General features: G+C 43.1%; 1 protein-coding gene across 1 annotated transcript; it reads left to right on the forward strand.

Moving 5' to 3' along the window:
- The first annotated feature begins 23,935 nt into the window (after positions 1-23,935).
- LOC121532348 (spondin-1) lies at positions 23,936-118,777 on the forward strand. Its single transcript, XM_041838282.2, has 16 exons — positions 23,936-24,575; positions 33,368-33,474; positions 38,896-39,029; positions 43,631-43,704; positions 43,883-44,005; positions 49,135-49,283; positions 76,544-76,608; positions 81,444-81,645; positions 84,947-85,087; positions 85,504-85,579; positions 86,237-86,419; positions 91,751-91,921; positions 92,251-92,418; positions 92,785-92,946; positions 112,784-113,053; positions 117,418-118,777. The coding sequence occupies exons 1-16, from the start codon at positions 24,347-24,349 to the stop codon at positions 117,585-117,587; spliced, it is 2,424 nt and encodes an 807-aa protein (XP_041694216.1). The 5' UTR covers positions 23,936-24,346; the 3' UTR covers positions 117,588-118,777.
- The last annotated feature ends 1,129 nt before the right edge of the window (positions 118,778-119,906 follow it).

Here is a 119,906-nt window from a genome sequence, read left to right on the forward strand (position 1 = left end):
AAAATCATTTTATGGTGTCGTGTCGCGTCGGCTACAGGTGCTCTTGCTGTAAAACAAAGGAGTCTGCCTATGCTGCCCTTTGATTAGAAAGTCTTTATTCATTATCACAAGCTTACAGCATAAGTTTACAGACACGCGTTGTCTGGAGAGCAGTGGCCTCGAATTATAATAACCGCTCTGGGGTTTATTGTCTAAAACCCTTCTTATATAGACACTGCCAAAATAAGGGTTACCCCCTCTTCTGGCCAATCACCAGTCTCCCCTCGAGCGTCACCCTCAAAAGCGGCACATTTCAAATAACATCATAAAACATCCCCCTCTGGCCTAAACAAACAACATTCCATTTCGTCATGAAAAACATTTAACACCGTCATAATCTCAATACACTACATATCCCCCTTCGAGACAAATTAAAAGTCTCGAGAAACAAACAGAATAGGATTATGACCAGTAACAATTTATCTTATGGAGTATCCTTAACCTTAAACCCAAAACATTCTCCTCTAGAATGTAAATACCTTTCTTATGAAATATGAATAACTGTTTATGGAGTGTGAATACATTACTATGAATTATGAATAAATCTTTATGAGTGTGAGAGCGAAAAACTGTCCGGCAACCTTCCATCCAATCAAGACAGTAAAATTCTCTCACGGTCCCTCTGCCCCAGGCAACCACCGCGGTACTCCAGATAAACTCATAAACCATGTAAATACATTTGAAACTATGATGCCATTAAATACACATGTAAGCCCCTGCAAACAAAATCCTATCCAGAAACATCCACTCTCAGGCTGGTCAACCCATAGGACCCAAAAGGGACTCTCTCCCTGCCTAAACGTCCTGTCCCTAAACATTCACGAAATAAACAAAAACATCTAAGATCCTCACATGTATTCAATAACCTCAAACATCATTCTACTAAAATCAATACCTAAGAATATGACACAATTATGTATTACACATCAAATATGTCTATATTTCATTGCAGACACTGGAATGTAGTCCACTACACTTCCTCTCCTCCGTAGTGTCGACCTCCGTAGTCTCGACTTCCACTGCATCGTTGATGATGGAATCGGAACCTTTCCACACCCTCTCCTTCAGTCATTCTCCTCCAGTCATTGTCGTTTCACATTGTCCCTTCCTATTGTCCTTGTTTGAATATTTCAATCTCCACATGTTCTTTCTCCCAAATGCTTCTGGAAGAAAAATAAAAGACCAAACAGTATCTTTTGCAAAACAACATTTTCAAATTAAACCTCAACATCAATTTAAGAATATAAAAATGACATATAAATGATGTATGAATCACATTAACCTATCCCCCCCTTGATTCATAAAATCATTCTAAAATCATACTAAAAAAAATGTTTTCCTTGAAACAATAAAAATAAAATGATCAAATAATCAAAAAGGATATTTATCCATTCAGTAGTCCATACTCGTCCGTCTTCGTCCAGATCCGGAACAGTCAACACGGCATCTGAGTGTTGTCTCCAGGCATCACTCTCCAACCTATCTCAATATCATAGCTTTCTCAAAGGTCAGTAACAAATTACAAACATCACACAGTGTTATCAAAGCTGAAACTAAAATGTGACCCATCACTGCCCCCTACTGGCCTAATTGATCTTGCAACCAAATCTCTGACAAAACATCCCTATATAATGCATCTATAACCCCAGTGATATTATCTGAACTATCTGAACTCAAAGTATAACTAATATTTATCAATATGATCTTCCCAAATGTTACACCATACCATGAATAAAGTCCCCCCTTCTCCCTTAGACTTATCCTTCAATGATAGGCTTAAAGCCTATGACATGTCGCTTTTCATCCTATTTTGAACTGTAGTTTCAAATTGATCTGTGTTCGGTGCTACCCCTCTTATAATGGTAGAAACCTCATATGGAAGCTTCAACGTTGACCTGTAACAACATCCTATCCCTCCATAGGGTAAGAATATACTTTATCATCACAAACCCACCAAATATCTCTAAAATTCCCAATAGTCACATTGTCAGTCAAAAGCTAATCTTTTAACCATCAAAGTCCTAAGTAACATATTATTTGTCATTACTACCCTTAAAGTCATACTTATCCTAAGTTATCCTATACTCATCACACTCTGATATTCCCATAAACATATCCTTTACCTCATATGTTTTATTAGAACAACAACAACTTTTATCTTCACTGGTTCACCTGAATACTTCAGGGTTCCGCTGTTACCTGACTTTACTTTCCATCTAACAATTCCCATAGGGTAAACCATTTACCCAAGAACACTTAAACCCTACTGTTCTGACAACGACATTATTTTATCTGTCAATGACTGTTGCCGATACCACAGTCATGACAAAGCATAAGACTGACCCATACCCGCCAGAGGCCGCGCGACCGTCTAACATGTCTGGTGCTGGCATCCCCAACAGACATCAACCCACAAGATTCCTCACTGATTCTTACAGAATGAGTTAATCTATCTCTAACTTCCACAACAGACGAACAAGCGGCACTGCAGATACCTCTTCCCGTCTGTCATCAAAATCAAAGACCTCATCCTGTAGCTCCATGACAAATCTATATTCTCCATTTCAGATTAATCTATATTGTTTCTATTAATATCTGCTCTCCTATTTTAATCCTATTCGTACTATTTGACAGCCCTCTCCATCCGTAACAGAAATTGAGTCATTAATTTCTTTCCAAAGTTACCATTAACGTCGTTGATTTAGTTGATGAATTAAACCCTTAATTCCTTCTAGTGGAAAAGCTACCAATATACTTTGTGTATTATTTACTGTTTCAGTGACTACTGTAATAAACTTATCCTTAACTCCCTCTGTGACTGTGGAAAGTTCTACAGACTTCAAATCTTCCATTATAAGCATCACTTTATGAATTACATAGCCCTTTAACCAATACTTCTTAACCGGAACAAATTTCTATGCTTTCACTAGATAAGTACCCATATTCTCCCTGATCTTTATCTGTAACCTTACGCAAAATAATACCTCGTTTGACTAGGTGCAACAGCTTCTACTTCTGGTCCTGATAACAATACTTATTCTCCCTAATTATCTCTCTCTCTCTGTGGGAGGAACGTCACCATCATAAATGGCATATTATTATTATTATTATCCTAACTCTAATAACAGTATTTTCCCCCTATAATTGATGCTGGACCCTTATAATCAAAGGCGATAGAGTTAAATTGCTTATCACTGTTCTTTTATTAAAAGCTTGTTTTCCTGTCCTTTTTATTTAAATTATCCTGTTTTTTCCCCTAGTTTTCCCAAAGCTCTGAACTCTTTACTTGTACTTCCATCCATCACCACTAGTGTCACTTTTTCCCCCTTTCAGTCCTACATCTAAAGTTTCAAACTTTAAACCTTTTGATTATAACAAAATACACCCACAATTACCTTGATCTTCCTACTGGAAACTGTAAATATAGATACTCAATCACCCTCAATCTTCTCTTATCATTCAGCAACGCATACTTTCTCAATGCATCTGCTCCTAACAGATCTAAGCTCCTACCATATCTTCCCACTAAACTCTAAAAATGTAATTTAACACTGTTCTCTCTCTCTGTCTTACTACTAACTTTGAAACTTAGCTTACTGTCTTAGAGTTCCTTCAACCCTAATTCTCCTAACTTATTTTAATCTAATCTTCTCTCCTAACCTTCTTAAAAAACCTTTTCCACTGATTTATTCACAAAATTCCTTCACCACCAATTTTTAGAATATGTGATTGGGAAGTTCCCCACCTGCTCCTGACTCCTTTACACACAGACTTGGCAAAACCGACTAAACACCTTTAGCCTAACCTCAAATCTCTTTGGGTAAGAATGTAACCCAGAATAATAGTCACCCCTTTTAACTTTATTTTTCCAGACAGATTGTCTAATAGACAGAACAATAGATTATCATCCTTCCTATGATATTATCTTTTAAGCAAATGATTCCCAAAAACCCTACTTCTTAAAATATTCTACCAGACAGTCAGTCGTCTAATGTGCCTCTGATTGAACACTTCAATTTACACCATGCATCTCTTCCCACAATGCCATTGGTATATTGTCCTAATATTAGTATGTCTATTTTAATTCCTATTTGACTTCTATAGCAGAGCTCAATTGATTCCCTAAGAGTAATTAAACTGTTTTACTACTTCCAATCCCTATCCTAACCTAATTAGTTTATTTTACAGAGTGATATGTTTAACCTCTTTAGGCTGAACACATAAATGTTCCCACTATTCACTATCACAGTCCTCTGTTTTTACTTTAATTGTTGGATATCTTTGTTCTTCTCTAATCGGTGCTATCAGCCAACACCCCCCTTCCGAATATTCTAGGCACTCTAGAATATTTAGGGTTCACCTGAAGAACAGGTGATCTTCACTTACTCCTTGATCTTCCTCTGTTTCTTCTTACTGTTGTTTCTTCCTCCTCCTTCTTCCAATTCTGTGTCTTTCCAGACATTGGCTGTGGATATGAAACACCTGGTACCCCCCTTGGCTGGTACCATTGTATTATCAATATTGTTCAGTTGAAGCTGTAACAGTGATTGTTGATTTGGTTCACTCTGATTCTTCATAACCAACACTTATTTTCTTCTTCTCCACCACCAGTTATAAGTTGTATTTGATTGAGTTTTCTTCGTCCTGTTCTTCTCGTCGTTGACATATCAGTATTCTTCAAAAGGTTCTCTTCTAAGTTCTGTCCTCGAAATATCATCTTCCATCATCTTCTTACTAGTGGGCTCTTCTTGACCTCAATGTGTTCTTCTCCTTCCATTCTTGAATTCTTCATCCAGTCGTGTTACTTCTTATTCGATTTATCCAGGCATGATAAGCAATCTGCCTATATCTCCATTTCTTCTTTGCTCTTGTACCCTTCTTTCTTCAACCTTCATCAGAGATCAAGTCTCCAGTATCCTTCTTTCCTCTCTTGCCACTTCCTTCTGATCACAGAGTCACCTCCACCCATGGCCTCTCATCAATCACTCTCATCTTCATCCTCCTCATCTCCTTCACGTTCCATCCTGCTTAGCCTCCCTCTTTTTCCAGACATTCTCCTATTGTTGGGATCCTTTTCTTCATCAGTTTTTCTTCTCTTCATCTTTATCTTCATCTTTCTGAACCTCATTCTTCTCTTCGTTTCCAGACATCTCGGTTTTTCTTACTTCTGGAGTTTTGGATTCATCTTCATCTCTGAGGCAATACTCACTCTCCTGGATGATGACTGGAACTGAGGATAAACATCCCTAAGCTCTATTTTTAGCCTATCCTATCGCTGGAATATTTTATCAATTTCTGTTTGAGAATGAAGGGCAACTTTTGTTTCACTTGCCGGATACCCTAGCAACACTTTAATTAAAGGATTACCACTATTTCAACCCGTGTAATGACTTTCATAGTCCTGATATCTTTTTCCCCATTGTAACAAGCCTTTCTATTCCTTTATTGTGAACTATCCTATTTTAGACTATATAACTTATATAGGCTTCCCCCCTGTAATTCTTAATATAACCTAAACAACTCAAAAAAAAAAAAAAAAAAAAGTTTTTTTTTTTTTTTAATAAATAAACGGACGAAAATATGACTATCAAAAATTCAATTCAATGTTTTATTCAAAACCCACTTCCAATAAAAATTAAAAATCAATTAAAAATCTAATTTAAAAAAATGAATAATTAAAATCAATTTTTATTTCCCTATCTTATCAATTTAGCTATTAATGGCTCTCTCACCATAACCCATCAAATGCAAGTATTAAACTTCAGACTATAATCCTAATACAAAGCCTGTACCCCTACAACACTACAATCCCCATAACCCCTTGTTTCTTCCTATGATATAATCCCCAAGTATCATTATTGCAAAATAATGTCAGTACCTGATTTCCAATCGAACTGTAATCCAGCCCAGTGATGCACATAGCCTCCAAAATGTAAATTTTATTCAAATAGTATTTTGCCAAGCCTATGCAAAATTGTCATTTTATCACATTTCTTTAAATTGGAAAATGTTGTAGCCTAGCCTGATATCTGATTCTCTGCCGCGTCATGTGACGTCACGTCATGTGACGTCACGCCATGCACCCGTCAGCCCCTCCTCTCTCTCTCGTCTCGCCTCACCTCGCTCCCTGTGTCTCTCATATTTCAAAAAAACATAGAAACACAGAATCACATTTTAGTAGTTAATGCAATTAACCAAGCTATCCACATTCAATATTCGTCCGTTCTACATTCGTTCTAAGACTTTAACTCAGGACTAATTATAGATCGCTCAAAAACATTTAGATTTTAATCCGTCATCTAATTATTTAATTCAATCTATTATAATCCGTTATCATATATTTAATTTATAAATTCAATAGGTCCCAAAACAAGTTTCATCTTAACCCACCGCCGTTTAAACTTATAAGATTCGTGTTAAAATCTCTTTATGCGTATTTGTTCCGTCGTCTGTGTTCCTCTGTCTCCCCCTGCAGTTTAACCAATGTGTTGTTTTGCAGAATCCACGCATGCGCAAATATCATTTTAACCTCATGCTTGAGTTTTAGCATCCCCTCGTGGTGTCGTTTAGTGCCATAAAACAAAACGTTCCCTAATCTCGTGCCATAAACTCCCCTTTCTGTAGTGTAGTGTCGCAAAATTAAACGCATGCGCACATTAACGCCATGCTTGACACACCATAGACCGATAGCATTACGCTACAGCTTCACTATTTATACCTTATACTCACACAATTACACATAACAGAGCTCACATTTGCGTAGAACTTAGACTTCCACACATACAGACATATTTTAAGAGACTGTAATCCATCGCAATGGAGTCTCTAAGGATACGTTAGCATGTAGCACACAACACAATTAGCCTTAGCATCAGCATTAGCCTTTAGCTAACTGCAGTCTACCCAGGCCTACGTAACCTGCACCGTTGCCAAATAAATAATCGTCCAATTCTCCCCGTCTAACTTTTTGTTGCCTTGAAAGATGAATCTCATATCAAGAGGTTATCCCCAACATATCTCCCGTCGGCTATAGAAGGAGCATAACATAAATACAACCATTCACTTCATAATTCCCGCTTAAGGAATCAACCTGACCCAGTCTAACTAAGCCCCGGATTTGTGGCCCACTCCTGCGAGTCGCCCCCGTTTTGAGGTCTTTACCAGATTAACGGTGCCCTAAAAATGCATACGTATCCCAACATTATTCTCCACCAATCCATTTGTACAATCCATTGTTGTAAACAGCGTTTACACATCAACCAAATTTAGAATATTTTCGTTCAGACTCCCAGTCAACAGCAATCACACCAACACCAGCCCAAAATCCCACTGTACATACTCTCATTTCCCCCAAGGAGCAATCGACACAATTAATGCTCAACTGATGATAAATTCTCACCTTAGCCGGCTTGAACAATAATCGCCTCGCCTCGCCTTTCAATAGGGAAAACGGAGAGAGATGCAATCAGTACCCGTACTGGCCACCATTTGTCGTGTCGCGTCGGCTACAGGTGCTCTTGCTGTAAAACAAAGGAGTCTGCCTATGCTGCCCTTTGATTAGAAAGTCTTTATTCATTATCACAAGCTTACAGCATAAGTTTACAGACACGCGTTGTCTGGAGAGCAGTGGCCTCGAATTATAATAACCGCTCTGGGGTTTATTGTCTAAAACCCTTCTTATATAGACAATACCAAAATAAGGGTTACCCCCTCTTCTGGCCAATCACCAGTCTCCCCTCGGGCGTCACCCTCCAAGCGGCACATTTCAAATAACATCATAAAACATCCCCCCTCTGGCCTGAACAACCAACATTCCATTTCGTCATGAAAAACATTTAGCACCATCATAATCTTAATACACTACAATGGCCAGATCTAAAGCTGTTCCCTCATGTTCTATACATCCCAGGGCTCAGAAAGGCTACCTGAAACAGATGACCACACTATCTGCACCACAGGTAGGCCAACGTGAAGCCAAACACACTGGGAATAGAGACAGAGCCAAGTGAAGGGAGAGTGCCCATTCAGCAGATGGTCAGCAAATTGAGAGGGAGCGAGCCTTTGCGATTGTGTAACACACATCCTAAGGCAGTTGTGAGATGTGTTCATTTAAAGAGATTGAACAGGATCTTAAGCACTTACAAATTTGTAACATATTGTACAAATCGGAATTCATAACATATACTAATAGCAGGAACATTTATTTGTTATTTTTTAGCAGTACGTAACATACAATACGAAATGGATAACATTGTGCACAATTTTCAGGGACCTGTTTTGGCTCGTGGGCTCTACTTTCAAAACGATTGGCTGCAATTATACAAAACCTTTAAAACACATCTTTCAGTCCTAACTGCAGCTTAGACTTAAAGTGCTTTTTAGGTACTGATGTGTTTGTATCTACTGTAGGCCTATACCAGGGCACTGTGTGTGAACTATTGGCATCCGGTTTTCAGTTGAAAGCCAGGACACAGAAATGCAAATCATGGGGTCCAAAATGTTACTGTACTGTCGTTTTGCTGTTGAGGTATAATCACATTTTGATGGACTTCAAGATTGTACCATTAACTTTTTTTCAGCGGTATCATGAACCTCCTAATACAGTGTTGCATGTGTGAACTCAGCAGTCCTCCAAGCTGTATGGACTGAAGGATAAATAGTTAGGAGTGAACTTTAGAAAAACTGTTCCACCTTGTGTACCTTCAAAAAAATGATACCTCCATTATTCTATGCTGTGTCTCTGCCAGGTCCAAGTTTTCACCACATTCAAAAGGAGACATGTTATTGTAGCCTACACATTCTTGATGCTTGTTCCCAGTCTCAGTCATGTTTAGCTAGAAGAGTGTATATCTGACAGAGGCAGATGGTCAGTGAGGAACAGGAGGCAGAGAAAAGTGTAGCTACAATACAGCAACATGTATTACACTAACACTAAAGGCATCTCTTCTAGTAAACTGTGCATTTGTTCTCTCATTCTCTCTCTCTCTCTCCATTCACAATGACTGACAGCTGAGTTGAGTTTAGGAATAGAATAAAAAAAACAGTAGGGGACAGTGTGGTAAGTTAAGCACATTTTTTACATTCAGCATCACTATGTCAAGGGAAATATTGTATTCTTTCTAACAAAGATATCTGTTGAGGGGAGGGCAGCTTATAATAATGGCTGGAACAGAGTAAATGGAATGGCATCAAACACGTATTTGATACCATTCCACCTATTCCGCTCCAGCCATTACCATGAGCCACCAACCTCTTGTGGTATCTACATATGTTTCAGGATGTTGTGTATCCCTGGAAATAATCAGAATTCATGTAAACAAAACAGTTTTGAAAACATTGCTTGTCCAACAAAAGTGGTCTCTTAGGACAACTTACCCCGGGTATGGGGTAAGCTGAGCATAGGGACAGGGTAAGTTGAGCCGCTTTGGGGTAAGTGAGTAATTGTGTCCTGTGACAGTGGGTGACACATCTCCTTCGCATAAAGTTGATCAGGCTGTTGATTGTGGCCTGTGTAATGTTGTCCCACTCCTCTTCAATGGCTGTGTGAAGTTGCTGGATATTGGCGGGAACTGGAACAAGCTGTCGTACACGTCAATCCAGAGCATCCCAAACATGCTCAATGGCTGACATGTCTGGTGAGTATGCAGGCCATGGAAGAACTGGGACATTTTCAACTTCCAGGAATTGTGTACAGATCCTTGCAACATGGGGCCATGCATTATCATGGTGAAATATGAGGTGATGGCGGCAGATGAATGGCACGACAATGGGCCTCAGGATCTCGTCACGGTATCTCTGTGCTTTCAAATTGCCATCGATAAAAGCAATTGTGTTCGTTATCCATAGCTTATACCTGCCCACACCATAACCCTACCACCCCCATGGGGCACTCTGGTCACAACGTTGACATCAGCAAACCGCTCGAACACATGACGCCATACACATGGTCTGCGGTTGTGATGCCGGTTGGTCGTACTGCCAAATTCTCTAAAACAATGTTGGTGGCAGCTTATGGTAGAGAAATTAGCTCTGGTGGACATTCTTGCAGTCAGCATGCCAAATGCACGCTCCCTCAAAACTTGATACATCTGTGGCATTGTATTGTGTGACAAAACTGCGCATTTTAAAGTGGCCTTTTATCTTCAGCACAAGGTACACCTGGGTAATGATCATGCTGTTTAATCAGCTTATTGATATGCCACACCTGTCAGGTGGATGGGTTATCTTGGCAAAGGAAAAATGCTCGCTAACAGGGATGTAAACAAATTTTTTCACAAAATTTGAGAGAAATTTGCTTTTTGTGCATATGGAACATTTCTGGGATCTTTTATTTCAGCTCATGACCAACACTTTATATGTTGCGTTTATATTTTTGTTCAGTGTATAAAACAATCTTAAAACAATCTACTTTAGATACAAACATCATGAAACCTCTAACACAATACATTAATTTGACTTGGTGTGTCACGACTTCCGCTGAGGCTGCCCCTCCTCCTGGTTCGGGCAGGCTTCGGCGTTCGTTGTCACCGGAGTACTAGCTACTGCTGATCCCATTCTCATCACTCCACTTGTCATGTCTTGTCAATCACACACACCTGGTGCTCATTCCCCTAATTAGTATGTGTATAAGTGTTCCCTCTGTTCCCCTTGTCTTTGTGAGTGATTGTTTGTTGTGAGAGCGTGTAGCTCGGTTGAGCTACTATTCACTGTGTTCATGCCAAGGTGGATGTTTTCCCTTGTATAGTTTCATTTGATGCTTTGGGCGTTTGATTTATGTAAACGGAATAAACTCTGGACTTCGGTATTTTACCTCCTGTGCCTGACTCCTTCATTCACACCTCGTCACAGAATCTCTCACCTGATCTGATATGGAGTCAGCAGGAGAAGACCGCATGCCTGGAGTTGTAGCAAGGGTCCAGGAGCTGTTGGCCAGCTTGGGGGAAGCGATAGATCGGGTTCTTCAGGTGGTACAACGCCTGGAGAGGAGAGGATCTGATCTATCGAGACCAGCTGGTCAACCGGATCAGCCACCTACACCCCAGCCCCTGGAGGGATCCAGATATCCCGGCCACCAGCGTTTGATGGGATGACAGCGCGATGTAAGGGATTCCTACTCCAACTGGAGTTGTATTTCTCCAGCATCAGGCCGGCACCCCGGGAGCGGGAGAAGGTATCTGTCCTCGTTTCCTGCCTTTGTGGGAGAGCCCTGGAGTGGGCCAACGCGGTGTGGAACGAGGTAGGTACCGCGTTGGAGGACTATGGGGAGTTTGCTTGCCTCTTTCGGGCCGTTTTTGATCACCCGCCTGAGGGTCGAGGGGCGGGCGAACGACTGGTTCATCTGAGGCAGGGGACGAGGACCGCTCAGGACTATGCGCTGGAGTTCCGGACGGTGGCAGCGGGGTCCGGGTGGAACGAGCGGGCCCTGATTGACCATTTCCGGTGCCACCTAAGGGAGGACGTCCGACGGGAGCTAGCCTGCCGGGATGCCATGCTATCGTTCTCCCAAATGGTGGACATTGCCATCTGGCGGGACAATCTGCTAGCAGCCAGAGGACGTCCTGGTAGGGGTCTGCCCGTTCCCACGCCGGACGACTCTGACCCCGAGCAGATGGAGCTGGGGGGAGCCGCCGGTCGAGAGAGCGCAGGAGGACAGCGACAGTGCCACTCTGGTGGCACGAAGAGACAATCCACCTCACGTCGCAGTCAACGTTCTTTTGGGTCTGGAGGCGGTAGGCAGGGTACTCAGGCATCACCCCGGGTAACGAACACCCAAACGTGTTCAGAGCCCTTTGCGGCACACTGTACTTTATCTATCTCCTTTCCCGATCACTTGGTAGGTTCCCAGTGTAAGGCGCTAGTCGATTCAGGCGCAGCTGAGAATTTTATGGACAGGGCATTTGCACGCCATCAAGGGATTTCATTGGTTCCCCTAACCATTCCACTCCCCATCAGAGCACTTGATAGTCGACCATTAGGGTCTGGGTTGGTTAAGGAAGTTACGGTACCAGTCACCATGATTACGCAGGAGACGCATGTTGAGCAGATCACCTTTATGATTATTGAGTCTCCTGCTTACCCTGTAGTCTTGGGTATCCCGTGGTTAGCCCTTCACAACCCCAATTTCTCATGGCCGCAGAGGGTTCTTACGGGGTGGTCACGTGAGTGTCTGGGTAGGTATCTAGGTGTTTCCGTTGGTGCGACCACGGTGGAAATTCCAGACGGTACCCCCACCGTGCGCATTCCCCCCGAATACCATGATCTGGCGCTCGCGTTTTCCAAGACGCAAGCGACTAAATTACCACCTCATCGGGAGAGGGATTGCGCAATAAACCTTCGGGTAAACGTTGTACCTCCCAGGAGTCATGTGTATCCCCTGTCGCAGGCTGAAATGGAGGCTATGGAAACATACGTCACCGAGTCCCTGCGCCAGGGGTATATACGTCCCTCCACTTCACCTGCCTCCTCGAGTTTCTTCTTTGTGAAGAAGAAAGATGGCGGTTTACTCCCGTGCATTGATTATCGACCACTGAATAATGTGACGGTACGATTTAGTTATCCTCTTCCCCTCATTCCTTCAGTGATTGAGTCAATGCATGGGGCCCGCTTTTTCACCAAATTAGACCTCAGGAGTGCCTACAACCTGGTGCGTATTCGGGAAGGGGATGAGTGGAAAACAGCATTCAGCACAACCTCTGGGCATTGTGAATAACTGGTGATGCCCTACGGTTTGATGAATGCTCCATTCGTTTTCCAGTCCTTTGTGAACAATGTGTTTCGGAACATGCTTGGTCGCGGTGTCATGGTCTACATCGATGACATCCTGGTGTATTCCGCTACGCACGCCGAGCATGTGTCCCTGGTTCGCAAGGTACTTGTCCAACTGCTGGAAAAGTATATTTATGCCAAGGCAGAGAAGTGTGAGTTTTTCCAGCAGTCAATCTTCTTCCTCGGATATCGCATTACCACCACAGGTGTGGAGATGGAGGGAGACTGCATTGCAGCCGTGCGTAATTGGCCGACTCCAACCATGGTAAAGGAGGTGCAGCGCTTCCTTGGCTTTGCCAACTACTATCGAAGGTTTATTCAGGGCTTTGGCAAGGTCGCAGCTCCCATTACCTCCTTGTTGAAGGGTGGGCCGTCCCGGCTCCGCTGGTCTGCTGAGGCTGATTTGGCCATCAGTAGATTGCGGGGTCTGTTCACCTCAACCCCGGTACTGGCTCACCCCGATCCATCACTACCGTTCGTAGTGGAGGTGGATGCGTCCGAGGTAGGGATAGGAGCTGTCTTATACCAATGCTCGGGCATGCCACCCAAGCTCCGCCCCTGTGCCTTCTTTTCTAAGAAGCTCAGCTCGGCGGAGCAGAACTACGGCATTGGTGATCAGAGCTACTGGCTGTTGTCCGAGCTTTGACGGTGTGGAGACATTGGCTCGAAGGGGCGAAACACCCTTTCCTTGTCTGGACAGACCACCGTAACCTGGAGTACATTCGGGCAGCGAGGAGGCTGAATCCTCGCCAGGCCTGGTGGGCCCTCTTCTTCATCCGGTTTGATTTCACACTCTCATACATTCCGGGTACGAAGAACGTGAAGGCAGACGCACTGTCTCGGCTGTATAACACAGAGGAGAGGCCCAGAGACAACACCCCCATACTCCCGGCCTCATGCATTGTGGCGCCGGTAGTAGGGCGATGGACGCAGATATAGCGCAGGCATTACGCACAAATCCATCTCCACCGCAGTGTCCAGCTGGGCTGCAGTACGTGCCTGCGCTTATCCGTGATCATCTGATCTACTGGGCACACACGTCACCCTCCTCTGGTCATCCAGGTATCGGTCGTACAATGCGCTGCCTGACCGAGAAGTACTGGTGGCCTACCTTGGCTAAGGACGTGAGGGTGTATGTTTCCTCATGCTCAGTGTGCGCCCAGAGTAAGGCACCTAGGCACCTCCCAGCGGGTAAGCTACAACCTTTACCAGTTCCACAACGACCATGGTCTCACCTGAGTATTGATTTTCTCACTGATCTTCCCCCCTCCCAAGATAACACCACTATCCTGGTCGTTGTGGACCGCTTTTCAAAGTCCTGCCGCCTCCTTCCTCTGCCTCCCCACGGCCCTACAAACTGAGGCTCTGTTTACTCACGTCTTCCGGCACTACGGGGTACCGGAGGATATAGTGTCCGACCGAGGTCCCCAGTTCACGTCTAGAGTCTGGAAGGCGATCATGGAATGTCTGGGGGTCTCGGTCAGCCTGACCTCTGGATTTCACCCCGAGAGTAATGGGCAGGTGGAAAGGGTGAATCAAGATGTGGGTAGGTTCCTGCGGACCTACTGTCAGGACCGGCTGGGGGAGTGGTCGGTGTTCCTGCCATGGGCAGAATATGCTCAGAACTCTCTCCGCCGGTTTGTGGGGCCGTTTAAAGTCCTGAGGAGAATAAACGAGGTGACATACAGGTTGTTACTCCCCTCTGATTACCGGTATTTACCCCTCGTTTCATGTGTCTCTCCTCAGGCCGGTGGTAGCTGGTCCGCTCCAGGAGTCTGAGGTGCGGGAGGTTCCTCCACCTCCTCTAGACATTGAGGGGCCCCCGGCATACTCGGTCCGTTCCATCCTGGATTTGAGGCGTCGGGTGGGGGGCATTCAGTATCTCGTGGAGTGGGAGGGGTACGGTCCGGAGGAACGGTGCTGGGTCCCAAGGCGGGACATCCTCGATCCCTCCCTGTTGAGGGATTTCCACCGTCGCCATCTGACTCGCCCTGCTCCGCGTCCTCCTGGCCGTCCCCGAGGCTGGGGTCGACGCACTGCTGGAGCCGCGCGTCGGGGGGTACTGTCACGACTTCCGCCGAGGCTGCCCCCCCTCCTGGTTCGGGCAGGCTTCGGCGTTCGTCGTCAACGGAGTACTAGCTACTGCCGATCCCATTCTCATCACTTGTCTTGTCAATCACACACACCTGGTGCTCATTCCCCTAATTAGTATGTGTATAAGTGTTCCCTCTGTTCCCCTTGTCTTTGTGAGTGATTGTTTGTTGTTAGAGCGTGTAGCTCGGTTGAGCTACTATTCACTGTGTTTATGCCAAGGTGGATGTTTTCCCTTGTATAGTTTCGTTTGACGCTTTGGGCGTTTGACTTATGTAAACGGAATAAACTCTGGACTTCGGTATTTTACCTCCTGCGCCTGACTCCTTCATTCACACCTCGTCACATGGTGAAAATTAGTTTTTTGGACCTAACTTGCTTACCACATTTTCCATGTGGTTTCTTCCTTCACAGACTCCATGAAATGATGACCTCTTCCTAAATATTTGGTCACATGATTAATTTTGTGTATTATTTTTTCTTTTGAAATGAGGGATGGCTCAACTAACCCTTTGACTCGATTTACCCCACTCACCCCTACTCCCCTACTTTACCTCTCACTCAAATCTTAGAGCCAGAATACCTACTATACAAGACAACCATTAGGAAGGATTTCAAGACATGGTCCAAATTTGAATACCTTCGTCACTGACATATAGTAACATTTTGGTGCACCCAAGTCCATCCATAAAGCTCTGACTATGATGCTTTGCTATAGAGCTTACTTTAGTGCCCGCGTGTCCTCACAATCAGGATAGAATTGTACCCACCACCCCCAACTCCACATTCACACACACGCACACACACGCACCTCCTCCCACCCTCTCACACCTAGGAGTGTGTCCTGATTATGTTTGATGTGAAGTGTTGATAGGCATCTGTCAGATGCCGCTCCCCTTATCTACTCCCTGATAAGATAACTTCTATTGGCTCCTGTGTATGACAATGATGTCCTCAGAATTGGTTGATTCATACATGGTTACAGGCTTTTAGAAATAAAAAATCAACACATTTCTCCTATCTTATTTACTGGAGCTATGAGTAGCTACAGTAATTTTTACCATTATCAATGACAGACTACACTACTGTATTAAAGCAGCTAAGCAGCACTGCGTCAACAGTGTGTATAATTGAAAGGTTATTTGGGGTATGATATCCTCTGTCAGCGAGAAATACCGCAACTACCTGGGGAAGGGCATTTAGATTCAGAGTTGTCTGCCTTGACTCGCTGTAAATGCATCTGATGGCCTCCAAACGTTCACGATATTTCAGCAGGGTGTTTAAATGGACTATCTGAACCGATTACCTCCAACTCCCATCAAGGTGCACAAAGTACAGTTTCAGAGAAGCAGCTCAGACTGACACAGCACATGCCTGCTGAGAGACATCAAACACTTTGTCTATTACATGTTATAAATAGATTTATATGATGACGATACAGAACATGGTATATGATATTATTCATATGTTTATCTTATACCCTTTTCACACTACTGCGCTGGCTCAGATATGTTTTCAAATTGTCCTTTTCAGCACGGTTCCAGCGACTATGGTGGATACGTATCCAGGCCAGCTCACTACAGCTTGGTTTAGCTTGGCTTGGCTAGGCTCAGTAGTGTGAACCACCATTTATTGTTGTTTATGTCAGGCACAACAGGTATGTTGGAAGGTTGAGACGTCCATGTAGATATCTGTGTGTTTATGCATGCTGTAAAATATGAATGTACCATTGGGCAACAGTATTGCAAGTAGTAAACAGCCACGCAGGCCTCTAGATGGGAAACAGCCACCCCTCATACAGGGAGGGAAAAAAGTATTTGATCCCCTGCTGATTTTGTACGTTTGCCCACTGACAAAGACATGATCAGTCTATCATTTTAATGGTAGGTTTATTTGAACAGTGAGAGACAGAATAACAACAACAAAATCCAGAAAAATGCATGTCAAAAATGTTATAAATTGATTTGCATTTTAATGAGGGAAATAAGTATTTGACCCCTCTGCAAAACATGACTTAGTACTTGGTGGCAAAACCCTTGTTGGCAATCACAGAGGTCAGACGTTTCTTGTAGTTGGCCACCAGGTTTGCACACATCTCAGGAGGGATTTTGTCCCACTCCTCTTTGCAGATCTTCTCCAAGTCATTAAGGTTTCGAGGCTGACGTTTGGCAACTCAAACCTTCAGCTCCCTCCACAGATTTTCTATGGGATTAAGGTCTGGAGACTGGCTAGGCCACTCCAGGACCTTAATGTGCTTCTTCTTGAGCCACTCCTTTGTTGCCTTGGCCGTGTGTTTTGGGTTATTGTCATGCTGGAATACCCATCCACGACCCATTTTCAATGCCTTGGCTGAGGGAAGGAGGTTCTCACCCAAGATTTGACGGTACATGGCCCCGCCCATCATCCCTTTGATGCGGTGAAGTTGTCCTGTCCCCTTAGCATAAAAACACCCCCAAAGCATAATGTTTCCACCTCCATGTTTGACGGTGGGGATGGTGTTCTTGGGGTCATAGGCAGCATTCCTCCTCCTCCAAACATGGCGAGTTGAGTTGATGCCAAAGAGCTCGATTTTGGTCTCATCTGACCACAACACTTTCACCCAGTTCTCGTCTGAATCATTCAGATGTTCATTGGCAAACTTCAGACGGGCATGTATATGTGCTTTCTTGAGCAGGGGGACCTTGCGGGCGCTGCAGGATTTCAGTCCTTCACGGCGTAGTGTGTTACCAATTGTTTTCTTGGTGACTATGGTCCCAGCTGCCTTGAGATCATTGACAAGATCCTCCCGTGTAGTTCTGGGCGGATTCCTCTCCGTTCTCATGATCATTGCAACTCCACGAGGTGAGATCTTGCATGGAGCCCCAGGCCGAGGGAGATTGACAGTTATTTTGTGTTTCTTTCATTTGCGAATAATCGCACCAACTGTTGTCACCTTCTCACCAAGCTGCTTGGCGATGGTCTTGTAGCCCATTCCAGCCTTGTGTAGGTCTACAATCTTGTTCCTGACATCCTTGGAGAGCTCTTTGGTCTTGGCCATGGTGGAGAGTTTTGAATCTGATTGATTGCTTCTGTGGACTGGTGTATTTTATACAGGTAACAAGCTGAGATTAGGAGCACTCCCTTTAAGAGTGTGCTCCTAATCTCAGCTCGTTACCTATATAAAAGACACCTGGGAGCCAGAAATCTTTCTGATTGAGAGGGGGTCAAATACTTATTTCCCTCATTAAAATGATAAAATCAATTTATAACAGTCTCCAGACCTTAATCCCATAGAAAATCTGTGGAGGGAGCTGAAGGTTTGAGTTGCCAAACGTCAGCCTCGAAACCTTAATGACTTGGAGAAGATCTGCAAAGAGGAGTGGGACAAAATCCCTCCTGAGATGTGTGCAAACCTGGTGGCCAACTACAAGAAACGTCTGACCTCTGTGATTGCCAACAAGGGTTTTGCCACCAAGTACTAAGTCATGTTTTGCAGAGGGGTCAAATACTTATTTCCCTCATTAAAATGCAAATCAATTTATAACATTTTTGACATGCATTTTTCTGGATTTTTTTGTTGTTATTCTGTCTCTCACTGTTCAAATAAACCTACCATTAAAATTATAGACTGATCATTTCTTTGTCAGTGGGCAAAAGTACAAAATCAGCAGGGGATCAAATACTTTTTTCCCTCACTGTATTCACCCCCTTTGCTATGAAGCCCCTAAATAAGATCTGGTGCAACCAATTACCTTCAGAAGTCACATAATTAGTTAAATAAAGTCCACCTGTGTGCAATCTAAGTGTCACATGACCTCAGTATATATACACCTGTTCTGAAAGGCCCCAGAGTCTGCAACACCACTAAGCAAGGAGCACCTCCAAGCAAGTGGCACCATGAAGACCAAGGAGCTCTCCAAACAGGTCAGGGACAAAGTTGTGGAGAAGTACAGATCAGGGTTGGGTTATAAAAAAATATCAGAAACAGCAGAGATTGGAGTATCTGTCCATAGGACCACTTTAAGCCATACACTCCACAGAGCTGGGCTTTACGGAAGAGTGGCCAGAAAAAGACATTGCTTAAAGAAAAAAATAAGCAAACACGTTTGGTATTTGCCAAAAGGCATGTTGGAGACTCCCCAAACATATGGAAGAAGGTACTCTGGTCAGATGAGACTAAAATGTAGCTTTTTGGCCATCAAGGAAAATGTCTGGCGCAAACCCAACTCCTCTCATAACCCCGAGAACACCATCCATGTTTTTCATCGGCAGGGACAGTGAAACTGGTCAGAATTGAAGGAATGCTGGATGGCGCTAAATACAGGGAAATTCTTGAGGGAAACCTGTTTCAGTCTTCCAGAGATTTGAGACTGGGACGGAGGTTCACCTTCCAGCAGGACAATGACCCTAAGCATACTGCTAAAGCAACACTTGAGTGGTTTAAGGGGAAACATTTAAATGTCTTGGAATATGTATGAAAAATGTATGCACTCACTAACTGTAAGTCGCTCTGGATAAGAGCATCTGCTAAATGACTAACATGTAAAATGTAAAATGTAAAAAATGAATAGCCTCGTCAAAGCCCAGACCTCAATCCAATTGAGAATCTGTGGTATGACTTAAAGATTGCTGTACACCAGCGGAACCCATCCAACTTGAAGGAGCTGGAGCAGTTTTGCCTTGAAGAATGGGCAAAAATCCCAGTGGCTAGATGTGCCAAGCTTATAGAGACATACCCCAAGAGACTTGCAGCTGTAATTGCTGCAAAAGGTGGCTCTACAAAGTATTGACTTTGGGGAGGGGTTAATAGTTATGCACGGTCAAGTTCTGTTTTTTTGTCTAATTTCTTGTTTGTTTCACAATAAAAAATATTTTGCATCTTCAAAGTGGTAGGCATGTTGTGTAAATCAAATGATACAACCCACCCCAAAAAAAATCAATTTTAATTCCAGGTTGTAAGGCAACAAAATAGGAAAAATGCCAAGGGGGGTGAATACTTTCGCAAGCCACTGTAGGTCCTGGACAGCAGGAAGCTTGGCCCCAGTGATGTATTGGGCTGTACGCACTACCCTCTTTAGCGCCTTATGGTCGGATGCCGAGCAGTTGCCATACCAGGCGGTAATGCAACCGGTCATGATGGTCTCGATGGTGCAGCTGTAGGACTTTTTGAGGATCTGGGGACCCATGCCAAATATTTTCAGTCTCCTGAGGGTGTTGTCGAGCCCTCTTCACGACTGTCTTGGTGTGTTTGGACCATGATAGTTTGTTGGTGATGTGGACACCAAGGAACTTGAAACTCTCGACACGCTCCACTACAGCCCCGTCGATTGGGGCCTGTTCGGCACCCTTTTTCAGTAGTCCACGATGATTGGTTTGCCTCAACAGAGGTTTTAGTGAATGGCAGCTCAGGAGCATTATGGCAGACATCCACACAGTGGTCTATGATAACTAAGGCTAAAGTGTGTGAGGAGAGCTAATACACTCCTATTTTCTTCAATACAGACCGGACCACTACTAACTCACATTGGCGGGCACAGTATCCATACAGTACAGAGGGCTTTGTGTAGATAGAAGACAGTGGATGGAGAGTGGTACTGTAGAGAGTTTCAATTTCTATCCTTTTGAGCGGCTCATAAAAAAAGCTGGAATAAGGGAGACACTTTTCAGATGATGAAAGGATATGTCAATTGGTCTCAGATATATTTATGCAAATACTTGAGTGACATTTACATAATACAAATTAAACTGTTATAAGATGCCCCAGTGAAACATCACAGTAGGCTATGTCTCAATCAAAAGTGAGGTTTCCTATAGTTTGTAATAATTTTATAATAATTTATTACACAATTTCATCAGTGTTTTAATGGATTGGATATGGACCTTATAGACTTTATATGCTACTGTATATCCATTAGTAAATATTTATTGATATGAAATGGAACAGTCTGCCTAAATGATTTATCACAGTCACCTCCATTGATTCACTTCCAGATAGCCTATCTCACATGTGCGTTTTATGCATGAGTTAAATGTAATTAGATTACAACCCAGTATGCAAAATAAATCCTCCCATTTGTTATTTTCCACTTTCCCTACACCCAAGGCTATACATTCCTACCACCAGCGGGCGAGTGGAGTTGCCGTTCAAGACATGATTTGCATCTCTGGCAGGTAGCCCCCACTCATAGGTACCTATAAGCCCTTGGCAGGCCGCTTTTGTATCTCTGGCATTTAGACCACTCAGAGGACAGCTATAAACCCTAGGCAAGCCATCTAGACATGAGTTAATTTGAAAGAAAATAGCAAGGAATTTCTCTAATCTCAAATTCGGCCTGCCATCTTCCAGCTAACCACAGCCAGCCAGAGGCTGCAAGCAGTTTTTGTTGTTACATTTGTTGTGATTTTAATTTTATTTGATTTACCAATGCAATAGTTATGTCACCTTACTCCACTACGAATGTATATGCTTTCATATAAAAAAAAAAAAAAAAACTTAAATATAATGATATGCTGCCACTGCACTGTACTTTATTACATTTACATTTACATTTACGTCATTTAGCAGATGCTCTTATCCAGAGCGACTTACAAATTGGTGCATTCACCTTATAGCCAGTAGTACAACCACTTTACAATGTGTGTTTTTTTTTTTTTTGGGGGAGGGGGGTGAGGGGGGGGTTGGGGTAGAAGGATTACTTTATCCTATCCCAGGTATTCCTTAAAGAGGTGGGGTTTCAAATGTCACTATGCACATGGGCAAACAAGGTCCATACTATATCCTAATAGGCTATGTTTTTAAATCTTATTTTCATTTATATCTTATTTTATTTTATCTGCATGCCTATTGTACTTGATTTAGTTTATTTACTATTTTTATTAGTATGTTATACTGTATATTTACAATGTAACTTATTTGATTGCTTTCCTATGTTACTTATTTGATTACTATGTCACTTTTTTCGCCGTTGCACTATATGAGAAGCCTGCAAGTACATGACAATACAATTTGACTGGATTTGGGTTTGATTTGTAGTCACCAGTGGATCCAGGTGACCAGGACCAGGACCATTTTTCAAACACCTGAAACAGCTTTTTCCTGCAATCTAGAGCCATAATCATTATGCTTAATTTACTTAATTGTCTGCATATCTAAGCTTACCTCTTGTATCTAGTTCTGTCCTTGAGCCGTTCTTGTCTATTAATGTTCTGTATTCTGTCATGTTTCATGTTTTGTGTGGACCCCAGGAAGAGTAGCTGCTGCTTTTGCAACAGCTAATGGTGATCCTAATAAAATACCTAAAATACCTCTTGAGCTGTCTGTATCCTACTGATTGGTGGTTCTTTTTTAAAATAAAATAAATATGTTTCTCTGCTAAAATCTGGGTAAAAGATTGAAAGGAATGTGAGTCTTATTCAGTACATTTAGTTATTGCTTGCTTTTCTAAAGTCTACCATGCCAGCTAAGATAGTTAGACAAGCTAGGTACTCTAACTTGATTGATAGTCTGAAATGGCTTCTTGGTAGCTCTTGAAAACTCTAGACATAATTCTGCCTTCTCCCTAAAGTTCTTAGCCATTAGCTTTGCCCATGACTGCCTCATGTCAACTACAATCCCAACGCTGTGTTTTAACGTTTAGAAACGTCAATAATCATCGATACAGCTTTTGAAACATATGTCCCTTATCTTTATCAGCGAGAAATAATCATAAAAAAAAAAAAGATACACTTACTGTAGTAGTTTTGCACAGATCCATACAGCTATGGGTGCCTCCATCCGACAAAACTACATTTCCACAACACTTCCCGAGTTACGTTTAGACACAGGTGTTCGGCGCATGCTAGATAGCTAATTAGCACAGGTGGTCGCCTCATCTTCTGTCTGTTTTCTGTAAAAAGCGCTGTAACATGGAGATATTGCTGTGTGGGAACACTAACCCTAAGAAGGTGTGTATCAATTTAACTTTTTGAAAATTATTTCTCATTGATATGAAAGATAAGGTCCTTAAGCTTCCAAAACAATACCACAAGCGATGCATGTTAATGTTCAGCTTGAGCATCGGGGACCTTAACAAAACTCCCCCCTACAATGATTTATGTGTAATGTAAATTAGCAAACCTAGCAATTTTATGAAGGTGGCTTTAGCCCAGATAGGTTCCCAATCTGCCAACCTCATAACTAGCTACCAAGAAGCTAGCCCTTGATCATGACTCTCAGTTCCATTACATGATCAAGGGCTAGCTTCTTGGTAGCTAGTTATGGGGTTGGGAGATTGGGAACCTATCTGGGCTAGCTAAAGCCACCTTCATAAAATTGCTAGATGGCTAGTAGTATTACAGAGAAACAACAACAACTACAAAAATTACTTTAAAAAAATAACATTTTTTTAACAGGACAAATCTAAGTGGACAAGTGCCCCTGTGCCCCCTATGGGCATGAAGCCTCTGACAGAACTGGCCCTCATGATCTTTTATTTATTTATTTTATTAATTTTTTTACAATACTTTTCCACAAACCTTTTTCAATGGCATCCAATGTATCTTAAATAATAAAAATCAATAAATATATACAAATAAGTGGCGACAGGGAGTAGGCATGCAGCTGGCTTGACGCTGAAAAAAACGTATTGTCTCCAACTGGCAGCTGTAGTGTCACAGGTCAGGAGAAGGACGGGTGGGCTGAGGAAAACGGCATGTGAGAAAGACAGGATATGTGAGATCGACAGGAGCACAGATTCCGCTTGACAAAGCAGCCCATCGCCGGCGCCCGGTGAATGCGGCCGATGGGCAAAAAAGCTATCGCACCGCACTCCACCACTCATTGCTAATCGGGAAGAAAACGTAATGCAAAGAATCCTGCACTTTTATATAAACAGTAAAATTGTATAATCGTCAAAAGTAAATAATTAAGCACACACCAAACATTTGCCTCCTCATTACCATTAATAAAAGAAAAGGCGCATTATTGTTATGAGCGCCCTGCTATAGGCTAATTGATTTATGAGATCCACGGCTGTGCAAACATTGGCCGACAGCTTTCCTGCGTCTCACCAAGAATGTCAAACGCTCCTCTCGGTCACAGGGACGATTAGGAATGTCTGGGTTTTGTTTAAACTCTGCTGCCTTCATCCCTACAATCTAGTTCTTCTCTCTGTGTCGGGGACAGCTGTGCTGCTGCGCTTCGCTATTTCCCGGACCCTGAGAATTACTCCGTTAGATCAACACTCAAGCCACCTATCACCGCTTTCCTCTCAGATCAGTGTAACTGTATGCTGAAGCAGTGCCATCGAACTTCGAAACCCGCTCGGTCTGGGATGGATTCACCGCGGTTTCTAACACCATTTATTACCAAGTGTCAGGGCTAAGTAGTTTGCAGGAATTCCGTAGTTGGGGACTGTGGGGAGATAATATATCCTCTATTTTGTTTCCTTTGTAGAGGTGGAATAAAGAACTTCCCACCACACCATCATCAATAATGGGAATATATCTGCATTTGCTGCTTTTGCAGTATTTTGTTTCCAATTGTGTGTGCAATGCTCTCACGTTCGTCGAGGAACCCACAGATAAGCAAGCGAAGTCGGATGGATATTGCGGCAGGATTTTACGGGCACAGACACAGGGTACACGGAGAGATGGCTACAATGAGTTTCGGCTAAGAGTCGAGGGGGACCCAGAAAATTACCAACCTGCAAGCACCTACCGAGGTATATAACTATAAGAGCACATTTTACGTATCGTTACTTGCTTGGCTTTTCTTATATTCACCAAATTGGAGTGGCTTTGAAAAGGACAACTCTCAGAAAGTGTAGCCTACTTCAGTAGCCTAACACTAAAGTCAAGTTTAGATTCCGTGCGCAAGTCACTTCCATTGCGTAATTGTGACAAATGTAGCTAACCAGAGCTACTAATCACACCTCAATATGACACCCGAAGACATGTGCAATACATGTATCAAAACAATTGGACCTGCATTGAACAAAAATATTAGTGAAAGGAACACATATGATGCGTTTGTTATTGCAGCTATGGCACTCTCAGAAAAAAGGTGCTATCTAGTCAGTTGGGTATGCCATAGTCTGGCGTTGCATACCTCCACAAATCACTTAGTTGTCCCAGCTCCCTTGGAGGTCTAGAGAATTTTGTATTGCAAAAACGGTTTGAATGGTGCGCGTCATTGTTTTCCGTCTGACTAGTTGTTGCCTATGCTACTTTTAAGTGCTAGTTTTCAAGTTATCAAGTGTGGCTGACAGTCTATGATTTATATTTATTGAAATTGAAAGTGTATTATGCTGGTAAAGTCAAAGGTCACAACACGTTCTAAACCGCTCTGGTGACAAACACACCTTTTTCCTTGTCTCCATTTGTCAACATTGAAGCTGGCTGCGAAAATATTGTGAAGATTGCCCATTTATTTTGTTTTTGTAAGGACGCAAAAAACTGAGGCAGTGGGAGAACCTATTCAAGTAAGTAAATACATGTTTAAAACAAATAAAAACACATGTATTATTAGCTAGCTAGGTGGCTACAGTGGGCCACTTTGTAGGTTAACTCAACTGAGCTGCTAGCTAGATGGCTAACATTACACACTGTTTAGCTAAGTGAATTAAATGTCATCAGCTAGCTAATTTCCTATTAGCTAGATATCTTGGTGTAATCATTCTAAATTAAAAACAGTCTCCAAATACATTTGTAGATAACAGCCATGGAAAAGGGTGAAATTGCAGCTCCAGCGGTCAGTAAAGGGAGATAGTAGGCTACAGGATAGGGCAGGTAATTTTGTGGGAGGACATTATGAAAATATTCTCCAGTTTCAGTCCATAGAGGGGAAAACCTTAAGGCCAGAGATAATAGCAACATAATATTCAGTGCTGTCTAATTTTAGTATAATGAAGCCTGTTTCTTTGTGATGTTTTCTGTCCTCAGATATTGAAAACTGTGAAAGCCTGTTCGCAGATTAAAAGAGGTCCCAATGAATGTCACAAGAGACTAAGTGTATATCCTATATGCCATGAGTTATATGTAGGCCTACTTATGTTACCAAATACATACAAAAATACAGTTAAACATCACACACAATGTATAAACCTATTACAATTTGAGCAGGCCAACCCTGCTGGAGGTCTGCAGGGTTCTGTTTCAGCCCAGCAATAACAAACCTGATTGAACTTATAAAATCTAAGAGTTCATAATCAAGTGTGCTATTGCTGGGCTGGAATAGAAGTCTGCTCACCCAGTAGATCAGGGATCAGTGGAGCAAGGTTGGCCACTGCTAGTATGGAGTTGTTTTTGTTCCCCTGAAATGATGCTTTAGTAATAATAACCTACAATGATCTATTGTTGTTTAGACTAATCTTTACATACAAGTAATCTTATTTGTACATTTTGAAGTGATGAAGTGTTGATTCTTTGAAGTGAAGTGTTTAAACTTGTTTTAATTGTTAAACTATTATTCAAAATGAACTAGTGTCAATGTTGATTAATCATATCACAATCCTGCAATAAAGAAGGGAAGGGGTTCTGTCTCTAATGTGTCTGTGTATCTGTGTGTATTCTCAAATGAGCATTACATTTTTGTCTAGTTGTAAGTTCTCCAATCTGTTTTATTTGATTGTCTCTCTCAGTATATCAACTATGTGAATCCATTTTGCAGCTTATCATATGGCATGCACTGCCAATGCAGCCATAGGCCTATAGTATGATGGCATTACTGGCCTTATGGGCATCTGTCATCTGAAGCTCAACTCACACATTGTTTACATGTTGAGCTATATGTTCTCAATTTTAAATGCTACCAGTAGACAATGTATATGAGGGTAACCATATACCAGATTTTGTAAATGCCTTTTAAGGGCTGACATAATTTTAAAAAATGCAAATCCACCCCTTGTAATTTAGGTACAGTATGAAAATAAGTAGATGACAATTAGGCTAAAGGAGATGAGCATTACAGGTAACAATTAGGCTACAGGAGTTGGTCATTACAGGTAACATTTTATGAGGTTCATTCGATTTTTTTCATTAATTCTAGCAACGTTGCTTGCAAAATGACTGCAGTTGTTCCCATAGATAGACAGTACATTGTTGGTCTATATATCACTGACCCTGTATAAGCTAGCAACTGGGCTAACACCTATTAGGTCAATAATATGCTGTTTTTATTAACATTTTATTGGCTTTATAATCATGAAAGAAATTTAACTAGCTAGTAGCTAGCTCGTTAGTTATACCTAGGTAGTTTACAAGGTTAGCTGACTTTTCTCAAAACTAACAATCGTGGCTAGCTACTTCTAGTCCCTCATGCTAGCCTTTACAGCCAAATATCACTTCAGGAACGTCAAAATAAGAAATATTGACATGGCCAGCATTGTAGACCATTTCCCCTCTTGCTGCAGCTTTAGCTCACCTCGAAATAACAGAGAAATGCTGTGGAAACCAGCATTTTAAGTGTTTCGTCACCAGTGCACGTTTTGCTGATATTTTTAGTCTCACGCACTGTTGCTACTATGGCATTAATCTGGTGAGCACCTTTGGAGCTCCGCCCAAGCAAGGATTTGATTGGTTTGACGTGTTGTGAGGCGTCACTGATTTACACCGGGTTCCGATTTCTGCCATGGACCTTTCCCAGGCTTCCCGTTTTAGGGAAGCCTGGTTCGTGACGAGGATAGGTATGCCATACCCTAGCTCAAGACCAAACATTTTAAGTAGTCAAAAACAGTGGTGGAAAAAGTACTCAAATGTCATACTTGAGTAAAAGTAAAGATACCTTAGAAAATGACTCAAGTAAAAGTGAAAGTCACCCAGTAAAATACTACTTGAGTGAAAGTCTGAAAGTATTTGGTTTTAAATATACTTAAGTATCAAAAGTAAATGGAATTGCAATTGTCAAATATATATATATATATATATATTTTTTTTTTAAAAACATTTATTGCCTTATTGTAATCTGATAGCCAGGGGTTAATTGAATTGGGAATTGGGAGGTGGGGGAGCCCTCCTTCTTGGTGACCATTCGAAACCAAAAGCTATTTTATTGCTATTAAAATATAGGTTGTGATAGCTGTATGCCTAATTGATGTTTTCATTCATTCGCCCAGTAGGCTAGTGCAATTTTCGTTTCATGCATTGGTATGAAAATTAACACAACTGAAGAACTTGCTATTTAGAGCAGTTCCCCAAAATACATGTCCTGTTTGTTTTGGCTTCAAAGACAAGAACAGTTGTAGGCTATAACAAATGTGCATTGTAATACAGTGACAGAATGATAGGCTTACTTGAGATAATGCAAATCATTAATGATTACTTAATTGTGGTAACTTTTTTAGGCATACTTCATCATTATCCCCTGCCTGCATCCCTAATCCCTACATGTAGCCTACCTGCCTATGGTATAATGTATGTTAACCTCTCAATCAGTCTTGATTGACCATCTTCCTCAATTAAAATGAGATATTCTTACAGATCAATCTGGCTGGCAAAACGTCATTAAATAGGCTATTGCTAAGTTATGTAGCTATAGTGTGGACGTAGGGCTGTTTGTTTTTATATATACAGTGGGGAGAACAAGTATTTGATACACTGCCGATTTTGCAGGTTTTCCTACTTACAAAGCATGTAGAGGTCTGTAATTTTTATCATAGGTACACTTCAACTGTGAGAGACGGAATCTAAAACAAAAATCCAGAAAATCACATTGTATGATTTTTAAGTAATTAATTTGCATTTTATTGCATGACATAAGTATTTGATACATCAGAAAAGCCTAACTTAATATTTGGTACAGAAACCTTTGTTTGCAATTACAGAGATCATACGTTTCCTGTAGGTCTTGACCAGGTTTGCACACACTGCAGCAGGGATTTTGGCCCACTCCTCCATACAGACCTTCTCCAGATCCTTCAGGTTTCGGGGCTGTCGCTGGGCAATACGGACTTTCAGCTCCCTCCAAAGATTTTCTATTGGGTTCAGGTCTGGAGACTGGCTAGGCCACTCCAGGACCTTGAGATGCTTCTTACGGAGCCACTCCTTAGTTGCCCTGGCTGTGTGTTTCGGGTCGTTGTCATGCTGGAAGACCCAGCCACGACCCATCTTCAATGCTCTTACTGAGGGAAGGAGGTTGTTGGCCAAGATCTCGCGATACATGGCCCCATCCATCCTCCCCTCAATACGGTGCAGTCGTCCTGTCCCCTTTGCAAAAAGCATCCCCAAAGAATGATGTTTCCACCTCCATTCTTCACGGTTGGGATGGTGTTCTTGGGGTTGTACTCATCCTTCTTCTTCCTCCAAACACGACGAGTAGAGTTTAGACCAAAAAGCTCTATTTTTGTCTCATCAGACCACATAACCTTCTCCCATTCCTCCTCTGGATCATCCAGATGGTCATTGGCAAACTTCAGACGGGCCTGGACATGCGCTGGCTTGAGCAGGGGGACCTTGCGTGCGCTGCAGGATTTTTATCCATGACGGCGTAATGTTTTACTAATGGTTTTCTTTGAGACTGTGGTCCCAGCTCTCTTCAGGTCATTGACCAGGTCCTGCCGTGTAGTTCTGGGCTGATCCCTCACCTTCCTCATGATCATTGATGCCCCACGAGGTGAGATCTTGCATGGAGCCCCAGACCGAGGGTGATTGACCGTCATCTTGAACTTCTTCCATTTTCTAATAATTGCGCCAACAGTTGTTGCCTTCTCACCAAGCTGCTTGCCTATTGTCCTGTAGCCCATCCCAGCCTTGTGCAGGTCTACAATTTTATCCCTGATGTCCTTACACAGCTCTCTGGTCTTGGCCATTGTGGAGAGGTTGGAGTCTGTTTGATTGAGTGTGTGGACAGGTGTCTTTTATACAGGTAACGAGTTCAAACTGGTGCAGTTAATACAGGTAATGAGTGGAGAACAGGAGGGCTTCTTAAAGAAAAAACTAACAGGTCTGTGAGAGCCGGAATTCTTACTGGTTGGTAGGTGATCAAATACTTATGTCATGCAATAAAATGCAAATTAATTACTTAAAAATCATACAATGTGATTTTCTGGATTTTTGTTTTAGATTCCGTCTCTCACAGTTGAAGTGTACCTATGATAAAAATTACAGACCTCTACATGCTTTGTAAGTAGGAAGACCTGCAAAATCGGCAGTGTATCAAATACTTGTTCTCCCCACTGTATATAGGCCTATTCAGTATATAATGAGCACCAAGATAGTGCAACTACTAATATCAGACAAAGACAAGCTGGACAGGGAAAAAAATGGTGCTGTATGTTACAATGAATATTCTCGGAGCCGCATTGTTGATACATAATGTTTCAATATTCTCAGAGCCGCCTCGTTTGTTGATACAATGTTTCAATGTTCTCAGAGCCACTTTGTTGATACAATGCTTCAGTATTCGCAGAATGTTTACCTTCCTTGGCGAGTAATGCAGGCAAATGCAAAAATTTGCGGGAAGCGCACGAGACAATGTTGGTGGGAAGCGCATGAGACAATGATACTGTCATAGTAAACTGTATGCACCGTTCCAGAAGGGTGGCTTCATACAGGCTATAGAAGGGGATCGGCAACCTTCACGTGGGGTGCCAATTTACAATTGATCCTACCATTTCTAAAGATCTGCATGCCAGTTATGATTTTCATATACGCATTGTAGGCTACCTAACTGTGCCCATAACATTTCTAACTGCCCACAAACAAAATAATGATATAGCTCGCTGCTAGACAGGTGCTGTTCATTCAGCACCACGCCATGGAGTTCCACTATGCCTACCTGTACCGAGAAGTTGTCCATTCAGCAGTGCTGAATCACGGGCGGGGCCTTAGCTCCATATATGTGTAGGTTTTCCTTGGACGTTTTTTTAGTCGTTCTTTGGTCGAGTTTGTTTGTCTTCATGCGTCCCTGTCGATTGTAGGCCTAAGTAAGTCCTTTGATGTATGCATTTATTTTAATGCATGTGTAGGATTTATCTGGCATAGTTTGCATTCGTAATCAGCTGTTTTATGCACTGGTTACTTTCACATTAATGTCAGCATTTGAAGTCGGCCTTGTTGTGACAAACATAATAGATTAATTAATATAAATACAAATCTGTTTTAACACCCATACCCTAGGTTTAGCTGAACTGACACCACTGGGGGGATACAAGGTAATAGCCTACAGGTGTTCTTTGGCCTGTGGTAAGTGGCTCATTATCACTATATAATTCACTGTTGTGTGATTGTGAGCAGCATTTTTTCCCTTGGACTAATAAACCAGGTGTGCTTTTGAATGAGCTGGGCTGGTCAGTAGTGTGCAATTAGTAAATACAATTATATTATTACATTCTTCATAACTCTATCATCATAGTTTCTGATACGTGTCTGAATATCATATAACTGCTCCCAGTGACCCTACGTTAATAATACAAATTATTTTCACTTAAAAACTCCTCTCAGCAGCTGAAATGGCCTCTTTCTCCCCCATTAGATAAAAAAAAAAAAGTAGTTTCCACTTTATAATTACATTATTTTCTAACGATCGTGTAAATACATCTACAATGTTTATATTTTATAATGTACCCAGTACAGCCCAAGGAGGATGCATTGTGTGTTGTCAGTTTGCAGAAAAACCATAAGCTAATATTGTTAGTAAAGCTGACTTTTCAAAGATGAATCTTTTACCACCGCAACACACGCTACATTTGACCCTGTTGAAATCACTGGCTGGGAAACAGCAGGCAACTAATGAGCTGCTAGCAGCGCATACCTTTAGCCCACATACTGTAGTAGGCTCCTCCAGCTGAGTTTGTTTCTCTCTCAACAGTGCCTGGGAGGGTCTGCTCTTTGGATGGGGCTACATTACATTATCTTTGATCTTTGATAGGATCTTAATTTGATCACTTCCCAGGGGGGGCCAGTATGAAAATGTATGCACTCACTAACTGTAAGTTGCTCTGGATAAGAGCGTCTGCTAAATGACAAAAATGTAAATGTAATCACTCATTTGTTGCTGAGAATTTTCCTGCACCGCAGGAAATGCAGATGAGCTTCACGATTTACATAAATTCACAGAAAACCTGCAATAACATACGGTTATATACACTACATGACCAGAAGTATGTGGACACCTGCTCGTCGAACATCTCATTCCAAAATCATGGGCATTAATATGGAGTTGGTCCCCCCTTTGCTGCTATAACAGCCTCCACTCTTATAATATAATAATAATATGCCATTTAGCAGACGCTTTTATCCAAAGCGACTTACAGTCATGTGCGCATACATTTTTACGTACTCTTCTGGGAAGGCTTTCCACTAGATGTTGGAACATTGCTGCGGGGACTTGCTTCCATTCAGCCACAAGAGCATTAGTGAGGTCGGCCACTGATGTTGGGCGATTAGGCCTGGCTCGCAGTCGGCGTTCCAATTCATCCCAAAGGTGTTCGATGGGGTTTAGGTCAGGGCTCTGTGCAGGCCAGTCAAGTTCTTCCACACTGATCTCAACAAACCATTTCTGTATGGACCTCGCTTTGTGCACAGGGGCAATGTCATGCTGAAACAGGAAAGGGCCTTCCCCAAACTGTTGCCACAAAGTTGGAAGCACAGAATCGTCTAGAATGTCATTGTATGCTGTAGCGTTAAGATTTAAGGGGCTAGCCTGAACCATGAAAAACATCCCCAGACCATTATTCCTCCTCCACCAAACTTTACAGTTGGCACTATGCATTGGGGTAGGTAGCGTTCTCCTGGCATCTGCCAAACCCAGAAACATGCGTCGGACTGCCAGATGGTAGAGCGTGATTCATGACTCCAGAGAATGCATTTCCACTGCTCCAGAGTCCAATGGCGGCGAGCTTTACACCACTCCAGCCTACGCTTGGCATTGCGCATGGTGATCTTAGGCTTGTGTGCAGCTGCTCGGCCATGGAAACCAATTTCATTAGCTCCCGACGAACAGTTATTGTGCTGATGTTGCTTCCAGAGGCAGTTTGGAACTTGGTAGTTAGTGTTGCAACCGAGGACAGACAATTTTTACGCGGTACGCGCTTCAGCGCTAGGCATTGCCGTTCTGTGAGCTTGTGTAGCCTACCACTTCGTGGCTGAGCCATTGTTGCTCCTAGACGTTTCCACTTCACAATAACAACACTTACAGTTGACCGGAACAGCTCTAGCAGGGCAGAAATTTGACGAACTGGCTTGTTAGAAAGGTGGCATCCTATGACGAAGCCACGTTGAAATTCCCTGAGCTCTTCAATAAATCCATTCTACTGCCAAAGTTTGTCTATGGAGATTGCATGGCTGTCAGCAACAGGTGTGGCTGAAATAGCCGAATCCACTAATTTGTATATATAGTGTATATTAACAGTATTACACTTTTCATGTAGCCTAATTTTGGCCAGGTAATAGCCTAACCACAGATCAAGCAACATTAACAAATCCTGTTGCTGCAAGATTATTTTGCAGAGACAATACTGGTCAAATTAAGATCTAACATCTGTATATTCCCTAAACTCCCCTCCTCTCCTGTTTCCAGTGACTCTGCACGCCTCCAGTCCTTCCTATTTCAGAGGCTTTACCCTTATCTCTCTAAAGGAGGGGAAGGAAGGAACCACAGATGACCACTATGCTGGCAAATTCCAGGTAATGTACTGTGCATGTACACTACAAGTCAAAGGTTTGGACACACCTACTCATTCAAGGGTTTTTCGTTATTTTTTTACTATTTTTTACATTGTAGAATAATATTGAAGACATCAAAACTATGAAATAACACATATGGAATCATGTAGTAACCACAAAAGTGTTAAACAATTCAAAATATATTTTATATTTGAGATTCTTCAAATAGCCACCCTTTGCCTTGATGACAGCTTTGCACACTCTTAAAGGAAAGTAAATAATTGTCTCCTTTGCTCAGCTCATGATGATAATAAACCACCTACTGAGTGAGAGTGCTCTCCAGCAGTGAGAACAAACTTCCTCAATTACCTGACCACATGAAAAGGAATAAACACTCCCACAACCTGCTCAGCCTCAGCCCACACTCCGCGCTCTGCATCCTTCAGCTCCCAGAGTGTGTAACCGTTTTCTAGTCTCAAGATTCGAATCCCATTTTCATTTGGCCTCTTCAAATTAACCTTATGTCACCCATAATAGATAATAAAATACATTCATTATGCATTATGGTTCTGTTGTTAAGAACATGGTTATATTACAATGTCATTACTACTGTATGGTTGTAGGTCTTTGTATTGTAAAGTGGGACTGATTGTCATCACTTAATTGGACAAATAATTGACAAATGATTCAATGAGATCAGCATGATACAGCTAAATTAATTTCCCATACTCAAGACCATCTGCTGGGAGGTATGACCAAACAATGGTCTGAATCGAAATGTTAATCAAACTGAAGTATGTGCAGATAAAGTTTGCATAATACTTTTCCAAATGATGTGAAGGGATGATGGACATTTGAAGAACATTTCTACTATAAAAATTAAGCATGATCAATGCACAATATCCTCCAACAAATAATCCTTGTTGTTGGCTACTCTCCTGGAATGTGCCTGGCGTCCATTTCTAAACATAAAAATGTACAACCTCCAAGAGTCATACTGCTTTTATGTTTAGAACAAATATTATTTTTCTTCACACGTTACGATGAGACCCCCACTTGTGCCTTAGGCCTCAGAGAAACCACCACAGTTTTTCTAACTCTCCTAACTCTTATTTATATAGGCCAGAGACATGCTCAGGGAAGAAAACTAAGTTTGTTTGGAGAGACAAGATGAGCCCAGATTAGATAGGATCTTGTGTTTACAGAGATTAAAAGCATCACTTTGTTTCTGGGTTGCCATGGATAGACAGAAAAGCTGACTCAGTTGGATATCTTCTCGTTAGGTCAATGGCTGCAAGTACATTAAACACAGCAAGGCAAATACAAATGACTGGTGGATGATCTACAGAGGCAGACACCTTAGAGAAGGGCTATTACACCACAGCAGGATATGACATGGTGAGGGGAGGTAGTCAACAGGTCAGGGGAAATATATTGACACTTTGACCAAGTTTCAGTAGCTCCCTGTGTCGCCATGACAGTGGCTTCAGCCTTAAGTCTGTTCTTGCTGTGTTGATTCTGATGTAGGGAAAGACAATTTGCACCACTCATTTTCTCACATTTAAGAAGCAGAACTCAACTTCACACCTTTTAAAAGGCAAAACATCTGGCCTGGTTTCTTTACAGCGTCATAATGTTAGTTCTTCACTCATTTTATGGCAGCCGCTCTTAAGAGCTTTCTATCCAAGTGATAGACATGATGTCTGCTGTGTAAAAGCTTTTCTCACTAACCCAGCCTGCGCAAAAAGCTTTAAGGGATTGGAACAGGAGGAGTGTTTTCCATGACTTCCTCTGGGATCTCAGCCACTTTACTGTATGTAAAGAGCACAGTTCATCATTGGCACTTTTATTTGGGCCAGAGATTGCCCGCGACAGTTATTTAGTAGCATCCTTGAGCTAGCTCTCCAGGCTGAAGCTCGCTGCAGCATTACAGACTAAAGGAAATGCCCAGGAAGCCTTGGACCCTTACTGTAAATACTGTCAAGCCAAGAATGACCCAGTGATGTATTACATTTACATTTTCGTCATTTAGCAGACGCTCTTATCCAGAGCGACTTACAAATTGGTGCATTCACCTTATAGCCAGTGGGATAACCACTTTACAATGTTGTTTTTTTTTTAATGTTTTTTTGGGGGGGTGGGGTGGGGTAAGGGGGGGGTTAGAAGGATTACTTTATCCTATCCCAGGTGTTCCTTAAAGAGGTGGGGTTTCAAATGTCTCCGGAAGGTGGTGAGTGACTCCGCTGTCCTGGCGTCGTGAGGGAGCTTGTTCCACCATTGGGATGCCAGAGCAGCGAACAGTTTTGACTGGGCTGAGCGGGAACTGTGCTTCAGCAGAGGTAGGGGAGCCAGCAGGCCAGAGGTGGATGAACGCAATGCCCTCGTTTGGGTGTAGGGACTGATCAGAGCCTGAAGGTACGGAGGTGCCGTTCCCCTCACAGCTCCGTAGGCAAGCACCATGGTCTTGTAGCAGATGTGAGCTTCAACTGGAAGCCAGTGTAGTGTGCGGAGGAGCTGGGTGACGTGAGAGAACTTGGGAAGGTTGAACACCAGACGGGCTGCGGCATTCTGGATGAGTTGTAGGGGTTTAATGGCACAGGCAGGGAGCCCAGCCAACAGCGAGTTGCAGTAATCCAGACGGGAGATGACAAGTGCCTGGATTAGGACCTGTGCCGCTTCCTGTGTAAGGCAGGGTCGTACTCTCCGAATGTTGTAGAGCATGAACCTACAGGATCGGGTCACCGCCTTGATGTTAGCGGAGAACGACAGGGTGTTGTCCAGGGTCACGCCAAGGCTCTTCGCACTCTGGGAGGAGGACACAACGGAGTTGTCAACCGTGATGGCGAGATCATGGAACGGGCAGTCCTTCCCCGGGAGGAAGAGCAGCTCCGTCTTGCCAAGGTTCAGCTTGAGGTGGTGATCCGTCATCCATACTGATATGTCTGCCAGACATGCAGAGATGCGATTCGCCACCTGGTTATCAGAATGAAGAAGAAACATGGCAAAGTGGCTGTTACAAATAGCTTGTTAAATAAGACTAATGAACTATAGAAATTATAGTTCATTCAATTTTTTTAATGTAAAGCCAATCTGTTAATGCAGTATATATTAATATAGACAGTATAAATCCATATATTGATACTCTGAGGAAGAATAGCACACTCTTAGAAAAAACAGATCCAAAAGGATTCTTCAGCTGTCCCCACAGGATAAGCTTTTTGGTTTCAGGGAGAACCCTTTTAGGTTCCACGTAGAACCCTTTTAGGTTGCACGTAGAACCCTTTTTGGGTTCCACGTAGAAACCTTTTGGGTTCCATGTAGAACCCTCTGTGGAAAGGGTCCTACATGGAACCCAAAAGGGTTCTTCCTGGAACCAAAAAGGGTTCTTCAAAGGGTTCTCCTATGGGGACAGCCAAAGAACAATTTTAGGTTCTAGACAGAAACAAAAGGTGCTAAGAATGCAGAGATGTTCACTGTTTGAGAAATATATCCCATAATAAGCTTTGATATCAGAGATTTATATGGGTTTCTGTAGTAATATAATTGTTTGATTGGTAGGAGGCTCAAGGCAAATGTTAGTGCTCTCGAGTCCGGAGATTTCCATCGAGATGGGAAGAAACCTGTTACTTTTAAATCATATGTTGATGTGACATTTGCATCGTGTCAGAACGTTACATCCGCCCCGAGTTTCTTGCCAAACTATCATCTATTCCATGTCTTGATTTTCCAAGGGGGCTGCAAAGCATCTGTGTTTGCTCTGTCACCAGGGAGAGAATGACTATGAAAACAGAAGTATTCAGCTGCTCCTCGAGACCCAGACCGTGCCTCCCCAGGCAGCCACAGAGGAGCTCTGAGGAGAGCTGGGCCACTCAGCCAAGCCAAGCCAGGAGCCACAATTAAAACAAACGCTCCACTTTCCCAGCTCCTCTCCTCCTGGCGGCTCTGTCTCTGCTGCTTGGCTGCAGTTCAACCCCGATATGACAGCCACTTAGATTCCGTTTTGGGAGGAAACTGCAGCGCTGGCCTCCCGGTGGGGGGGTAGTGGGTTTACAAGACAATGGACCCCCCTTCCCTCCCTCCCACAGGGTGATAAAATAGATATACGCTGGCTGTGCTGTAAGAAATGCAGTTTCTGAAATAACTCAACTCCAAGTTCAGCCTCCTCCTATCAATTGGTTGTTTTCCTGTGCACTGTCAGTTGTTTGCAGCTGCCTGTGACTGACAGGACATCAATGGTGAAGAGGCACAAAAATACATTTCAGTATGAGTATAAGGAGACCTACGAAATAGCATGGAGGAACCCTGGTTGAGCAGGGAGCTTATGAGTCAGAGAGAGCAAATATAGAGAGAGAAAAAAAGAGAAAGCCAGAGACGGAGAGCGAGGCTAGTTATAGTGAGGGAAGACAGGGCTCACCAGGGTGCCTTAGACACAACACTAATTGAAATAATCATCAGCGTCAATAAAGACTCTTTATTTTTCTAAAAGACCTCTGGAGAAAATTCTTCCTCTTACTTTCTGTCATGTGTGAAGCATCTGGCTGTTAGGTCAATGTTATGGTGGAGTCAGGGCAGCTGGAGAACATTCAAGGGGGCCAGAGGTCATCTCTGTGTGAGGCTGCTGCTCGTCACACCTGGTTTTTATTACTCTCTCACGGCCATGACATAGAGGGCTGGACACGCCATGGACTCACAACACTGTTATTACACTGTCTCATTGCCTAACTTGGAGTATTATTTTATTACTGTCCCACTTTATTGCACCAAGGATAGGTGAAGGACTGTTATGCACTGTACAGTCAACTTTCAGTCAACCAGTCACATTTGTAAAGAGATGAGGTGAAACAGAACTACAATGTCATATGTCATCTGTGAGTTTCTATCTGTTTTGAGAGGACAAGTTCACATAAACTAGAGAAAACGGTTTGTTACACTACATGTGTAATGTCAGTGTTGGCATCTGAAAAGGATTCCATTTGAAAACATTCAGCCACATGTGACTGTGAAATACACTATTGATCCTGTTATGGGGGAGTAGTAGTGGAGTGTGTCGCAGCAGCGAGGTGATTACAAAATACATATTACAGCCTGTCTCTGACACTAAACCATCGGTTTATTACAGGAGCCCTGAATTATAGCACCAATTAAATGCAACCAAACATGCATAGCAGAACATATTGATCAACAATGAAAATGAATCATAAGTCTCAGGCCAGAGTTGTGATAATTAAAAGTTTAAACTTTTTTTGGCAAGTACCACGGTTGAAAGTTAGTAATTTCTCAAAAGGATTCTTTAATTATAAAAATAACGAAAAGTTAATTGACTCAATTACTTTCTTGCAGCTATAACTTTTTTGTTTTGCAAAAAACTGAATAGCTTTTCCCAAAAAGTGAGGTGGTGAGAAATTGTGTAGTTGTGACTGACTGGTTTCCTGTGTTCCCTAGATTATAGATGAGGAAGATACCCAGTTCATGACCAACTGTCCCCCGGCTGTGACGGAGAGCACCCCCCGCAGGAGGACCAGGATACAAGTGTTCTGGACAGCACCCCCTTCTGGCAGTGGCTGTGTCATCCTCAAGTGGGTACCTTTAATATTGATACTACGCGACTACTACTACTACCACTACTATAGCCACAGGAAGATGTTTTGGGTTGGGGGGGTGCTGAGGAGTATTTTTGTCCACTCATACAGGAGTAATAAAGCCCTAGTTCATACATAAGTAATAAAGCCCTAGTTCACACTGGAGTAATATAATTTTGTGATTTGTATTATATATATATATATATATATTTTTTTTTTAATGTCTATTTATCAAAGAATGCTGCAGCACCCCTACTTCCTGCGGCTATGACCACTACCATAACCACTGTTACTGTAACTGTTAATGCTAAAAATGATTTGTTTCAGAATACCATTTCTAATTATTGATACAGATGCGGTTAAATATATTAGCACCCTTGCACTCTTCACTATTTCTTCTAAAATAATCTGAAATTGAAAAAACATTTGGTGTTTACATGTGTATTTGTTTGATTGAGATTTTTCACTTCAAAGTAAAACAAAATTTCTGGATTATTCAACATTCAAATCTATTTGGTTGTTAGGCAAGTTATCTTGGTTACTGTGTAATTTGTCTCACCTGTGGTAAGTTGCAGGTTCCTACTGGCTAAAAATAACCATTCAACCAGTTTTGAAAAGAGAAAACAGAACATTCTGCTCCATGGTAAAGTGCAAGGGTGCCAAAATATTTGACTGCATCTGTATGACCAGTTACTTGTCCAAGTAGAATAGAAGACTAACACATCTAGTTGTAGGCGTCCCTATGTGGCTGTTCTAGGCCCCATGTCTTTGCAGTTGACTTGGGTTGCCAGAGAACACGGTTATGCTGATTAGTGGTCTGAAGAAGCAGGTGTGACTACAGACCATGGCGTTATTATGTCCCAGATCAACGCCACTCCCTCCATGGTTATAGTACTGAATTTAGTCTTACGTAATAACATTGTTTCAGTAAGTAGATTGGGAGTAACATTTTCATGACGATAAGCTTGGTGTAAAAGTTTTGGATAATTTTTTACCTTTTATGTAAAGTGTTGAGACACATTTCATACTGTTTTCCCATGCAACACAAAAAAGTGGCGGGATTGTAAATAACATTGTGTTTCTTACTCCTGGCCAGAAGCACTGATAGTCACCGATCAAGTTGAGTAGTCTTGCTATGTTAGAGCGACGTGTGGGTTAAACTCATACCAAGGCAAATCCTATTTGAATTTGATTGCTGCCCAAAGAAGTGAGCCCTGATGTGCCTCTGTAATTCATTGGCAGTCATTGGCAGCCAGATTAATTCCAAAAGCTCCTCTTTGACAGGCATTGTAGCACTTCAGGCAGTGTTGGAATGAAACAAAATTGACAAACATTAACACACACAGGTAGACACAAACAATTGTTAGCCATTGTGACAAAATCCATGTACAATGTGTGGTCGACACACATAACATACTGTGCATACGTGCCGGTGCGCACACGTACAAAGTTGCATGATTAGCATAAAGGGAGAATAGGCAGTTTGGCCCTAATAATTCTCAAAAAGGGTTGAAATTGGGTGTTAAATAACTATTACCATGGCATATTGCTTGGTCACCTGAAAGCCCTTTCTTATGTTAAGAAATGTGAAATTGAGGTGAGATCGAATATTGAACAATTAAAGGTAGACTTTAATTGTTGCCACGAGCAGCACCGCAGATATTGAGATGAGCGAGATGCAGGACTTCGCTCTCACACAGTCACACCCAGTATCTACGCATGTGTACGGGTTCGCGTCACTCTGTTACAGCATGGTAGCAAGGGCACCAAAACAGCGGAGAAGTTGAGCCTTGCGCTTTAATGCTCTTAGTTGTTGCGGAAATTGACCCACTCTACTGCTTACTTTCTGCATCTACGTCATATCGCTGAGTCTTCCTTTAAGCTCTGCTATATAGATATTTAAGAGATCCTTTTCCCTAACACATCTTGCCCTGGATTTACACTGAAAATAGTGCTGCGCTTCACTGACTTAGTGCTGGATGTAACTCACTCCTACACTGAAAATGGTGCTGCACTTCACTGACTTAGTGCTGGATGTAACTCACTCCTACACTGAAAATGGTGCTGCACTTCACTGACTTAGTGCTGCATGTAACTCACTCCTACACTGAAAATGGTGCTGCACTTCACTGACTTAGTGCTGGATGTAACTCACTCCTCTTTGCCTAGCTCTTTGAAGAAATATCCACAATAGTTACTTTTAATATATCTTCCCGTCCCATTCGACAGATGGCTTATTGCGATCCTGGTATTATTCTAATAAATGTTGCGCTGAGAAACATCTGCAATGCAAATCCCACCGTATTGCTTTCACTTTGTCTTTGCCTGTCAAAGTTAAGGTACAGCTCTCTACCTCGTACCGGAGCATTGGGCTGCCTGCCAGACAAAGGCCAATAAACACGGCTGCCAACTCTGTCCCCCGAACATCAAATAAAACTCAAATTACTGCTGGGAGAGGTCCAATCATTCTCCCACTGAATCTCATAAAGGATATCACAGCAGAGATCCCAGAACGATGCTCCTCCTCCTGCACTACAGAGTCCTGTCATTAGTGATACTTTATCTTGTATACTGAAGTGTCAAAGGCTGTTATGTCACAGGACACTGCACATAGAGCTCTTGGAGGTTTCACCAGAATAGAAGAACTGGAGAGAGCATCTCAGAGTACACGAACAAGAAAGACACAGACTCTTTGAGGGTGAGATGAAGAAGAACGAGAGATGAAGAAGGTCTAAATGGAGCTCCTGTGCTCTATCGCCACCCTCTCCTACTCTCTATCGCCACCCTCTCCTGCTCTCTATCGCCACCCTCTCCTGCTCTCTATAGCCACCCTCTCCTGCTCTCTATCGCCACCCTCTCCTGCTCTCTATCGCCACCCTCTCCTGCTCTCTATAGCCACCCTCTCCTGCTCTCTATAGCCACCCTCTCCTGCTCTCTATAGCCACCCTCTCCTGCTCTCTATCGCCACCCTCTCCTGCTCTCTATAGCCACCCTCTCCTGCTCTCTATAGCCACCCTCTCCTGCTCTCTATCGCCACCCTCTCGTGCTCTCTATAGCCACCCTCTCCTGCTCTCTATCGCCACCCTCTCCTGCTCTCTATCGCCACCCTCTCCTGCTCTCTATAGCCACCCTCTCCTGCTCTCTATAGCCACCCTCTCCTGCTCTCTATCGCCACCCTCTCCTGCTCTCTATCGCCACCCTCTCCTGCTCTCTATCGCCACCCTCTCCTGCTCTCTATAACCACCCTCTCCTGCTCTCTATAACCACCCTCTCCTGCTCTCTATCGCCACCCTCTCCTGCTCTCTATAGCCACCCTCTCCTGCTCTCTATAACCACCCTCTCCTGCTCTCTATAACCACCCTCTCCTGCTCTCTATAACCACCCTCTCCTGCTCTCTATAGCCACCCTCTCCTGCTCTCTATAACCACCCTCTCCTGCTCTCTATAACCACCCTCTCCTGCTCTCTATAGCCACCCTCTCCTGCTCTCTATAGTCACCCTCTCTCCCCAGCGACACAGAGATTGCAGGTGGGCAGCAGCACTGAAGACTGAGCCAGGGCTCATGGGCTTGTGTGTGGGACCACAACTAAAGGATCCTAAACACTCCCACTGGAACTAATGGTCTGGACAGAAGCCCGGCCCAAACCATTGGCGTGAAGAACACAACCATGGAGAGAAAGCCATGGAAGTCATGGGTTAGTCAGGGATATATTACCCAACAATTACCCACGATTACCCAACTGAAACTGTATCCCACTGCTGCCACCAAATGTTAAGATATTGACATTGGGTTAAAGTGATATTTTTACAGAATTTGTCCTCATCTGAACCTTGATAACTTGATACACCAAATATGAATCAATTACTGTATCATATTCTAAAGTGAAATGATAGGGGGAAATGTTTTATTATCAAGTTGCATTATAACATGCAAAGTCCCTGCTGAGCTCCATACAATGTAACTGTGGGCTTCAGAACAGCTGTATGGCTGAGGATATATTGAAAGCTTCAGTTGTGATGCCATCTACTGTGGAAAAAAGTTTGGGCTTGAACTTGTCTGTTTGGCTCCTGGCCACTTAAATCCTGCGGTTTGATGAGTCTAGCACGATTTGATCTTTTATCTTCAACCCCCCGAAAAGTTGCCAATGTTCTTCCCTGGTAGATGAGCTTTAGAGAGTGTGAGAGAGAGTGTAGTCATAATGGTCACAGTGTTGATGGGCTGTCCTATTGATCAGCCTCAGTCTGGACTCCTGGCTCTCTGCACATTGGTATTCCGCTGAGGTTGATGGGGAGCAGGTCTGGCAGTGCCTCTGGCGTGCTCTCTGACGGGGTGATTTTACCACCTCTCCTCAGAGGAAACAGACAGTTGGGCCTCTTGCACGCCTCACGTACTGGAATAGAGAAATAGAAGAGCATTCAAATGGCTGGGCGTTGCTATTGGCACACAGTTGCTGTTGCACGGACAACTTTATGGCTCTCGGCAGTGTGTGTGTGCAGTGTGTGTGTGTGTGTGTGTGTGCCCCTGGGAGTTGTGTGCGAGCGCTGTATTTCTTTGTGCTGTCAGTGAATAGAAGGAATGCCATTCTTCCTCCTCTGCAGGGCCAGCATTGTGCAGAAGAGGATCATCTACTTCCTGGATGAAGGTTCCCTCACTGTCAGACTGTGTGAGAAAGGTACAGCATATCTGTCCTTTACGAATGTTACTTCTCACAGAACAGCCCCATGCTTTTATATGATCTGTTACTGTAGATTATAATTGAGATTCTGTACGTAGTCATATTCTAAAACTATTCTATTCAATCAAGCAACATCACCATTCTTATCTCGTGTGTGTATGTGTGTGCCTTTCAGAGACTGTGTTTGGGGAGACCACAGAGAAGCCCCCTCTGGAATGCTGTGCCTGTGGGACGGCTAAGTACAGAGTCACCTTCTTTGGGAACTGGTCGGAGAAGATTCACCCTAAAGACTACCCCAGTAAGTCTCTCACTGCGGTCATACAGTATATCTCCACGCCCACATGACTGTACAAAGTCCCACCAGTTGCTCCTCTGTCAGTTTTCTATGGAGTGTGAAAGGATCTGCACCATTATAGTACTGAAGCAAGACATTGTGGTTTGGGAAGAAACACAAGAAGGTGACATTTTACCCTGGACATATTCTGTTGACTAGAGTAACATACTTATATTTACATTTGAGTAATTTAGCAGACACTATTATCCAGAGCGACTTACAGTAGTGAGTGCATACATTTTTCATACTGGCAATTTGCATATATTCCAGAATGTCATGAAGAGTGATCAGATGAATTGCAATTAATTGCAAAGTCCCTCTTTGCCATGAAAATGAACTTAATCCCCCAAAAACATGTCCACTGCATTTCAGCCCTGCCACAAAAGAACCAGCTGCCATCATGTCAGTGATTCTCTCGTTAACACAGGTGAGAGTGTTGACGAGGACAAGGCTGGAGATCACTCTGTCATGCTGATTGAGTTAGAATAACAGACTGGAAGCTTTAAAAGGAGGATGGTGCTTGAAATCATTGTTCTTCCTCTGTTAACCATGGTTACCTGCAAGGAAACACGTGCCGTCATCATTGCTTTGCACAAAAAGGGCTTCACAGGCAAGGATATTGCTGCTAGTAAGATTGCACCTAAAATCAACAATTTTTTGGATCATCAAGAACTTCAAGGAGAGAGATTCAATTGTTGTGAAGAAGCCGTCAGGGCGGCCAAGAAAGTCCAGCAAGCGCCAGGACCGTCTCCTAAAGTTGATTCAGCTGCGGGATCAGGGCACCACTAGTGCAGAGCTTACTCGGGAATGGCAGCAGGCAGGTGTGAGTGCATCTGCACGCACAGTGAGGCAAAGACTTTTGGAGGATGGCCTGGTGTCAAGAAGGGCATCAAAGAAGCCACTTCTCTCCAGGAAAAACATCAGGGACAGACTGATATTCTGCAAAAGGTACAGGGATGCTGAGGACTGGGGTAAAGTCATTTTCTCTGATTAATCCCTTTTCCGATTGTTTGGGGCATCCGGAAAACACCTTGTCCGGAGAAGACAAGGTGAGCGCTACCATCAGTCCTGTGTCATGCCAACAGTAAAGCATCCTGAGACCATTCATGTGTGGGGTTGCTTCTCAGCCAAGGGAGTGGGCTCACTCACAATTTTGCCTAAGAACACAGCCATGAAAAAAGAATGCTACCAACACATCCTCCGTGAGCAACTTCTCCCAACCATCCAAGAACAGTTTGGTGATGACCAATGCTTTTTCCAGCATGATGGAGCACCTTGCCATAAGGCAAAAGTGATAACTTAGTGGCTCGGGGAAGAAAACATCGACATTTTGGGTCGATGGCCAGGAAACTCCCCAGACCTTAATCTTGTGGTCGATCCTCAAGAGGCGGGTGGACAAACAAAAACCCACAAATTCTGACAAGCTCCAAGCATTGATTATGCAAGAATGGGCTGCTATCAGTCAGGATGTGGCCCAGAAGTTAATTGACAGCATGCCAGGGCGGATTGCAGAGGTCTTGAAAAAGAAGGGTCAACACTGCAAATATTGACTCTTTGCATAAACCCAATGTAATTGTCAATAAAAGCCTTTGACACTTATGGAATGCTTGTAATTATACTTCAGTATACCATAGTAACATCTGACAAAAATATCTAAAAACACTGAAGCAGCAAACTTTGTGAAGACCAATACTTGTGTCATTCTCAAAACATTTGACCACGACTGTATATAGAATCTTTCACAAAGGGAAACGTATCATGGAAAAACACAATTACATTCAAAGGTTTCTGAGGAGAGCACTGAGTGACCATAGTTCAAAGCATCAGTTGTTTTTTGATAGCGTTATATATACACTGTACAGTCAGGTCCAAAATTATTGGCACCCTTGATTAAGATGAGTAAAAAGACTGTATAAAATAAATAATACAAATACTGAGCTATGCTCAATATGATTTTTTTGACAATTATTTTATACTAATTAAATTGCTCAAAAAATTGATTTTGTTTAACAAGTAATTTGTTGTTTTTTCAAAAAGATAGGGGTTAAAATGATTGGCACCCCTGTTTTCAATACCTTTCAATATCTCACCTTGCGAAGAGGGCACTGAGCCTTTTTAGTAAACGTTTTATTGGATTGGAGAACACATTGGGAGGGAGGGATCTTAGACCATTCCTCCATACAGAATCTTTCCAGATCGTTGATATCCTTCATCTGCGCTTATGGACTGCACTCTTCAATTCAAACCACAGGTTTTCAATGGAATAAAAGTCTGGAGACTGAGATGGCCATTGCAAAATGTTGATTTTGTGGTCAATTAACCATTTCTTTGTGGATTTTGATGTGTGCTTGGGGTTATTGTCTTGCTGAAAGATCCACTTCCGGAAAAATTCAGCCTCCTGGCAGAGGCAACCAGGTTTTGACGCCAAACCCACCACTGGTGTGCCTAGCCAAAGAGCTCTAATTTCATGTCATCCAGCAAATGTAAATGCCTGGAGTTTGTTAAACGGCATCGGCACTTGGATTGCAACCAGTGCTATTGTCAGATGACATGAAAATATAACTCTTTGGAAACACACACATGGGGCTATTTTGCTTCCACTGGTCCTGGTGCCCTTTGTTAAGGTCAACGGCATCATGAACTTTACCCAGTACCAGGACATTTTAGCCAAAAACCTGGTTGCCTCTGCCAGGAGGCTAAAACTTGGCCTGAAGTGGATATTCCAGCAAGGCAACCCCAAGCACACATCAAAATCCACAAAGAAATTGTTAATTGTCCACAACAATCTACATTTTACAATGGCCATCTCAGTCTCCAGACTTGAATTCCATTGAAAACCTGTGGTTTGAATTGAAGAGGGCAGTCCATAAGCGCAGACGAAGGACATCAAGGACCTGAAAAAAATCTGTATGGAGGAATGGTCTAAGATCCCTCCAAATGTGTTCCTCAAACTCATAAAACATTTATAAAAACGCTCAGTGCCGTTATCCTTTTAAGGTGAGGTATTGAAAACACGGGTGCCAATACTTTTGTTGTACATTTTACATTTGAGTCATTTTAGCAGACGCTCTTATCCAGAGCGACTTACAGTTAGTGAGTGCATACATTTTTCATACTGGCCCCCCGTGGGAATCGAACCCACAACCCTGGTGTTGCAAGCGCCATGCTCTACCAACTGAGCAACAGGAGGCCTGTACAAAATATATTTCTCTGAGCAATTGTATTAGTATAAAATAATACAATAAAAATAAAATGTTGAGCATATAATATAGCTCAGTATTGCATTATTTATTTTATACAGTCTTTTTTGCTCATCTTTATCAAGGGTGCCAATAATTTTGTACCTGACTGTATACATATACAGCGCATTCGGAAAGTATTCAGACCCCTTTACTTTTTCCACATTTTGTTACGTTACAGCCTTATTCTAAAATGGATTAAATAAATAGAAATCCTCATCAATGTACACACAATACCCCACAATAACAAAGCGAAAACAGGTTTTTAAAAATAGATGAACATTTATTAAAATAAAAAAGAAATACCTTATTTACATAAGTATTCAGACCCTTTGCTATGAGACTCGAAATTGAGCTCAGGTGCATTCTGTTTCCATTGATCATCCTTGAGATGTTTCTACAACTTGATTGGAGTCCACCTGTGGTAAATTCAATTGATTGGACATGATTTGGAAGGCACACACCTGTCTATATATGGTCACACAGTTGACAGTGCATGTCAGAGCAAAAACCAAGCCATGAGGTCAAAGGAATTGTCCGTAGAGGTCCGAGACAGGATTGTGTCGAGGCACAGATCTGGGGAAGGGTACGAAAAACTTTCTGCAGCATTGAAGGTCCCCAAGAACACAGTGGCCTCCATCATTCTTAAATGGAAGAAGTTTGGAACCACCAAGACTCTTCCTAGAGCTGGCCACCCAGCCAAACTGAGCAATCGGGGGAGAAGGGCCTTGGTCAGAGAGGTGACCAAGAGCCCGATGGTCACTCTGACAGAGCTCCAGAGTTCCTCTGAGGAGATGGGAGAACCTTACAGAAGGACAACCATCTCTGCAGCACTCCACCAATCAGGCATTTATGGTAGAGTGGCCAGACAGAAGCCACTCCTCAGTAAAAGGCACATGACAGTCTGCTTGGAGTTTGCCAAAAGGCACCTAAAGGACTCTCAGACCATGAGAAACAAGATTCTCTGGTCTGATGAAACTAAGATTGAACTCTTTAGCCTGAATGCCAAGCGTCACGTCTGGAGGAAACTGGCACCATCCCTACGGTGAAGCATGGTGGTGGCAGCATCATGCTGTGGGGATGTTTTTCAGCGGCAGGGACTGGGAGACTAGTCAGGATTGAGGGAAAAATGAATGGAGCAAAATACAGAGAGGTCCTTGATGAAAACCTGCTCCAGACCACTCAGGACCTCAGGCTGGGGCGAAGGTTCACCTTCCAACAGGACAACAACCTTAAGCACACCGCCAAGACAACACAGGAGTGGCTTCGGGACAAGTCTCTGAATGTCCTTGAGTGACCCAGCCAAAGCCCGGACTTGAACCCGATCGAACATCTCTGGAGAGACCTGAAAATAACTGTGCAGCGACACTCCCCATCAAACCTGACAAAGGTGCTTCAACAAAGTACAGTAAAGGGTCTGAATACTGATGTAAATGTTATATTTCCGGGTATTTTTTTTATACATGTGCAAAAATGTCTAAAAACCTGTTTTTGCTTTGTCATTATGGGGTATTGTGTGTACATTGATGCGGAAAAAAACAATTTAATCAATTTTAGAATAAGACTGTAATGTAACAAAATGTGGAAAAAGTCAAGGGGTCTGAATACTTTCCAAATGAACTGTATACTGTATACAGTATGTGTGTGGTGTGACAGGGTCTATTCCAGCCTCAACTCTCTCAGTAATGATGAGGGCTCCAGCAATGGTAGTGCGGGCCTCACGTTGTAACTAACAATGACCTTCCAGCTACAGTACATGCAAGGTCAAAGCCAGGAGCGATCTGTCAGCCTCTACACACACACACACACACTTTATGTCTTTGTCAAATTGTCTCTTTGTTTCCTTGTATACAGGACGTGCCAATCATTGGTCAGCCCTCATCGGGTCATCCCACTCCAGGAGCTATGTCCTTTGGGAGTACGGGGGCTTCGCCAGTGAAGGGGTGAAACAGGTGGCAGAGCTGGGGTCTCCAGTTAAAATGGAGGAGGAGATAAGACAGAAGGTGAGCTTGGTTAGACTCCTCTTAGTCAGACTATGATAGAAGAGAGATGCAGACAGTACATCATGGGTTCAGACCAGAGGAGGCTGGTGGGAGGAGCTATAGGTAGGACAGGCTCATTATAATGGCTGGAATGGAATAAATGGAACGGAGTCAAACCTGTGGTTTCCATATGTTTGATGTGTTTGATACCATTCTATTTATTCCATTCCAGCCATTATAATGAGCCCGTCCTCCTATAGCTCCTCCAGTTCAGACCTGTTCATGTTGATCAGCTATATCTCCACTCTCTGATGTCTTGATATTTCTATTCTTTCAACTCTGTCTTTTCTGTTTCCTACCTGTCTCTGCCTCTGAAACAGCATGTCAAAGGTTGATCAGTTAATGGAAGGCCCTCCCTGACATCTTAATGAAACACATTAGTCCGTATATTGGCTGATCTGCACCACTCTGCTGTTGAATGTTAATTTCCTGCTATTGGGTGAAATGGCAACAATAGAGCGTTTAGCCCAGGGACAGATGAGATGCTGAGGGGCATTATGGGATGGCTGTGGAGGAGAGTGGGCATGGCTAATGGAGGGAGAAGTGAGAGAGGACGGCCACCTCATAGAGAATCTTAAAGAAGAACTGAACTCGAGAACCAACTTCTCTCGTTGAAAACGGCATATGTGACATCGATATTAGTCCGAAGCATTTATTCCAGTGGCAAAATTGACTACAAGGTGCAAGACAGTTTCTTGAGATTTGAGTAAAAGAGTTCGTTGTGACTTACTTGAGGGTTGGGTTTTGAATTCGACAATGCCCACTAACACAGGATAAACAGCTGAGGGGATTGCGCTCTCCAAATGGTACGTCAGAACACACAGACAGTGAGAAAGACCTGCCCAGCAGCGCAGCAGATTGGACTTTGTTTACATACTGTCAGACAACGTGGCGCATTTCTTTACTTGAGAAATACCAAACACCTTAGCTAGATGTAAAATTGCGTGACTAAAACCTCCTTGGCAAATATGTCAACATGAATTACAGATTCCTTGAGTCATCTTAGATTAATTCTGAATATTTTGAGGAAGTGATGCTGGCTTTGTTCCTATGGTGTATGATGGGGGACAAACATCAGTAACTGCTCCATCGAACCACACACCCAAGACTGAAATTAAATGTTTCTTAATGAGCAACAGAAAAAAAAACATGCAGAATTGGTGCGTTCAGGAAAAGGCTCATAACCCACGTGGGATCCTTTGTCTTTCCGACAATGCTGTGAGGGCCGACTGATCATAGGGAATGTTGACACGTTTCAGATGGATGATAGAGCGGCCTGTTCTGTTCGACCTCTTGTCACTTGCAAATATATGATAGGATACTCTGGATACGGGCCACAATCACCTGTGGCAGTGCTGCCACTTTCAACTTGTCTGTTTTTACTTTTCAATCACTCAAAAAAGTAGAACGATTGGTTGTTGTAAGACATGGCTGTGATTTTTACATTTTAGTCATTTAGCAGACGCTCTTATCCAGAGCGACTTACAGTTAGTGAGTGCATACATTTTTCATACTGGCCCCCCGTGGGAATCGAACCCACAACTCTGGCGTTGCAAGTGCCATGCTCTACCAACTGAGCTACTTTGATATCAAAGTATAATTCAAACCATAGGAATGAAATCGAAACACTCTTGCAAAAGTTATATTACTGATTGAAATTGGTTATGAAATTAAATAGTGATAGAATTACATTGGACACAGATTAGTAATGGTCCTTACTGTATAAGATGCAGATGCTTCCAGAATTCAAAGAGCAGTCTGGTGGTCGTGTTATGACTGTTTGTGGATGTGACCGTGACCGGTGTTCTCATAGCCCCCTGTCATTCATCCACTGCGGTGCACTGGCCTGTCAACACATAGTCTACACCTGTCATCTGTTTGCTTTGGAATGCCATCTCCTATATCATAGATGGGTTGGTTGTTTAGCAACACAACCGACGCATTCGCAACTATGGGGCAAAACAGATGGGGTTGGCTTAGATTGTTGACAACATGTAAACTATATTTAGTCTCCAATGTTTATTAAAAACATAAATACATTTGCACAAAGAGCACTTGTTGTCTCTGAAATACGTTGTTACAGTTGTTGGTTAGCTAGGTAGCGAATTTTAGCCACGTTAGCATTGACATGAAATCAGTCAAAAGATTTCAAAACAAGACATGGTCTCAAGAACAAGATAAAACTAGCCGAAACTATTCCCCACATGGCAGTTTAATGTCATTGTTGGTAGCTATCTGGCCATCAAGAATCAACTTGCGGACTTCTGCCTCATTGAAGCGTGCACATCGTTTTCGTGACGTTGTCAGCTAACCAATCTCTATCATACATCAATGTTGCCAACAGAGTTCTTTTTTTTTTATGTGATCCTACGTAGGCCATTTATATAATGGCTTAATAAAATAATATAAATATCTACCTACACATCCTTGTCCCTGACCTGTTTGGAGAGCTCCTTGGTCTTCATGGTGCCACTTAGTTGGTGGTACTCCCTTGCTTAGTGGTGTTGCAGACTCTGGGGCCTTTCAGAACAGGTGTATATATACTGAGATCATGTGACAGATCATGTGACACTTAGATTGCACACAGGTGGACTTTATTTAACTAATTATGTGACTTCTGAAGGTAATTGGTTGCACCAGATCTTATTTAGGGGCTTCATAGCAAAGGGGGTGCATATATATGCACGCAGCACTTTTCCATTATTTATTTTATTTTACTTCACCAATTTGGACTATTTTGTGTATGTCCATTACATGAAATCCACATAAAAATCCATTTAAATTACAGGTTGTAATGCAACAAAATAGGAAAAATGCCAAGGGGGATGAATACTTTTGCAAGGCACTGTAGCTCTAAGCCACAGCAATTCCTTCTATTTTGTTGAATTGAGACACTGGCTATTGGGTGTTGTAGAATGTGCTTTCATTCTCACACGATAAGGCTAGATTATAACATTCCGTGCTCATCATTTGACAATGTCGCACGGGAAACAATATTGTCCAGTTTTGGGGTGATTACATTTTCTAATTCTGCTGCTGACCTTGGGAAATGCTACTGAAGGAGCTCAGAATCAATTTCTAGCCAGGGAAGGGAAATAGTTTCTGCTAAACACTGGTACATAACAGTAGACTCAAGAAGATAAGGCGGGGGAAAATATGGATTAATCTGAATTAAGAGACACCATAGGGCAAGCGCTCGAGGTGAAACTCAGAATGTTAATCTCCATGCTCTGGTATTTACATTAAGTAAGGACAGAATCAAAAGAAAGGTTTCTGAACACTTTATTACAATGTTACGCTGGATATTCGTGTAAATAATGAATGAAGATTAATGTGTAAGCATGACAAAATAGCTACAATTGCCATCCTATTTCTCGGCATTAAAATAATTGAGCTGTATGAGCAAGTTTTGATTTGTATCATTTGTATCGCCTACACGCTTAGAAAAAAGGGTTCCAAAAGGGTTCTTCGGGTGTCCCCATAGGATAACCTTTTTTGGTTCCTTCCAGGTATAACCCTTTTTGGTTCCAGGTAGAACTCTTTTGGGTTCCATGTAGAAAACCCAAAAGGGTTCTACCTGGAACCAAAGGGTTCTACCTGGAACAAAACGGGTTCTTCAAGGGGTTCTCCTATGTGGAAGGCCAAATAACCCTTTTAGGTTCTAGATAGCACCTTTTTTTCTAAGAGTGTACTGTTCTTCTGAAAGTTCTTTCCACTGTTTATTAATGGTCCCATTCTGGCTCTGGTAGCCATGACTTATACAGGCATTTGTTGAAGTGCTGTGGACTGTGGAGATTGTTGACCTTGAACTCAACCAACTGTCATCCTGTATGGAGTGGGCTGTGGAACCGATGAGAGGACAATTGAAGAGAGTGAGGGTGTCAAACATGATGATTACATATTGATGAGTTTCAAGTGAGGGGGCCATATTCATAGCATAGATAGAAAGCAATACACCATTTCAGTGAAGAAGTTATTGAAAAGATTGCCCCTTTGAGTAGTCTGTTCTTAAGAAAATGGACAGTAGGACCTTGGTCCAGGTGTATTCTCCTTGCCAAAGATTTGTATTCCAGATATCATTATTATTGGGTGTTTTATGATGATCCCCATCATGCTAATATTTGTATTGTGCTAGCTATTTTCGAATTCACAGTATGAAGTTAATGAGAACCCTGATGAAATGGCTAATGCTGTAATGTTGTCCTCTAACCAAGACAATGTGGTGAGTGCCTTCAGTGTTCTCTGATGTAACAGTGCTGTGAACTTTCCATTTCCTCTAACAGTATGGTGCATGCCATTTGCATACAATTGACATCCTTGGAATGCTTAACAACACAATCTCTCTGTGTGCGTGCGTGCGTGCGTGTCTGTGTGTGTGTGTGTTTGTGTGTGCATGCATGCGATGAATCACAAAGCAGCTAACACATTGAGATTAGACATGGGCAACACGCAATGAGTAATTCAACATTTACATGTATTATTAATGGCTTACAATACACATTTAATGTAATGTCCGTAATGTAAGAACCCCCACAAACACAACAAATTGCACACATGCAAATGTACAGTTGAAGTCGGAAGTTTACATACACTTAGGTTGGAATCATTAAAACTCGTTTTTCAACCACTCCACAAATTTCTTGCTAACAAACTATAGTTTTGGCAAGTCGGTTAGGACATCTACTATGTGCATAACAAAAGTAATTTTTCCAACAATTGTTGACAGATTATTTCACTTATAATTCACTGTATCGCAATTCCAGTGGGTCAGAAGTTTACATACACTAAGTTGACTGTGCCTTTAAACAGCTTGGAAAATTCCAGAAAATGATGTCATGGCTTTAGAAGCTTCTGATAGGCTAATTGACATCATTTGAGTCAATTGGAGGTGTACCTGTGGATGTATTTCAAGGCCTACCTTCAAACTCAGTGCCTCTTTGCTTGACATCATGGGAAAATCAAAAGAAATCAGCCAAGACCTCAGAAAAAAAATTTTTTTGACCTCCACAAGTCTGGTTCATCCTTGGGACAATTTCCAAACACCTGAAGGTACCACGTTCATCTGTACAAACAATAGTACGCAAGTATAAACACCATGGGACCACGCAGCCATCATACCGCTCAGGAAGGAGACGCGTTCTGTCTCCTAGAGATGAACGTACTTTGGTGTGAAAAGTGCAAATCAATCCCAGAACAACAGCAACGGACCTTGTGAAGATGCTGGAGAAAACAGGTACAAAAGTATCTATATCCACAGTAAAACGGGTCCTATATCGACATAACCTGAAAGGCCGCTCAACAAGGAAGAAGCCACTGCTCCTCTGGTCTGATGAAACAAAAATAGAACTGTTTGGCCATAATGGCCATCGTTATGTTTGGAGGAAAAAGGGGGTGGCTTGCAAGCCGAAGAACACAATTCCAACCGTGAAGCACGGGGGTGGCAGCATCATGCTGTGGGGGTGCTTTGCTGCAGGAGGGACTGGTGCACTTCACAAAATAGATGGTATCATGAGGAAGGAAAATTATGTGGATATATTGAAGCAACATCTCAAGACATCAGTCAGGAAGTTAAAGCTTGGTCACAAATGGGTCTTCCAAATGGACAATGACCCCAAGCATACTTCCAAAGTTGTGGCAAAATGGCTGAAGGACAACAAAGTCAAGGTATTGGAGTGGCCATCACAAAGCCCTGACCTCAATCCTATAGAAAGTTTGTGGGCAGAACTGAAAAAGCGTGTGTGAGCAAGGAGGCCTACAAACCTGACTCAGTTACACAAGCTCTGTCAGGAGGAATGGGCCAAAATTCACCCAACTTATTGTGGGAAGCTTGTGGAAGGCTACCCGAAACGTTTGACCCAAGTTAAACAATTTAAAGGCAATGCTACCAAATACTAATTGAGTGTATGTAAACTTCTGACCCAATGGGAATGTGATGAAAGAAATAAAAGCTGAAATAAATCATTCTCTCTACTATTATTCTGACATTTCACATTCTTAAAATAAAGTGGTGATCCTAACTGACCTAAGACAGGGAATTTTTATTAGGATTAAATGTCAGGAATAGTGAAAAACTGAGTTTAAATGTATTTGGCTAAGGTGTACAGTGGGGGAAAAAAATATTTAGTCAGCCACCAATTGTGCAAGTTCTCCCACTTAAAAAGATGAGAGAGGCCTGTAATTTTCATCATAGGTACACGTCAACTATGACAGACACATTCAGAAAAAAAAATCCTGAAAATCACATTGTAGGATTTTTTATGAATTTATTTGTAAATTATGGTGAAAAATAAGTATTTGGTCACCTACAAACAAGCAAGATTTCTGGCTCTCACAGACCTGTAACTTCTTCTTTAAGAGGCTCCTCTGTCCTCCACTCGTTACCTGTATTAATGGCACCTGTTTGAACTTGTTATCAGTATAAAAGACACCTGTCCACAACCTCAAACAGTCACACTCCAAACTCCACTATGGCCAAGACCAAAGAGCTGTCAAAGGACACCAGAAACAAAATTGTAGACCTGCACCAGGCTGGGAAGACTGAATCTGCAATAGGTAAGCAGCTTGGTTTGCAGAAATCAACTGTGGGAGCAATTATTAGGAAATGGAAGACATACAAGACCACTGATAATCTCCCTCGATCTGGGACTCCACGCAAGATCTCACCCCGTGGGGCAAAATGATCACAAGAACGGTGAGCAAAAATCCCAGAACCACACGGGGGGACCTAGTGAATGACCTGCAGAGAGCTGGGACCAAAGTAACAAAGCCTACCATCAGTAACACACTACGCCGCCAGGGACTCAAATCCTGCAGTGCCAGACGTGTCCCCCTGCTTAAGCCAGTACATGTCCAGGCCCGTCTGAAGTTTTCTAGAGTGCATTTGGATGATCCAGAAGAGGATTGGGAGAATGTCATATGGTCAGATGAAACCAAAATATAACTTTTTGGTAAAAACTCAACTCGTCGTGTTTTGGAGGACAAAGAATGCTGAGTTGCATCCAAAGAACACCATACCTACTGTGAAGCATGGGGGTGGAAACATCATGCTTTGGGGCTGTTTTTCTGCAAAGGGACCAGGACGACTGATCCGTGTAAAGGAAAGAATGAATGGGGCCATGTATCGTGAGATTTTGAGTGAAAACCTCCTTCCATCAGCAAGGGCATTGAAGATGAAACGTGGCTGGGTCTTTCAGCATGACAATGATCCCAAACACACCGCACGGGCAACGAAGGAGTGGCTTCGTAAGAAGCATTTCAAGGTCCTGGAGTGGCCTAGCCAGTCTCCAGATCTCAACCCCATAGAAAATCTTTGGAGGGAGTTGAACATCACTGCTCTAGAGGAGATCTGCATGGAGGAATGGGCCAAAATACCAGCAACAGTGTGTGAAAACCTTGTGAAGACTTACAGAAAACGTTTGACCTGTGTCATTGCCAACAAAGGGTATATAACAAATTATTGAGAAACTTTTGTTATTGACCAAATACTTATTTTCCACCATAATTTGCAAATAAATTCATTACAAATCCTACAATGTGATTTTCTGGAATTTTTTTCCTCATTTTGTCTGTCAGTGTTGACGTGTACCTATGATGAAAATTACAGGCCTCTCTCATCTTTTTAAGTGGGAGAACTTGCACAATTGGTGGCTGACTAAATACTTTTTTTCCCCACTGTATGTAAACCTCCGACTTGAACTGTACATGTTACATTTCCATGCTATAAGTTGTGAGTAAAGATTCCTGTGGAGTATGTTGTCTCTAGTTGCATTGCTTGTTGCAAAAAAAGCAGGAAAACGTGAAGAAAGTGCTTACAACATCGGCAGGACATCACTGTCATACGGTATATCCCCCGCTAGATCCCCCTCTATATCCCCATCTGTAGCCTCCTATATCCCCCTCTATATTCTCCTCTATATCCCCCTCTATATATCCCCCTCTATATATCACCCCCTATATATCCCCCTCTATATCACCCTCTATATCACCCTCTGTAGCCTCCTATATCCCCCTCTATATTCTCCTCTATATCCCCCTCTATATATCCCCCTCTATATCCCCCTCTATATCACCCCCTATATATCTCATATACTGTATCCCCCTATATATCCCCCTCTATATCACCCCCTATATATCTCATATACTGTATCCCCCTATATATCCCCCTCTATATCACCCCCTATATATCTCATATACTGTATCCCCCTATATATCCCCCTATATATCCCCCGCTATATCATCCTCAAGAGGCTTGGGTCAGCTCAATCTAGAGCTGGGGCAATTTTAAAGTAAATGCGATCTCTGGGGAGCTCTTTCTGTCAGCCCGGCCTTTCCACCACGCCTGCTAGCCCTAACAGTCCACACTACATGACAGGGGAAATATTGCCTAATGCTTTTTACAGACAGTCTTAAGCTATCAGGGTTTTGGACGGCCGCCACAGGATTCTTCCCTTTGTGAATCTTCTGCTCGCTGGGCACGTTCGGGCAGGATACCGCAGAGTAGACTGCTGCATTGTTTGAGAGGTGTTCCAGTAGTTTATCGAGGAACAATTGTCTAATTTCAACCAACTGGCAGTGTCTGGTTGCCTGTCAGCTCAGCTTTGCGATTTTGCACAGAGACATCAGTATTTGAAAGACAGGCCTAACCCCTTTCTTGGCTTGTGAGGCTGATCTTACAATATACTTCCCTGTACAATAAAACCTGGCATAGTCTGATAAACAATGACATGGCTTGAAACTGAATTGAATTGCCTTTTACTGAGGTATACGTTTCTATACTTTGTTTTATATGAAAGTTTCCTCAACCAGCAATGATTGTCGCTTGAAAAATAGATATAAAACAGTGGATGCTGAGGGGAGGACAGCTCATAATAATGGCTGGAACGGAGAAAATGGAATGGCATCAAACACCTGGAAACCATGTGTTTGATGTATTTGATACCATTCCACTTATTCCATCCTAGCCATTACCACGAGCCCGTCCTCCCCAATTAAGGTGCCACCAACCTCCTGTGATATAAAACTATAGTGCTTTGTAATCATATCCCAACCATCTGCTGTTTATTGTTTGAGCTTATCTCATGACTGTGATTTGATTTCTGACATCACTCACCATTTTCACTTCAGAAAACGTTCATATACAGGATACAGACCAGGGAAGCCCACATTCTGTTACAGACAGAAGCCTGTGACATGACAGACCAATCAGAACTAATCTCTCGGCATGTCCAACCCCTGCATTATCTCAGCCAATCATGGCTAGCCAGAAAGGATCCTGTCTTTCTCTCTATATAGCTCAGTGCTTTCTCCATGGCTAAACTAGGCTCGTAATTTAAATGTTGTATTAATATTTACAGATCCCATATGAGTTTGTAATTAATGCACATGAAATGCTTCTTTTTATGTTTCTACTGTGAAAGAGGAACTAGCAAAAACGCTAATATTGAGGAATTTAGACACATAGTTATGCTGACGAATACTTTATCTGGTTTCTGCAGAACTGTGGATCCAACTCATCTTTGTACAGTCTGGCTATAGTGGCTATACACATTCCATTACAATTGGTCAAACGTGTTTGTTTGTGCCCTCCACACACTTTAAATGCTTTTGCAGGGGATGAGAGAGGCTTTCCCTTCACAGTTATATATAAAAGTTAGGATGTAGCCTATGCACCCATGTTTGACTCTGTCCACTCTGCCAGTGTACTTTTTTGAGGCCTGGTGGACACCACTACACCAGGGGAGAAAGTCTTGTCCAAAGGCACACAGTTCATGGGCTCCAGTAAGCCCAGGATTACAGGGGAATCTCAAACATCCAGTGGGGCATTAGCGCTGATAATATGGAGGACAAAGCCCAAGATTTCCTAACAAATCTCTAATCCTGGGCATGGAGGAGAGATATGCCTCACAGCACCCACAGGTGTGCACAGGGAAACAATATTGCTGGGGTTAATCCGACCGGTGCTGTTTACCTGGTAGAATACTCACATTAATATTGAATGGAAATGTAGATTGTTTTGTTTGCATAGCTTTACAGAGCATGCAGATTTCCTATAGTGGTAGAGCAGTATGTTAACAGTGTCATACGATATAGCACTGTATGGTTCTGGAGGTTATATGCAAATGTCATAGGCAACATGCACTAGCTATGCAAACACACAGGGTCTTTTCCTGGACAGAAACCTGTAAATTAGTTCCCAAACATTTCAGACCATTTCATGGACAATTCCGATTTTGCTGTAAACAAAGTTTAGAGTTTCTTTCAGTTATCGTCAGTCTGGAAGTCGACAAAGTGCATCTGTATCTTTTCCTCTCCAGACACTTCACAGACTCCCTTCCTTTTGACTGGAATGTCTTTCCTCCATCTCATAAACACATCCTAAGCGTTTCTGTCTGTCATTTTGACTATCTGTCTTTTTTTCTGAAGGCTTCATTTCACTGAGATTGTCACGGGAGGGTTGGGAGGAGGGGATGAAGGCAGGGGGCAGGGGGCATGCCAGCCTGCATAGCTTTCCTTCACTTTCATCTGAATACTTGACTGCTTCAGAAGAAATTGCTGCAGACCTCTCCCACAGCCAAACTCAGCCTTTATTGCCTCCCATACACATCCCACTGAAGAGGAGGAAACCTGAAGCATCCAGGGAGGGCTTGAAAGCATCTCTTCCAATCTGCTCACATCTTGACATTTTCTAAAGCACATTAAAAGAATGAACTTCTGCTTAGTAAAGCTCTCTTCAAAGGGAATCCCAAGTGTTTGTACTTGTGACGACATCAGTATACTGCTAAAGTACCGGGAGCTTTTGCTGGAGCTGTGCACAACAATAACTGTTGTGTGACTGACAGTGTGTGCTGAGTGTCAGTGTCCTAGGCTTTTGTAATGCAATGAAGGTTCACTTGGTGAGTTTTTGTTGTTAGAAACATTCAACATGGTTCTTGGCTTGTTCCCCAGAGGGATTGTACTGAATGTCTCTGTCTCTAATAGTAGGAGAATAGTAGGCTATATGGCCAGATCCCTCCAGCTCCTAAAGTCCTTCTAACACGGAGCCCTGTAAACACAATAAAGCCACATTATGCTCAGAGCTTCTTTAATTCATGAGGGTCCCCTCATCAATCTGTTTTCAATAACAGCCCTTGGCAGCCATGTTTTTCCTATGTAAATTAACCCTGTTATCCAAAGGCCTTGTTGACAGTAATCTGCCCCTCATTTTCTCTTTGGATTCCTCCCTCCTGTGCCACAGCGAGATGCCTGACAGCATACACACACACCCAGGCACGCACACAAACACACACAAAGAAAGCTGACAGTCAACACACACACACACTGGTCTGGGTGACAGCCTGGACTTTCTCACTACACAATCTCTCCACGGCCGCTATTGTCTCATGGTGCAGTAGGATTGTGAGAGTCCATAACAAAAGCATTTCCAGGACAGTCTGTGTCGGCATGTCAAACATTTCATTCCACTGAAAGTGCACAGTTCCTCACTCTCAAACTCACCTATTTAATGTATCTATAACATTGAGAGTGAATATAGTCTATAATACAGTTCATACACATTATAATGTGGTTGTGTTTTTTGTTTATCATATAATGATCAGATAATAATCAGTGGAAGGAATTGCCAAGATGTAAACTCTAGAGTACATGAACCTGTAGCTATCCACCTACACACGCCTGAAGGTGTTCTATGCATTATCATACAATGATAGTGTGTTATAGCCTTCATTTAAAATTTAATTTAGATTTTTTTGTCACTGTCCTACACACAATACCCCATAATGTCAACGTGGACTTTTTCGAAATGTTTACAAATGAATTTAAGATTAAAAGTTGAAATGTCTTGAGTCAGTAAGTATACAACCCCTGTGCTATGGCAAGCCTAAATAAGTTCATGAGTATAAATGTGCTTTACAAGTCCCATAATAAGTTACATGGACTCACTCTGTGTGCAATAATAGTGTTTAAAATGATTTTTGAATGACCACCTCATCTCTGTACCCCCCACACACAATTATCTGTAAGGCCCCTCAGCCGAGCAGTGAATTTAAAACACAGATTCAACCACAAAGACCAGGGAGGTTTTCCAATGCCTCACAAAGAAGGGCACTTATTTTTCTTAAAACTGCATTGTTGGTTAAGGGCTTGTAAGTAAGCATGTGACAAATACAATTTGATTTGATTTGACTTATTGATAGATTGGTAAAAAAAAAAAAGCTGACATTGAATATGCCTTTGAGCATGGTGAAGTTATTAATTACACTTTGGATGGTGTATCAATACACCCAGTCACTACAAAGATACAGGCGTCCTTCCTAACTCCGTTGCCGGAGAGGAAGGAAACTTCTCAGGGATTTCACCATGAGGCCAATGGTGACTTTAAAAGAGTTACAGAGTTTAATGGCTGTGATAGGGAAAACTGAGGATGGATCAAAAACATTGTAGTTAATCCACAATATTAACCTAAATGAGAGAGTGAAAAGAAGGAAGCCTGTACAGAATATAAATATTCCAAAACATGCATCCTGTTTGCAACAAGGCACTAAAGTAATACTTTTAAAAAATGGCAAAGCAATTCACTTTTTGTCCTCAATACAAAGTGTTATGTTTGGGGCAAATCCAATACAACACATTACTGAGTACCACTCTCCATATTTTCAAGCATAGTGGGGGCTGCATCATGTTATGTGTATGCTTGTAATCGAGAAGGACTGGGGAGATTTTCAGGATAAAAAATAAATAGAATGGAACTAAGCACATGCAAAATCCTAGAGGAAAACCTGGTTCAGTCTGCTTTCCACCAAACCCTGGGAGAGGAATTCACCTTTCAGCAGGACAAATCTACACTGGAGTTGCTTTACCAAGAAGACAGTGAATGTTCCTGAGTGAAGGAGTTACAGTTTTGACTGAAAATGGTTGTCTAGCAATGATCAATAGCCAATTCGACAGAGCTTGAAGAATTCTGAAATGAATAATGGCCAAATGTTGCACAATTCAGGTGTGGAAAGCTCTTAGAGACTAACCCAGAAAAACTCATAGCTGTAATCGCTGCCAAAGGTGCTTCTACAAAGTATTGACTCAGGGCTGTGAATACTTGTATTTCTGCATTTCATTTTCAATACATTTGCTAAGATTTCTAAAAACATGTTTTCACTTTGTCATCATGGGGTATTGTGTGTAAATGGGTGAGAAAAATTATACATTTAATCCTTTTTTAATTCAGGCTGTAACAAGTGGAATAAGTCAAGGGGTATGAATACTTTCTGAAGGCACTGTAAGTGTATTTTCATATTGTCTTAGAAACCAAACAAGTACAAACCTTTACTGTCAAGTCTAATTTAAGAATACTTCTCACTTCAGTGTTGTTCTTTTTGATGTGTTTGTCTGCCTGTTTGTATCCCTAGGCCAACCTCAGACTGTTATTGTAAAAGGGATATATTGTCTCAGAGAGCACTGGTGAAGTGAACTGGAGTAAGATATCACTGACTAGAGACATGGGAAAGTGGTTGTAAGTTATTTGTGGGAGCAGATGAGTGCAGATGGAGGTAGGTGTGTAGAGAGCTTTGGCTGTTGACAGACAAACTCACTGAGCTGACCTAATTGGTGCAGAGCAGTCAGGCCAAACGAAGGAGCTGATTGGCCACAATGAGCTGCGGATAGTGATGGTGGCTGGGTAGGCAGACATGGTTGAGGGTGTGTGTGTGTGTGTGTGTGTGTGTGTGTGTGTGTGTGTGTGTGTGTGTGTGTGTGTGTGTGTGTGTTTGCGTGCGTGTGCGCGTGCTTGTGTGTGTGTGTAGGGATGTTGAGAGGGAGGATTTGAGAGAAGCACACACTTCTTAAAAACATGTGTCAGTGGTGTCTGGGTAATGTATAGAGTGGGGATACGAGAGAGAGGAGAGAGAGCACTGGCCTTCATACGGACCCCTAAGCTACCATCTCACTAATAGCTAATGATGAGTTTCCAAAATGAGAGGAAATTAGTCTTGCATTTTAATGAGGTTAAATTGACACCGGTGGGGGATTTTGGTGACTTGCATTAGCTGCAATTCTTGAACATAATTCTCAGAATGTCTAAAACCGTTACCTAAAGACTCCAGCCATATCACCTCCTGTTCAGGACACCCTCACGCTGAAATTAGAATATTTGCAGGGATGACTATCTCTCAACTCTCTGTCACGTCTGATGTCTGATGCCTTTGATAGCACACTTTCAATCTGACATCAATGCTTAGAGACTCAGACAGGCTCTCCATGGCCCATTGATCCCTTACTCCTTTGTTATGGTAGTGGTGAGTGGAGGGTCCAATATTTCACCCGTAATACAGATGTAGGAGCCTAGTTTGAGCACATTTGCTACAGCAGCAAAATAATCCTGCAGCAACAGGAAATGTGAATTATTATTAGGATTATAATTAATGTAAATGTTTGTAGAGGGTTGATACTTTTTTCGTAAGGGACAATGAAGTGTGCAATTTCAAAGTGGAAATAACTAACTTCAGAAGCCTTTTAAACCTCAAATACACTACACATTTAAAATGTCCTGCATTGCAGGAAAGTTATCCTGCAACAGGGTGATAAAATTAAGATCCTACATCTGTCCTCTCTTTTAGTTAATGGCTGCTCTTGAAATACTTTAAGACGGCCTATAGAGCGGCCATTTTGTATTGTCTGTATTGTATTGTATTGTTGTTAAACAAATAAAAATAAAACAAATAAATATTTTGTTTTTTTTTATGTAAAAGACGGCCTATAGATGACGTACAGATATTAATAGCTAATATCAACAGGACTTGCCACCAATCAAGTGTGTATTATTCATAGGTGTAGCTTCTCTCTCTGATAAAGCACTGTTCAACTGCTAAATAGAACCTGATTTCTCTGTTTTCGTAAACACCTGATTTTGATGCCGGAAGAGAAGGTTATGTTATTGATTATCCGAATTTAGAATTCATTAGAATTCAACTAATAAATATATCCTATTGAAAAGTCTTAAAGCTCCCTGAATTTGGAATTAACTTTTTGATGAAAGAGTGTTGCTGCGGCACAGGGTGTCTGTCTGTTGGCCTCACTGAAGGTGAAGCTGAAATACTCTGTCAGAAAATCAATTGTAAAGATCGGAGCAGGAGGAAGCGCTCTTTATTATGGTAACAGACAGAACGTCTTGTTTCTCTTTTCTTACTAGTGTGTTATTGGACACATCGTTTGTTACAATATATTCTGTACATGAGAAGTTTAAAGGAAAACTTGAGGAAGCTTGCAATGTCAAAACTCTTTTTGGTAGTAGCTGCAGCTCTGTCCTCCTATCAACTAGCCATAAAAGCTCCCGATCTCCATTGTTTAAAAGGAATATCTTGTAATCGAAAGAAGTACTAAGGTTTTGATGGCGAGGGATTTGATTCAGTTCATGTTGAGGAATTTTCTGTGAAGATGAATGAGCAGGTAGCTAAACCCTCATGCTTGATGTCGAAGAGATACTAATGAACAGCACAACAATGAAAGACCAAAGGATTTTGATCTTAGCGCTGTAACATGTTAGCGATCAACGAGCAACGTGCGTGTTACTCTAGCCCTAAGAAAGGTTCTGCTCAGGCTCAGGCCAAGGCTCATTCAGTTCATAGGATCTCCTCCCCTCTACACCCTTTCTATGCCACTGTCATGGCCCCTCTCACTCTCCTAGCCCTAGGGCCTTTGTAGTGTACCATTGTCCCATGTAGCAATGTTACTGGAAACAGATTGTATCAGTAAGCCATGCTTCAAAAGCATGGAGAAAAAGCTGTGAACTATCCCTCCAAAACCACTATCAGATAGGCCTGGCTGTTGATTTGTTTGTTTAATTAAACATTTGGCAGGCCGATTTATTGATAGTGAGACATTCCAAAGGCCTTTGATATGACCTTGTTACCTTTGTTATAGATGATTTGTGAATTATATTTTCCGCGTGACAAGGGGGTGACTTGGGTTCTCATCCCCCTTTATTGTAATTGTTTGACTCCGTTATATCTACCGTCACATTCCATTCACGTAGTTCAGAGTTCCAATCTAGCGAGGACAAGATCATTACATTGAGTGGCTTAGGTGGTTATGACTGTCCTAACAGGCTGAATCACATATTTTTACATTTCACATTTAGCCATCCCCGATGGCGGTAGCTACAGCACCTGAGACATGAATGTACGTGGATGGTATGGTAAAGCATGTCTCTACAGTTAGGCTACATGTATTTTACATGTTTCTATAGATAAAAGCATATGACTATAGACAACTTTTACAATAAAGTGTTACAAAAAACTGCAAAAAGTGTCAATCAGACAGGCCTATGACCAAGACCAGATAGAATCTTTACTGCTTATCTTCCTACATTTTTATAAAAGACAGATCCAAGCTTGGCTAAAGGTTGCTGGATCAAATTCCCGAGCTGACAAGGTAAAAATCTGTCGCTCTGCCCCTGAGCAAGGCAGTTAACCCACTGCTCCCCGGGCACCGAAGACGTGGATGTCGATTAAGGCAGCCCTCTGCAAGTCTCTGATTCAGAGGGGTTGGGTTAAATGCGGAAGACACATTTCAGTTGAATGCATTCAGTTGTACAACTGACTAGGAATCCCCTTCCCCTTTCCCTTATACCTGCATGCATATGAAAGTATTCACCCCCCTCGGCATTTTTCCTATTTTGTTGCCTTACAACCTGTAATTAAAATTGATTTTCTGGGGGTTTGTATCATTTGATTTACACAACATGCCTACCACTTTGAAGATGCAAAATATTTTTTGGGGTGAAACAAACAAGAAATAAGACAGGAAAACAGAAAACTTGAGCGTGCATAACTATTCATCCCCCCCAAAGTCAATACTTTGTAGAGCCACCTTTTGCAGCAATTACAGCTGCAAGTCTCTTGGGTATGTCTCTATACAGTGAGGGAAAAAAGTATTTGATCCCCTGCTGATTTTGTACGTTTGCCCACTCACAAATAAATTATCAGTCTATAATTTTAATGGAAGGTTTATTTGAACAGTGAGAGACAGAATAACAACAACAAAATCCAGAAAAACGCATGTCAACAATGTTATAAATTAATTTGCATTTTAATGAGGGAAATAAGTATTTGACCCCTCTGCAAAACATGACTTAGTACTTGGTGGCAAAACCCTTGTTAGCAATCACAGAGGTCAGACGTTTCTTGTAGTTGGCCACCAGGTTTGCACACATCTCAGGAGGGATTTTGTCCCACTCCTCTTTGCAGATCTTCTCCAAGTCATTAAGGTTTCGAGGCTGACGTTTGGCAACTCAAACCTTCAGCTCCCTCCACAGATTTTCTATGGGATTAAGGTCTGGAGACTGGCTAGGCCACTCCAGGACCTTAATGTGCTTCTTCTTGAGCCACTCCTTTGTTGCCTTGGCCGTGTGTTTTGGGTCATTGTCATGCTGGAATACCCATCCACGACCCATTTTCAATGCCCTGGCTGAGGGAAGGAGGTTCTCACCCAAGATTTGACGGTACATGGCCCCGTCCCTTTGATGCGGTGAAGTTGTCCTGTCCCCTTAGCAGAAAAACACCCCCAAAGCATCATGTTTCCACCACCATGTTTGACGGTGGGGATGGTGTTCTTGGGGTCATAGGCAGCATTCCTCCTCCTCCAAATACGGTGAGTTGAGTTGATGCCAAAGAGCTCCATTTTGTTCTCATCTGACCACAACACTTTCACCCAGTTCTCCTCTGAATCATTCAGATGTTCATTGGCAAACTTCAGACAGGCATGTATATGTGCTTTCTTGAGCAGGGGGACCTTGCGGGCGCTGCAGGATTTCAGTCCTTCACGGCGTAGTGTGTTACCAATTGTTTTCTTGGTGACTATGGTCCCAGCTGCCTTGAGATCATTGACAAGATCCTCCCGTGTCGTTCTGGGCTGATTCCTCACCGTTCTCATGATCATTGCAACGCCACGAGGTGAGATCTTCCATGGAGCCCCAGGCCGAGGTAGATTGACAGTTATTTTGTGTTTCTTCCATTTGCGAATAATCGCACCAACTGTTGTCACCTTCTCACCAAGCTGCTTGGCGATGGTCTTGTAGCCCATTCCAGCCTTGTGTAGGTCTACAATCATGTCCCTGACATCCTTGGAGAGCTCTTTCGTCTTGGCCATGGTGGAGAGTTTGGAATCTGATTGATTGATTGCTTCTGTGGACAGGTGTCTTTTATACAGGTAACAAGCTAAGATTAGAAGCACTCCCTTTAAGAGTGTGCTCCTAATCTCAGCTCGTTACCTGTATAAAGACACCTGGGAGCCAGAAATCTTTCTGATTGAGATGGGGTCAAATACTTATTTCCCTCATTAAAATGCAAATCAATTAATAACATTTTTGACATGCGTTTTTCTGGATTTTCTTGTTGTTATTCTGTCTCTCACTGTTCAAATACACCTACCATTAAAATGATAGACTGATCATTTCTTTGTCTGTGGGCAAACGTACAAAATCAGCAGGGGATCAAATACTTTTTTCCCTCACTGTAAGCTTGGCACATCTAGCCACTGGGATTTTTGCCCATTCTTCAAGGCAAAACTGCTCCAGGTCCTTCAAGTTGGACAGGTGTCCCTCAAGAATTTCCCTGTATTTAGCGCCATCCATCATTCCTTCAATTCTGACCAGTTTCCCAGTCCCTGCCGATGAAAAACATCCCCACAGCATGATGCTGCCACCACCATGCTTCACTGTGGAGATGGTGTTCTCGGGGTGATGAGAGGTGTTGGGTTTGCGCCAGACATAGCGTTTTCCTTGATGGCCAAAAAGCTCATATGTTTGGGGAGTCTCCCACATGCCTTTTGGCCAATACCAAACGTGTTTGCTTATTTTTTTCTTTAAGCAATGGCTTTTTTCTGGCCACTCTTCCGTAAAGCCCAGCTCTGTGGAGTGTACGGCTTAAAGTGGTCCTATGGACAGATACTCCAATCTCCACTGTGGAGCTTTGCAGCTCCTTCAGGGTTATCTTTGGTCTCTTTGTTGCCTCTCTGATTAATGCCCTCCTTGCCTGGTCCGTGAGTTTTGGTGGGCGGCCCTGTCTTGGCAGGTTTGTTGTGGTGCCATATTCTTTCAATTTTTATAATGGATTTAATGGTGCTCCGTGGGATGTTTTATTATAACCCAACCCTGATCTGTACTTCTCCACAACTTTGTCCCTGACCTGTTTGGAGAGCTCCTTGGTCTTCATGGTGCCGCTTGCTTGGTGGTGCCACTTGCTTAGTTGTGTTGCAGACTCTGGGGCCTTTCAGAACAGGTGTATATACACTGAGATCATGTGACACTTAGATTGCACACAGGTTGGACTTTATTTAACTAATTATGTAACTTCTGAAGGTAATTGGTTGCACCAGATCTTATTTAGGGACTTCATAGCAAAGGGGGTGAATACATATGCACGCACCATTTTTCCGTTATTTATCTTTTAGAATTTTTTGAAACAAGTTATTTCTTTCATTTCACTTCACCAATTTGGACTATTTTGTGTATGTCCATTACATGAAATCCAAATAAAAATATATTTAAATTACAGGTTGTACTGCAACAACATAGGAAAAAAGGGTAAATTACAGGTTGTACTGCAACAACATAGGAAAAAAGGGGGGATGAATACTTTTGCAAGGCACTGTATTTCAACTCAAGCACAACTAGTGTGTGTGGAGTGTGACAAGTCATGTATTGTGACCCTGTGTCTAGCAGCTCACCCCGGGCGGTCACTGGGGTCAACATCCCTCCCAGTCAGATGATTCCCTGGACAGGCAGCCTGCCAGCCTTCCCTGCCTGCCTGCCTGGCCTGGTTGAGTAAAGTCAACTCAACTGAAGGTCAAAGCAATTACCAGACTCTCAGTTCCCCTCAACTCTCCTGCAACCTCCAGGGGAATGGGAGGGAGGCTGTTCTGGTGTATGACCACTAGAATATGGATGGAATGGGCCTCCCGAGTGATGCAGCGGTCTAAGGCACTGCATCGCAGTGCTAGGGGCGTCACTACAGACCCGGGATAGATCCCGGGCTGTATCACAACCGGCCGTGATCGGGAGTCCCATAGGGCGGCGCACAATTGGCCCAGCGTCGTCCGGGTTAGGGGAGGGTTTTGGCTCATCGCGCTCTAGCGACTCCTTGTGGCGGGCCGTCGCCTGCAGGCTGATCTCAATCGTCAGTTGAACTGTGTTTCCTCCGACACATTGAGGCAACTGGCTTCCGGGTTAAGCGGGCGGGTATTAAGAAGCACGGTTTGGCTGGTCATGTTTCGGAGGACGCATGACTCGACCTTCGCCTCCCAAGCCTGTTGGGGAGTTGCAGCGATGAGAGAAGATCGAAATTTGGGAGAAAAAGGAGGTAAAATACACAACAACAAAAAATAATATGGATGGAACATGCTAGCTGTGTATTTTAATTGTCAAATTGCACCCGAATGCATGTTTGAAATGTCCATTACTGGGTCAAAAAATGCTTTGAAACTTTAACAACTTTAAAGACAAATATGGGAACACAATATGTGTATTTCTATTCATGGTCATGTTAAATAGTTTGAAGTATGTTGAAAACATATAATGTCGAAGTTTTAAGGAACCAAACATCATCTTAAAGTATCTGTCTTATGCAAACTTTCTTCTTCTTCTACCATATCTGCAATGTTATTTTTATTTTGGCTAATTAAATGGAGTCATAGGCCAAGCTAATAAATGCTGGTCCGATGACAACAGATAATGAATGCTGGTCTGATGACAACAGATCATGAATGTTGGTCTGATGACAACAGATCACAGACAACACTGCATTGTCTGTTTAGACTAGAGAAATACCATGTAATGAAGCAGGACAGACAGACAGACAGACATGGAGCTGGTCTTAGTCTCCTACTCTAAACTAAAGTGAACAGTTTATATAGATTATATAAAAATGCTGTTTATGCATAAGAGCTAACCTTGCACTCAGTCTGAAAAAAAAAAATGAAAAAAAAAAATCAATGTTATGTAATAGTTTTGGAAGTACAAAAATAAATGTAAGACACCCCACACACATGTAAGCACATTGTCTTGCTGTCTTGCATCCCACAGATTACGTAAGGTCTTGTACATCCTATAAGAGAGTTGAGTGAATTGAAAATGCATCACACTGAACTGCAGAGCTGGGGTCAATTCGAATTGAAGGCAGTCAATTCAGGAAGTGATTTTAATTTAACATTTTAAAATGGAGAAACTTTTGAAATAAATAGTTTCTACTCAGTTTATTGAAAGGTCATTGAAAATAGATAAAAAAAATTCAGGTTTTTAATTGTTATTTCAGTTTACTTCCTGAACTGACTGCCTTCAATTCGAATTGACCCCAGCCCTGCTGTACATGCAGAAACCACAGTAAGTGCTACACTATTATCCAGATCCTTTGATGTTGCAATATTGAGCTGAGGGAGTCTGGAATCATATGCATGTTGTATTGATTTTATTCATGTATAATACATATATACTGAACAAAAATATAAACGCAACATGCAACAATTTCAACGATTTAACTTAGTTACAGTTCATATAAGTCAATTTAAATTAATTAATTAGGCCCTAATCTATGGATTTCACATGACTGGGCAGGGGCGCAGCCATGAGTGGGCCTGAGAGGGCACAAGGCCACCCACTTGGGAGACAGGTCAACCCACTGGGAAGCCAGGCCCAGCCAATCAGAATGAGTTTTTCCCCACAAAAGGGCTTTATTACATACAGAAATACTCCTCAGTTTCATCAGCTGTCTGGGTGGCTGGTCTCAGACGATCCCGCAGGTGAAGAATCCGGATGTGGAGGTCCTAGGTTGGTGTGGTTACACGTGGTCTGCGGTTGTGAAGCCGGTTGGACGTACTGCCAAATTCTCTAAAATGATGTTGGAAGCGGCTTATGGTAGAGAAATAAACATTCAATTTTCTGGCAACAGCTCTGGTGGACATTCCTGCAGTCAACATGCCAATTGCACGCTCCCTCAAAACTTGAGACATCTGTGGCATTGTGTTGTGTGACAAAACGGCACATTTTAGAATGGCCTTTTATTGTCCACAGCACAAGGTACACCTGTGTAATGATCATGCTGTTTAATCAGCTTCTTGATATGCCACACCTGTCAGGTGGATGGATTATCTTGGCAAAGGAGAAATGCTCAATAACAAGGATGTATACAAATTTGTGCACAAAATTGGAGAGGAATACTCTTTTTGTGTGCACCGAAAATTTCTGGGATCTTTTATTTCAGCTCTTGAAACATGGGACCAACACTTTACATGTTGCGTTTAAATTTTTGTTCAGTATAGATATTTCCTTCTAAGGCTCTGGACTTGCTGTGCCATATTCAGTGTGTGTCATTTAACCCTGGTTTAGTGCTCCCATTCTGTATTGATGTATTTCATATTCCCTCATTTGATTTACAGATGTAGGATCTTAATCCTGTTTGCTACAGCAAGCTAATAATCATGCAGCAACAAGAAATGTGAGTTATTATGTGGATTATAATTAATGGACATTTCTGTAGGGGTTGATAAATTTTTCACACACTACACTACAAGTTTTACATTTCCTGCATTGCAGGAAAGTTCTCCTGCAACAGGGTGATCAAATTAAGATCCTACATCTGTACAGTACAGTAGTAAGGCATAAATTACTCATGTGAGAGCCAAGAACTTTAGATGAGAGACACAGATGAATGTCATTGTTGATATCAAACAAATAATCAATTTACAAATCGGTTCCTTGTTCTTTCGAATATTCCACGTGACAGGAGACACTTTTTAACCTAACTTGGAAAGTCAATGATACTGTATGTAAAGCTTTTCAACCAGCTCATATACTGTAATGTTACATACGTATATCCTCTTAATTGGTGTGAAATCAAGCAACCTCTATCAACCCACACATACGATTAGGGAAGCTACAGTACACTGGTAATCTGGCTATAATGAAATAGGCAGGACACAGGGGATTGGCAGGAAGTCTAATTAAGAACAATGACCTTTTGCCAGTCTAATTTAAGGATTAAAGTTATAATAATTAACAGCAAATATTTAAAAATGATTTGCATTGAAATGAAATTGAAAGGGCAGTTTATTAGAATGTCAGGAGGATGCACAGGGTTTATTCTTTATTAGGCCTACACAGACTATCCCAGAGGCTCCCAGCTCATTTTACGTTATTAAGATTTGACTATATTTCTTCCGCTGCTGTGCAACGAAGCCAATGTCTTTTTATTGTGCTCGGGCACCAGACGGCTGCGGCAACGGCGGTGGCAGGAGTATGCTGCTGGGTACGTTGGGTACTCAGAGTGCCTAGCTGGCGAGATGGCTGAGCTGCTCTGTCTGCTGGTCTCACCCATCCGCCGTTGCCTGCCTGCCTCCGAGAATGATGTGATTGGGCAGAGCAGTGTGGTTAGAAGGGGCTCAAGGCCCTGCCACTCAGTACCTCTCAGCCTGCGGGAGTGACTGGCACCTCACTGAAATCAAATCAATTACTGAGCAACGCTTTGGCCCAGAATCCTCTGTAGCTGGAGACAGACAGACAGGGCCGTTTAGGGACTTGGGAGGCTGGACACTGGACAGGGCATCACATTTGGTCAGCCTATAGGATCAACTTGACAAATCAGTAAAAGAGAAAAACTTTGTAAAGGGAAAAGATAAGAGTGCTTGATTTCGGGGAGGGCAAAGGTAAGAGTGAAGACAAAGACTAAGACATATTCTTTGAGAGAAACTCAGTCAAGGGAGGCTACAAGGGAGGCTACAAGGGAGGCTACAAGGGAGGCCACAAGGGAGGCTACAAGGGAGGCCACAAGGGAGGCTACAAGGGAGGCCACAAGGGAGGCTACAAGGGAGGCCACAAGGGAGGCTACAAGGGAGGCCACAAGGGAGGCCACAAGGGAGGCCACAAGGGAGGCTACAAGGGAGGCTACAAGGGAGGCCACAAGGGAGGCCACAAGGGAGGCTACAAAGAATGTAAGAAAAACCTAGCTACAGTTTAGCTCCCTCTTAAAGTGGTGACACACTGTGTGTCATTGAGCTCCCATTCAGCAATAATGATTAAAAAGTAAATGTGTTTGCTGAGACAAGTTAGAGATTAACTCTGAGTCACTCTGTTTGTGTAGCAGATTTCCAGTACTTTGGAGCTGTGGTATATGGGAATGTGAGAGGGACCTTTCCAGGGACATTTCCCTCTGCAGCCTCTGACCGTGGCACTGTGTGCCCTGGGCAATGATGTCACCAACAGCCTCTTCTCCTCTTTTCATCCTGTCCTCCATCTTTCTATCCCTCTGTACGCACTGTGGTCAGGGTCAGCATGGCAGGCAGCTGTGTGAAGTGTAAAACATCCCCTTCGGTGCAGCAGCTGCCCCATCCCGCCTCCCATTGGCTTTTAATGTCCCCTCCTCCCCCCTCCTCCTCCTCCTCCTCCTCCCATAATAACACTCACACCCTCTCCTTCAATATATACACATTACCACTTCAATTATACTGAACAAAAATAGAAACACAACATGTAAAGTGTTGGGCCCTTGTTTCATGAGCTGAAATAAAAGACCACAGACATTTTCCATATGCACAAAAAGCTTATTTCTCTCCAATTTTGTGCACACATTTGTTTACATCCCTGTTAGTGAGCATTTCTCCTTTGCCAAGATAATCCATCCACCTGACAGGTGTGGCATATCAAGAAGTTGATTAAACAGCATGATCATTACACAGGTGCACCTTGTGCTGGGGACAATAAAAAGGCCATTTTAAAATCTGCAGTTTTTTCACACAGCACAATGCCACAGATGTCTCATGTTTTGAGGGAGCGTGCAATTGGCATGTTGACTGCAGGAATGTCCACCAGAGCTGTTGCCATTTCTCTACCATAAGCCGCCTCCAAGGTTGTTTTAGAGAATTTGGCAGTACGTCCAACCGGCCTCACAACCACAGACTGCGTGTAACCACGCCAGCCCAGGACCTCCACATCCAGCTTCTTCACCTGCGGGATCGTCTGAGACCAGCCACCCGGACAGCTGATGAAACTGTGGGTTTGCACAACCGAATAATTTCTGCACAAACTGTCAGAAACCATCTCAGGGAAGCTCATATGCGTACTTGTCTGCAGTTCAGCGTCATAACCGACTTCAGTGGGCAAATGCTCACCTTCGATGGCCACTGGCACGCTGGAGAAGTGTGCTCTTCACGGATTAATCCCGGTTTCCACTGTACGGGCAGATGGCAGACAGCGTGTATGGCGTCGTATGTGCGAGCGGTTTGCTGATGTCAACTTTGTGAACAGAGTGCCCCATGGTGGCGGTGGGGTTATGGTACGGGCACGCATAAGCTACGGACAACAAACACAATTGCATTTTATAGATGGTAAGTTTAATAAACAAGAGATACCGTGACGAGATCCTGAGGCCCATTGTGAGGCCATTCATCTGCCGCCATCACCTCATGTTTCAGCATGATAATGCACGGCCCCATGTCGCAAGGATCTGTACACAATTCCTGGAAGCTGAAAATGTCCCACAATCAACAGCCTGATCAACTCTATGTGAAGGAGATGTGTCGCGCTGCACGAGGCAAATGGTGGTCACACCAGATACTGACTGGTTTTCTGATCCAGGCCCCTACCTTTTTTTAAAGGTATCTGTGACCAACAGATACATATCTGTATTCCCAGTCATGTGAAATCCATAGATTAGGGCCTAATGAATTTATTCAATTGACTGATTTCCTTATATGAACTGTAACTCAGTAAAATCTTTGAAATTGTTGCATGTTGCGTTTATATTTTTGTTCAGTGTACATACAAGACTGTAGGGAGGCCTGGATCACAGCCAGGTCTACATGAGCTGTATACTGCATGGCTCTGCCTCTGAAAACTCATAAAATCTGTTTGGATTTAACTATTCACAACACAAATGCCTCCATTGAGAATGAGATGGTTTATCCTACTGTGATTTTCATTAATAACAATGCTTCTGTTTAGAGTTGGTTCCACATGCAGACATGCAGATAAACTTGTGGTTATGTCAGTAGATGGACTCCCTTAGTCCTCAGGATGTGCTAAAAATCCTCTTCAAGGTGGTTCTGTGAAGTAGAGACAGCAGAGACCAGCAAATCAGGCCAGACAGACAGACAGACAGACAGGTGATTATCCTCCCTACCAAGAGACATACAGTACACATCATCAGGATAGACAGACAGACTGTAGTGTAGAAGGACACTGACAAACAGAAATCACAGGCATCTGCTTTGAGCTTTTTGCTGGTATGACACCATGACTATTCTCACAACACTCACTTATTGAGGAAAAATACTTTGAGCTTTAAATGAAGGCTGTGGGTCTCTTGAGTGTGGCCCAAAACTGGAGAGCTTGAAGAAGTAATTCAGAGGGCAAAAGCTGGTCAGCCCTGAGGTGCTCTGAGTGGGAGACAGGCTTGTTTTCTACAGTAAGCCCCAGAGAGAAGAAGACTTTCAGGGCGATTGCGGAACCATCAGTCAACCATTTAAAAAAAAATGTTTTGCAAGCCTGTAGGCCACGTCCCAAAAAGAGGCTGAGTGTTGCTGTCCCAGAAGGGCACACTCCACTAGTGAGGTAGAAGTGGTTAGATCTTTTCAAAGTAAAAGAGTGTGTCTCATATCTAAACCTGTGCCTATCTATTCCTTTATCTGTTTACGAAATGTTACATTGTGTGTGTGTGTGTGTGTGTGTGTGTGTGTGTGTGTGTGTGTGTGTGTGTGTGTGTGTGTGTGTGTGTGTGTGTATGGGCAGGTGCATGTGTCTGTGTGTGCCTACTCTGAAATGTGTGAGAACTGAATAACACAGATCTCTACCGTGCTGTTTTTCCTTTTTTTCATGTCAGACACCAAACTGTCTCATAGCGCAACAACAATCCCTACTTAGTTTTACATCAAAAGGGTCTGTTTGCTACTGGCCCTTTAATTTTTCAGCAGGAGGTGACAATGCTGCCATGGTAACACACTGCTCCCCCAGACTGGCCAGCTCAGCTGAACTACTGTGAATTGTGTGATTCACAAGAGTTATCCTCTTGTGGAAAAACAGCCATTATAAAATTGCAGACACTTCTGGTCCCAAGATGCACACTTTCACAGCTCTCAACTTTGGAAAGTTTTTACATTTCAAAAGAGAGGAATGAACACTGTTGAGTATCTTTCTATGTTTTCCACATTGTTTTCTCTTATTTTACCAAAATAATGTATCTCTCTCTCCACAGGGTGATGAAGTTCTGACTGTTATAAAAACCAAGGCGCAGTGGCCAGCATGGCAGCCCCTGAACGTGTGAGTACACAGTGATGTACAATAGTACCCTCACCTTTCACAGGTTTATAATGTTAATTGTCTTTCAAAAAATATATACTTGCAGAGATCATTTGGATAACCATTAATTGAGAATTTTGATGGAAACAGAATATCTCTTTCTACTTAGCTTCCTCAGATAACAGGCTAAGGTGGAGATAACCATCCAGAATTAATTCACCAGCTACATGCTTGGCCTGTGGATGTTTTCTTAAATTCATTAACGATTATTTACATTTTTCATGAGCTATTTTGTTTGTGAAAGGAAGGCTCCTGTTTTGATGAGAGATGTGTTCCCTCGGGGTGTTTCTGTGATTAAGATGAATGGCCTCCCTCCTGCTCCAATATATCAAGATGTTTCATTGACCTATTTTAAAATAAGCCTGTCAATTAAGCCAGGCAATGTTCGCTTTGTTGGAGGAGACATATTCATTATTGATGTAAAGGGGGGTCGGAAAAACATCAACATTATAGATGTCTCAAAGTGAAGGAGATTGTTTAAAAAGATTGATGTGCATGTGGAATGTGAAAGTTCTATACTGAACAAAAATAAACGCAACATACAACAATTTCAAAGATTTTACTGATTTACAGTTCATATGAGGAAATCAGCCAATTTAAATAAATAAATTAGGCCCTAATCTATCGATTTAAATTGACAGGAAATACAGATATGCATCTGTTGGTCACAGAAACCTTAAAAAAAAGGTAGGGGCATGGATCAGAAAACCAGTCAGTATCTGGTGTGACCACCATTTGCCTCATGCAGCGCGACACATCTCCTTCACATAGAATTGATCAGGCTGTTGATTGTGGCCTGTGGAACGTTGTCCCGCTCCTCTTCAATGGCTGTGTGAAGTTGCTGGATATTGGTGGGAACTGGAACACGCTGTCGTACACGTCGATCCAGAGCATCCCAAACATGCTCAATGGGTGACATGTCTGTTGAGTATGCAGGCCATGGAAGAACTGGGACATTTTCAGCTTCCAGGAATTGTGTACAGATCCGACATGGGGCTGTGCATTATCATACTGAAACATGAGGTGATGGTGACGGATGAATGGCACGACAGTGGGCCTCAGGATCTTGTCACGGTATCTCTGTGCATTCAAATTGCCATTGATAAAATGCAATTGTGTTCATTGTCCGTAGCTTATGACTGCCCCTACCGTAACCCCACCGCGTGATCTGCGGTTGTGAGGCCGATTGGACGTACTGCTAAATTCTCAAAAACAACGTTTTTTTGGTAGAGAAATTTCTCTTTTTGGTAGAGAAATTAATATTAGATTCTCTGGCAACAGCTCTGGTGGACATTCCTGCAGTCAGCATGCCAATTGCACGCTCCCTCAAAACTTGAGACATCTGTGGCATTGTGTTGTGTGACAAAGCTGCACATTTAAGAGTGGCTTTTATTGTCCCAAGCACAAGGTGCACCTGTGTAATCAGCTTCTTGATATGCGACACCTGTCAGTTATCTTGGCAAAGAACAAATGCTCGCTAACAAGCACAGATTTGTGCACAAAAAGCATTTTTTGCATATGGAATATTTCTGAGATCTTTTATTTCAGCTCGAATTTCTGGGATCTTTTATTTCAGTTCATGTAAAGAGTTTGGTTGATAATCCTTGTCAATTTTAATGAGCTCTTCACACCTCTTTCAGTAACTATTGAGATGTTACTGGCTGTTCTTCTCCTCTTAGTATTAGTGTAGTGGCAATTAACACATACAAAGAGTCCCAAATGGCACCCTGTTCCCTATTTAGTGCACTACTTTTGACCAGGGCCTATAGGGTCTGGTGAAAAGTAGTGCACTATATAGGGAATAGGATGCTATTTGGGATGGAATCATAATCTATTTTTTTAACCTCCACACACATCCTCCAGCCTAACATCTCCAACATAACATCTGTCTCATTAACACTTCTCGAATGCCTTCTGCTGTCTATGATACAACATTATTCCCTCTAATGAGTTCTAAATAGAAACAAGTTATTATTTATTAATATGTTGAGCGTTTATGACAGAAATGTGTTATACTTCTTTGTTTGGACTTAAGATAGTGTGAGTGGTAATTCTGAATATTTATCCAACTAAACTTTATGAATGAGTGCTTTGAAAAAGTATTTGCCCCCTTGTTAATTTTCTCGACTTTTGCATATTTGTTGTACTGAATGTTATCAAATCTTCAACCAAAACCTAATATTAGATAAAGGGAACCTTAGTGAACAAATAACACAAAAATGACATACTTATTTCATAAACAAAGTTATGCGACACCCAATGCCCCTGTGTGAAAAATAATTGCCCCCTTACACTCAATAACTGCTTTAACTCAGCAACGTTTGTGGGTTTTCAAGTATGAACTGCATATTTCAAGTCCTGCCACCACATCTCAATTGGGATTAGGTCTGGACTTTGACTAGGCCATTCCAAAACTTCAAATGTGTTGCTTTTAAGACATTTTCATGTAGACATGATTGTGTGTTTTGGATCATTGTCTTGCTGCATGACCCAGCTGCGCTTCAGCTTCAGCTCACAGACAGATGGCCTGACATTCTCCTGTAGAATTCTCTGATACAGAGCAAAATTCATGGTTCCTTCTATTAAGGCATGTCATCCAGGTCCTGAGGCAACAAAGTATCCCCAAACCATCACACTACCACCACCATTCTTGACCTTTGGTATGATGTTCTTACTGTGGAATGCAGTGTTTGGTTTTCGCCAGGCATAATGGGAACCATGTCATCCAAAAAGTTATACATCTGTCCATAGAACATTCTTCCAAGAGTCTTGATGATCATCCAGGTGCTTTTTGGCAAACTTCAGTCAACTGTTTGGACGAGTGGGCCTAAATTCCTCCACAGCGATGTGAGAGACTGATCAACAACTACAGGAAGCATTTGGTTGCAGTCATTGCAGCTAAATGTGGCACAACCAGTTACAGTATTGAGTGTAAGGGGGCAATTACTTTTTCACACAGGGGAATTGGGTGTTGCATAACTTTGTTAATTAATTAAATAAATTAAATAAGTATTCATTTATTTTGTTATTTGTAAACTCAGGTTTAGCTAATAAACTGTGTTTATCTAATATTAGGTTTTGGTTGAAGATCTGATAACATTAATATAAAAACTATGCAAAAATAGAGGAAATAAGAAAGGAGCCAAATACTTTTTCACGGCACGGTACAAAGCTTATTTAAACACTTAAAGCACAAAATTGGTGTGGTATGTGCTGCATCTACACAAACACCACAGTTGAATATTGTACAGCTCCTTCGGAAAGTATTCAGACCCCTTGACTTTTTCCATATTTTGTTACGTTACAGCCTTATTCTAAAATTGATTCAATTGTTTTTTCCCCTCATCAATCTACACACAATACCCCATAATGACAAAGCAAAAACAGGTTTTTTAGAATGTATGCTAATTTATAAAAAATAAAAAACGGAAATAACACATTTACATAAGTAATCAGACCCTTTACTCAGTACTTTGTTGAAGCACCTTTGGCAGCGATTACAGCATTGAGTCTTCTTGGGTATGACGCTACAAGCTTGGCACACCTGTATATGGGGAGTTTCTCTCATTCTTCTCTGCAGATCCTCTCAAGCTCTGTCAGGTTGGATGGGGAGTGTTGCTGCACAGCTATTTTCAGGTCTCTCCAGAGATGTTAGATCGGGTTCAAGTCCGGGCTCTAGCTGGGCCACTCAAGGACATTCAGAGACTTGTCCTGAAGCCACTCCTGCGTTGTCTTGGCTGTGTGCTTAGGGTCGTTGTACTGTTGGAAGGTGAACATTTGTCCCAGTCTGAGTTCCTGAGCGCTCTGGAGCAGGTTTTCATCAAGGATCTCTCTGTACTTTGCTCCGTTCATCTTTGCCTCGATCCTGACTAGTCTCCCAGTCCCTGCCGCTGAAAAACATCCCCACAGGTATGATGCTGCCACCACCATGCTTCTCCATAGGGATGGTGCTAGGTTTCCTCCAGACGTGACGCTTGGCATTCAGGCCAAAGAGTTCAATCTTGGTTTCATCAGATCAGAGAATCTTGTTTCTCATGGTCTGAGAGTCTTTAGGTGCCTTTTGGCAAACTCCAAGTGGGGTGTCATGTGCCTTTTACTGAGGAGTGGCTTCCGTCTGGCCACTCAACCATAAAGGCCTGATTGGGGGTGTGCTGCAGAGATGGTTGACCTTCTGTAAGGTTCTCCCATCTCCACAGAGGAACTATAGAGCTCTGTCAGAGTGACCATCGGGTTCTTTGCCACCTCCCTGACCAAGGCCCTTCTCCCCCGATTGCTCAGTTTGGCCAGATGGCCAGCTCTTGGAAGAGTTGTGGTGGTTCCAAACTTCTTCCATTTAAGGATGATGGAGGCCACTGTGTTCTTGGGGACCTTCAATGCTGCAGAAATGTTTTGGTACCCTTCACCAGATCTGTGCCTCGACACAGTCCTGTCTCGGATCTCTACGGACAATTCCTTCAACCTCATGGCTTGGTTTTTGCTCTGACATGCACTGTCAACTGTGTGACCATATATAGACAGGTGTGTGCCTTCCAAATCATTTCCAATCAATTGAATTTACCACAGGTGGACTCTAATCAAATTGTAGAAACAAATCAAGGATGATCAATGGAAACAGGATACACCTGAGCTCAATTTCGAGTCTCATAGCAAAGGGTCTGAATACCTATGTAAATAAGGTATTTCTGTTTTTTATTTTTAATACATTTGCAAACATTTCTAAAAACCAGTTTTCGCTTTGTCAATCTGCACATTGAGGAGCATACGGTACATGTCTGTATATCTGTTTGTCTTTCCAGGCGGGCAGCTCCCTCGGCTGAGTTCTCAGTGGACCGTACCCGTCACCTCATGTCCTTTCTGAGCATGCTGGGGCCCAGCCCTGACTGGAATGTGGGGCTGTCTGCAGAGGACCTCTGCACCAAGGAGTGTGGCTGGGTCCAGAGGCTGGACCAAGACCTCATCCCCTGGGACGCAGGCACTGACAGCGGGGTCACCTACGAGGTGAGGGTCCTGGGCCCCCAAACAAGGGGTCAATATTTAATAAATGGCTCTGGTTTCTTGGTCTGGTTCAGTTATCTAGTAAAATACCTCTGCCTTTCTAACTTTCAAAACCAGGCCTCTGTATTTTTCCATGAATCTGGAATGAAAGCTTTTGATCTACTTTCATTAATAGTGCAGGAGCATTGCTTTTTTATTTTTAGTTTATGGCTCATGAATATACAAATGACTCAACCTCGGCTGAAGAACCCATGAAACAGATTCAGCAAAAAGCCCACTGTTAACATAAAGCAGCACATTCACTGTGTAGTCATTTTATTGAGGCGTGCATATTTACCCAAGTGGCTGCCTCACAGACTATTTGTCTCTACACTGTAAATATGTCCCCAACAAATCCTGCCCTGGAATTTATAGTTCATTTTCTGCTGGCTTTAAAAGACACTGGGAAAATAAATGGAAAGACACTGCCATCTATAGGCCAGAAATGACACTGAAGATAAATCCAGACGCAAATGTAGACCCACACATATACCCTAATCCACAGTCTGTAAATATAATTTATGTTTTCTATGCAAAGAAAGCAGATGACGAATACATTCATCTACTCCATATGTGATTTAGTTACTTAGTTTTTGGCTACTGTTGGCTGCAGTACCAATTAATAAATCTAAAAACTAAAACTAGATTCCCTGGAGTTAAAGTAGAAAGGGACTCAATGGCATTTGTAGTTTTTTCTTCCCTGAAGTAACTGTTTTGGAACAGAATCATGAAAGGTGATTCACCAAGCACCTAGCAGGAAACAATGTCATAAATCACTCATAAAAGGAATATTACACAGTTGATCAATTATGCATATTGAGATCAAACACTGAGTCCCCTAACAGATGGCAGCTGAACATGACGAGGTTCTCGCTCTCGCTCAGCCCTGTGCCCACACTGTTTCACTAGCGCCCCTCCCTGTGCCCACACTACCCTGCGTTACAGTTACTACCAGCCCTGTGCCCCTGTGGAGGTCAGTGCCAATTAAGATGAGGGAGGATGATTTTGAAAACATCATGAACCTGGCCTTATTTATATTACAGCATATTGGATGACTGTCATTCATATTTCATTTAATGTAACAATAGATTTAGGCTACTACATGATACTAGAATTTTCCCTGTACCCACCATGAGGTTGCTACAACCTAGCCTATGAATACAATTTTACAATGTAGGTGCACAGGTTGAGAGAATGTTGAGTAATCAAGGTGACAGACAGGGACACATTAAATACCGCCTTGCACACTCTTGCCTGCATCTAGCTGATCTAGAGTGTAATCATTAGTCCAACAGTTGCAAACGAGAGTTTCTACTGGAAAATTCATGTATGTTTATCCACGTTTGCTTCCGTTTAAGAAATGTTTTTCAACATAGTCGGCGCAATGAATACACCCCTGATCACACGCAAACACAGTTGACTTTCATACCAGACACATGCAAACAGCTCGTTGTATATATCATTCCTTCTCGCATCTACAGTGGCTTGCGAAAGTATTCACCTCCCTTGGCATTTTTCCTATTGTGTTGCCTTACAACCTGGAATTAAAATTGATTTTTTGGGGGGTTTCTATCATTTGATTTACACAACATGCCTACCACTTTGAAGATGCAAACAAACAAGAAATAAGACCAAAAAACAGAAAACTTGAGCGTGCATAACTATTCACCCCCCCAAAGTCAATACTTTGTAGAGCCACCTTTTGCAGCAATTACAGCTGCAAGTATTTTGGGGTATGTCTCTATAAGCTTGGCACATCTAGCCACTGGGATTGTTGCCCATTCTTCAAGGCAAAACTGCTCCAGCTCCTTCAAGTTGGATGGGTTCCGCTGGTGTACAGCAATCTTTAAGTCATACCACAGATTCTCAATTGGATTGAGGTCTGGGCTTTGACTAGGCCATTCCAAGACATTTAAATGTTTCCCCTTAAAGCACTAGAGTGTTGCTTTAGCAGTATGCTTAGGGTCATTGTCCTGCTGGAAGGTGAACCTCCGTCCCAGTCTCAAATCTCTGGAAGACTGAAACAGGTTTCCCTCAAGAATTTCCCTGAATTTAGCGCCATCCATCATTCCTTCAATTCTGACCAGTTTCCCAGTCCCTGCCGATGAAAAACATCCCCACAGCATGATGCTGCCACCACCATGCTTCACTGTGGGGATGGTGTTCTCGGGGTGATGAGAGGTGTTCGGTTTGCGCCAGACATAGCGTTTTCCTTGATGGCCAAAAAGCTCAATTTTAGTCTCATCTGACCAGAGTACCTTCTTCCATATGTTTAGGGAGTCTCCCACATGCCTTTTGGCCAACACCAAACGTGTTTGCTTATTTTTTTCTTTAAGCAATGGCTTTTTTCTGGCCACTCTTCCGTAAAGCCCAGCTCTGTGGAGTGTACGGCTTAAAGTGGTCCTATGGACAGATACACCAATCTCCACTGTGGAGCTTTGCAGCTCCTTCGGGGTTATCTTTGGTCTCTTTGTTGCCTCTCTGATTAATGCCCTCATTGCCTGGTCCGTGAGTTTTGGTGGGCGGCCCTCTCTTAGCAGGTTTGTTATGGTGCTATATTCGTTCCGTTTTTAAATTATGGATTTAATGGTGCTCCGTGGGATGTTCAAAGTTTCTGATATTTTTTTATAACCCAACCCTGATCTGTACTTCTCCACAATTTTGTCCCTGACCTGTTTGGAGAGCTCCTTGGTCTTCATGGTGCCGCTTCATAGCAAAGGGGGTGCATACATATGCACGCACCACTTTTCCGTTATTTAAGTAATTTTTTTCATTTCACTTCACCAATTTGGACTATTTTGTGTATGTCCATTACATGAAATCCAAATACAAATCCATTTAAATTACAGGTTGTAATGCAACAAAACAGGAAAAACGGCAAGAGGGATGAATACTTTTGCAAGGCACTGTATTTGATGACGTGAATATGTTTAGTATAGTTTTATCTAAAAAGATCACTTTTTTAATGTTCCACTATTTTATTTTTATGAAATGATGGTCCTCCCCTTCTTCCTCTGAAGAGCCTCCACTGCTGTTCCCATACTACCCTGTGTTACAGTTACTACTGTACCAGCCCTGTTCCCATACTACCCTGTGTTACAGTTTCTGCCAACCCTGTGCCCATACTAACTCCTGTTAGTATTACTGTTAGTACTGTTATACTATCTCCCTTCCATGGACCTATATTACACTGTGTTACAGTTACTCCTGGCCCTATGCCCATATTGTATCACTCATACTCCACCCTGTACCTGTACCATTCCAGTCTCCCAACAAGCCCACAATACCCCAGGAGAGGATCCGGTCCCTGACCAGCCTGGACCACCCCCAGAGCCCCTTTTATGACACAGAGGGAGGCCCTATCACAGCCTTGGCCCGGGTAGTGGTGGAGAGGATAGCCCGAAAGGTAACTATAGCACATGCCTCATTCATTCCGCTCTCTGTCTGTCTGTCTCTGCTCCCTCTCTCTGAAGAGATGTGAATGTTCATGCAACATAACTCTCCTCACAGTCGCTATACATGTAATGTTACTTTGGATACATAGCTCTTTGAATGGGCAATATATTGCCATAGTGATAATAGCAAGTCTTTGAAAAACACAGAGAAAATTGACAGTGTGGTTGTCTCCTGACACTTAAAGCAAAGAAAAAAAAAACGAAATCTCTTTTAAACCAACAACCAGATGTCATATTGACCTAACCTTTTACTGAAGATTGCCCAGAAAATAAATACCCTTGTCTCCAATGAGAATATATGATATTAGATGGTAAATTTAGAATTGTATCAGTGTTTGTGATGTTGAATCATGTTTCTTGCCCACAGGGAGAGCAGTGCAATATTGTCCCGGACACGGTGGACGATATCGTGGCAGATATTGGCCAGGAGGAGAAGGAGGAAGGTGAGTAATCGCTTTATCTCAACCAATTTGGGATGTTCAATTTAAAAACCACACACTGTATTTGCTGGAGACTTTAATTAAGTATGCTTTGCCTGGCAGCCTGTTTAAACCTCCAGATGTCTGTCTGCTGAAAAGCATGAACACGGCCAAGCTTCAGAAATGAACCTGATGGGGTTTATGTTTCTAATAATGAAAAAAAAAAAAAATTTATGCACTCTGGATAAGAGCGTCTACTAAATGACTAAAATGTTAAATGTAACCACACCGTGCAATTACATTCCAACACTACCTTTGAACCTCAACCAAATTATTTGTTCTCTCTACCGTCATTCTGTTGAGCACAACACTGTCTGTTTCCTAAACAGGACGGTCTCCAGTACATTATACACTGTGGTTAGAGCAAGACCTGAACTGTATGAACTTGCATTTACTTTTATAGGCAATTAGGCATTAGTGCATAATATACAGCACCAGCACATTCTAAACCAGTGAAAATATAGGGTTACATACATGAACAGTGCATATGAATACCCCCCACCAACATGGTCTCATTAGAATATGTCAAAATAGTTACATTTAACCAATTCAGTTATAGTCAACCTAGCTGACCTATATGACTTGTCAATTCATTGTCTCATAGAGAATTTCTCCCTCCAGACGACACTCCAGAGACGTGCATCTACTCCAACTGGTCTCCGTGGTCAGCCTGCAGCTCAGCCAACTGTGACAAGGGCCGGAGGATGAGACAGAGGATGCTGAAGGCTCAGCTGGACCTCAGTGTGTCCTGCCCTCATACCCAGGACTTCAAGCCCTGCATGGGGCCTGGCTGCAGCAAGGAGGGTGAGGACTAAGGACAGTGTCACAGTCCTGGTTCTCATTCATAGCACTAATGCATGCTCTTGAATGGCACAGTTCAATCACTGGTCTGAGTCGGCTGATAAAGTCTCCTCAATTTAGACATGAAGACAGTTGTTTGCCTTATAGTGGGTGAAATGTCTATTGTTTTTGCATGAGAATTCAACTGACAATGTTTTGTCTCGTTGAGAACATGTTGTTCCATCTCCAATGTCTGTATGTAAGAGCTTTCAAAAACAGGGAAAAGACTGCTTGAATTATAAATTCATAGTACATAAATATATTTTATGATTTAGGAATCATTATTGTAGATGCCATAAGGTGTAAACCATGGATGGGCAACTGGCGGTCCTGGATTAATTTCCCAAAATTGAGCTCCCAACCAACAATTACAACAACAACAACAAAAACTCAGTCGGGGTCTCAACTTACTGTTGAGGGTTAGAATAGTAGAATACATAAGGTGCAATTTAGAAATTTGGTTGTGCATCAGAAGTTTTTGTCTTGTTATGTCAGTCACTGACAGTCACTCAATTAGCCATGTCAGCGAACAATTTTGAGATTGGTAAATTAGTCTAGCCAGCTATCTAAAGTTGTAAACATGGCCCAATACCGACTGGGCACGCAGGGCATCTGCCCAGGGGCCCTGACCTCCAGTGGGCCCCCATTAATTTTGTTAATCACTCTCACTCAGATATCATATTAACATGGCATAGTCCCATGTAGCTCAGTTGGTAGAGCATGGCGTTTGCAACGCCAGGGTTGTGGGTTCGATTCCCACAGGGGGCCAGTATGAAAATGTATGCACTCACTAACTGTAAGTCGCTCTGGATAAGAGCGTCTGCTAAAAATGTAAAAATGCATAAGTCATAGCAAATATTTAGAATTGCAGGAGATTAGCTGTAAAACTGCAAATGTTTTCTCTCTGCCCCATGGCAAAATGTGTAGAATTGCAGAAACTTGCTTTAAGTTAAATCTGCAACATTTTCTCTATGCCCATGGCAAAATGTGTAGAATTGCAGTAAAATGTTTTTTCCCGCCAGGTGGGTGGGCCCCCCAACCAAATCTTGCTTAGGGCCCCCAAAAGGCTAGGGCCGGCCCTGGCTACTGGTTTAATGCATTTAGTTAAGATAGTTAAGTAGTTTAACTGCAGAAATGGATTGATTGTACAAATCAGTGAATTGCATGTGTGGGTATGGATGTAGGTACGCAAACCTGCGAGCCGCTGCGGCCCCTCATCAAAGTTGCCCATCCCTGGTGTAAACAGTTGACTGTTTAAAACAAAGTAATTCGTAAAGAAGTATAAAAAAATAGGTTGTTGGCTAAAGGCTTGTGTGTTCATCTGCTGCTCTGCAGGCTGAGCTGGTGATCCCTGTGTAATCATATTGAAAAAAGACAGTCAACATATCCATGTGCAAACAGACTGAACTAAGATCTAACATGGGAGTGGTCCCATGTTTATGAGAACAGGGATTAGGGTTGAGATGATGTCATGCTCCTCCACCAACTTCTTAGCCAAGCACAAGGAAATAGGTCGTTATCAATAAAACGTCACAATAAGGTGCAGAGTGTTCGATTAGCCTGCTGGGGGGCAAGGAGACCCCTGCTCTGCTAAAACCATTGACAACTGCGTGTCGTTTTCAAGGGATTGTTTAATAAATGTGAACTATTTGGTTGTAATATCATCACCTCTTGAAGAGCATAGATCATAACTACACATTTCAGATTATTCCATGCAAAACAATTGCGCACATTTAGCAGAGTAATACAGCAAGTAACCGCATGCTTTTCATGATCAGTAAAAATCTATTGATCATGTAATTTTTTGCCTCACGATATCTCTAAATATTGGCCACCATTAATTGGATATTTGAGTGATATGAAATAAAAGTGAACTATACCTGACAAGTATGAGTGGTTTAGGTTAATTTCTCATCCTTTGTGGGCTCTGCCTGTCAAGCAGCAGAAGGACACATTTGTGGATGTACTGTTATCTGATAAGGTTTACCTTGCAAGCTACCGGTAGAAACGTTGTACAGTTGGCTAAACATATAGGCTAGTGGTAAATTTACCTAATGTACTTTTTTCTCCAACCAATGTAAGCCTACCTAGTGAAGTTAGCTAACATTTTCCCCTTTTCAACATTGTTTTTAAGAGTGTTTAATCACGATTGCTGCTGACAGACATGATAGGCTACATTGACTGATGGACCACGTCAAATTGGCAAACTAGCTAATAACAGATTAGGTCAATATGGTTAGTTAACAAGCTAACTTTCAGGGGATGAACTAGATGGCTATATCCAAATATTGTTTGATTTGCTTGCCATCTATAGTGGGGATGACAGTTGTCCGACTGACAACTTTACCAGAACGGGGACCAGCTAGCTACATGCCAAATGGATAGGCTACCCTCACGTATCTGAAATTACATGATCAATTGATGTTTACTGATCATGAAAAGCATGCAGTTACTTGCTGTATAACTCTGATGATAGAGCTAAATGTGGAATAATCGGAAATATGTTGTTCTGACTATGCTCTTCAAGTGGTGATAATATTAAAACCAAATAGTTATAACATTTTTTTAAACAATCTCTTGAAAGCGGCACGTAGTTGTCAATGGTTTTAGCGGAGCTGGGGGTCTCCTTACCTCCCAGCAGTCAAATCGAACGCTCTGCGCCGCATTGTGACGTTTTATTGATAACGACCTACAGTATATGGTGTTACCATTGTTTTCCCTTTCACGGTTTACGTGCTACCTAAGATGCACAATTAACACAGTTTTGTCCTTGGCATTCAAACACAAGAAGCAAAGCTGGGGGAATTTGGAGTCTCACCAAGTGCCATAATCGGGTAGAGGTCAAAAGACATATGATATTCCACAAACGCTTCTTCCTCCAGGAAACAAGGCAGGTCTTAAGGCTGTTCTATTCAGTCAGATTGGCATTAACTTTCTCTCTCAGAAAGTAACTGCTCCTTTGTCCAATTCTCATCAAAGTTGTCAATTAAGACCACTCTTCTCAAAGTCACATGATCAGTCATGCAGAGGTGTCTCTCTCTCTCTTTCTCCTTTGCCCCTTCTTTCTATTATCTTTCTCTCTCTCCTACCTCCATTAATATATTTTGGGCCCCCAAGTCTCAGCTTTGTCAGCGCTTGATGAGTGGGTTTGAATTGTTCAAGGCTATCGTTTCGCTCTACTGCACACTATTGATTAATAGGACTGGCATTGCAAGCTTTTCTACCTGCACATCACTCCTTTGTTTTAATTTATCGCTCTGTTAACGGTCAGTAGTTGATTGATATTCCTGAAGCTGGCCGGGGCCCCTGTGGGCCTCATTGGGGCCACATTTATTTACAGCTCTTATTAATGATTCACTTAGTTCTGCTTTATTAAGCTACGCTCACTGCTGCTCCCAATCTGCAGCCAGGCAGTGGGATGGACCAGACGAGAGAGAAATCCATGTTAAAGTTCCCGAAAGTTCATCCATCCTCTCTGAAAACAAATCTATTTACAAATTCTGTTCCCAGATAATTTGAGAGAGCAGAGTGAATAATTTATGTTGGGTGTGTTACTTGTTACCAGATGGATGGCAGCGGAATTCAGAGGTGTCAGCTAGTAGTGATGTACACTACCATTCAACATTTTGGACACCTCCTCATTCAAGGGTTTTTCTTTATTTTTTACTATTTTTTACATTGTAGAATAATAGTGAAGACATCAAAACTATGAAATAACACATATGGAATCATGTAGTAACCAAAAAAGTGTTAAACAAATCAAAATATATTTTATATTTGAGATTCTTCAAATAGCCACCCTTTGCCTTGATGACAGCTTTGCACACTCTTGGCAATCTCTCAACCAGCTTCATGAGGTAGTCACCTGGAATGCATTTCAATTAACAGGTGTGCCTTGTTAAAAGTTAATTTGTGGAATTTATTTCTTAATGCGTTTGAGCCAATCAGTTGTGTTGTGACAAGGTAGGGGGGGTATACAGAAGTAACCCTATTTGGTAAAAGACCAAGCCCATATTATGGCAAGAACAGCTCAAATAAACAAAGAGAAACGACAGTCCATCATTACTTTAAGACATGAAGGTCAGTCAATACGGAACATTTCAAAAATGTTGAACGTTTCTTCAAGTGCAGTCGCAAAAACCATCAAGCGCTACGATGAAACTGGCTCTCATGAGGACCGCCATAGGAATGGAAGACCCAGAGTTACCTCTGCTGCAGAGGATAAGTTTATTAGAGTTACCAGCCTCAGAAATTGCAGCCCATATAAATGCTTCACAGAGTTCAAGTCACAGACACATCTCAACATCAACTGTTCAGAGGGGACTGTGTGAATCAGGCCTTCATGGTCGAATTGCTGCAATAAAACCACAACTAAAGGACACCAATAAGAAGAAGAAACCAAGAAACACGAGCAATGGACATTAGACCGGTGGAAATTTGTCCTGGTTCCAACCGCCGTGTCTTTGTGAGACGCGTGTGGGTGAACGGATGATCTCTGCATGTGTGGTTCCCACCGTAAAGCATGGAGGAGGAGGTGTTATGGTGTGGGGGTGTTTTGCTGGTGACACTGTCTGTGATTTATTTCGAATTCAAGGTACACTTAACCAGCATGGCTACCACAGCATTCTGCAGCGATACACCATCCCATCTGGTTTGGGCTTAGTGGGACTATCATTTGTTTTTCAACAGGACAATGACCCAACACACCTCCAGGCTGTGTAAGAGCTATTTTACCAAGAAGGAGAGTAATGGAGTGCTGCATCAGATGACCTGGCATCACAATCCCCCGACCTCAACCCAATTGAGATGGTTTGGGATGAGTCGGACAGCAGAGTGAAGGAAAAGCAGCCAACAAGTGCTCAGCATTTGTGGGAACTCCTTCAAGACTGTTGGAAAAGCATTCCAGGTGAAGCTGGTTGAGAGAATGCCAAGAGTGTGCAAAGCTGTCATCAAGGCAAAGGGTGGCTATTTGAAGAATCTCAAATATAAAATATATTTTGATTTGTTTAAAAAAAAATTGGTTACTACATGATTCCATTTGTGTTATTTCATAGTTTTGATGTCTTTACTATTATTCTACAATGTAAAAAATAGTAAAAATAAAGAAAAACCCTTGAATGAGTAGGTGTGTCCAAACTTTTGACTGGCACTGTATGTATGACATGTCAATAACCCTGCTCGTCTTTGCTAGCCTGGTTAAACCAGACTGAACCCTGCACTCACCATGACACAATGGTGATCACTGAGTTCAGTCTGGTTTAACCAGGCTATGTGTTTGCCTCTTGCCGTTCCTAGAAGCGTCTACCTGTATGATGTCAGACTGGATCAGCTGGTCTCCGTGCAGTGAGTCCTGTGGGATGGGGATGAGGTCTCGGGAGCGCTACATCAAACAGTTCCCAGAGGATGGATCCATCTGCTCTCTGAACACTGAGGAGACAGAGAAGTGTGTGGTCAACGACGACTGCTGTGAGTCTCACTGAAACATGGAGATTATCCAAATTGTGACATCAGGATCATGTTGTGGTTTCAGGCCTTTTGTGTTAAAGACTAAAATATGATGTTTTGTCTATAATATGATGGCATGAGGACGTATAGTCAAAATAATCTAAAACAGGAAATGAAAACAACCACAAATCCTATGTTGAAAAGCTGCTATATGCCAACAGGCTTAATATTCAGTCAGTGTATTAATGGAACATGGATTCTCAAGTAAATGTTAACAACAGTAATCGCAAGCTGCTATAACAGTCCCATCCCAGTGTATGAGTGTATATCTGTCCCTGTAACTCCATCAGCCCCCAGTAGCTGTGTGGTAACGGAGTGGGGCGAGTGGGATCCCTGCAGCACCACCTGTGGGCTGGGTATGCAGCGGCGTGAACGCATGGTGAAGATGCCCCCCTCAGATGGTTCCATGTGCAAGGCGGAGGTGGCAGAGGTGGAGAATTGCATGATGCCTGAGTGCCGTGAGTAATTCCTCCAACACCCACTCAACAACTGCCTCAGCCCCCGGGCGGCAGGCCATAGACACTCCATCTAAAAAGCACTGTGACAGGCAGCCTTGTTCAGCAATCTGCCAAGGGGCCTCTGTAGTCTGTACCTATCTAGATCCAACCGGCTAGATACACACTCAAATTGACAGATCTCTCAGAGGAGAGCATGCAGGAGAATACATTCAAACAATAAGATCATTTCAAGTCCCTTCAGCTATGAAAACCAGTAGCTGAAGATGGCGGAAATGAATGTTGTCATGTATGTTGAAACTGTTGTTCTGAACAGCAGGGGACATTATTATGTATAATGTATTATGCCTGCCTGGTATATCCCTGCAGACACTATCCTGTGTATGCTGTCTCCGTGGTCGGACTGGAGCGTCTGCAGTGTAACATGTGGGAAGGGCATGAGGACACGCCAGCGAATGCTCAAGTCTCCGAACCTAGGGGAGTGTACAGAGGATCTGGAACAGGTGGAGCGGTGTATGCAGCCTGAGTGTCGTAAGTGTCACCATCAGATGTTGCCATACTGATTACCACTACCGTCAACACCTAAACACAGTCTGGCCACTGGCCACACATTTTTAGCACTGTCATAGCCTGGTCCCAGATATGTTTGTGCTGTATAGCTGACTCCTAGCACTCTATTTGCAACTGGTGTTAAGCCAGCGCAATTGTCAAACACACGCTCGTTTGCAATATCGACCTGTTAAAGCCGGCGCTCTTCTATTTTCAAACCATGGTAATTGGTCATTTACCTGTCTTAAACCTCCCGAGTGGCGCAGTGGTCTAAGGCACTGCATCGCAGTGCTAGCTGTGCCACTAGAGATCCTGGTTCGAATCCAGGCTCTGTCGTAGCCGGCCGCGACCGGGAGACCCATGGGGCGGCGCACAATTGATCTAGGGTAGGGGAGGGAATGGCCGGCAGGGATGTAGCTGGGTTCTATTCCCACGGGGGGCCAGCATGAAAAAAATAAAAATAATGTATGCACTCACTAACTGTAAGTCGCTCTGGATAAGAGTGTCTGCTAAATGAATAAAATGTAATGTAAAATGTTAAATGAGCTTGCTTGCGGGGTGGCAATATCTGAGGTGTGTCCTTGACAAGGTGCGCCAAAGTGCCAATTTCAGTATGCGCTGGTGGGGATATTTAAGACCAACCGAAAGCTGGTCTTAGCTGTAACATGACGGAAGCCTATCCAGCCGTGATGCACAGAGCCCATATGCACATGGAACCAGAGAGATGTGCTTTTTGTGCCCGTAAACCTCGTATTTAGAAACATAAAAAACCTCGTGTTTTTCCCCATTTCATTTAATTTGATTCTTAAGGATCGGACCCTTTTTTTCCCATTTTCGCCTAAGATTACATACCCAAATCTAACTGCCTATAGACCTGAAGCAAGGATATGCATATTCTTGATATCATTTGAAAGGGAACACTTTGTAGTTTGTGGAAATGTGAAATTAATGTAGGAGAATATAACACATTAGATCTGGTAAAAGATAACATAAACAAAAAAACATGTTTTCTATTTATTTTTTTGTTCCATCATCTTTAAAATGCAAGGGAAAGGCCACAATATAATATTGCAGTTTAGGCACAATTTAGATTTTGGCAACTAGATGGCAGCAGTGTGTGTGCAAAGTTTCAGATTGATCCAGTGAAGCATTGCAATACTGTACTATTTTGTGTGCCCAATTGGTCAATTGGTCAATTGATACATTTTCAAGTACATATCTACATAGAACATACAAAAATGAGTTTACACACTCCCAGGAATGTCATACATGATGGATCATTAGCTTATACACTAACTTGCACACATCTAGATGGCCGGGCGGGGTGGGTGTGGAGCCAGAGACAGCAGGGGTTCAAACTGTAGAACCCAGTTCCTACATTTGAATATAAAAATTGATTTTATCAAACAAAACTATGCTACATTTTATCTCTGGGACCCTTAGGATGACAAATCAGAGCAAGATTACTGAATGTAAGTACATTATTTACCTTCAGAGGTGAATGTATCAAACCAGTTGCCGTGATACGTTTTTTTGTTGTTGTGCACTCTCCTCAAACAATAGCATGGTATTTTCTCACTGTAATAGCTACAGTAAATTGGACAGTGCAGTTAGATTAACAAGAATTTAAGCTTTCTGCCCATATAAGACATGTCTATGTCCTGGAAAGTTTGCTGTTACTTACAAAAGTCATGCTAATCACATTAGCTCACGTTAGCTCAACCGTCCCGTATACGGGACACCGATCCCGTAGAGGTTAAAAACCAAGCATAGCCTCCCCTCCTCTCAGTGAAGGCAGTATTTTTTGTCATGCCCAATGCATTCGCAAATTAGTCATGACTATCAATAAAGTGTTCGGCTCATCAGACCGCTTTGAAATAAATCTTAATCACCAAAGCTTTATTAAAAGATGAAGTTTGGCAGCAGCAAAACAGTGAGCGGACATCAAATCAAATCACATTTTATTTGTCATATGCGTCGAATACAAAAGGTGTAGACCTTACTGTGAAATGCTTACTTACAAGCCCTTAACTACTCGGTCCTCTGTAGCTCAATTGGTAGAGCATGGCGCTTGTAACACCAGGGTAGTGGGTTCGATCCCCGGGACCACCCATAAGTAAAAATGTATGCGCACATGATTGTAAGTCGCTTTGGATAAAAGCGTCTGCTAAATGGCATATTATCATTATTATTATTAACCAACAATGCAGTTTTAAGAAAAATAAGTGTTAAGTAAAAAATAGATAAGTAAAATAATTAAAGAGCAGCAGTAAAATAACAGTAGCGAGACTATATACAGGGGGTACCGGTACAGAGTCAATGTGCTGGGGAACAGGTTAGTCGAGGTAATTGAGGAAATATGTACATATAGGTAGAGTTAAAGAGACTATGCATAGATATTAGCAGCAGCGTGAAACGGGGAGGGGGGGGGGCAATGCAAATAGTCCGGGTAGCCATTTGATTAGCTGTTCAGGAGTCTTATGGCTTGGAGGTAGAAGCAGTTAAGAAGCCTTTTGGACCTATACTTTGCGCTCCGGTACCGCTTGCCGTGCGGTAGCAGAGAGAACAGTCTATGACTAGGGTGGCTGGAGTCTGACAATTTTTAGGGCCTTCCTCTGACACCGCCTGGTATAGAGGTCCTGGATGGCAGGAAGCTTGTCCCCAGTGATGTACTGGGTCGTACGCACTACCCTCTGTAGTGCCTTGTGGTCGGAGGCCGAGTAGTTGCCATACCAGGCGGTGATGCAACCAGTCAGGATGCTCTCAATGGTGCAGCTGTAGAACCTTTTGTGGATCTGAGGACCCATGCCAAATCTTTTCAGGCTCCTGAGGGGGAATAGGCTTTGTCGTGCCATTTTCACGACTGTCTTGGTGTGTTTGGACCATGATAGGTTGTTGGTGATGTGGACACCAAGGAACTTGAAGCTCTCAACCTGCTCCACTACAGCGCCGTCGATGAGAATGGGGGCGTGCTCGGTCCTCTTCTTTTTTCTGTAGTCCACAATCATCTCCTTTGTCTTGATCATGTTGAGGGAGAGGTTGTTATCCTGGCACCACACAGCCAGGTCTCTAACCTCCTCCCTATAGGCTGTCTCATCGTTGTCAGTGATCAGGCCAACCACTATTGTGTCGTCGGCAAACATAATGATGGTGTTGGAGTCGTGCCTGGCCATGCAGTCATGGGTGAACAGGGAGTACAGGAGGGGACTGAGCATGCACACCTGAGGGGCCCCCGTGTTGAAGATCAGCGTGGCATATGTGTTGTTACCTACCCTTACCACCTGGGGGCGGCCCGTCAGGAAGTCCAGGATCCAGATGCAGAGGGAGGTGTTTAGTCCCAGGGTCCTTAGCTTAGTGATGAGCTTTGAGGGCACTATGGTGTTGAACACTGAGCTGTAGTCAAGGAATAGCATTCTCATGTACAGTTGAAGTCGGAAGTTTACATACACCTTAGCCAAATACATTTAAACTCCGTTTTTCACAATTCCTGACATTTAATCCTAGTAAAATATTCCCTGTCTTAGGTCAGTTAGGATCACCACTTTATTTTAGAATGTGAAATGTCAGAATAATAGTAGAGAGAATGATTTATTTCAGCTTTTATTTCTTTCATCACATTCCCAGTGGGTCTGAAGTTTACATACACTCAATTAACATTTGGTAGCATTGCATTTAAATTGTTTAACTTGGGTCAAACGTTTTGTGTAGCCTTCCACAAAATTCCCACAATAAGTTGGGTGAATTTTTGCCCATTCCTCCTGACAGAGCTGGTGTAACTGAGTCAGGTTTGTAGGCCTCCTTGATTGAACACGCTTTTTCAGTTCTGCCCACACATTGTCTATAGGATTGAGGTCAGGGCTTTTTGATGGCCACTCCAATACCTTGACTTTGTTGTCCTTAAGCTATTTTGCCACAACTTTGGAAGAATGCTTGGGGACATTGTCCATTTGGAAGACCCATTTGCGACCAAGCTTTAACTTCCTGACTGATGTCTTGAGATGTCGCTTCAATATATGCACATAATTTACCTTCCTCATGATGCCATCTATTTTGTGAAGTGCACCAGTCCCTCCTGCAGCAAAGCACCCCCACAGCATGATGCTGCCACCCCCGTGCTTCACGGTTGGGATGGTGTTCTTCGGCTTGCAAGCTCCCCCTTTTTTCCTCCAAACATAATGATGGTCATTATGGCCAAACAGTCCTATTTTTGTTTAATCAGACCAGACGACATTTCTCCAAAAAGTAAGATCTTTGTCCCCGTGTGCAGTTGCAAACCGTAGTCTGGCTTTTTTATGGCGGTTTTGGAGCAGTGGCTTCTTCCTTGCTTAGCAGCCTTTAAGGTTATGTCGATATAGGACTCATTTTAATGTGGATATAGATACTTTTGTACCTGTTTCCTCCAGCATCTTCACAAGGTCCTTTGCTGTTCTGGGATCGATTTGCACTTTTTGCACCAAAGTACGTTAATCTCTAGGAGACAGAACGCGTCTCCTTCCTGAGCGGTGTGATGGCTGCGTAGTCCCATGGTGTTTATACTTGTGTACTATTGTTTGTACAGATGAACGTGGTACCTTCAGCCATTTGGAAATTGCTCCCAAGGAAGAACCAGACTTGTGGAGGTCTACAATTTTTTTTCTGAGGTCTTGGCTGATTTATTTTGATTTTCCCATGATGTCAAGCAAAGAGGCACTGAGTTTGAAGGTAGGCCTTGAAATACACTGCTCAAAAAAATAAAGGGAACACTTAAACAACACAATGTAACTCCAAGTCAATCACACTTCTGTGAAATCAAACTGTCCACTTAGGAAGCAACACTGATTGACAATAAATGTCACATGCTGTTGTGCAAATGGAATAGACAACAGGTGGAAATTATAGGCAATTAGCAAGACACCCCCAATAAAGAAGTGGTTCAGCAGGTGGTGACCACAGACCACTTCAGTTCCTATGCTTCCTGGCTGATGTTTTGGTCACTTTTGAATGCTGGCGGTGCTTTCACCCTAGTGGTAGCATGAGACGGAGTCTACAACCCACACAAGTGGCTCAGGTAGTGCAGCTCATCCAGGATGGCACATCAATGCAAGCTGTGGCAAGAAGGTTTGCTGTGTCTGTCAGCGTAGTGTCCAGAGCATGGAGGCGCTACCAGGAGACAGGCCAGTACATCAGGAGACGTGGAGGAGGCCGTAGGAGGGCAACAACCCAGCAGCAGGACCGCTACCTCTGCCTTTGTGCAAGGAGGAGCAGGAGGAGCACTGCCAGAGCCCTGCAAAATGACCTCCAGCAGGCCACAAATGTGCATGTGTCTGCTCAAACGGTCAGAAACAGACTCCATGAGGGTGGTATGAGGGCCCGACGTCCACAGGTGGGGGTTGTGTTTACAGCCCAACACCGTGCAGGACGTTTGGCATTTGCCAGAGAACACCAAGATTGGCAAATTCGCCACTGGCGCCCTGTGCTCTTCACAGATGAAAGCAGGTTCACACTGAGCACATGTGACAGACGTGACAGAGTCTGGAGACGCCATGGAGAACGTTCTGCTGCCTGCCACATCCTCCAGCATGACCGGTTTGGCGGTGGGTCAGTCATGGTGTGGGGTGGCATTTATTTGGGGGGCCGCACAGCTCTCCATGTGCTCGCCAGAGGTATCCTGACTGCCATTAGGTACCGAGATGAGATCCTCAGACCCCTTGTGAGACCATATGCTGGTGCGGTTGGCCCTGGGTTCCTCCTAATGCAAGACAATGCTAGACCTCATGTGGCTGGAGTGTGTCAGCAGTTCCTGCAAGAGGAAGGCATTGATGCTATGGACTGGCCCGCCCATTCCCCAGACCTGAATCCAATTGAGCACATCTGGGACATCATGTCTCGCTCCATCCACCAACGCCACGTTGCACCACAGACTGTCCAGGAGTTGGCGGATGCTTTAGTCCAGGTCTGGGAGGAGATCCCTCAGGAGACCATCCGCCACCTCATCAGGAGCATGCCCAGGCGTTGTAGGGAGGTCATACAGGCACTTGGAGGCCACACACACTACTGAGCCTCATTTTGACTTCTTTTAAGGACATTACATCAATGTTGGATCAGCCTGTAGTGTGGTTTTCCACTTTAATTTTGAGGGTGACTCCAAATCCAGACCTCCATGGGTTGATACATTTGATTTCCATTGATAATTTTTGTGTGATTTTGTTGTCAGCACATTCAACTATGTAAAGAAAAAAGTATTTAATAAGATTATTTCATTCATTCAGATCTAGGATGTATTGTTTAAGTGTTCCCTTTATTTTTTTGAGCAGTGTACATCCACAGGTACACCTCCAATTGACTCAAATTATGTAAATTAGCCTATCAGAAGCTTTGAAACCCATGACATAATTTTCTGGAATTTTCCAAGCTGTTTAAAGGCACAGTCAACTTAGTGTATTTAAACTTCTGACCCACTGGAATTGTGATACAGTGAATTATAAGTGAAATAATCTGTCTGTAAACAATTGTTGGAAAAATTACTTGTGTCATGCACAAAGTCCTAACCGACTTGCCAAAACTATAGTTTGTTAACAAGAAATTTGTGGAGTGGTTGAAAAACGAGTTTTAATGACTCCAACCTAAGTGTATGTAAACTTCCGACTTCAACTGTAGGTGTTTCTTTTGTCCAGGTGGGAAAGGGCAGTGTGGAGTGCAATAGAGATTGCATCATCTGTGGATCTGTTGGGGCGGTATGCAACTTAGGGTGGTTCTAGGGTTTCTGGGATAATGTTGTTGATGTGAGCCATGACCAGCCTTTTAAAGCACTTCAGGTCGGTAGTCATATAGGCAGGTTACCTTAGTGTTCTTGGGCACAGGGACTATGATGGTCTGCTTGAAACATGTTGGTATTACAGACTCAGTCAGGTACAGGTTGAAAATGTCAGTGAAGACACTCGCCAGTTGGTCAGCTCATGCTCGGAGTACACATCCTGGTAATCCGTCTGGCCCTGCGGCCTTGTGAATGTTGACCTGTTTAAAGGTCCTACTCACATCAGCTATGGAGAGCGTGATCACACAGTCGTCCAGAACAGCTGATGCTCTCATGCATGCTTCAGTGTTGCTTGCCTCGAAGCGAGCATAGAAGTAATTTAGCTCGTCTGGTAGGCTTGTGTCACTGGGCAGCTCGCGGCTGTGCTTCCCTTTGTAGTCTGTAATAGTTTGCAAGCCCTGCCACATCCGACAAGCGGCGGAGCCGGTGTAGTACGATTCAATCCTAGTCCTGTATTGACGCTTTGCCTGTTTGATGGTTCATCTGAGGGCATAGCGGGATTTCTTATAGCGTCCGGGTTAGAGTCCCTCTCCTTGAAAGCAGCAGCTCTACCCTTTAGCTCAGTGCGGATGTTGCCTGTAAACGATGGCTTCTGGTTGGGGTATGTATGTACGGTCACTGTGGGGATGACGTCATCAATGCACTTATTAATGAAGCCGGTGACTGATGTGGTGTACTGCTCAATGCCATCGGAAGAATCCCGGAACATATTCCAGTCTGTGCTAGCCAAACAGTCCTGTAGCTTAGCATCTGCGTCATCTGACCACTTCTTTATTGACCGAGTCACTAGTGCTTCCTGCTTTAGTTTTTGCTTGTAAGCAGGAATCAGGAGGATAGAGTTATGGTCAGATTTGCCAAATGGAGGGCGAGGGAGAGCTTTGTACATGTCTCTTTGTGTGGAGTAAAGGTGGTCTAGAGTATTTTTCCTCTGGTTGCACATATGACATGCTGGTAGAAATGAGGATTTAAGTTTGCCTGCATTAAAGTCCCCGGCCACTAGGAGTGCCGCCTCTGGATGAATGTTTTCCTGTTTGCTTATGGCCTTATGCAGCTCATTGAGTGCGGTCTTAGTGCCAGCATCGGTTTGTGGTGGTAAATAGACACCTACGAAAAACATAGATGAAAACTATCTTGGTAAATAGTGTGGTCTACAGCTTATCATAAGATACTGTACCTCAGGGAGCAAAACCGCAAGACTTCCTTAATATTAGATTTGGTGCACCAGCTGTTGTTTACAAATATACACAGACTGCCACCCCTTATCTTACCGGAGGCAGCTGTTCTATCTTGCCGATGCAGCTTATATCCTGCCAGCTGTATGTTATCCAAGTCGTCATTCAGCCACACCTCGGTGAAACATAAGATATTACAGTTTTTAATTTCCTGTTGGTAGGATATCCATGATCTTAGTTTGTCTATTGTGTTATCCAATGATTGTACGTTGGCTAATAGGACTGATGGTAGAGGCAGATTACGCACTCGCCGTCGGATCCTTACGAGGCACCCCGACCTACGTCCCCGATATATCTGTCTCTTTCTCACGCGAATGACGGGGATTTGGACCTTGTCTGGTGTCTGAAGAAAATCCTTTGCGTCCGACTCGTTAAAGAAAAAATCTTCGTCCAGTACGAGGTGAGTAATCGCTGTCCTGATATCCAGAAGCTTTTTTCAGTCATAAGAGACGGTGGCAGAAACATTATGTACAAAACACACACAATAGCACAATTGGTTAGGAGCCCGTAAAACGGCAGCCATCTCCATCTCCTTTTTATCTATGTAGGCCATTACATTATTTTAGCCAGCTCCTGTTATTATTTTGGATGTGTGTAAAAAACCCTCCATATAGGCTATATACCCATCATGGAACGAGAGATGAGATAATCTGGTGACACTCATATTTAGAAACATTTAAGTTATTTTCCTGTAACAATTGCTTGTTTTCCGTTTTGTTTGATTAAAAAACCTTTACCCTACTATAACTAAAGCTGGTTCAACAGCAATGTGTCTGGTATCTTTCTTATCCTGGCCATGCACAAGTAGCCTATCCATAAAAGGTTTCTAAATGGTCTACTCGTGAGGTTTTTGCATTATTCACAATTCACATATGCCTACCTGCAATTCTCCATTCGGCTTGTATCCATCCCCATTTCCAAAGAGCGCCTCTTGTCCATTTACCAAAGACACGCTCCTCCAAACATAGGCTATTCAAAATGTTCTGTCCTATAACGCCAACGGTATGCCTAGGCTATTTTATTGAGAACGTGCCTCACACACACAATACAATTTACGGGAGCCTAGTATTTTTTATTTGAGGAGAAGTACGATGCGTAAAGGCCTAGAGCAGGGTTCTTCAATTCCGGTCCTGGAGGGCCGAAACACCTCTGTTTTTCATCCTCTCCTTCTAATCAGGGGCTAATTCAGACCTTGGACACCAGGTGAGTGCAATTAACTACCAGGTAGAAATAAAAAACAGAAGTGTTTCGGCCCTCCAGGACCGGAATTGAAGAACCCTGGCCTAGAGGCTACTCATTGAAGCCAATTACAACAGTGTTGACTGTGAACACTCCCCAAATAGGTTTTTATTCTTGCTATCACTCGTTACTGTAGCAGCCTCTGCTATTTAATAAACTGTAGGATCAATCCACAATGGACGAGAATATTCCATTCCCCCAGCCAAATTGGAGTTGATGAAAATGCAAAGACTGTCAATAACCAACAGAACTTGAGACACAAGCATGCAGTATTAAGCCATGGAACGCCTTGATTGGCCAGTGAGTGGGCAAGCCCTCGTCACACCTAGAACTTGTTTATTCCATAGACATTATGCAACATTCAAAACAACTGGGAACTCTGAAAAATACGAGATCAAATCATGACATCATTGTTATTCAGGTGGGAAAGTCAGAGCTCTAGAAAGAGGCCCGAGTTCCCGTGTTGGAATTCCGAGTTGGATGACCGTTCAAATCTATTTTTCCCAATTATTTTGAACGCACTGAAGTCGGAAGTCAGAGATTTCCGAGTTCCCAGTTCCCAGTTCTTTTGAACACGGAATTAAAACCAGAAGCGAAAGCACTGACGTCATCCACGTATTCCTATGGAAACTCCCAATGGCACATGAAGCCGGAAGTATTTTAATTTGAAGCGCGTTGCTGAATGTGGCTGAATCTGGGCTGAATGGCACCAAAAAATAGCGGCCGTGAAAGTGGCCGTAACTAGTAAAGGATCATGGGCGATTTAGTCATTTTCGTCCTGCCTGAGAGAGTCAACCAACCGGGCCCAAGCCTCCTCGTAGCCTGCCGGCCCGTGATTGGTCTGTGTCAGCACATGGGCCTATGATGACAAATGTAGTAGTCAGAATGGATCACTTTGTAGCGAACTTTAAAATAATTCACAGTGGGGATCGATCATAATCATGATCATGATCATAATAAACGCATTTTTGAGGCCAAAACGGAAGTCCATTTTTTGGGGGGTTTGGCCGTTCTGGCGATCACAATTTACATAGGCTTTCTAGGGCAGACCATTGCTTTTGGCATTGCTATGTCGTGACTTCACACTCCAGACCGGACATTGTGGGCTTGGTTTATTCATTAAAACACAGACCTTCCGCGCCACAGCCAGCTATTGTGCTCATAATAACAGCTGTGAAAATAGCACAAATATTTTACACACCCCTGGACCTATAACGCTTAGATTTACTATTGCGTTAGGTTTGTTAAAGTAGAGTCCCTATGGTATGTTTGGCATAACAATGACCACAGTAGCTGACTATACAGCACAATCAGAACTGGGACCAGGCTAGCACTGTCACGTACATACAGTAGGTAGACTTCTGTTACTACAAAGTGTAAACACACAAGTACAAACTGACAATTATATAAATGAATCCCACACAACCCAACTCTGCAAAACTCTGGCCTGTGTGTTGTCAAAAGGTGTTGAGGCTTATCATTTGATCACAGGCAGATGTAGTGGAAATCAGACTCACAGAGGATTTGACTTCTTCTGTCTCCTTTTTTTTGCATTAACTCTGAACTTGTACTTTGACATTTGAAGCGGAGATCCCTGATTGATATTCTAATTGGGTTCCTTGCAAAGTAAAAGCAAATGTTCCGCAAAAATATACAATTGTTCCTTGCAAAGTAATAACAAATGTTCTGCAAAAATACACAATCGTATTATTCCCTGAAGGATGCAGTCAAATGTGAAAATGGATTATGGAAAGGATTGTTGAAATGAGAAATAGTTTTCTGGTTTTCAGCCAGACTGATATAGCATATGGAAAGATGACAATTTAGTCCTTATCAATAAACATAGCTTTTTTTTGTATTTGTATTTATTAGGGATCCCCATTGGCTGTTGCCAAGGCAGCAGCTACTCTTCCTGGGGTCCAGCAACATTAAGGCAGTTATATACAATTAAAAGTATTATATGACATTACATTTCATAACACTTTTCACAACACATTAAGTGTGTGCCCTCAGGCCACTACTCCACTACCACATATCTACAATACAAAATCCATGTGTACATGTGTGTAGAGTGCGTGTGTTAGCATGTGCATGCATGTGTCTGTGCCTGTGTGTGTGTGTCTCTTCAAAGTCCCCACCGTTCCATAAGGTGTATTTTTATCAGTTTTTTAAATCTGATTATATTGCTTGCATCAGTTACCTAATGTGGAATAGAGTTCCATGTAGCCATTGCTCTACGTAGTACTGTGTGCCTCACATAGTCTGTTCTGGACTTGGGGATTGTGAAGAGACCTCTGGTGGCATGTCTTATGAGGTATGCATGGGTGTCCGAGCTGTGTGCTAGTAGTTTTAACAGGCAGCTCGGTGCATTCAGCATATCAATGCTTCTTACAAAAACAAGTAGTGATGAAGTGAATCTCTCCTCTTTCAGCATTAATGTTAGCTCTCCGTGTACATTTTGGGCCAGCCATGGTGCCCTGTTCTGAGCCAATTGTAATTTTCCTAAGTCCCTCTTTGTGGTACCTGACCACACGACTGGACAGTAGTGTTCCTCTGGTTGTAAAAGAAAACCATACCAGTCCCCATCTGAACAATGTGCCTGAGGGTATTTTAACAAGGGTTGACTTGCAAAAATAAAACACTTACAGATTGCTGTTTAAATCTGCCCTGGGACCTGCCCTGTCTGGAACTGCGTGGAGTACCAGCATTAGCCTATGTTGCTACCATGGCATCCAAAGCCAATGGTGGGTGTCACGCCCTGACTCAGGGGACGCTTAAATGTTGAGTCAGGGTGTGTATATTCTTTGTTGTGTGTTTTCTATGTTTCGATCTATTATGTGTAGATCTATGTTGGTCGGTGTGGTTCCCAATCAGAGTAGCTATAGCTCGTTGTCTCTGATTGGGGATCATACTTAGGCAGCCTATTGGCACTAGTGGGTTGTGGGATCTTGTTCCGTGTAAGGTATGTTGTGTGTGCTACCTTGGACTTCACGTTTCGTTTGTTGTTTTGTCATTGTGTTTATAATTTAATAAACATGTACGTATATCACGCTGCGCCTTGGTCTGACCTGTCCTTCAACGAACGTGACAGAAGATCCCACCAAACGAGGACCAAGCAGCGTGCCCAGGCGGAGTGAATAGCCATGTCACAGGTGGGCAATTTGTGGTCATGGGAAGAGATATTTGCGGGGAGAGGACCATGGGCTAAGGTAGATGCCCAGGCAGGAGAGGTGCAACGGCAACACGGAGGAGGCCGGTCGAGGAGGAAGCCCCAAGAACATTTTTTTGGGGGGGGCACACGGGGTGGTTGGCGGAGCCTAGTGTCAGAGCAGAGCCAACTCCCCGTACTCACGCGAGGAAGCGTATGACTGGGCAGGCTCCGTGTTATGCGGAGCTACGTACTGTGTCGCCAGTGCGCCGGCACAGTCCTGTACGTCCTGTGCTTGCACCACGCACGTGCCGTGCGAAGATGGGCATCCAGCCAGGACGGGGTGTGCCGGCTCAACGCTCCTGGTCTCCAGTACGCCTCCTCGGTCCCGCATATCCTGCGCCAATTCTACAAACTGTATCGCCAGTGCGCGTGCACTGCCCAGTGCGTCCTGTGCCAGCACCCCGCACGTGTAGTGCGAAAGTGGGCAGCCAGCCAGGACGGGTTGTGCCAGCTCTCCGCTCTAGACCTCCAGTCCGCCTCCACAGTCCAGCCCGGCCTGTTCCTGCTCCTCGCACCAAGCCAGTGGTGCGCGTCGCCAGCCCGGCCCGGCCTGTTCCTGCTCCTCGCACCAAGCCAGTGGTGCGCGTCGCCAGCCCAGCCCGGCCTGTTCCTGCTCCTCGCACCAAGCCAGTGGTGCGTGTCGCCAGCCCGGCCCGGCCTGTTCCTGCTCCTTGCACCAAGCCAGTGATGCGCGTCGCCAGTCCGGCCCGGCCTGTTCCTGCTCCTCGCACCAAGCCAGTGGTGCGCGTCGCCAGTCCGGCCCGGCCCATTCCTGTCCCTCGCACCAAGCCAGTGGTGCGTTTGTCCAGTCCGGCACGGCCCGTGCCCGTTCCACCGGTGCCTGGTCCGGCACCGGTCAGCTGCTCCACTCCGGAGCCAGAGCAGTCCGCTCCACCGGTGCCTGATCCAGTGCCGGTCAGCTGTTCCACTACGGAGCCAGAGCAGTCCGCTCCACCGGTGCCTGATCCAGCTCCGGTCAGCTGCTCCACTCCGGAGCCAGAGCAGTCCGCTCCACCAGTGCCTGATCCAGCTCCGGTCAGCTGCGCCACTCCGGAGCCAGAGCAGTCCGCTCCACCGGGGTCCAGTCCAGCTCCGGTCAGCGGCTCCACTCCGGAGCCAGAGCAGTCCGCTCCACCGGTGCCCAGTCCAGCTTCGGTCAGCGGCTCCAGTCCAGACTATGACGTCAGCCCCTCTCCAGGTTCGGGGTCTCCCACACCAGGATCCAGACAGGGCCTGGCGTATCGTGGGAGGAAGGAGAGGGGAAGTAGCGCGCCGAGGTCCAGACCAGACCAGGGGCGCAACAGGGAGGCGGAGAGTGAGAGGTCGTCACGCCCCGAACCGGTTTCCGCCTCCGAGGCGGAATGCCCACCCGGCCCCTACCCTGTTATGTTTATGTTGTGCGGTCGGAGTCCGCACCTTTGGGGAGGGGTACTGTCACGCCCTGACTCAGGGGACGCTTAAATGTTGGTGTCAGGGTGTGTATATTCTTTGTTGTGTGTTTTCTATGTTTCGATCTATTATGTGTAGATCTATGTTGGCCAGTGTGGTTCCCAATCAGAGGCAGCTGTAGCTCGTTGTCTCTGATTGGGGATCATACTTAGGCAGCCTATTGGCACTAGTGGGTTGTGGGATCTTGTTCCGTGTAAGGTATGTTGTGTGTGCTACCTTGGACTTCACGTTTCGTTTGTTGTTTTGTCGTTGTGTTTATAATTTAATAAACATGTACGTATATCACGCTGCGCCTTGGTCTGACCCGTCCTTCAACGAACGTGACAGTGGGAGTAATGGAAAATACAGTGTTTCTCTATCACAGGTGAAGGATCTTTTAAACAAACAAAAAGGATATATAAGCAGTTGTTACAATAACAGGAAAATAGCTTCAAGAGCTTTGTCCAAATACTGATGGACTCAACTAACAAACAAATGGACGATCTGACCAGAGAGGTCCAGGACCTTAAGAACAGTTTGTAGTTCTCCCAGGGAGAGGTGGATGTCCTGAAAGAGACTTGCAGCAAGATGACAACAAACTATAAGCCCTCTCGAGATGACATCAGCACTGTGTGAATCATTATTAACTGGGAAAAATGACTATCTAGAGGGACAATCCAGGAGGAATAATTTAGTTGTGGATGGCATACCAGAGTCTTCACATGAGAACTGGGCCGAGTCTGAGGAGAAAGTAAGAAAAATTATCACCAAAAAAGCTGTAGATGGATCATACGAAGATTTAGGTGGAGTGTGCCCGCAGGTCTGGAAAACATGTAACCAGCCCAGGTGACAGACCCAGGCCGATAGTGGTCAAGTTCCAGAGGTTTAAGGACAAGATGGCTGTTCTATAGAGAGCCAAGAACTTGAGAGGAACCAACATCTTCCTCAAAGAGGACTTCTCTGAAGCTTTGCGCCATAGGCGGAATGAACTTATCCCACCTATGAAAGCTGCCAGAGAGCATGGGAACATTGCTTACATCCCCTACGACATGCTCATTGTCCATGCTTCCTCACAAAAGCCTGGGAGGAATGAGAAAGCCTCAGGGTCAGTAGCTTCAGGCCAACATCGCACACATATTTATTATTTTATTACATTATTATATTTCCGATAAGCTACCAAGGAAAGGGCTAAGAATAGCCCATATTAATATATGTAGCCTTATAAATAAGGTTCATGAAATCAATAACTTGCTAACATCGGATAAAATTCATATACTGGCCATCTCTGAAACTCACTTAGATAATTCATTTGACGATACAGCAGTAGCAATACAGGGATATAACATCTACAGAAAAGACAGGAATGCATATGGGGGAGGTGTTGCTGTATATGTTCAGAGCCATATTCCTGTAATGCTTAGAGAGGATCTCATGTAGAATGTTATTGAAGTGGTTGCAAGTTCACCTGCCTCATCTAAAGCCTCTTCTTTTGGGGTGCGCTACAGGCCACCAAGTGCTAACAGTCAGTATTTGGATAATATGTGTGTAATGCTTGATAATGTGTGTTTTCTGGGTGACCAAAACATTAGCTGGTTAGCAAATAGCTGTCCTCTCAAGAGGACGCTTCTGTGACTAATGCCTGTAATATGACCCAGCTTATCACTCAACCAATTAGAGTGCATACCAATAGTGTTGGATCTGTGACATCCACTTGTATTGATCATATCTTCACTAATGATGCAGAGCTTTGCTCTAAAGCAATATCAGTTTCCATTGGCTGTAGTGACCATAACATTGTGGCAATGACAAGGAAGTGCCGAAGGTTGGGCCTAAAGTAATTTATAAGAGATCATACAAAATGTTCTCTCTAGACTCTTATGTTGAAGATGTAAAACATTTATGTTGATCTGATGTGTATGAGGAAGTGTATCCAGATGCAGCACTGGAAGTATTTGTAAAATTATTCATGCCAATTGTTGACAAGCTGTAATGAATACTCAGGGAGAAAAAGGTGTAGATTCACACACAGAGCATGGCAGGTGTTTATTTCGCCTTCGCAAAACGCAGGAATCGTGGTCACAGGCAGGCAATGGTCATACACAGGTAGGCAAACAGGCAGGAGAATCAAAAACTAGGACTGAAGGCTATAACTGGTTCTCACAAACGAGCTAGGAAAAGGCTTAGTAGAGTCAAAACGAACTATACCTCACAAGGCACAAACAGAATGAACTGAACTAAATAAGGAGCTAATGAGACCAGGTGAGTAACAAACACAGGTGATATCAATGAACAAAAATGAAAGACAGGGCTACGTTCAAGAACACAAAGAAACAGGGCTACGTTCAAGAACGCAAGGTTGAATAAGAAAATAAATACAGAACCTTACATAAGCATGCACCTGTTAAGAAACTAACTGTGAGAACTGTTTGAGCCCCCGGGATTGATGATGAGTAAAACAATTGTATGGTTTAAAGAAATTATGCAAAAGAGGTGGCAAACAAGTCAGGCTGCTCAGCTGATTGGTTGACATACTGTAAATTGAGACATTTTGTGACTAAACTTAACAAAAAGAGGAAATTATATTACCAAACAAAGATAAATGACATAAAAAACTATGGGAAAAGTATTGAGTACCTTAAATTATATAATGGGCAGAAAACCCAATTAATCTCCAGCGTTCATTGAAGTTGATGGGTCATTTATAACAAAACCTTTCGATATTGCCAATCATTTCAATGACTATTTCAATAGTAAAGTGGAAAAACTCAGAAGTGAAATGACAACATTGAACAGTGAACCATCATATTTTTGTGAGAAAAAAAAAGTATAATATTGAAAGAGAAGGATTGCTGTTTTAAATTTGGTCAGCGGTGATAAGCCAAGCCACCAGGTAAAGACAACCTTGATGGGAAACTATTGAGAATGGTAGCAGACTGTATTGCCACCCCTATTTGCTATATCTATAACCAAAGCCTAAAGGAGTGTGTGTCCACAGGCGTGGAAGGAAGCTAAAGTAATTCCACTGCCTAAAAATAGTAAAGCACCTGTCACGAATTCAGCCGAGGCTGCCCCTCCTCCTTGCTCGGGCAGGTTTCGGCGTTCGTCGTCACCGGCTTACTAGCCACTACCACTCCATTTATCATCACTCCATTTGTCTTGTCTTGTCTTGTCTTGTCAATCACACACACCTGGTACTCATTCCCTCATTAGTCTGTGTATAAGTGTTCCCTCTGCCCCCTTATCCTTTGTGAGTGATTGTTCTTTGTGAGAATGAGTAGCTCGGTTGAGCTACACTTTCCTTGTATGTAGCCAAGGTGGATTTTTCCCTTGTGCTAGTTTCGTTTTGACGCTTGCTGCGCTTTATTCATGTACACTGAATAAACTCTGGATTTTGGTGTTTTACCTCCTAAGCCTGACTCCGTCATTCACACCTCAACACAGCACCCTTTGCTGGCTCTAAAAGCCGCCCAATCAGTTTGCTGCCTGTTCTTAGTAAACTGATGGAGAGGATTGTGTTTGACCAAATACAATGCTATTTTTCAGAGAACAAATTAATCTCTTAAGGATCGTACTCTTTTTTTTTTCAATTTTCGCCTAAAATGATTTACCCAAATCTATCTGCCTGTAGCTCAGGACCTGAAGTAAGGATATGCATATTCTTGATACCATTTGAAAGAAAACACTTTGAAGTTTGTGGAAATGTGAAATTAATGTAGGAGAATATAACACATTAGATCTGGTAAAATATAATACAAACAACAAAAAAATTGTTTTCTACTCTTTTTTGTTGTTGTTCCATCATCTTTGAAATGCAAGAGAAAGGCCACAATATAATATTGCAGTTTAAGCACAATTTAGATGTTGGCCACTAGACAGCAGCAGTGTGTGTGCAAAGTTTCAGATTGATCCAGTGACGCATTGCGATACTGGACTATTTTGAATCAAGTCTGCCCAAATGTGCCGAATTGGTCATTTTCAAGTACATAACTATAGAGAACATTGGTAATACAAAATGTACATTTACACACTCCCAGGAATGTCATACATGATGGATCATTAGCTTATACACCAACTTTAACACATCTAGATGGCCGGGCGGTGTGGGTGTGGAGCCAGAGACACCAAGGATTCAAACTGTAGAACCCAGATCCTACATTTGAATATAAAAATGGATTTTATCAAACAAAACTATGCTACATTTGATCTCTGGGACCCTCATGATGACAAATCAGAGCAAGATTACTGAATGTAAGTACATTATTTACCTTCAGAGGTGAATGTATCAAACCAGTTGCCGTGATAAGTTTTTTGTTGTTGTTGTACACTCTCCTCAAACAATAGCATGGTATTTTCTCACTGTAATAGCTACAGTAAATTGGACAGTGCAGTTAGATTAACAAGAATTTAAGCTTTCTGCCCATATAAGACATGACTATGTCCTGGAGAGTTTGCTGGTACTTACAACAGTCATGCTAATCACATTAGCTCACGTTAGCTCAACCGTCCCGTATACGTGACACCGATCCCGTAGAGGTTAACTACTGGCTTTCAGCATGCATATAGAGAAGGGCACTCAATTTGTACTGCACTGACTCAGATGACTAGTTAAAATAACTGTATAATAAGAAGATAGTTGGAGCTGTATTTTTAGATTTCAGTTTAGCCTTTGATGTTATTGATCATAAATTGTTATTGAAAAAAACTCACTTGCTATGGCTTTACATGACCTGCCATCACATGGTTGGAGAGTTTTTTATCCACTAGAACCCAGAGAGTGTTCTTCAATGGAAGCTTCTCTAACATCAGATATGTACAATGCGGTGTCACTCCGGGCAGTTGCCTTGGGCCGTTATTCTTCTATATTTTTACAAATGATTTGCCACTGGTCTTACACATAGCTAAAATGACTATGTATGCGGATGATTCCACACTCTACATATCAGCACCCAAAGCCAGTGAGCTCACTGAAATTCTAAATAAGGAGTTACAGTCAGTATCAGAATGGGTGATTCATAATAAACTGGTCTTAAACTAAAAGCATTGTATTTGGTTCACAACATTCTCTAAGACCTAAACCTCAGCTGGAATTGTACATAAAGGGTGTGACCATTGAGCAAGTTGAGGAAGCTAAACTCCTACGTATAAAATTGGATGGTCAATTATCATGGTCAAGTCACATTGACAAAGTTGTTGTGAAGATGAGGGGTATCTCTGTTATAAAAAGATGTTCTGCATTTTTGACACAAAAATCAACTGTACGAGTTATTCAGGCTCTGGTCTTGTCCCATCTTGATTGCTGTCCAGTAATATGGACAGGTGCAGCACAGAAAGACCTAGCAAAGCTGCAGCTGGCTCAAAACAGAGCAGCACACCTTGCCCTTAACTGCACATACAGAACTAACATCAACAACATGCATGCCAGTCTTTCCTGGTTGACGGTTGACGAGAGATTAACTGCTTCTCTTCTAGTTTTTATGAGCAATATTACTGTGACAAAAATTCCAGATTGTCTGCATAATCAAATAATATTCAGCTCAAACACCCGTACATACCCCACAAGACATGCCACCAGGGGTCTCTTCATAGTCCCCAAGTTCATAGTCCCCATCTCCAATTACTCAAGCAAACAGCAAAATTACATTTAAAAAACAGATTAAACACACATTATTTTTGTTGTTGTATTGTTTGTATATGTTGTATTTTAAATGTGTGTGACTATCCTTGTCTATCAGTGTTTTGTTACTTATCATGTTTTGTGATTTTTGTGGAACCCAGAAACAGTATCTGCTGCTTCTGTAAAAGCTAATGGTGATCTGAATAAACAAAGAAATAAACAAATAAGTCAGACAGTCAGTCACTTATACGTCATTCACCTCTCTCTTCTGTCTCTTTTCTCTCTCTCTCATCTCTCCCCAGCTATGGACTGCATGGTGTCAGAGTGGACGGAGTGGTCCGAGTGTAATAAGTCCTGCGGTAAAGGCCACACCATCAGGACACGCATGGTGAAGCTGGAGCCCAACTTTGGAGGGGAGCCCTGCCCCGAGACAGTCCAGAGGAAGAAGTGTAAGATCAGGAAGTGCAAACGGGGCTCAAGGGCCAGCGAGGAGAAGAAGAGACGGCGGGGGGGAGAGGTGGGCGGCGGGAAAGAGAAGAGAAGGGGCAAACAGCAAGGACGGGACGCAGCAGGTCAGTCATCATCATCACCTGTGTGGCATATATACATATATACACCTTTGTCATCATCATCATTATCATCCTCTTCATCAAGACATTCATCATCATTATCTTCATCAAGACATTCATCATCACCATTATTGTCATTATCACCTCTTTCATTCATGTCGTTGATACATTTACATTTTACGTCATTTAGCAGACGCTCTTATCCAGAGCGACTTACAGTTAGTGCATACATTATTATTTGTAATTTTCATACCCCATGGGAATCGAACCCACAACCCTGGCGTTGCAAACGCCATGCTCTACCAACTGAGCTACCTCCCTGCCGGCCATTCCCTCCCCTACCCTGGACGACGCTGGGCCAATTGTGCGCCGCCCCATTGGTCTCCCGGCTACAGCAGAGCCTGGATTCGAACCAGGATCTCTAGTGGCACAGCTAGCACTGCGATGCAGTGCCTTAGACCACTGCGCCACTCGGAAGATACATGCTGTATCCACCACCTTGATGTATCCTTTATATCCCAAATATAGGGTTAAATAAATCGGGAAAGTCACTGACGATGATTTCCAAGTCACTCATCATTCATTCAGATTCCCCATAAGTCCTGCTGAGGTATTGTTTGTATCTCAGAATGTAAATAAAATAAAATAACATTTTATTTGGCAAATGCGCTGAATACAACAGGTGTAGACCTTACCGTGAAACGCTTACTTACAAGCCCTTAACCACCAATGCAGTTTTAAGAAAAATGTGAGTTAAGAAAAACATTTACTAAATGCAAATAGTCTAGCCATTTGATTAGCTGTTCAGGAGACTTATGGCTTGGGGGTAGAAGATGTTAAGAAGCCTTTTGGACCTAGACTTGGCGCTCCGGTATCGCTTGCCGTGCAGTAGCAGAGAGAACAGTCTATGACGAGGGTGGCTGGAGTCTTTGGCAATTTTTAGGGCCTTCCTCTGACGCCGCCTGTGGTCCTCTGTAGCTCAATTGGTAGAGCATGGCGCTTGTAACGCCAGGGTAGTGGGTTCGATCCCCGGGACCACCCATACGTAAAAATGTATGCACACATGTCTGTAAGTCACTTTGGATAAAAGAGTCTGCTAAATGGCATATTATATCATTATACCAGGCGGTGATGCAACCAGTTAGGAACTTTTTGTGGATCTTTTCAGTCTCCTGAGGGGGAATAGGCGTTGCCGTGCCCTCTTCACGACTGTCTTGGTGTGTTTGGACCAGGATAGTTTGTTGGTGATGTGGACACCAAGGAACTTGAAGCGCTCAACCTGCTCCACTACAGCCCTGTCGATGAGAATGGGGGCGTGCTCGGTCCTCATCTTTTTCCTGTAGTCCACAATCATCTTCTTGTCTTGATCAAGTTGAGGGAGAGGTTGTTCTCTTGCCACCACTTCCAGGTCTCTGACTGCCTCCCTATAGGCTGTCTCATCGTTTTCGGTTATCAGGCCTACCACCGTTGTGTCATCAGCAAACTTAATGATGGTGTTGGAGTTGTGCTTGGCCACGCAGTCATGGGTGAACAGGGAGTACAGGAGGGGACTAAGCACGCACCCCTGAGGGGCCCCCGTGTTGAGGATCAGCGTGGCAGATGTGTTGTTGCCTACCCTTACCACCTGGGGACGGCCCATCAGGAAGTCCAGGAACCAGTTGCAGAGGGAGGTGTTTAGTCCCAAGGTCCTTAATTTAGTGATGAGTAGTCAATGAACAGCATTCTCACGTAGGTGTTCCTTTTGTCCAGGTGGGAAAGGGCAGTGTTGAGTGCAATAGAGATTGCGTCATCTGTGGATCTGTTGGGGCAGTATGCAAATTGAGTGGGTCTAGGGTTTCTGGGATGATGGTGTTGATGTGCGCCATGACCAGCCTATCAAAGCACTTCATGGCTACAGATGTGAGTGCTACGGGTCGGTAGTCATTTAGGCAGGTTACCTTGGTGTTCTTGGGCACAGGGACTATGGTGGTCTGCTTGAAACATGTAGGTATTACAGACTTGGCCAGGGACAGGTTGAAAATGTCAGTGAAGACACTTGCCAGTTGGTCAGCGCATGCTCGGAGTACACGTCCTGGTAATCCGTCTGGCCCTGCGGCCTTGTGAATGTTGACCTGTTTAAAGGTCTTACTCACATCGGCTACGGCGAGCGTGATCACACAGTCGTCTGGAACAGTTTGTGCTCTCATGCATGCTTCAGTGTTGCTTGCCTCGAAGCGCGCATAGAAGTCATTTAGCTCGTCTAGTAGGCTTGTGTCACTGGGCAGCTCGCGGCTGGACTTCCCTTTGTAGTCTGTAATAGTTTGCAAGCCCTGCCACATCCGATGAGCGTCGGAGCTGGTGTAGTAGGATTCAATCTTAGTCCTGTATTTACGTGTTACGTGTATGTGTTTTTGTGTTTTTCCTCTCCTGCTCTAATCACAGGTGTACTTTTTGTTCCTGATTGGAGGTCGTTGGTGTGTCCCACCTCTCAGTCATCAGTTAATCTGCTGATTGCTGAGGTGGACCAATCAGTGGACATTTCTCCTGATTGCACCACCTGTTTCTGTTTTCTTACCCAATCATATCACACATCCCCTTGTTTTAAAAGCTAGTCAGTTGTGTTTGCTGACAGACTCTTTTTGTTTGTGAGTATGTATACGGTGGTGTCTTGTTTTTGTGTATGCAATCGTTAATTGTTTAGTCCGTATGGTACCTATATTGTTTGTTTGTGCCTGGGAAAAGGGGGATTTAGCAAGTCGCCCTTGGGCATACACTACCCGTAGGAAACCTTGTCTAAACACACCAGTTAGACCTGAGCGGACCACCCACTGTATTTTTGTATGGTTAGCAGTAAGCTTAGTAGTTCTTGAGGCAGGCAAGATCAGTTTAGGGGGTTTTGACTTTATTGTTTCATTCCTTGGGTCCAGCTCAGCCCCTTTTTCCCAAACCATTTACTGTGTGTTTTTATAATAAACATTTTGTGTTTGACGGTAGCATTTGGTTGTTGGCGTATTCTGTTCTCACTGTTCCTTGGCAATAGCCTAATTTGCATGAGTTATGTTACGGGCCTCTTTTCCATCCACCCTAGACTTTTAAAGCCACGGGGTTCGTAACATACGCTTTGCCTGTTTGATGGTTTGTCTGAAGGCATAGCGGGATTTCTTATAAGCGTCCGGGTTAGAGTCCCGCTCCTTGAAAGTGGCAGCTCTACCCTTTAGCTCAGCACGGACATTCCTCAGGTCAAAAGGTCAAATGTCCCATGCAGCCCACTCTTAATCCACCTGCCCAAGTCCTGAGAGGATCAATGCTTCCTCCCTCCCCCTCTCCCTCCCTGCCTGGCTGTGTTAGAGCGGCTACACTCAGTGCTGATCAGCCCTGTCAGGTTGATAAAGTGACTGGGCCTGCTCACAGATGGCCGTCCTGATTGCTCCCACAGGTAGAAGCAGAGCAGTCAGGGTGGGCTTTGTACTGTTGCCTCCCCATAGAGACAGGCTTCTTTAACCTGGGACTAATGAGCTGGTGACGGTGACAAATACCCCCACAGATCTGGCTGGGGCAGCATAACCCCCCTCCACCACCACAACCCACACCACCCACCATTCATCATCAGTAATAAAGGGCGGTGGGGAGCGGACCGGGACTCCATGCTCTCTGGAGCATGGATGATTGTTCAGTCTAATGTAAGGCTAAGAATGATTGGTCATGAAATTAAGGCTTGAACATTGCACATTTGATATGTCTCACTTGTGCTTGCTCACATCAATTAATGTCATAATCAAGTAAGATATTTGGTGCATGATTGATTTGACTAACTAAGGAAAGCCACCTTAAACCCCAACCTGGTCTCGGCCATTTTGTATTATTCTGTATGTAAATCTGAGACACTCCATTTAGTATGTTATGTTACGTTTGTTATGGTTACATAAGACAGTTGGTTAATTAAGGCAAAAACAAAAGGAGGGTGGTTGGTCGGGGTAGATGGGTAGGCATATAACACGGACGTCTAGTAACCCAAAGGTTGAGAATTCCAATCGCATCACGGACAACTTCAGCATTTCAGCTAATTAGCAACATTTCAACTACTTACTACTTTTTAGCTACTTTGCAAATACTTAGCATGTTAGCTAACCCTTACCTTAACCATTTAACCTAACTCCTAAACTTAACCCTAACCCCTAACCCTAATCCCTAGCCTAGCTAACGTTATCGAGCTAGCTAGAGTTTGTAAAAATCATACGGATTGCAAAATTGTAACATGTAATACGATTTGTAATTCGTAGCATATCATACGAAATGGAGTTTATTGGATTTACAAACAGAATAATACAAAATGCTCTGAGACCAGGTTGGAAATCCCGCTCTCTCATCTCATTGACTTGTTCCCACAGGTTGCAAGATGAGGCCCTGGTCCAGTTGGACGGACTGTACCAAGCACTGCGGCGGGGGGATTCAGGAGCGCTTCATGGCTTTGAAGAAGAGAGCCAAGAGTGCCCCCACACAGATCACCAGCTGCAAGGACAAGAAGGAGATCCGTGCCTGTAATGTCCAGCCCTGCTAGGGGGCTCTGCTGTCTATCTGTGTTTCTCTTTGTTAGGGCTGGGGGAGGAAGGAGATGCAGACTGTCAGTGTTGATTTAGCCTGGGTTGGCAGTCAGTGTGATGGATACAGCACCTGTGTGTTGGAGGGAGATGAGAGATTCTCCAGAGACTCCATTACTGTGGATCACTGGGCTGAGGACGAGACCAGCGTCAGTCATTAGTCTTATAGTAGCCTCCTCACTCAGCAGGCCAATGTATTACTATGTAACCAACACTATACAGTACACCACAACTTCACAATCACACACAAAACACGTTTTTTTACAATGTTATTTTTGTCTTTATACTACAGTTGTATTGGCTTTACTAGTTAGCACTGACAACACTCTTTCACTCTTGCATGTCTAACGTTTCTCAGTCAGAAGACTTCACTGGTAGTGGCCCTAGGCTTCAAAATGTGCTCAAATTATGATAATAACCATGTTTAAAAGGGCACTTGCAGATCTTAGAAAGAGCCACTTCAGTCCAGGCCTCCAGTCTAGGGCATCACACGGAATATGCATTTGGCATTTTTCCTGCCCCCAATTTCTTTATCCGGGTCAGAGAGTTGAGTTTCACTCCAATATTCATGTATCATTAAAGCAGGTCTCCAAACGTCAGTGTCCAGTTGATTTGAGCATAGTAACCCTGCTGGTTGAACCACAATACTCCATACAGGTTGTACAAAGTAGCTACGTATACACGGTAAGACTTTTTGGGAAAATCATTGTTGATTGTGTTGAAACGTTATTGAATGAAAATACCAACCAAGTAATTTATATATATTGTATCTTGTGTTTAGTTTGTTAATTTGACAATTATATTCCAAGACAAAGCACAGGTGAACATTCATTCTAGGTTTTTGTATGCCTCAATACATTATTATTTTCAAGACAAGAATCTGTTGTGACTTTTTATTCCATTGTAATACATGTAGAGTCTTAAACATGCCTCGTTGAGAGGGCGCAGCTCGTGTGCATCATTACATATTTTGTTTCTTTTTGTCGTTGTATTTTGATAAGAACGTCAGCCAAGACTCTTGCAAAAGTCATATTTAGATGTTCTCTCTGTTATTTTAATCAGTCCTCTCTTCTCTCTTTCTTCTTTTGCCTCTACACCATATGACTATTTTGGAATAAATCACCTTTACCATAAAAGGAAACGTGAGAAATCATTTTGTGAATGTCTTTTTGCTAATTTCCCACCGTTTCTATAGACAGAGCATGTACTGTTTTGGCCTGTCCAATGATTTGGCCACTTGTACACTGCTCAAAAAAATAAAGGGAACACTTAAACAACACAATGTAACTCCAAGTCAATCACACTTCTGTGAAATCAAACTGTCCACTTAGGAAGCAACACTGATTGACAATAAATTTCACATGCTGTTGTGCAAATGGAATAGACAACAGGTGGAAATTATAGGCAATTAGCAAGACACCGGTCGTGTGGTCTGCAGGTCGTGACCACAGACCACTTCTCAGTTCCTATGCTTCCTGGCTGATGTTTTGGTCACTTTTGAATGCTGGCGGTGCATCCACTCTAGTGGTAGCATGAGACGGAGTCTACAACCCACACAAGTGGCTCAGGTAGTGCAGCTCATCCAGGATGGCACATCAATGCAACAACCCAGCAGCAGGACTGCTACCTCCGCCTTTGTGCAAGGAGGAGCAGGAGGAGCACTGCCAGAGCCCTGCAAAATGACCTCCAGCAGGCCACAAATGTGCATGTGTCTGCTCAAACGGTCAGAAACAGACTCCATGAGGGTGGTATGAGGGCCCGACGTCCACAGGTGGGGGTTGTGCTTACAGCCCAACACCATGCAGGACGTTTGGCATTTGCCAGAGAACACCAAGATTGACAAATTCGCCACTGGCGCCCTGTGCTCTTCACAGATGAAAGCAGGTTCACACTGAGCACATGTGACAGACGTGACAGAGTCTGGAGACACCGTGGAGAACGTTCTGCTGCCTGCAACATCCTCCAGCATGACCGGTTTGGCGGTGGGTCAGTCATGGTGTGGGGTGGCATTTCTTTGGGGGGCCGCACAGCCCTCCATGTGCTCGCCAGAGGTAGCCTGACTGCCATTAGGTACCGAGATGAGATCCTCAGACCCCTTGTGAGACCATATGCTGGTGCGGTTGGCCCTGGGTTCCTCCTACTGCAAGACAATGCTAGACCTCATGTGGCTGGAGTGTGTCAGCAGTTCCTGCAAGAGGAAGGCATTGATGCTATGGACTGGCCCGCCCGTTCCCCAGTCCTGAATCCAACTGAGCACATCTGGGACATCATGTCTCGCT

This window comes from Coregonus clupeaformis, chromosome 6, assembly GCF_020615455.1.
Source record: "Coregonus clupeaformis isolate EN_2021a chromosome 6, ASM2061545v1, whole genome shotgun sequence".
NCBI classification, from domain to species: Eukaryota; Metazoa; Chordata; class Actinopteri; order Salmoniformes; family Salmonidae; genus Coregonus; species Coregonus clupeaformis.

What these genes read in the sequence shown, in the direction of transcription:
- LOC121532348 (XM_041838282.2), top strand. Translation starts at nt 24,347, where the DNA reads ATGGGAATATATCTGCATTTGCTGCTTTTGCAGTATTTTGTTTCCAAT. An exon ending in GCCTGGCTGCAGCAAGGAGG is followed by an intron (nt 86,420 to 91,750) that starts GTGAGGACTAAG and finishes TGCCGTTCCTAG; the next exon opens with AAGCGTCTACCTGTATGATG. An exon ending in TGTGGTCAACGACGACTGCT is followed by an intron (nt 91,922 to 92,250) that starts GTGAGTCTCACT and finishes TAACTCCATCAG; the next exon opens with CCCCCAGTAGCTGTGTGGTA.